The 143,737-nt window shown below is 36.9% G+C and overlaps 10 protein-coding genes and 1 long non-coding RNA gene across 18 annotated transcripts; 4 read left to right on the forward strand and 7 right to left on the reverse strand.

Annotated features, from left to right (window-relative positions):
* Window positions 1–2,757: 2,757 nt before the first annotated feature.
* Window positions 2,758–25,515, reverse strand: LOC132606556 (protein ENHANCED DOWNY MILDEW 2-like). Of its 5 annotated transcripts, none has more exons than XM_060320127.1 (20): window positions 25,342–25,515; window positions 23,457–23,888; window positions 23,286–23,382; window positions 22,412–22,465; window positions 22,189–22,337; window positions 19,681–19,771; window positions 19,378–19,476; window positions 11,440–11,687; window positions 11,239–11,331; window positions 10,923–11,155; window positions 10,666–10,846; window positions 10,371–10,518; window positions 10,160–10,261; window positions 8,635–8,727; window positions 7,105–7,146; window positions 5,673–5,783; window positions 3,873–3,944; window positions 3,688–3,794; window positions 3,541–3,607; window positions 2,758–3,445 (listed from the first exon to the last, which is right to left on the reverse strand). In XM_060320127.1, exons 2-20 carry the CDS (start codon window positions 23,864–23,866, stop codon window positions 2,969–2,971), a joined length of 2,874 nt encoding a protein of 957 aa, XP_060176110.1. In that variant the 5' UTR covers window positions 23,867–23,888; window positions 25,342–25,515; the 3' UTR covers window positions 2,758–2,968. The 5 variants fall into 5 exon arrangements, with proteins under 5 accessions (XP_060176110.1, XP_060176109.1, XP_060176112.1 ...); XM_060320126.1 differs by having other exon boundaries at window positions 23,457–23,892; XM_060320129.1 differs by lacking the exon at window positions 25,342–25,515 and adding an exon at window positions 25,183–25,308 and having other exon boundaries at window positions 23,457–23,892.
* A 12,673-nt stretch (window positions 25,516–38,188) lies between these two features.
* Window positions 38,189–43,384, reverse strand: LOC132606557 (cytochrome c biogenesis protein CCS1, chloroplastic-like). Its single transcript, XM_060320131.1, has 8 exons — window positions 42,863–43,384; window positions 41,198–41,417; window positions 40,995–41,106; window positions 40,175–40,447; window positions 39,810–40,078; window positions 38,994–39,150; window positions 38,813–38,896; window positions 38,189–38,670 (listed from the first exon to the last, which is right to left on the reverse strand). The coding sequence occupies exons 1-8, from the start codon at window positions 43,266–43,268 to the stop codon at window positions 38,515–38,517; spliced, it is 1,677 nt and encodes a 558-aa protein (XP_060176114.1). The 5' UTR covers window positions 43,269–43,384; the 3' UTR covers window positions 38,189–38,514.
* A 12,670-nt stretch (window positions 43,385–56,054) lies between these two features.
* LOC132608086 (brassinosteroid-responsive RING protein 1-like) lies at window positions 56,055–56,831 on the forward strand. Its single transcript, XM_060322159.1, has one exon. It carries the CDS (start codon window positions 56,055–56,057, stop codon window positions 56,829–56,831), a length of 777 nt encoding a protein of 258 aa, XP_060178142.1.
* Window positions 56,832–57,493: 662 nt separating this feature from the next.
* On the reverse strand, window positions 57,494–61,756 carry LOC132606558 (uncharacterized). 2 transcript variants are annotated; one of them, XM_060320132.1, is made up of 2 exons: window positions 61,565–61,756; window positions 57,494–58,379 (listed from the first exon to the last, which is right to left on the reverse strand). In XM_060320132.1, exon 2 carries the CDS (start codon window positions 58,367–58,369, stop codon window positions 57,710–57,712), a length of 660 nt encoding a protein of 219 aa, XP_060176115.1. In that variant the 5' UTR covers window positions 58,370–58,379; window positions 61,565–61,756; the 3' UTR covers window positions 57,494–57,709. The 2 variants fall into 2 exon arrangements, with proteins under 2 accessions (XP_060176115.1, XP_060176116.1); XM_060320133.1 differs by having other exon boundaries at window positions 61,676–61,743.
* Window positions 61,757–62,860: 1,104 nt separating this feature from the next.
* LOC132606560 (HVA22-like protein k) lies at window positions 62,861–69,681 on the reverse strand. The gene is made up of 8 exons (XM_060320136.1): window positions 69,473–69,681; window positions 67,663–67,721; window positions 67,422–67,519; window positions 66,562–66,613; window positions 66,400–66,463; window positions 64,085–64,180; window positions 63,568–63,640; window positions 62,861–63,274 (listed from the first exon to the last, which is right to left on the reverse strand). The coding sequence occupies exons 1-8, from the start codon at window positions 69,482–69,484 to the stop codon at window positions 63,165–63,167; spliced, it is 564 nt and encodes a 187-aa protein (XP_060176119.1). The 5' UTR covers window positions 69,485–69,681; the 3' UTR covers window positions 62,861–63,164.
* Window positions 69,682–70,950: 1,269 nt separating this feature from the next.
* Window positions 70,951–76,680, reverse strand: LOC132606559 (ATP-dependent Clp protease proteolytic subunit 6, chloroplastic). 3 transcript variants are annotated; one of them, XR_009569977.1, is made up of 10 exons: window positions 76,540–76,680; window positions 75,519–75,580; window positions 75,337–75,409; window positions 74,329–74,533; window positions 74,163–74,228; window positions 73,885–74,025; window positions 73,270–73,323; window positions 71,606–71,698; window positions 71,151–71,380; window positions 70,951–71,049 (listed from the first exon to the last, which is right to left on the reverse strand). XR_009569977.1 is itself a non-coding variant. In XM_060320135.1 (9 exons), exons 1-9 carry the CDS (start codon window positions 76,629–76,631, stop codon window positions 71,333–71,335), a joined length of 831 nt encoding a protein of 276 aa, XP_060176118.1. In that variant the 5' UTR covers window positions 76,632–76,680; the 3' UTR covers window positions 70,951–71,332. The 3 variants fall into 3 exon arrangements, 2 of the variants coding, with proteins under 2 accessions (XP_060176118.1, XP_060176117.1); XM_060320135.1 differs by having other exon boundaries at window positions 70,951–71,380; window positions 75,519–75,577; XM_060320134.1 differs by having other exon boundaries at window positions 70,951–71,380.
* Window positions 75,462–76,704, forward strand: LOC132606562 (uncharacterized). Its single transcript, XR_009569978.1, has 2 exons — window positions 75,462–75,584; window positions 76,547–76,704. It is a non-coding gene; the product is annotated as an uncharacterized LOC132606562 (long non-coding RNA).
* A 6,206-nt stretch (window positions 76,705–82,910) lies between these two features.
* On the forward strand, window positions 82,911–90,598 carry LOC132606563 (putative proline-rich receptor-like protein kinase PERK6). The gene is made up of 8 exons (XM_060320137.1): window positions 82,911–83,740; window positions 85,233–85,841; window positions 86,166–86,252; window positions 86,562–86,632; window positions 86,917–86,993; window positions 89,252–89,393; window positions 89,495–89,656; window positions 89,929–90,598. The coding sequence occupies exons 1-8, from the start codon at window positions 83,209–83,211 to the stop codon at window positions 90,136–90,138; spliced, it is 1,890 nt and encodes a 629-aa protein (XP_060176120.1). The 5' UTR covers window positions 82,911–83,208; the 3' UTR covers window positions 90,139–90,598.
* A 593-nt stretch (window positions 90,599–91,191) lies between these two features.
* Window positions 91,192–98,616, reverse strand: LOC132606564 (cyclase-associated protein 1-like). Its single transcript, XM_060320138.1, has 10 exons — window positions 98,210–98,616; window positions 96,555–96,723; window positions 96,419–96,483; window positions 93,716–94,025; window positions 93,493–93,640; window positions 93,300–93,409; window positions 93,138–93,193; window positions 92,978–93,034; window positions 92,729–92,872; window positions 91,192–91,733 (listed from the first exon to the last, which is right to left on the reverse strand). Exons 1-10 carry the CDS (start codon window positions 98,477–98,479, stop codon window positions 91,647–91,649), a joined length of 1,416 nt encoding a protein of 471 aa, XP_060176121.1. The 5' UTR covers window positions 98,480–98,616; the 3' UTR covers window positions 91,192–91,646.
* A 2,368-nt stretch (window positions 98,617–100,984) lies between these two features.
* Window positions 100,985–106,262, reverse strand: LOC132606565 (NADH dehydrogenase [ubiquinone] iron-sulfur protein 8, mitochondrial). Its single transcript, XM_060320140.1, has 8 exons — window positions 106,076–106,262; window positions 104,198–104,297; window positions 103,661–103,714; window positions 103,472–103,563; window positions 103,180–103,293; window positions 101,803–101,870; window positions 101,608–101,719; window positions 100,985–101,476 (listed from the first exon to the last, which is right to left on the reverse strand). Exons 1-8 carry the CDS (start codon window positions 106,127–106,129, stop codon window positions 101,381–101,383), a joined length of 690 nt encoding a protein of 229 aa, XP_060176123.1. The 5' UTR covers window positions 106,130–106,262; the 3' UTR covers window positions 100,985–101,380.
* A 29,669-nt stretch (window positions 106,263–135,931) lies between these two features.
* On the forward strand, window positions 135,932–137,625 carry LOC132608087 (uncharacterized). The gene is made up of 4 exons (XM_060322160.1): window positions 135,932–136,189; window positions 136,351–136,533; window positions 136,771–136,912; window positions 137,015–137,625. The coding sequence occupies exons 1-4, from the start codon at window positions 135,932–135,934 to the stop codon at window positions 137,623–137,625; spliced, it is 1,194 nt and encodes a 397-aa protein (XP_060178143.1).
* Window positions 137,626–143,737: the final 6,112 nt, after the last annotated feature.

Consider the following 143,737-nt stretch of genomic DNA (forward strand, 5'->3'; position numbering starts at 1 on the left):
TTATTAATAGTTGTATTGTATTAAATAAAGTTGGTGGGGTCATAGTCATGATCCCACAACCTATTGAGTTTGATTCCTATATAAAGTGTCTTTTTGCTACTTATTATCTTCTTAAAATTCAATACCTTTTGCTACTTAGTATCTACTTAAAATTCAATGTCGAATAATAGAAATATAGATTGGTCGGTATTTTTTCCACAAGATTTGAATAGCAGTGGTGATGACAACTCAAATCAAAGCAACTATTCCGGTGATTCCTCAACCGATAACAGTGAATTCGTGCTAGATGATTTCAAGCACCACCTTTTAATAGAGCGTAATGACGATTTTCGCAAGCTGAAATATACAGATCCACGTGAATATTATTGTGGTAATAGTATTGTGGTTTACGTCGCGAATGGTCATATCGGTACGCCGAGTCACAACGTCTTGTTCGTGACTCGAAAAATTTCAACGCTCAAATCCCAACAAGGTACTCAATAACCATGCCTCGAGTAGGTCCAGAAACTTGCGAGGCTGTCGTACAAAGGATTAGAAAAGAAAAGTTGGCCGAAGAACAAGCATCATCAGACGGTAGAGATTAACATCTACAGAAAAAAGATATGTCTTAAGAAACCCAAAATATTGTTCTAAGGACGATATTGAGGACTTCTATTCTGATGATGATGATTAAGAATATTGTGATTTTAGTTTTATGTTTAATTTATAATGATGTTGTTATTTTGAAGAATATTAGTATGTTTGGTTTTTCATCAACTCAAGGGCATGAATTGATGAATGTATTTTAAGTTTTTTCTTTTTTTGATGATTGTATTTTTACTACTATGGTTTGTTATTAATGAACAAGTTTAAGTATTTTCATATTGTTATAACTTAAAGCTAATGACACCAAGTCTTCAAACAAAAATGGAGTTCGAGCACTTTTCAACCACTAAAACGGCAATCCGAATTTTGCTTATTCTTGATGTATTGAGCCTACCTTATTAATCGCACAAAAATAAGTAGGGTTCTATATAAAATATTGAAGTTTTGGAGTCCCGAAGCATGATTAATCTATGGCTAAAGTACGTTAAAAAGTGTAAAAAAAGATGAGTTAACCAAAAGAAGAATAAAAAAGGGGGGACCCTTTAACGCAGTAATAAAAAGTGTAAAGAAAGATGAGTTAACCAAAAGAAGAAGAAAAAAGGGGACCCTTTAACGCAGTAAATTACTGCGTTAAAGGACTTAACCCCGCTGTTACAGTTAAGTCCTTTAATGCAATAAATTACTGCGTTAAAGGTAGTTTTGTCACCTTTTTTTTTTTTTTTTTGGTTGGGGTATTTTGGTTCAAATGGTCTTTTTGGGGTCATTTTGGTTCCGGACTCTCTTGGAAGTCCATCAAGCAGAAAATAAGAATCCCCTAAACTTGTCACGATTTATTCTGCCATACTCAAACTAACTGTGAATTTATTTCATATGCATTTACATGAGAAAGTGTTCCTATTAGACGACATTTCTGACTCAATTTTTTTTAAAAATCCTTTTTGAAAATTCCTTTGTACAAAGGGAGTAAAATGGTGGGATTAGCTATCCCATTTAGAAGGTGGAATAGCTAATCCCATGGGATATCCTTATCTATTCCATCCCAGTAACCAAACGACGATTCAGTGATTTCTTAACACATATATATGGTTTGAGCCAAAGTTACTGGCTCTGCGAACTCATATGTTAAGGCCTATCTGTGTCTCTAATTAATTCACTGTATTTTTCATCACCCTATATAAATGAGGTGAATTTAAATGGAGAAACATGACCAATGAGAGTTCATATAGTCGCATCTCCATCTTGTTTACGAATAAGACATAGGTGTTTTATATAAAAATGATAAAAGTCCAATACATATCATCGTACTAGTTTGTCATTTATAAAGTTTTGAAATGAAAAAGAAAAAGGCGGAAATAAGAGTATGAAATAGTGTGTTCCACTGTTAGCTCTCGTCTTTTTAGCAAAGATTTCAGTAAGTTCCAACATAAGAGCATATGTTTTCATTTAAGTTATACCTTTGAAGCATAAATCTGTTACTAAAGCTTTAATAAGGTTTTAGTAAGTTCCAACTTTTAAAGCTTATCTCTTTTTTTAACTATAGATTTGGTAAGTTTTCAAGAAGTTCCAACTTTAAAACATCTTGTATCTTCTTACTCTAAAGCTTCAGTAAGCTCTGACTATTAACCATGTATCTTTTCTCCTTGCTTCTTCCAATTTCTTAAACTAAAGCTTTCCATCATGTTGATATTCCACCCGTGGAATAATAAAAATTCCAGCCTCTGCCTTTACAATTTGAACCAAGTCGCCCTCGAAAACAGAGATCAGATTGTGAGCCTCATGATTAACGACTTTATAAAAGTGCATGAGATGAATTTTTAAAATAACATGATCAGTAAGAGTTCATATAACCGACCTCAACTTGTTTAAGAATTAGGTATTGTTGGTGCTGTTGTATACATATGATAAAAGGTCTAATACATATCATCGTACTGGTATTCCTTTTTGTTTCTGCAAAACCAAAACCACTAGAAGGAGAATCGGCCACCTCTATTTTCATTTGTCCTCCATCAACTTTTTTCACCATATTTACAGTCCAAAAATCATTTTCTGTCATCCTCGTCTTCAATCACTAACCTTAAAGTTGTATTTCCCACCCTTTTAACAAAGGCAGAGAAAAAGTGCACATAAATGCCTTTTGTTATTTGAGAAAATATAACATATTTCCTACATAGATGGATTAAAAGTGCACATTTCAAGTAATTGAAGGTTAAATTTGCATAGTTAGATATCACAAGTACTAAAATTAGACTTAACCAATAATGAAGCACATATAGTGTCATTTAAACACATAAAACTTAGACATGGATATTAGCACAGAGACATGAGTAGTAAATCCAGAACTAAAGACGAAGACCTAGCATTGTGAAGAGAGAGACTTGATCTTTCAGTGAAGTGGGGAATTCATTGGAGACAGATCCATGTCAGTGCACATATCCTCAGCTTGCGACGTTTCATTTTCATCCTTAGCTTCACAGCCAAGTACCTCTTGACTATTGCCAAAGCCATATTCCAGCTCGGGAACTCCAAAGCGTTGATTTTGATTATATTCAGCATCAATAGGAATCTCAGGGATATCATCGAGCAAGCTATTAATGTCACCACAGCTGGTCATGATGTCGGAAAAGTCACCATAGCAATCACGTGTTTCTTGCATCAAGTAATTTGTTACCCCCGTGTTTACTTTGTTTCTTTCTGCTTCTGACATTTGACTATCTTTTCTTATATGCCCGCGCTCGATAGCTACTGCTTTGTGCTTAGCAGTCCAATCTGGGCGACTCCACAGATACAATGGAGGGGACGCGATGTTCCATTGCTCCATCTGCTGGTTATGCACATTAATTGATCCTGGCAGGTAAAAGGACTGGCATGACAATGAAAAAAAAAACGAGTCGTGTCACTCTCGCATTCGTAAGAGAAAATGAGAGATAAAAATATTAGGTTTTCAATCTTTTGCACCTTGCCGGCCAAGATAACGTCATCTTCCCAAATTATATCATATGGATTCTTCTTTCTTTCATCAAGTCTGCAATGGCAAAAGATTGATAAATCAGCTGGTAAGCAGAAAATCACTAAACCTGCAGTTTCCATAATGTAAATATTCACCTTTTTGTTTCTTTCGGAACAGTAATAATGAGAAGCTTTGGTCTGAATGTGAGAGCTTTGCTTATAAATTCATATGCCTTGGAAAAAGGGGGATTGAACCCCATGATCTATTCAAGATACAAGATAAGATGGGTAATACTTCAAAACAATGTCAAGTTATTCAAAGCTGATGGTTTCCAACATACCAATTTGGATCCTTCTGGCAAGTCTCTTAAACCAACAGTCATCCAATCCCTCTTCTCAAAGTTGAAATCATTCTGGAAAATTATGAAATTTCAAGAAGTCATTCATTAACTTACAAGACACAATCAGAGAAGGCACTAATTTATTTATTTTTGATTAAGCACCGGGTGTCCGGGTCTCTTAGAGCCCCGACTAATCTCGGGGGTGCACAGGCCCTCGGCAAGGAGTTTCCCGCAAGTGCACCACGGTTAATTCAGGTTTTACCCAGTCCAATGGCCCTCAGAAATTGTTTGCACCCAGTGGGTTTCGAACTTGAGACCTTGAAAGGGAGCACCCCAAGGCTCAAGTCAATTGCCACCAGGCCAACCCCTGAGGGTTCAGAGAAAGCACTAATTTAATGAATACATAGCAAACGATCTGATAAGGGCAATGTGGACTTGATGGAATTCTAGCAAAAGTGGGAGGAAGGTTTTCATATTTGTAGTTTAGGAAGTAGGAAACTAACATAGGAGTACAAATGCATTAACTTTATCCCTTCCCTTCCCACTATCGTTCAATCTATCAAAAAATGTCCAAGTCAACCTGTTTTTCTGTAACTTATAGAATGATGTTTGAATGCCCTATTAGTTCAAGCAACGGTTGCAAAATCAGCATAATAAAATAAAAAATAAAGAGTCCGTATCTATATCAATCTCCAGAAACCAACTAGATGCATGCTATTGTGAAGCATCACAGCACACATATTTAGCTAAACAACAGTCGAAAGGCAGAAACTTGAGATTGAACTGTATTACTCAGTGATTTGAGATAAATTGAAGATCTAGTTAATAATTAACATGTTTAAAATTTAAAACTTGCTCATAATGCTTCCATGAAAGGAACATGTGTGGTAATACTTTCATAGCTATATTAAACCACAGGCGCGCTGACATCTCAAATGCCATGAATAACACGTACTAAATAACATTGTAGTGATGTGCTTTTGAGTTGGTTCGATAAACTAAATACTCCCTATATCTCGGTCAGCCGATTGAGCTTTAATCAAGACTAATCAGTCTTTTTCACGAGTCACAAACTATTTAACTAAGCGAGTTGACTCGGTCGGACGTGGTAAGTTGAGTCAGATTTTAAAGCAATGATCATAACAGTGTCGAGCAAATCTTCTCACTAATGGAGCATCTTATTGAGCATTGTAAGTGGCGACAAAATTGCCAAGGATGGCCTGTTGTCCAATAGTAGAAACAGCTTACCTATATTGGTGACCTCTCGTGTCTACGAGCCATTTTCCAAGTGAAATTGGAGGATCTGTCTCTTCGACCAATTTCGTGCTGACAACACAGACTGAAGCTAAGCAATATTCGCACATGTAGAAACTTCACCATGCCCTTAAAGAAAACTTATCCCTGAACTACCCATGATAAAGAAAAAACATACTGCATATATAGAGTCTCTTTCATCGTTCTAATTACAACTCATCACAGTGGGTTTTATTGCCGCAATAATATACCACATGCTGATTATCGAGTACTATGTTGTAACGTTTAGTTAATGAACAAATCGTAAAAGTATTATTTGACTGGAGCAAAGAAGACTAGCTAGCTATAACAGGAAGGGCCCTACTCAATGAACTGATCCAACAACAATCACACAAAGAAGAGTTACTGAAAGAGTTTAAAAAAAAAAAAAAACATTAGTTTTACTATGCGCTTTACCAACAAATCAAAAAAAAAAAAAGAGCAGGTATCTGGTTCACCTGCATAATTCATGAAGAAAGCTGATACGATTGTTATCAAATAATTTACCTTTGGGTGTACGACATCAAAATTTATGAATTGACATGTTTTCCCCATTCTGTCTAGTTCTTCTTTCATCAAGCAGCTAAAATCATTGGAGCCACAGCAGAAGTCGACCATCTGAACAAGCAACACCTCAGCATATAAGAAAATATGCAGAGCTACAATACTTTGACCAAGATTACGAGAAGGAAGAAGAAGAATAAAAATAAAAATAAATCTTGACAAGAGATGTTTATACGAGGTTTGCTGAATGGTAAAGGCTCCCGCAGGTAAAATCAAAGATTTTGAAAACAAATTTCTCCCCAATGTTAGCCCTAAGAATTATTTTTAACAATGACAAAATTGAAGGAGCAAAAGAATCTGTTTAACTGAATTAGAAATCTGTCTTAGCAGGACAACAATATACGACGAAGTCAACTAGACCAAATCAAACGAAGGAGTTGAATCAAGTGGTCTGAAGAGAAGTACAAAATGGAGACAAAAGTGATGGTCCGAATAAGGAAAATGCAAGACACTTTCAAGATCATTACTCAAGTTGACAAGGATAAGAGAAAAGAAGTACAGTTCAGAAGAAACTCAAGAAAGCTGATGTACTTGATGAGAAAGTGTGAATTTCCAACAAAAGGAGAAAAATTGAAGGATTTTCCCAGTAAACAAGAAGTATGGAGTTCCCCCAAGGATATTAATTGGGAGTGCAAGAAGCTGCACGCAGATAAGAGACTATTATGAAGACCTTAAGTTACTAGCAAGAGCATTTATGATCTGAAATGGTCAACATGTTGGATGTATGGAGAAAAGAGGAGATACTAATACAAGGAGAGAAGAATATTACTTTATTGAATCTGCAAATACTCAAAAACACGCGAAGATAAACTGAAGCTTGTGAACAACTAATTCTCTTGTTTGAAAAAGAGTGAAAGGAGTAAAGAGGAAAGATACTGTAAAGGATAAATCGGCAGTGGTGAGCGATAGTAAAACCATCATTCCAACCGTTTTAGTGAGTGAAAGGAAAACCAATTCTATAATCGTTCATTCTGATCGAGAAAACCATATGTTCATGGTGTAAAAACCATGTGTACTTATAATTGAAAAAACAAGAACTGAAGTACTAGAAGCCCTTGACAGTCGAGGGAACTAGATGCAGACTTAGCCTTTGCACCACCGGTATAAGAATTCTAATGTGTTCTTTGATATTTTAAGCGTTAATTTCTTTGTTCAGTTATTCGTCATCTGATATTGCATTGAAATCAAAATACCTTACTGGCTTAAACTTTTATCATTTCATCATAAAGGTTAAAAGTACATACTGAATTTCACAAGAATTAGGCAATAAATACAAGCAACCATCAAGAAAGAAAGATAGGCAAGTTATGATGGTCATACAAGAAGAGAGACAACTACAAGGAAATAAAGAAGCAAAATCATATGAACTTTTTACCGTGTCACCATCCTGCACATACCATCTTAGTCTATCAACCACCTGCATATGGAAAGTCATGCTGTAATTCAGCCTCTAATTTGCACAAAAACACAAATAAGTTTTGATGCCATTAATCACTACGAGCAACAAAAAATAATGGAAAAAAAATAAAATGTTATGTGTCGCAAGAGCAAAATACAAGTAGGTTGTATTTTAGAACATTAAGTAGGCATTTGGGAAGCCCTGGAGCAACGGTAAAGTCGTCTCCGTGTGACCTACACAGGTTCAAGCCGCGGAAGAAGCCACTAATGCTTGCATTAGGGTAGGCTGTGTACATCACACCTCTTAGGGTACGGACCTTCCCTAAACCCTGCTAAAAAGTTTGTGAAAGTTGAAGATTCGCAAAAGGGAAACCATTATTATTTCACTTGAACTACTCCTTAAACTAGTATTTTTAAAACTTCATCAGTACTTCGAACACCACAATTCGATATACTCGAAAACTGATGGTCAAACAAGTAATTGCATTATGATATATTTCATCAACTCGAATGGTCAGTCAGTAGCATATAGTCTTACAAAATCGATTTCCAGCTCTAGAATTGAGCAAATGTATATCAAGTTACGAGCATACATTTTACACATCCCAATTTGAGAGGGAGTATTACGAATGTTAACGTTTCGAACGTGTAAATACGGCAAGTAATCATTCCTTGCATTTGGAAAAGCCTTACACAATCCATGTAAGAGTGTAAATTAGGAATAGGAATTATTTTCCTTTCCTTTTTTGGATTACTTGTAACCATTACATAAGTCCCAACTTGCTTGAGGGAATAATTAAGCTATTCATTCCCCAATATCTCTTCTTTCTCTTTTCTTTACAGAAGGATTCCTAATTATCATGACATGATCATTAAGATATTCCACATAAGATTCTTAATGGCTTGCTTGGCCATCAAATAACTATTTCAGTCTTTCAAATATTGAAAAATATTTGCAAATAATTGGTTGGCCATGAAAATTTAGATTTCAAGTGAAATATTATATGTACTTCAAGTGAAATATGATTTGAACTTCACGCCAAATATTGAAATAGCAGTCTGAATGAGTATTCCAAGTGACATTTTTTTCAAATCTTTAACTTGCCATCCAAGTTCATGTCCAAACATGACTTCCACAAACCTTTCTCCAGCTCCAAATCCTATTTAATATTGTCACTTCTACGTCATATTCTGAAATTATACAGCTCTATTTACATTCAGGACGCACTACTGGTGAACCTTGTTAGAAAACTGAAAACACACAAAATTCCAGGGGTATTAATCTGTTTCCTCATGTAGAATGTTTCTGCAGCAAGTTTAACCTAGCATCAGTTAGAAAAGCTATGAATACGGAAGACAGGGTTTACTAGTACGTACACCGGCTATATTGAGTTTGTTTTAAAGTTACGTCAATTAGAAAACTATGAAGATTGAAAACAAAGGCAGCTTTATTATCACTTCCATTGAGATACAAGATCTAATAATAAAATGCAAAAAAAGGGCATACCTCTTTCAGTTTGTCCACCTTCGTGAAGTGGCGACCAAAAGATGTATAGCGCATGCCATTGAGAAAAGGGGCAAGATAAGATCCTAGCTTCTTCTGTAACATACAAGACAAAAAGTGAATATTTGCAAGTCATTCATCAGATCATCGATCGAAATAACCATGAAAGGCTCCAATATAGCTTAATAATTAGAAATGATTGGCAAGCGGCACAGATCAAAATGCTTAAGATATCTCAATCGCTTGCTGAATAGAAAGCAAAGATCCATAAACTGCACGAAAATTCCGGTATCCATAATTGGGAAGGTACGTGTCTAGATTTTCACATACATGGTCTTATTCGATAGATAAAGCAATAGAAGCAAAAGAAATCACCAATTACACCCCCCAGAAAGAAAAAGAAAAAAGGAATCTGCTTGCAATCAGTCAACGCTCCCAGAGAAGATTTTTTAGCTGCATTTATGAACTAGTTCAGGTAAAAATAATAGTCTCCAGTACAGAAAGGACAACCATATCTGTGTAGGAATAGGTTATTGACACTGAGATATATGCCTTCCGTTTTATGTTATGTCAGATGATTGTCTCTCCTTATACACGAGATATTGAGAACATCAAGGTGAACAAAGTAAACATTTCCCGGAAAAGAATAAAAAACAAATTTTCCATACTAACACAAAGGTAATGGTGCCAATTCTCCAAATGATGACATACAATAAGCCTTCTTTTCACAATAATAAGATTGAACTCTTACAATTACCTGTTTCAAAAAAAAAAAAAAAAATTGAACTCTTGAAAACAATTAAGAACATTGTTGGAACATCCAGCAGCTGAGGCAGATTTTTGGTTTAATTTTTGAACTAGGTAACAGCTAGACCATCAAAGGGAGGTTATTACATTCTTGCACAGCATAATTCATGTTATCATGGAGACAGTTAACCCCTAGCTATGAAAGCATCTTGTTTGATCACATGTGGGCACTTGTAAAAGTGCACCAGAATGCTGTTGTTGTAAGTACTAAGTTCAATAACCTACTATACTCCTACAACTAGGTCACCACCATCCAAGCAAGACAAAGTTCTCAGCTGTTGGTTAAAAAGAAGTGAGCGAGGTACTACATTTCTATTGATATGGTTTATTTAGCTCCAACCAGAGCTGTCACATAATATGAACCAACTCTCTTTCTTGAGAAAGGTGTTTTGTCAAGTATTTTTCATGAGTTAACACTTCGAAAGAGAACTAGGGCCTTGTTAAACTTTTCTTGGGCTTTAGAAGTTCTTTTTCTATCCTTTCTTTCTGTTCCAATTATCTCTGATATGTCATAGTGATACTCCTCTTCTTTCGACATGACATGCACTCCCTATGTATCACCCACCAAGGGAACTTACTGCACCAAAAAGCGTAAATCTATGGAACAAGAAACTTGTCTAACAAATTAAATCAGAAAATAACACATCAAGTCAGGAGCAAGAATGTAGCTATATAAAGCCTGTGTTCATATGAAAGAACATTTTAGGTCCTATGGAGCAACCTTCCATCTGAAAATCTGACTGAGAATTTCTGGTTCACAGACAGCTTTGGCGTCTTCAATGCTGCATCCTTCGTCTAGTTTCTTCAAGGCTACTCGAATAGCCTGGTACAGAACATAAAGAGGAAAGATTTTCTATATGAGGAAACTGCACAAGAAATTAGAAGAAAAATTAATGAGTACATTCTCTTCAATCCTGAACTAGTAGATATACATTCACGGAGTTCTGAACTTTTCCCAAGGTAATGTCTTTGTCTGTGAAAAAATTCCGAGAGTTACTATCGATACATTTCCGGTACTGCTCATTCACAAATTCCTCCACATTAAACGAAGCGGTGGAGTTTTTTATCAAAGTCATCATTCTGCAAACCCAGTATCAAATGCAAAGTAAATTGGTTAACCAAATGCATTTAACATCCATTAAAAGTTCTATCATGGATGGAATATATCATTTGATACTAAGGGAAGGATGATTCAACTTTAAGAACGTGATGAAGTCCATTGAGCACCTCTTTTTCAATTCATTATCTGCCAATTGCTGTGTACCGCTGGCCTTCTTCATTACTGGCACAATTGGTCGGACACTCACTGTCTTGCCACTAGAAGTACTTTGTGGGGTACAGACCAACTTTGTGTCCAGTGGCGCCTTCCATTTGCCTTTTTCCTGTGTTGGACGCTTAAATGGTTTTCCTGAGATAGATGTAAATCTTTAATAGACATTGCTTTGACCAATTATAGATCAAGAGCTTGTATAAGCCATTAGCACCTTTTCCATAAGAATCACCAACTTCAGCAGCATTGTGCCTCACCTCAGAAGGCCTTTTCATGTTCAGGAGTCTTGTTTCAGTGAGAACACCAAGGACCTTACTCCTTCGTGAGAGTATCCTCACAGGTCCTGATGGAAGTCCTGAAGATTGTGAGTTTGCTTTCCCATCAATATGTGGAAATACGATATGGTCCCTTTTTGGAGTCCCAATTTTAGGAATGATCTTGTGGTCCCTGGGCAGGAGGTAGGTTGGTAATTCTTTAACAGAAAATCTCATGAATTGTTCATGATTCCTGAAGTTGCAGATGATACTTACATACAGTATATCAAGATACGACGGGGCAAAAGATCATTCCAAGCCCTTTTCTGAATGCTTTTGTCATAATTGGAAGGCTCAAAAGAAATACATCTGAGAAGAGCCAGCAAGAAAACACAAACATGAGATGCCAATACTTCTTTGTTCTTCAGTATTATTTAATCAAAGCACTCTGTATCAAGACAAATGGATTAAGGAAACCTTGGTAAGCATCTGCGGTGATATGCCTTTGGACAGCGTCTACAAATTGCAAATTGTAACTCATATGACTTTTTATCCTCTCCTTGCTTGCAGATAAAACATTTATGAGCAGGGCAAGTAAACGATTCTCCAGCTACAATTTCCTTCTGCAGCTCTAAGGCTCGACATTTATCATCAGGATAAAGTAACTCTGAGACGCATTTAGGATGAAAGAAGTGTCCACAAGTTGCAGAAACACAGGGGAAGACCTTTGGGATATTGTGCAAATAAAATATAGGTGAGAAATTTGAAAATCAAAATAGATAAACAGTGAGATGATGGGATGGAAGATATGTAGAAGAAACATATATCAGTATCTCCAGCATTATCCAATTTCCAATTCGTCCATATTCTTTTTTTTTGATAAGGTAAGATTTTATTGAAAAACAGTATCAAGATGATACTGTGAACCAGTTCATCCATATTCTCGGAATCAGAAATGGCTCTGGTTAAACTACAGAAATTCAAACCATCTTCCAAGGCTCTTCATTTGAGCAAAACACAAAACAAATGGGTAGAAGATTATGTTCTTGTCTCCTTGAGGGTGTGTGGTGACAGAAAGATGATAAAGAAACTTACAAAAGTTATTAGCTATGTTGGTAAGAAAAGTGTTCCTAGTTGCAGAAAATTGGAGCTCAGCCACAAATTCAAGAACCAAGAAGATTAAGCATATCCTATTATATGACAAATTTCATGGGGATGGGACAGCTTGCCCAGGACTGTTCTTATGTACTATGCAAATTTCATCTCCTCTCCAGAAGGGTATTTCCATACTGTAATATGTAATGCTCATGAGTTACGCAACACTACAGTAAACAGTGATCTTCACTTTAAACAGTGGGATAACCCTCCAAAGCAACACCCTCATGACCTTACACTTGATGACATGCAAAAGATGTTTGACAGTAGTGCTCTCTTTGCTCGAAAGTTCCATAAGGATGATCCTGCGCTTGACCAAATTGACTCTGAACTCCTCTTTCGAGGTAAAGACAAACTTGTTCATTGTGGGTGGTGCATTGGAAGTCGGAAGAATGGGACAGATCCTTGCTCTGTTACACGTAATATCACCATCCTCAGATCTACGTGGGCAAAGAGGTTGGAGAAGTTGATAGGATCTCTCTTAGTACCCTTTGTCAATGAGGGTCTGTCCCAAGCTATAAAGTGAAGACACTATTTAGTGTTGCGGATCTCATGAACATTACATATTACGGTATGGAAATAGCCTTCTGGAGAAGAGATGAAATTTGCATAGTACATAAGAACAGTCTTGGGCAAGAACCAAGAGGACTAAGCATTGTTTCAGAAAGTAGTAAGTATTACCATTTTCATATTAGCACTATCCAGTGGTGAGAAATAGAAGACAAACGTAATCTGATATGCCAGCCTGCTTCAATCCTAGCGTACTCACCCACCCCCACCCATCCACCTTTCCCAACCAGTTTCTCTCTTGGTTTTCTGGACTTTTAGAACAGAGTGGTTTCCTGCATTTCTTTGACTGCAGTCAGATCTGGTTTCTATCTCCTAGTTTTTCCTTAAATCTGATAAATTCTTCCCTTCAAACATCCCTCCAGCCTATTTAATATTCACTCCTACATAATAAACTTCCCACAAGAAACTCAGCCTCTTGACTTGAAGAATGATGACACATAATAATTGATAATCACCATCATTGTTGCACTGTAAACCATCATTTTTACACTGTCCTGCAGCAGCTGACCTTTGGCATTTGTTCTACTCCTTAACTGGGCTTCACTGGGTAATTCCCTTATCCATGAAAGATGCCTATGCAAGCTGGTCACTGTGGAGAGTTGGAAAAACCATCAAAAGAATCTGGAGAATGATCCCTACAGTTATTTTTTGGTGTCTCTGGACGGAGAGAAATAGCAGATGCTTTGATGGAATCTCAACTCCTATTAGGACTCTCAAGGTTAGATGTTTAAAATGCTTATTTAGTTGGCATTTTCTTACCCTTGTAAACAATGTGGATACTTTTTTGGATTTTGTTAGTTCCCTGTCTTTTTTTTCTTCTCTCTTCTCTCTCTCACCAACGGTAAGTTTGCTCCTCCCCCCCCCCCAACCCCCACCCCACCCACCCCCCAACCAAGCCACCCCAAACGGCCACGGGCGACCGGCGACGACGAGCCGGCCAGACCCCTCTCTCTCTCTCCTCTGTTCTCTCTTTTCTTTCCTTCTTCCTTTTTTGTTTTTTTTTTTCCTCTTTTCCTCTCTCTTCTGCCCTACGACCGGAAATCCTCCACCAGTAGGTTTCCGGGCAGTTTCTGCACAAGTACTCGAGTTTTCCGGCAGTTCCGGTCGGTGAACAGTATTTCTCGGTGGTGAACAGGTTTTATTTACTTGGAGTTGGTACCTCCAATAGCCCATTTCCTATCTGTTAGCCTTATAAATTTTGCCTGCTCCGCCTATTTCACTGCTTATAAACTATTGCTAACTGGTGCTTTAGTATTGATCCTTCGTTTGTCTTAGATTAACCTTTCACTAGCGTATATCTGCTTTACTGGCTTTGGTGAGGGATGGTAGACTAGGGTCATGTTCTCGGTTGGGATCGGGGGCTAGGGTTGGGGGGGCTAAGGGGGTTGAGGGAGCTTCTAGGTTGAGAGTAGGGTCTTGGAATATTGGGACTTTATCGAGAAAGTCCATAGAGTTAGTTAAGATTCTTAAGAAGAGGAGGATTAATATAGCTTGCGTCCAAGAGACTAAATAGGTAGGACCTAAAGCTAAGGAGGTGGACGGGTACAAGCTTTGGTTCTCGGGCAAGTCGAGGTATAGGAATGGGGTAGGGATCTTAGTAGATAGTGAGCTTAGAGATCAAGTGGTAGAGGTTAGGAGGATCAATGATAGGATGATGTCGATTAAGTTAGTCGTTAGAGGGTTCACCTTGAACATTATTAGTGCCTACGCGCCACAAGTAGGTTTGGACGAGGAGGTAAAAATGCGCTTTTGGGAGGACTTGGACGAAGAGGTGGTAAGTATACCGCCTACTGAGAAGTTATTCATAAGAGGAGATTTCAATGGGCACATTGGGTCTGTTCCGAGGGGTTATGACGAGGTGCATGGAGGATTTGGCTTCGGGGACAGGAATGGTGGAGGAGTCTCACTCCTGGATTTCGCAAAAGCTTTTGGATTGGTGGTAGCCAGCTCGAGTTTTCCAAAGAAGGAGGAGCACTTGGTAACCTTCCGTAGCTCGGTGGCTGCGACGCAAATAGACTTTTTGCTTCTTAGAAAAGATGATAAAGGCCTCTGTAAGGACTGCTAGGTCATACCGAGTGAGAATCTTACGACCCAACATAAGCTATTGGTGATGGATTTGGAGATAAGAAGGAAGAAGAAGAAGATGAGAGTCGTGGATGACCGACCGAGGATTAGGTGGGGAAGTTTGACTCCGTCTAGTGCCCTAGAGATGGGGGAGAAGTTGATGGCTATGGGAGCGTGGGATAGTAGGGGGGGATGCGAGCAGTATGTGGGATAGGACGGCCAGTTGCATTAGGGAAGCAGCTAGAGAGGTATTGGAGGTCTCACGAGGCCGCCGTGGTGGGCACCGAGGGGATTGGCGGTGGAATGGAGAAGTCCAAGGGAAGGTAGAAGCAAAGAAGCAGGCATATGCGAAGTTGGTAGATAGCAAGGATGATGAAGAGAAGCGGATGAACAGGGAAAAGTATAAGATGGCGAAAAAGGAGGCAAAGTTGGCAGTTTCGGCGGCTAAAACGGTAGCCTTTGAACGCCTTTATGCAGAACTAGAGGACAGAGGTGGGGATAAGAAGCTATTTAAGCTCGCCAAGGCGAGAGAGAGGAAGGCACGCGATTTGGATCAAGTGAAGTGCATCAAGGACGATGATGGCCAAGTGTTGGTACAGGAATCTCGCATTAGACAGAGATGGCAGTCATACTTTCATGAACTCTTGAACGAAGGAGGGGACAGAGACATTGTGTTGGGAGACTTGGAGCACTCGGATGGGCGTCGCAACTTTGGGTATTGTAGGAGTATAAAGGTTGAGGAGGTTAAGGGAGTTGTTCGTAGGATGCGCAGGGGAAGAGCGACCGGACCTGACGAGATTCCTGGGGAATTTTGGAAGAATGCAGGCAGGGTAGGCTTGGAGTGGCTAACTGGGTTGTTTAATGTCATTTTCAAGACAGCGAAGATGCCGAAAGAATGGAGGTGGAGTACAATGATTCCCGTGTACAAGAACAAGGGAGACATTCAAAGCTGCAATAACTATAGAGATATCAAGCTGCTAAGTCACACTATGAAAGTGTGGGAAAGGGTGGTGGAAATGAGGGTGAGGAGAGGTGTGTCTATTTCAAAGAACCAGTTTGGATTCATGCCGAGGCGCTCGACTACAGAAGCCATTCATATTGTAAGGAGATTGGTAGAGAAGTATAGGGAGCGGAAGAGGGACTGGTGGAGCAGTATAGGGAGCGGAAGAGGGACTTGCACATGGTATTCATTGACCTAGAAAAGGCCTACGACAAAGTGCCAAGAGAGGTCCTATGGAGATGCTTGGAGGCTAAAGGTGTACTTGTGTTGTACATTAGAGCGATAAAGGACATGTATGATGGAGTTAAGACCAGGGTAAGGACGGTAGGAGGAGACTCAGAGCACTTCCCTATTATGATGGGGTTACATCAGGGATCAACTCTTAGACTGTTTCTATCCGCCCTGGTGATGGATGAATTGACGCGACAAATACAAGGTGGGGTGCCTTGGTGTATATTCGCGGATGACATAGTCCTGATTGACGAGACTCGCAACGGATATAACGATAAGCTGGAGAGCTGTAGACAGACGTTGGAGTCTAAAGGATTTAAATTGAGTAGGACCAAGATAGAATACTTGGAGTGCAGGTTCAGTGGCCTACCGCGTGAGGCTGACGAGGAAGTGAGGCTTGGTACCCAGGCCATTCAAAAGAAAGGAAGTTTCAAGTATCTTGGGTCTATTATACAGGGAGATGGGGATATCGACGACAATGTTTCACATCGTATTGGTGCAGGGTGGATGAAATGGAGGCTCACCTCCGGAGTGCTGTGTGATAAGAAAGTGTCACCAAAACTTAAAGGCAAGTTCTACAAAGTGGTGGTTAGACCGACTTTATTGTACGGGGCGGAGTGTTTGCCAGTCAAGAAATTTCACGTTCAGAAGATGAAAGTCGCAGAAATACGAATGCTGCGGTGGATGTGTGGGCACACTAGGAGGGATAGAATTAGGAATGAAGATATCCGAGATAAGGAGGGAGTGACATCGGTGGAGGACAAGATGCGTGAAGCGAGGCTGAGATGGTTTGGGCATGTGAAGAGGAGAGACACAGATGCCCCAGTGCGGAGGTATGAGAGGTTGGCTATGGACGGTTTCATGAGAGGCAAAGGGAGGTCGAAGAAGTATTGGGGAGAGGTGATTAGACAGGATATGGCACAGTTTCAGCTCACCGAGGACATGACCTTAGATAGGAGGTTGTGGAGGACTCAGATTAGGATAGAAGGCTAGGTGGCTTATCCTTTCACCATAGTAGTTGTAGTTTTGCTCATTTGTTTATTGCCATTTGATTGCTGCTTATATTTGTTGGGCCGTTGTACTTTGGTTATCTTATTTATCTATAGTAGTTAATGTTCCTTTCTTTCCGGACTGTTCTACCATGACTTTCTCGCTTTTTTTTTTTTTTTTTTTTTTGAGAAGGTAACATCTTTCTCACTTTTGTTATTCCTTGTTTTCATATTGTTTTTCGATATGCTTGGTCCTATTTGACCTTTTGTCTTGTTTTTCCTCTCTTGTTCTCCTCTCTTGAGCCGAGGGTCTTTCGGAAACAGCCGCCCTACCTTTCAAGGTGGGGGTTAGGTCTGCGTACACTCTACCCTCCCCAGACCCCACATGGTGGGATTATACTGGGCTTGTTGTTGTTGTTGTTGTTGTTAGTTCCCTGTCTTTAGCTTAGCTTAGTACAATAGGCAGGATTCCTTTTGGCTGTTTTACAGGTTTTTTGTCTAAGTTTGCTTCCCGTTTTGATTGAAGCAGCTTCTTTTGCCCACCTGTAACCTTGCATCTTCTTGATGCTTTACTAATGACATTTGATTACTTTACCAAAAAAAAAAAGAATTCACCATCAGTGTTTTAAAAGGCAGTTTTGGGGCTCGTCTCGGGGCGGGGCACTGGCACGTGCGGAGCTTAGTAATGTGAGGCTTACTCCGTAAGTGCCCAACCGTACGCCCTAAACAGACCTAACGCCCAACGCTCGGGGCTCACCTAGCAGTTCTTACACAATTATGTGTCAAAGCCCTTCGTTAACACTATTGACCCTCATAATTCTTTAATAAATGAATAATGCTTAATAGTTTTCTTTCATCAATAGAAGTAAGAAGTTTGAGAGTAACTCAAATAACAAGTCGTAGTATTGCATATTTACTATTTGGGAACCCCGTGAGGGTCAATATCACTTAACTTTTCTTTTAAAAATATATAGCCAAATTTTACATCTTCACGAGTCATTCGTCTTCATGTTTTTATCCTACATCTCAAAATTATCAAATTTATTATTTCGCTATTTGAAAGTACTTAGTTTTTATTCATGAAAGAGTGTTGTTTTAATTATAATACTGAGAAATTTTATTGATTATTTTTTAAGGGAGGTAAGTTGCATAGTATGATAGTAAATATTTAAAGAAATTGTGATTCTTTAATTGTTTTAGAGTTGATATGCATCTCATAATAGCTTTTATATCGTATCATTATTTATACTTGTAAAATCATGTTAGAAGTTTTCTGAGTTTCTTTAATCATGTTTTTTATTTAAAAAAAAATAATTTATTAATCTATTTTTAATAATTTTTGTGTTATTATACTATTTTACTACATTATAAATTAAAAATTCAAAGATCCATGGGGCTTACGCCCCATGCCCCGAGGCCTACGCATCGACCCGTGCTAAGTAAAACGTCCCGCCTCACGCCCCCACCTTTAAAACACTGATCACCATCTTACAAAAGAATTTTCCTATGACACCGTTGTAATTTAGATACAGCGTCAGCTCAAGTTCTACAAGATTTGAGTCATGTATGGATTAAAAAACAGTTATTCTCTTCTCAAGAAACAAGTGGGCTATTTCTTTGCAAAACTGTGCTTTTCCACAGATCCCACAAGAGAAGATTCTTGTCTTAGTTACAATGAATAGTCCAGAGCAATATGTTGACACTGTAACATAGCAAACTACAGCATTCCCCCTAAGGACTACAAAGGAAACAAAAACTGAAAAGTGAAATGTATACAGATGAAAGACCACTTTGGAAGTGCTTAATTAAAAACGTAGAAGCATAATGCAAAACCAGATATTAACACTTCTTAAACATTGTCTAGGGATGGTCCAGAGACACTACGGCAAGTGACACAATTCAACACAGTAAAAAGAGTAAAGCATAAGAGAGAGAAGCTCCCCCTTATCTCCAGTTGCCTTTTGTCTAGATCTAGTGGTCTTCAATGTTTTAAGATTTTACAAATTTGTGCATGTGTAAAAGGTCCGACAAAGATTTCATAGCCTTTAGCATGTGAAGACATGTTGCTTACTACAACTAAATATCCATCTTGTAATTGGTAAGGGATAGGGGTTAAGTGATATAAAACAAGATTGAGTTATGAAATAAGGCTTCCATACCCGAAAAAAGTTAACCAAATGAAATAAAATAGAAACAGAAATAACAAAATATCCTATGTAAGCATTAATGAAATCTGCTTATTTGTTAAAATCAGCATTCTCAACAATAAGGACAGAACTTACAACATAGATTTGTGAAATTTTATCTTCGAGTCAAAGAAGAAAATTTGAAATTTTGGCATTTTGTCGATTCTATTTCTACCCTTAAGATTTTCTTATTTGTGTATAAAGGATAAGAAATCCAAACCTCTGCACCAGTTGATTTGTCTGAAGACCCCAACAAGCCACAAGCAAAACATTGATGTTGTTGATATCGGCAATTTTTGCACAAGAAGGTCTGGATTGCCTATGAAACAGCCATACGTTAAAAAATTTATTTTATTGTTAAAGGGAAGCCACATGATGAAACTTTACAAATAACGATATGCTGAAAACATTAAACACTTCCTAGCGCAGTTTGATAAATCCTGAAATGATGCCAAATATAGAGAGAAGAAGTAGCATTAATTTTGAGAACCCAGGACAAGGAACAAAAATTTCAGACACCTACTTGGTGATTCCTGTAAGCAAGAGATTCACAACAAGATCCAGCTCCAGATTCCACAGTCGGGTGGAATGATCGTATGCAGCGGCCTTCACAACTGAAATATATGCAGAAAGACAACATTAAAGCAGTACAACACTCTGCAAAATGTTGAAGGACAAATACCATAGTTTTTCACAAACATCTTAGGATTAAAATCATACAAGTGAATAAAAGTAAATCCATGGCAAAAGGCTAAACAAAAAACAATTTACACAATCAAAAGGCAGCGACAAAAAGGATGATGCCTTTTAAAAGAGTTCAATGCTGAATTGCTGATCTCCTCTATCAGCCTGATTTTTCTCTAGCATCTTTAAGCTTTAGACAGGAGCCAGATGATTTAGTCCAATATAAAATCTAGTTACTTTTGTTATGATCTCAGTTCTTTAGATCAGACCAGCTTAATTCTGAAAGAATGGACTGATAGGACAAACATCAAGTTTTCTTTATATTTCTTGGGTGGAGGGGAAGGGAAGCATGGTGGAGGCTAGGGAACAAAGACTTGAAGAATTATGATTTGGAGGTATGTTCCATGGCATTCAATTGGGACTAATATTTTTTCCTTTAAATTCTTTTGGAGGGTGGGCCTGTGAATATTGGGGAAAGGTTAGATGTTTTGAGGGATGAACCCTGTCCTAAGTGGTGCAGAGTGGAATTTCAACCACTTGGGTACAATTTCAAACCCTCACTTGAATAAGCATCACTATTTGGAGAAGTCTAGTGATGATGCTAGCCAGTGTACAATCTGCTATTTGCTCTTAAGATTGATCACTGGAATAATTTCTGTAAAGTGGATGTAGCATCGACGCATTGGAACTGCTCTTTGGAACAATTTGTTGTGACACTAGGATACCTTGTTTTGACTTAACAAACATCCTGTAATACAATCAATAGAACAGACGATTACATGATATCTCTAATTCCCACATAGCGGGTAGATTGGAGAAACTGCAGAGGAATTTCCAGTCAGATACAAATGAGAAGGTCAAGAAGTACCACTTGATCAACTGAAAGATGATTATGACTCCTATCAAGATTTGGTATACGAGTGGTGGATTTGTGGGCGTTTGATGAGGCCCTACTATTTGATCTAGAGGTTCAGTATAGACAAACAAATACTTTGGAGAAGGATCACAGCGGAAAAATACATTGTATACACAAGTTTTGATTGGAGGGCTAATGAGATCACTGCACAATATCCATTAGCCCTATCTCCATGTATAACGAAGAGATATGGAACGAGTCCTATCAGATTCAAAGTGTGGAACAGAGCCAGAGTCAATTTTTGAAATAGAGATGGTGGGGAGATTATTCCTTATAAAATGTCTTCCTCCACAATTTCCAACATATCCTACCAACAAGTTACTAACATTTTTGGTTAATATTTTTTTTTTTTTTTTGGGAAACTGATCCTACCAACAATTTACTAACATTTCTCAGATAAACTAGTATCAAGGAGGAAGGGGAAATTCTGTAGAACCTAAACTTTAGTAGAGAATTGTAAGATTGAAATTTTGTGAAGCTCCAAATCTTGAGCTATTGTATAAGCAACAAATATCAATCATGAGGCAAGATACATGGAATTGGAAGAATAGAGAAACAAGTCATTCACAACCAAATCAATTTACTATATAGCCTGCTAAGGAGGGAGAACATGGATTACCCTCACTTCTTAGTCTGGATTCCTAAAGCACCATGTTTTGCATGGTTAGCAGCATGAGAAACCATCTCCACAACAGAGAAATTACACGAAAAGTAAAAAAGGGAGAAGGTTTAACGTTAATTGGTAATACACGCGTAGGGGAAAAAATCAAGGGATGTCGGCTACTATCTGCTAACATATTGGTTATGGGAAGGTCACTTGGAACCAGTTCGGAATTGAATGGGTAAGGAGGGTACAGTACGTGCTCCATAGCTGGAAAGCCAGAACGACAAGGAAGAAATAAAGAAATGGATATACCCCTTTGCCACTCTTATAAATTATCTCCATAGAAAGAAATCAATGGGCATTGCAGTGATTGAATTACATTCACAAAGTTCCATTTGTCTTCTTGCAAATTTTGGGAGCACCCATCAGATTCCAGTTAGTGTAGAATATAGATGTTGGATGCTCCTAGCAGAAAAACAGACCTCTGTTTGAGATTGTTTTTTACTTGTATATACTTTGTACAAGGGATTTTCCCCCTTTTTACATCAATAAAACCATTAATTGATAAAGAGAGAGAAAACAAAAGGCAAACGATCATATGACGTACTTAAGTTGTTCCTAGGATCATGGGTAACAAAGTTTCCGAGTTAATTATGTATAGTTTTAGCACTTCTAAGTTCTAATTACTTTTACCAAAATTTCTTTTATTTGCCCATGCTTAATATATCGACAACTTGACAAGATATAGAGAGCTTATATTTGCCCATGCTTAATATGTCGACACCTTGACAAGATATAGAGAGCTTATATTAGAAATGTTGAGTTACCACAGAATTTCTCCCCCATCATCACAAAGAGCACAGACATGATCAAATGTTTCATCTTCATCTTCATCTGAATCATCATCAGCACCGCTATCAGCATCGTTATCGGTCTCAATAATAAACTGGGGTCTCCTTTTCGCCTGATTGCACTGCTAGACAAGCCACAACTAAGAACCGAAATTTCTTAATTAAGCACAAGTGAGATAACATATAAATTGCATCTAACCTCATAACCGTGTATCGTCGTTTGTGATGTCTCCAAAAGAAATGCATTAAAGCTCTGTTTTAAAATGTGAATTTCAATACAGGATAATGCCGGAAATGTAAACGTATACGCAGCGAAAAAGAAGAAGCGAGTGATAGCACAGCAAGGTTAGATTACATATTAGCAACTAAAAATTCTCACAAAGGAAAAGATGCAGTATCTCACATAAATTTCAAAAGCAAATAAATGATAGACCACTAGCTGACACGTCAAATAAGGATCAGACTAGTCATGATACATTGAAATATATTGTCAGCCTTAAACTGTTAAACATATAGGTTTCCTTCCATGGGACTGCTATTAGCTAAATCTGAGCTTAACTTGTCAGTCTGAGTTTAGAAATGGTTTCTCTCAATGACATATGACAACTTAAGAACTAAAGTTAGAAAAGCAGTAAGGATACCTCAAGCATTTTAACACATGCTCAACTAAGCATATAATGCTGGTCTCTCTTTTTTTTTTTTTTTTTTAATAACTGTGGTGTCCGGGCCAACTTGCGCATACCTCGACCAATTCCAGTTCGATCCATGTGGTACATGCTACCTCCCACCAGCACAAGTACCGGGTAACTCTATCCACCAAGACTTGGACAAATGAGAAGAAATTACCTAGTGTTTTTGCCTCGGCTAGGATTTGAACCTGAGACATCGTGATTCTCAAGCCACTTCATTGACACACTAGGCCACACCCTTAGGCAAAACTCTCACTTGTCTTACAGAAAAGAAACATACTTTGAAACGCCATTCAATAACCTATGCACCAAGAAAATTAGATAGCTATGCAGAAAGTCAACACAACAATGCACATATTATACCAATAACTAAAACATCACAACCTTGGAACTAGATAAATCTTTGTCCCTCCTTGCAGCTTCTTTGATTGTTGGCATGTGCTCTAGTAGATCATCCTTAGAAGGTAGTACCTCGTATGAACTAAAAGAGCGGATTTAGTAGATTCCATTATAACCAAAATTGGCAACAAAGGATTTAGGTGTAACTTTCAGCACCTTAAAATTTTCCGAATGTAATTCCACACAGTCTCTCCAAATGTGTCTGGGTTCTTCTTCACAAAGTGGAGGAAATGGACAGTGATGAGTATTGTTCTGATAGTATCTCTGTAACTTTTTCGAGGTTTGAGGAGTTTGATCCAGATTTTATCTTTAGAGAGCACATGAATTTCTGGCAGGGCATAAGAAAGTTCAAATCTCCATGCTAGAACATTCTTATAGATGTGCTGAAGACCATCATCTGAAGTTCCACGCAAAACTAACTCTTCATTCAGTGCCCCAAATATGTCATCCTCACCCCACAGAAGAGGCAAAATTGAAAATGAAACAGGTCCTCCATTAAGGTCAAGAAAATGGTAATTGCTTATGCAGTCGGCAACAATTTCCCCCTCTTCGTCAGATGACGCCATCAGCAATAAATTTTTGAAGTGTCTTCCTGGTTGCCATAGTTAACAAAAACTTGAATCAATAACACTTGATTAAACAGTCACATATGTTATTTATCAAAAACGAAATATAACTGACACACATGTCTCACAAAAAAAGTAAACATCTGAAACTGCTATGGAACTAAATAACTAGACAATGGTGGATATATAACAGGACAGCCCCGTGTGTCAAAAGGATTTCTCCTAATTTAAGTACAATTTTCCATGATGCATTGAAGACACAAAAAAGAAGAAGAGATGTTAAAGGTGAAAAAGAAGATAATAGTAAAAACTTCAATGTATTGCCAGAATTAAAAGTTGAGCCAAAAACCTATTAACAGTAGGAGGACTCAAGTAATAGAGCATTTGTAGTCCAAAAAGTAGCAAAAGACAAGTCAAATACCAAAACTCACTATACAAGCTCTACTTTTTCATTCTCCAGAATAGTCCACAATCCAACACTCTATTAGTTCTTATAACCCATACAATAATATTGTCCCTTCACAAACCCCCTTCCACCCCCACTCCCGCACCGCACCCACCCCTTTCCACCCACCCACCCCACCAACCCCCAACCCCCACCTCACCCCCAACAAGAACAAGGTATCCTACTTAACTGATGAACTCAGAATAAACACATATGGCAAACACTGAGTAGGGGTAAGTCTGCGTACATCCTACCCACCCCAGACTCCACTTGTGGGAATACACTGGGTATGTTGTTGTTGTTGTTGTTGTTGTTGTAGGCAAACACATACATGCACAAAAGCTATATTAGGAATCAGTTTTATCTATTAGAGTTTATAGTTTACCAAGGAAAGAAAAAACAACACCGTCCACAAACTGTATTTCAAATGGGGTACTGTTAAAACCAAATACTCATCATTTAGCTATCACAGGAGCAACCCTATGATATTATTCAAAAAAATAAAAAGAACCCCAAAAACATGCTAGGTCCAGAATCATCATTTAATCTCAGAACTACCACCAACATTTCAACAAAATAACTGCAATAATTTAAGTATTACTACTAAACCATAATGTTATATTGTTAACATATAACAATACCATGATATCATCAAAAACCCAAAAGTCATTAAGTTCCAAAGTCCTATCCATTAGTACATCTTTTGTTCTTTTTTACAAAAAGATCACCAAGAAACAACAAACACAGTCTACAACGAAAACCCACTTCACAAACAAAAAATAAAACATAGTATAAAATAAAGATACCACCAACATTTCAAGAAAATTACTAAACCATAATGTTATATTATAATGTTAAAATATAGCAATACCATGAGATCATCAAAAACCCAAAAGTCATTAAGCGCCAAACTCCTAACCATTAGTATATCTTTTTTCTTTTTTACCAAATGTTCACCAAAAACCCCACTTCACAAACAAAAAATGAAACATATAAAATTAAAAAGTAAAAATATACTATGATACAATACCTAAAGTGGGTAACCTTTTTTTTTTTTTTCCTTCAACTTGTGAAGAGAAATGAGACAGAAATTTTGAGGAAATATTATGAAACAAATAGAGTGGAAAACAAAAAGTTGTGCTGCAAAAAAAGTACTATATTTGTTTGTTTGTCTGAAGTTTGATCAAATTGTATATATTTGTATTTGGCGTGGGATGAAACTGGACTATGTAGTAGTATAGCACAGAAATAGGCAGTTGCTTTTGCAGAGTTAGTAATGCTCATTATGGCAAAAAATGAACGTACAGTGCAAAATGACCAAAATGTCCCTTACAAATAGAATAAATTTGTCATTATTTGACTTTAGTCCAAATATACCCTTAGAAATAGAACGAATTTGTCATCTATTTGACTTTAGTCCCAATATACCCTTCAGGGGTCCTTTGGTTTATCGGTTATTCAGAAGTTATTCATGTATTTAAATTAGTATTATAATTAGGGAATTTGTCTACGGTTCGCGCGGTATTGAAAGATATCAATAAGTTTAGAAAACAATATTTTTAAAAATTTAATTGAGACAGAAGACATAAAATTTAATTTTATAATAGGGGAAATTTCACTTATACATAATTTATGGGTCAAAATTACATATTCATAGCTCATATTTTAAATTACAAACCTACAGCCCAACATTTTATGGCCCAACTTGAATATTCAACTTTATACAACAATATACAACTTTATACACCTGGAGTAGACAATGTATCAACCTTGTATAAAAGTGTATAATAATGTATAAGAGGTGTTCATACATACTTTTACACTAGATATACATGATTATGCAAATTTATATAAGAGGTATATAACATTTTCAACTAGTATACAATATTATACAAACTCATATAAGAGGTGTTTATACATAAAAGGGATTTATACATAATGTATAAGAGGTGTTTATACACATTTCTATATCGTATAAAAGTGTATAATAATGTATAAAAATGTTTATACACATTTTAAACTTTTTTTAAGCAACCGCTAAGAAATTTCGCGGGGTATTTATTAATAGTAAACAAAAGCAAAAACATATTCAAACATAGAAATCCAACAGTGACACCAAACTAAGAAAAAATGGCTAAAGCATGTTAAAAAAAAATGGCTACAACGGGTAATTAATTTACCTAAAGTGATATACAGTGATATTTTCCCTTTATAATATTGAGTAAATCACAAAGATAATATTTTTATTGGATATTTATTTATTTATTGGAATTAAAGTTTAGATAAACTGCATATATCATTGTCTAATTTTTTTTTTCTTAAAAAAGACAAATTTATAATTCAAATAAAAGAAAAATGAAATAAAATCTAACTAAACTAAAAACATAAAGAAAAAAGACAACCTAACATATTATTGGTATATTTTCTTGTAAGTCTTCAAATTTCACTAACTTTTTCTTTTTGCCAAGTGAAGTATATAACTATAGATCGACATACAAATAACTTACAATTTTTCGCTTCTATTTCAGGAAATTAACTTCAACTCGAGTATTTATTTATAAATATATATATATATACTGTTAGTAACTTGTATTCAAAAATATACTTAAACAGAAACAGAAGCAAATTTCAGAAACGAAAATCAGAAGAACAGTATCTGAAAATATGTGTAGGAATTAAATCGAGCCCACTGAATGCACAGTGTGTCCTTAAGGAAATTATTCCCCTCAATGTACCCGAGGTTATGGAATATATCCTCCCAGGATAGAACGATTTACTCACCGTAGTAGCAGTACTGCAAACTTTGGTGATAGTGAACTGTAAAATCACACAGAATTTTTATGAAGTGCAAAAAAAGAAGATAGAAGAATTCAGAATTTTTCATTAGGAAAATCTGAAGGGATGACTAGATATTTATAACCAACAACAAGTGTCTGTTAACGAAATAGGTGTGTCTTTTCTGAAAATGCATGTGCCTTTTCGACAAAAAAAATATTTTTCCGAAAAAGGCAAAGGAAATAAAACTTTCATTTCCCATTCACACCAAATACCTAACAATCCCCCACATGAATGGGGAATGGCTCTATGATATAAAAATGCACGGACAAGTGTGTGATTTACAAATAAAGATTAATTGCATCTGGATAAGTAGGTTTCCCTTTGAACTTTCCGTAGTGAATATATGTCGGATATACTCGGTCAATCGGTAGATTTGATATCTTTGAACTGTCGAGCTTTGGTGTATACCTAGACAACCATATGTCACACAATTAACCCTTAACCGTCTATGGTTCTCACGGTTGTGTTCGTTTTAGCCATGAACACCGCCTGGTTTCATGAGTGCGTAGAGCATGGGCCTTTACCTAACATACTCCTTGAAGCGGCTTACACTTCACACTCACATAGGTGATTCCTAAACGTGTCATCTCGTACATACACTATTTGGTCATATGCCAAACTTAGAAATCATTAAAAAGCTTTAGCTTTATTAACTCGTTAAAAAGCCTTAAGGCCTTATCCTTGTTTTTGAACATTGTCTGATCACGAGAATGGATTGAGTTATTTGACAATGTTGAACCGTCATTCATAACTTTGTTTTCTCCTTGAACCTAGCTCTTGGGATCTCCAATCTGCTAGGTAGAGTTACCGCCATGATGACTTGTTCTAGGCCATAATCCCATTCCCTTTGTTGATCTTTCAACTACCTCTCTAATTAAGCCTTTTGTAAGCGGATCCGCGACATTATCTCTAGACCTTACATAGTCACTAGTGATAACTCCACTAGAAAGTAGTTGTCTAACGGTATTATGTCTTCATCGTATGTGACGAGACTTACCGTTATACATAATGCTCCCTGCCCTCCTTATTACCGCTTGGCTATTACAATGTATACATATATGTGCCAACGGTTTGGGCCAAAAAAAAATACACTCCAAGAAATTTCGGAGCCATTCAACTTCTTCACCGACCTTGTCTAGAGCTATAAACTCAGACTCCATTGTAGAGCAGGCGATATATGTCTATTTGGATGATTTCCAAGATATTGCTCCTCCACTATTGGTGAAAACATATTCATTTGTGGATTTAGATTCAGTTCATCCGGTGATCCAATTTGCAACAACATATCCTTCAACAACCGCAAGATATTTATTGTAATGCAATATAAAGTTTTAAGTATGTCGAAGACTCATGCATCTTGAGTTTACATATCTGATTATTAGCTACACTTGATGTAGCATCATTATAACAATATGTGTGGATAGTTGGCAACAGTTGTGGCCACAACTTTTAATAATATTTTTTTTGTCCAACCATTCCACTTCTATTCAGCAGCTGCACATTCAATAATTCAGATTTCATTGTAACACTCAAGTCTGCTTCTTTAATACCCAAGCATATAGTCCAATTGAGACTTGTTGTCACCACTATTCTTTGCAATAGCAAGATTTACATTAATCGGCGTTTAATACTTGAATGGTTCAAGTACCATTTTAACATAATGAGACTGAGACAATGCTAGACTTTAAAAAGTTCGGTGGTTTTTAATTCTTGGAATTAAATCGACAACCTCTAAGTCTTTCATATCAAAATTTCTAACAAGCATACGCTTAGTAGCATTTATGTCATTAATGTCTTTACTCATTATCAATAAATAAACAAACAATGACTATATGATTTAGAAAGTTCTTAATGTAAACTCATTTATCACACTCATTAATCTTAAACCATTTGCCAACATTGTTTGATCAAATTTAGCATGACATTGTTAAGGGTGCTTGTTTTAGTCCGTATAACGACTTAACAAGTTTGCACACCTTCTTTTCGTTACCAGGAACCACAAAACTCTTACGTTGTTCCATGTAAATTGCTTCCACAAATCTCCATTTAAGAAAGTTGTCTTAACATCCGTTTGATAGATTTCAAGACCATACACATCTGTCAATGCTTCTAATACCCGTATGGATATAATCCTTGTTACTAGCAAGTATGTGTCAAAATACTCAAGACCTTCTTTTTGTCTATAACATTTGACAACAAATTTTGCCTTGCATTTATCAATAGTGCCATCAACTTTCATTTTCCTTTCAAAATTCATTTGGAACTCAAAGGTTTGTCCCTAGGAGCAAGATCAACCAATTCACATGTATGGTTGTTCAATATGAATTCAATTTTCACTATTGACTGCCTCTTTCCAATATTAAGCTTCAAAAGAAATCATAGCTTCTTTAAAAAGTTTGAGGCTCATTTTCCAACAAAAATATCAGAAAATATAGTCCAAAGAATATAGACATCCTTTGACGTTTACTATTCCTTGGATTTTCCTGTTATGTGTACTTTCCTTTGTTTCTTTCCAGTCGTTAGATCTTTCACTAGACGTCGCACATTCCTTTTTATACGGATAAATAGTTTCAACATTATATGATTCAATTACCGTATTAACATGAATGTCAAATTTTCTTATTTGTACACCAAAATTGATATGCTTTACAATTTGTGGCATATCCAATCAAAACACAATCAACAGTTTTAAGTCCTATTTTACTCTTTGGGGTTTAGGAACTTTCACTTTGGCCAAACAACCCCCACACTTTGAAATATTTCAAATGAGGCTTTCTTCCTGTCCACTTTTCACATGGAATAGATTGTGTTTTACTATGGGGCACTCGATTGAGTATTCGACTAGCTGTAAGGATAGCTTCTCCTCACAAGTTCTGAGGCAAACCAGAACTTGTTTATAAGGCATTTACCATCTATGTTAAATTGTTCCTTCACAATGCAACGTCATCATTAAACACGTATGGACTTACTTCCCGTGAATCAGTCTCGTACATACTAGTCACCCATTAGTAAAAGGAGAACAAAAGAAACCAGCTCCTGCTCCTTGCATCATAACCACTTTATCAACACTTAAATTATCAGTAAGAAATTGATGGCCTGAATCTCTTTGAGACTGTTAGGGAAACAGGAAACGTGACTGATGAAGAAGGCTTTGCCATGAACATAGATAACATGGACATATTTAATGTCCAGCAATTAATATGATCCTCTTCATATAAATTCTTAGCCACTGAATTTTGTAATCAGAAGGACAATCACAAGGAGTTATAGAAAAAAAATGTGTCCGTTCACACTTTAAACCTCCAATTAGAATTTTCCTTTAATTTTCATCTCTATCAGTCAGTCGTACCATAGAATGCAATGAACATCCTTACGATCATAAGTTTTTTTTTTCCACTTAACCAGAGAATAAAACGGTGAAGTTTTTATATCTTCAAACCTAATACTTTCTGTCACAAATAGATTTAATAAATCGGTGAAGATTTTATATCTTCAAACCGAATGCAGAAACTTATATATACTCAATGAAGTTTTTATATCTTCAAATCGAGTAAACAAATGAGTAGAAAGTTACGAAAACTTTCATCTCAAAACTTGAGTAGGAAATCTGAAGATTTTAATTTCCAAAAAAGTAACTTTTTATTCCTGGAAAAAGATATCTTTTTATCTCAGGAAATAGTACTTTTATTTCTGGAAAAATACTTTTTTTTTCCTTCAAAACAATGAGAATCAATGAAGATTTTATTTCTTCAAACCAACACAATTTACTAACTTCAGCAAAGTTTTGATATTCTTTAAACCGAATTTACTAACTCGATAAAATTTTTATATTCTTTAAACCGAGTAGTAACTTGGAGTAAAAAATCACACAGATTTTAATCTCCAAACAGTGGAGTAGAAAACCACAAAGGTTTTAGTCTCCAAAAAGAGTATTATTTTGCCCCCCCCCCCCCCCCCCCCCAAAAGAGTGATTTTCTTTTCTAAGTAGACTATAAAGAAAAACACTTCATCGTTGGGTTCCATACTTCCTGAAAATTATAACTGATGATCTCAATGAATGAAATTTCAAGTTAAGTTGCTGAGATAAATTTTCAGCACCTTGCCATGTATTACTAATGTTTCTGCCATAGAATATACTTTGAGATCATCAAATACATGAAATATCTACCCTAACATGTATAAACACATGAATTTAATAAATCATAAGGGTAGGAGATTAAATGACAAGGGAGTGAAGAAAATATAACTCAATTTTAATGTCATTCCAATCTCTCCCAACAGTAACCATAACAAACAAATTACGCCCGAAAAGTTGTATCGGTTAATTCATTTGATGACAACTCTTCATATTCAGTTAAACATTTGGAGCATATTAATGGAAGAACATCACATTCACTTAAGATTAAATCTTGAGGCATTGCTCCTCATCTGTCACATCAACCATCCTTTCATTTTTTTTTAAATTTTTTTTTTAGTCCAAAGCAGGACACAGAAAAATAATATCATTAAATAAAAGACACATGTGAATATCCAGACACTAAATTAGTCTCCCAACAGACATTTTTTCGAATTTGAAACAAAAACTTTCTTCGTGTTTGTTGCAGCACCAACTAATTTCTTTCCATTCGGTGCCAAATCTCTTTTCCAAATGTTATTAGAGCATCAACGTTTCAAGTCTTTCAAATGAGAAAACTCAAATGACTTCCTGGTCAATCACTATTTGTTGTCCCTTCCTACATTACTATTTTGAAATCATAAAAAGGGAAAGTATCAATATTATGGATGCTTATCCGTATACTGAAGGGATCTTTCAGATGTTGGTATTGTCCTATTTCATAGACAAAAATTTCTCTTTCTTGTTTAGTTTCCAATAAACAGAAGAGCGATGAACACAGACTATAAAAATTATAATTTCCTTAAGATTGTTAGTAACCTGTATTCAAAAATATACTTAAACAGAAACAGAAGCAAATTTCAGAAACGAAAATCAGAAGAACAGTATCTGAAAATATGTGTAGGAATTAAATCGAGCCCACTGAATGCACAGTGTGTCCTTAAGGAAATTATTCCCCTCAATGTACCCGAGGTTATGGAATATATCCTCCCAGGATAGAACGATTTACTCACCGTAGTAGCGGTACTGCAAACTTTGGTGACAGCGAACCACTCGAAGGCTGTAAAATCACACAGAATTTTTATGAAGTGCAAAAAAAGAAGATAGAAGAATTCAGAATTTTTCATTAGGAAAATCTGAAGGGATGACTAGATATTTATAACCAACAACAGGTGTCTGTTAACGAAATAAGTGTGTCTTTTCTGAAAAGGCATGTAACTTTTCGACAAAAAAAATATTTTTCCGAAAAAGGGGAAATAAAACTTTCATTTCCCATTCACACCAAATACCTAACATGTACAACATCATCTGACCGCAAAATTAATGTTTTAACCTTCGAGAAAATACCAAAGATCCTTGCACCAAGTGGACTATGTGTGTTTATGCTTCAATGTCTAACTCCATTCAAGTACTCATACTATAGATATATGTACAATAGCAGCTACTTGCAAGCTTATCTAAAAAACATATGTATAATATTCAAATTTCGAGCATAATTTTTTTGTAACCTTCAACAAAAATGACAAACCCTCTACACCAATTGTACTACAGATGTTAATTTGAGAGGATTAAAATTGTAATTGCTAATGTGTTAATTGAGAATAGTCTCACTCTCATTATTGTTAACAACGATCAAGTTGCCTGTGATTGAGCAATTCAGTCGGTGCCTCATCAAAAATTAATTCTTCTCTTAAATATTTTATTGAATTTGGAGTAGATCATGAATTTAAATATGAATACTCAAGATTTATAGAGGTTTTTGCATTAAATTCTAGAACCAAAAAAAGACACCCACCGATGTATGTTACAGTAACTCAAGTCTCACAAAAGCTTGATGAAAATGAGAACTCCATAGTAAGCAAAATATTACTATCGTTTTCGGAGTAAATGATATCCTATCACGTCGCAGTTTTTAGCAAGACTTGGCAAAAACATGACTCAGTTAATAAAATAACACCCACGAGATCATTCTTCGGCGCAGGAACAAAGAATAATTCATAATGGCACACAGTCCTCAAAAAGTTATGAATTAGTAGTTACTGATAATAGTAACATACTGTGTGTGATACGAGAAGAAAACGGAAAAAATAATTACATCTTACTCAAAGAAGAAAAAGAATTTGTGATACTTCTTGTGAAATCTATATTCAAGTGAATTTATTAAGAGGTTTATAAGGTTTGTAGCAATGAATCATTCTTGTTAAAAGTACTTACTACCCAACCCAGTTTATCTCAGGGCTCGTTTTCTTTTTGTTCCCTTAGAAAAATTACATGGTAACATATATAGGTTAAATAACTTGAATAGCTATGTATAGATTGCACAAATGAGTAAAAAAAACACATGCTAAACTTATCTTTCAATTGAAGATTCATATGAAAAAATACTATCTCGAATGTTTATACTGTAGGTGGTATCTGAGATAACCAAAATAATCTTAGCCGCACCACTCCGCTGCTTCTTGAAACCTGACTGAAAAATTAAGGAGAAAAATAAAAAATTAAAATGCGAAAACTTATTCTTGAATTGAACTATATATATGATATAAATCCTTTGGAAGGATCCCTAAACTACCTGCAAATTCATAAGCGAATGGTGAGTTACGTAAAAACACTAAAAACCATCGATTCAAATCATCACGATAAACCATATAAAGTATGAGCACAAATGCTTGATTACAGATAAAAAGAAAATAGTAGCGGGGTTTATCCTGTGCGCACCAGACAGGTAGCAGCTGCGGGTTCCCTTATGATAAAAAAAAAAAAAAAAACTGATACATTCTTGGTATTTATAGTATGAGTGTTTGGAATATGTACTCATATTTGCCTCACAACTATGAAATAAAATAAATATAGCCTCCACTCAAATTTAGTCTCAATATGTGATGTCGTCTCAAGGGTCAAGCCAATGAAGCAATGGCTTTAGGCCCCATTGTCTTTAAGTTTTACCCTTTCCCTAACACCTCGAGGTGGTTTGTTCGAACCGCAGCTCAGTAAAAAAAAAAAAAAACGCAAGGCAGAATTTTGCAAATCTACCCAGCGAAATTCTGTCTTAAGGCTGAATTTGGGCCTCACAAGCAGAATTTGCATGGGCAGAAATTCTACCTGTGCCATGTAAATTCTGCCTTAAGGCAGAATTTCTGCCTGAAGGGCAAAATTTAAAAACCACCATTTTGAGAGTTGAAAATTAAAGACCACCCCCAGCGAAGGGCAATCCTGCAAATTGCCCCACAAGTACTCCCTCCGTTCACTTTTACTTGTCCATTATGGACTTTGCACACTTCTTAAAAAATAATAAATGAAGTGTATATTTTACCATGATGTCCATATTAATTGATGTATAATTGTATTGGATTTGGAATGAGTAAATAATGCTAAGGGTAAAACAGAAAAAATAAATTACTTTTCTCTTGATATGCGAAAGTGGACAAGTAAAAGTAGAAATCTATTTTTGAAATAGTGGACAAGTAAAGGTGAACGGAGGAGGGAGTATAAGATCTTTATAAAAAAAAAAAAAAGGAGAGAATTATTTAGCCATTGTGATTGATGATGGCACATGATTAATGTACATTCTAATAATAATTGTATTAGATATTAGATATGAAAGGCATTAAATAAATAAAATGTATTTTTCATCTTTTTTCAAGTTTTCAAGCATAGTAGTAAATAAATTAATTAATGTAATTTTATTCCGATATCAAGTTAACAATTTCTAGAATAAGATTCTATGTTCTAATTTTTTACGAAGTATCTTTTTCTTTAAATTTAAAATTTATTAATTTTTTAAATTTTTTAGCTTTAGTAGTATTTTTATTTATATATTTATCAGAACTCAAATACATCAATTATAAAGCATGAGTCAGGTTACTTAATATGATGTTTTTTTAAAGTTTAAGGCCTCATAATAAAGTTTGGCTTTAGACCCCTATTGTCCTTCTGCTCCCGTGAATATGCCCCCTCTTACAATTTTTTTTTTAATTGAGATGGAGTCTCAACTTGAGATAATATCTCAGATGGTCAGTCAACTATGAGTAGTTCACTCAGGAAATCACTCAACTTTGTTTTCTAACCAGAAAAACACTCAATTATTGGTGTTTCACTCAAACAGCCACTCAACTTTGTTTTCTAACCAGAAAGTCACTCAACTATTAATGTTTCATCTACAAAGTTACTCCACTTTGTTTTCTAACCAGAAAACACTCAATTATTGGTGTTTCACTCAAAAAGTCACCCAATTTTGTTTTCTAACGAGAAAGTCGCTCAACTATTGATGTTTCACGTACAAAGTTACTCAACTTTGTTTTCTAACCAGAAAGTCACTTAACTATTGATGTTTAACCTGCAAAGTCATTCAATTTATTTAAGTGATTTTTTAATTACATTTTGCTGATTTTTATTTAAAGTCAAAATTGTAAGAAATTAAAAAAACATCCATTTTAATCATTTTATTGACCCGTCCACTTGACTCAACTAAATAAAAATAATCATATTGATAATCTGATAAAAATAATTACTGATTTAGTATAATAGGCTAAACTATACTTATTGTATAGAAAAAAAACTCTATTGTTAATTAACTAAAAGAATCACCGTATTAATTAGATTTCACTGCTTGTTTGTAAGTGAGTCATCTAAGTCAATCTGTTAAACTCTGATTGAGTAATGCAATTAAAAGTCAAATATGATTTAACTCCATGAAAATGACTGAATCTTTTTCTTATTTTTCATTGGATATTTAGTTGTTTTTCCTTAGTACAGTAAATGGAAATTGTAGAAAGTCATCTAAGCCGATAACTATGATTGTGGAGTGTAATTAAAAGTTAAATATGATTTAACTCCATGAATATATTTTTAAAAGGTATTGGTCAATATTGTTTTAGTCAGGTCAAGTGGGCGGGTCAATAAAATGGTTAACATGGGTACTTTTTTATTTCTTACAATTTTAGCTTTAAATTAAAATCAACAAAATATAATTAAAAAATCATCTAAATAGGTTGAGTGACTTTCTGGTTAAAAAACAAAGTTGAGTGACTTTCCGAGTGAAACACCCATAGTTGAGTGACTTTCTGGTTAAAAGATAAAGTTGAGTGACTTTCTGAATGAAACACCCATTGTTGAGTGACTTTCTAGTTAGAAAATAAAGTTGAATGACTTTTTGAGTGAAACACCAATAGATGAGTGACCATCGGAGATATTATCTTGTCTCACCTCGCAAGACTCTTATCTTAAGTTCTTAACTACAAAGCTTTTAATTAAAATTTAACAGAGTAAATTGTATAATTCGGAGATGGTTATAAAAATTGTTTAATGTTGCATTTGATATAAGCATATGTAGATTGAAAATCATAGGTGTCTGAATTTACTTTGTAAATTGAACCTTCTTAATTTTACGTTTTTTTCAGTTTAGCGCTATACAATACTATGTAAAACAAGCAAACGGACAAGCATAACAAATAAAATCCGGTGCTCAGTTCCGATAAACAATTACAACAATTGAACATCAATCAAAACTACACCACATTTCATCGAACCCAAATGATTTCTCTTCACAATATTTTCCATATTAGATGAAAGCTTTGATTTTTTAGAGTTCGAGTTGATTACCATTTTAAAATAACTTATTGTAGTTCTTTTGTGAAGTTAGTTTTGAAAAATCTTTTCTTTTTGAGGATTTAGTTGCTTTTATTAAAATTAGGTGGTAGTGTAAATAGATAAAAGCTTTAGCAGATAGTATAAAGGAAGATTTGGGTTCCTTTTAGGGAGGAGCTTTTAAAGAAAGATTAATAAAAAGTCTTAAGAGATTACTCCCTCCGGATAAAAAAAAAAGTCCACTTAGCCTTTTTTTCTTGTATAAAAAAAAGAGTCCACTTAGCAAATCAAGAAAGAATTAACCTTCTTTTTTCATATTTGTCACTATTAAGTGTTATATGATCAAATCCCAATGCCTATTTAATTAGAGATAGTTTAGTCAAATTACCTATTTTTGTTTAGGAGTTAGTATTTTCTTAAGGGGTGTGTAAATGATTAAGTGGACTCTTTTTTTGATCCGGAGGGAGTAATAAATAACGAAGACTGCTCTCGTATCAAAGATGAACTGAAAAATGTTGCATGATTATTTCTTGAAGGCTTAATACATAGATTGCTCTTGAGATTGTAGCGAAATCCTTGTTACACATTCCTTGATCACGAGAAATCCTTTATACACCAAACGTTTCAAAGTGTCTAATACACACCGCTTTTTAGTTACCTGCCCATAAAAGAGGCGAGCAAATGAAAAATAAAATAAAAATCTAAGGTGCTTTATATGACATCAAATAAATTCTATCATTCTATGACATCTACGTTATATCCTCTTGCAACTCAGAAATGCAGATGAAGTTAACAAGGCTCCGCAAACTCCGTAAATGGATACATAATCGACTATGAACAAGAAATAGACGACGGTTCTGTATTCAAATTTTTTGTATCGCTCTATCATATTAAATACTTTAGTTTTGTCATTCATGCAATACTTCATAAATCGGATATTTTGAATGTCCTTGCATATAGAGGTTGAAACCAATTGTAGAGTATCATATTTGACATCATATAAAAGATCTGCATCCACAATATTTGTGTTGTTGGATTTGTAGAGTTAATTGTGAATTTGTGACTATCCAGCTCACGGTAACGCACATTGTAGTCCAAACGAGAACCGCAAATGTCAGACAAATCTTAAAAACAAATCCAGTAACCAATGAACTCAAGTTGGACCAAAAACATACGAAGATATGGCTGTTTATGTAGATTTTCACAACGATTTGCACATAAAATAATTCACATTATAGTATAAGATCGTGCATTGCGCGATTTGTCAAACTTAGTTAGAAGAAAATTGCATGCTAGAACAAAATGAGAGGCCAAATTCACGTGTCTATGAAGATTAATGTCAAATACAAGCATTGAATCTTTTCATTTTCTCCTGTATGGACAAAGTACAATTCACAAGTTCATATACAGTTGCGTTTGTATCAACCAAGAAACATATTTCCAGTACAAACTTATCTATACATCTATAATACCCCCAACAAAAAGAAAAGGACTATTTTATATGGGTCAAGAATTTGATCTAGAATTTGTCCTAAGAGTGATAAGCCACAAATTTAGCAAAATCAAGACAAAGGTCTTTATTAGCTGAAGATTTTGTATGAATGGTTTGATATCTGGGTTTCTGATATCTCTTGAACGAATGCCTAGTTGTACGATATCAGCTAGTTACACATCAAGCCCCCTTTGTTCCTCGCGAGAAGATGATTCAACTAATTCCGGGACTTGATCGAGCAAGCGATTGATTGCGTCGGGAAACTCACCCTTGGCTCGGTTGGTCTTACCCCCAACAACCACCGATGTTCCATCTTGCAATGCCCATAGCTTTGGAAAAAATACAATTGACATAAAAACATGTAAAAAACTAATGAGATTTCTAATTTTTTTTTGAAACTGGTAACTTGACTAATGAGGTTTCTAAAATTTACTAGCTCAAAGTTGTTTATGGTTTGGCAGGGTGTTTTACCTGTGTATGAGATAAATAACTGATGCACGTTGTAAGCATGAGAGCACCAAAACCAGCATAGACAATGGGTACTCCTGGATCAGTCTGCATTAAAATATGGTTCTCACATAAGGGCCATTGCAAACAAAATAGGAAAACAACTGAATTTGGTTGTTGCCAAATGAGGATTCATCTCGCTTACCTTTAGGTCAAGGCCACTACTGCCAATTGCATCTTCAATAACAATTTTTGTTCCATCAATCTCAATTGGAAGCTTTGAATTAGGCCGTCTAACTCCAGCAAATTTCCCTTCTTTATCATAAAGAATAATTGACTGCAAATCACGTGCGAGCATTGATCTGAATTATGAGCCGCCACAAGGACAAAAAAAGAATCAGAATAGTTGACATAATGGAGAACTCTAAAGACATAAGCAAGTCAGAAAGTTGAAGATTCCTATTGTCTCCCGAAATTTTGTTATTCCAGCAGGTCACCAAGATTTGGACCTGACATCGAAAGCTCATGCATCTATAGAGAGTAACAGACAAACAATTTCCTGAACAAGGTTCTGATATTTTTAACTTTCTGGCCCTTAATTCACCATGTTCTTCTTCCTGTATTTTGAAAAACACTAAAAAAACCAGATTCCTGTAGCTTGCGAAATGGGGCACCTATTACACAAATAATGGAAACTAGAAAAATTATATTTTTGGAACGCTCAAAAGAATAATATCCAGAAAATGTATAGGATTGTATATTAAGTATAAATATGCATATAATATACATATTGTATACACAAAGTATACGTATAATATACATAATACACAATAGGCGTATAAATTTTATATACTTTAGCTAGCGCCAGTAATAAATTTCGGCAGAAAGGCCAGTAATGAAAAAAGCCCTAGGAACTAATCAACTTTATGCTCCATATTATATTAGAAGAAAAGCAAGCGGCTCAAAGGTCCATGAGTTTAAGCAGTTATCTAGATAGTGTGGTAGTAGTTAAAGAACATACATTCCCTTAACATTGGGTGAATTATCATCACTGACTGGTAGGAATGTACCAAACAGCTTCTTGTCCCCACCATTCATTTGCAGTGGTGCCATAGCCAAATTAAAAGGACCTTCACCATCCTTCAGTACTTGCAGTGCTGAGATACTCCAATCTGTCTGGTATATAGTGATTCCCCCATACCTTAAGGGGTCATTTACACTTATAATCTTCCTCATTACTTCATTTCCATTAAGGTCAAATAATGAAAGATCAGTATGGTACTGTGCGACCTACAACACATATTAAAGACAAGGGGAAAACAAGGGCTCCTCAGCAGTTTGTATTGAGGGAAACACATTTGTCTTTCATAATCTGATTTTGCATACCTCTCCACTGTCGTAGTAATCCATGGTGAATCGATTGACATGAATCTCTGTAGTGAAAGCATCAGAAGGAGTGGATAGAAACCCATATGGTGCAAGTACATCTCCGGCAACAAAACTTAAACCTTGTGGAACAGTCACAGCCCCTCTAAAGCTTCCAGTTGCACTAAGAGTTCCTCCAGACATTATAAGCAGCAGAGATAAATGTACACCAATTGGAGCGAATCTACCTGCTAACCCTTTAAATGCATACAGAGCTGGCCCTTTTAGGAATACCTGAAGATACCGAGGTTTCTAAAGGTTAATCTAAAATGTCATAGTTTGAAGAAAGTAAGACACTAAAAGATGTTTGAGAACAAGCCATGCAAGGACATAAAAATGGGCGAGCAGATAAATGATTCAGAAAATATCACTAAGGTTCCACATTGGAGCAAATCAAATCTTACATTCTCCATTCTGTCAATGGGATAACATGAAACATGTTTAAAAGATAGTAGCGCTAACAGAAAGAAAAGAAAAAATATGCACTCTGTCTTAAACTCTATAGAGTATTGCAGGCATAGGGTAATGGCGCCGTAATGGACACCAGTAACAATTTAAGAAAGATCTCATCTCTCTTTGAAGAAAGCCAAGTGCTCAGCAGCCCTATAGACAACTTTTTTAGTTATCTATTTATGTAACCTGAGCATTTCTCCGTTTGGTAAAAGTGAAATATCAAGGTCGCTCATTCCTATGACAGACCTTTAAATCTGGACATTTCCACTCTAAACCAAGAAAAGAAAACAAATCAAGAAGAAAACTAGGAGAAGTGTTATATTTATACCTCATATCCAGCTCCCATCAGTATAACACCCAAGTCTTTAACTGATGCTCTAGGCAGAGTATCTGCATATTCTTGCTTACGAATTGTCTCTGGTGATTTTAAGAAAGACCATCTGCAGATTCGGTCAATTTCTCTTAACCCTAGTTATACTTAGAGAACCCAAGAAGAAGAAAAATCACATATAGTTGGACTGAAAAGCAGACCTTCTTGCTACCTTCACAAGGGGAATCTGTGTTGTGTATGTGCAAGCCATCAAGGATGCTCCAAGAAGAGCCAATGTTCCCAGGAAAACGGGTGACGAGAACATATGATCAAAGCCCATGGTGAGAACCCATCTCCAGCTGAAAAAACCCAAGGGAGGATGATCTTCAGGAAACTTTTGAAAGTAGTATTCTGGAGCCTCGCCTTGGTCAATGAAAGTTCCTTCAAGGGAACAAAGAGAAACAAAACCAACCTCCAGTTATTGCAGCATACTCATATTGAGAGGAACAAATAATAAGAAGTTATCAGCATGGTTGATTTAAGATGGAAAGAAGAGTTTATAGTTCAAATTTTCACATTTGATTACTCATATTTTTTTTTTTAATACGAACACATATTGAACAATAATTGCACCACACTGCATTAACAGTCTAAATATTCTGGTTTCATGCTAGTTTTCAGAGGAAAAAGCTAATGGTAATGCTATGATTTCGAGGAAAAAGCTCGTAGTCATGGCAAGATGGAAGGTGGAGCTGAAATGTCTCTTCTTTATATATAATTAAGTGAAATGGACTTAGAATCTCACAAGAACATGATATCTTTTGTGGAATTTGAGCGAAGGTGAGATAGGATGAGAACTCCAAATTGAAATCCGATAATTCAGATCATGAATGTGCCAATACTACATGTCTGCAGCATAGCTGCATAGGTATGCAATTGGAATAGCTACTGCGCAAATAATTAAGGATAAGAAATGCAAAGCCAAAATCAAGAATTATTGAGCAAACTTAGCTATGATGAAAGCTTATACATGGGAACCACATGAACTATTATATAAATCATCAACGATAAGAATGCAATTGGGTAATTTTTCTACGGAATCAACACCAGTCACACCATAATCATTTGTCCTCTACCGTAATATGTATGTCGCGCATATGCATGAAATACGTTACATTTCTCAATCAATCAATCAATTAAGCTTCAATTCCAAACTAGTTGGCGTCGGCTATATGAATCCTCTACATCTATTTTGCTTTATTCAGGCACATTTCATTCAATTATAGTTATTAAGTTGTCTTTTTATGGCAAGTTAGGATATCTCCAAAAACTAGAACTCCACTAAATCTCACAGTTATCTCTAAAGTGAAATGCGAGTCTCTACTAGAATAAAAGATCATCTTATGGTGTGTTTGATATGAAGGAAAAAGTTTCTAATTTTTTCATGTATGGATGGTCAACATATTTGGAGAATGTTTTCTCTAGGAAAATAAGTTCCTTAAAAAATGAGTAAAATGACTTCTCTAGTGAAAGTAGGGAAAACAAGTTGCGCATACCATATTGATTGTGTCCTCCCCACCACGCCACACACCTACCCCCGCAGCCACCTCCCACAGTATTAGTCTAGATTATAGACAAATGCTTTTAGAATAATATTTTTTGCTTACGTGCCCGAACACAAGAAAATAAGTAAAAAAAAAACCCATTTATTTTCTGGGAAAACATTTTCCTTACATACCAAACACACCCTAAAAGTAAATAATTTATCCAGGCATGAACTGTACCTCAATAAACTATCAAAAGGCTTTTCACACCTACATTTGCAGATATATAACTATAGACCAAAGTAAAGAAGCATTTCAGATTAAATCTCAGCTTTCATTTACCTAAGGCCATTAAGGCAGCAACAGTAAACATCTCAGCAATAGCCAAAGGCAAATTAGACAAAATTCCCAACACTTTTCTAGGCAACTTCTTGAATATCCCAAAACCAACACCACTAATATTCTTCACTTCCTCCACTTTCTTTCCACCATTTTTTCTGGACCCTTCTTTCACTTCAACAACTGGTGGGGCCCCATCAGAACCTGGCACTGAAATCACACTCTTTTCCTCGACGGGTTTTTTCCCTTTAACTGTGTTGAGCTTACATGTTAGAGTAAAGGAAAAAGTGTTGCCTTTGTTGTTGCTGTATACACCAAGAATTCTTGAATTGTGGATAAGGGGATAAGGTTTGAGGTTTAAGGGAAGAATTTGGTTTCGCATTCTTGATGATATCTTGAGTGTCTCCATTGAAATTGTCTTGAGAAAAAATGCAGAGGGAAGAGGTTTGCGTCAGTCCATGTATGTTCCTTTATCCACAAAGGCGTGCAAGAGATGCAAAGTGTACTTCAACTGACAACTAAAGTAGATCGGGACGATACTCTAGCTTAATACTAAGTTAAGTAACGCAATATGAATAATTATTTGGTAATAAATTTGGCATTATTAAATGAACTCATCTAATTTAATGTATTTGATTGGAAAAATATAATTAATTAATATTTTTTAATCTAATTTATAGTCAAGAATACTCCTTTAAATGATAAGATCTAATATTATCCTTTGTTACTTTATGCAATTAAAGTAAATTCAAGCCCATATGAAGAGCACCCGTACGATTAAAGTCAATGCAATATCAAAACTAGAATCTATAATGGTTCAACAAGTACGCAAAATTGTTTGTTTAATATTTTGATATTTATTAACCAAATGCCACATTTTAATTGAAAATGGTTTAAATTTTATTTGAACGATAATTAGTTTTCAAAAATCTATGGTTAAAAGTCAATTTGAATTTACTTTGAATTGAAAGGTAAAAGTATTGTAGTTAAAAGATATACCGTAATCACTTCCTATAATTCTGTAATTTTGTCTAATATATGAAACATAATTATAATTAATGCTTATACATACTACCTTGGCAGTATAATAGCAATAATTAATAGTAATAAATGCATTCTGTCTTAGTAAATGTATTCACCTAATTTGGTGTATTTGATTGGAGAAATAAACAACATCCCATAAGTAGTTACCTTTTAAATTGAGATTTGACTGAAAGATGTAAAAACTTTAATTGATATAAAAAATCGAATTTGGATTGAATTGAAAGATAGTTAATTTTTTAAAACTAATCAAATGATTATTCTTCCTGAAATTAAGCCGATAACGAATTAAATTTTGAAAATATGGAACACATCAAAATCATTTCGGTATATCAATTCATCATGATTACTTCCTTTTTAATAGTTTTTTTTTTCTTTCACCATAAGTAGGGTACTAGCAGAATGAAATCGGCTATGTTTTTGGTTTTGGGGCACTAAAATTGTAGAAATAAATACCAAACTTTCTTTTCCTATAATTATCTTTTTATGTATAGAAAATATTTTGCTAAAAATATTTGCATTGAGATTAAAAATTTGAATTTGAAAGGTAAAAATCTCTAGATTAACTCCTGAGCTACTCCACCTTTTCATCTTCTTTTTTTCCCAATTTAATTCCCTCGAATCATACATTTTACACAACCTTTTACTTTTAAATATTATTTGTATTTGTATTGTATTTGTGTAGGTTCTACAATTTTGTACAACTTCTGCTTCAAAGAAACAATGTGCTAAATCTGTCGAGGTACTCTCAAAACCTTTCTTTTATTTTTGTATTTATTTTTCACGTATATCCTAAATATTATTGGCCAAGTGGAATGTTTGCCCTGCCTACTACCATTTATCACCTTTCACACTAAATTAAAGCAATTATATTAAGATAGTTTGCTTTCTTCTTTGTGTTTCATGCATGTATAAGAGCAAGTCCAGGCAGTAGCAGGCAAGGTAGTGACCTTTTTTTTTTTTTTTTTTTGGCAGTCACATACATTTTTGGTTGCATATTAACATGTTCTTATTATAGAATGAGTCTAGCCAGTCATTTTTCTCTTCACTTTTTGCTCTTATTTTACACATTTTTGTTTGCAAATTCAGTTATTTGAAATTTTTTAAAGCTACATCTTGATTGTTATTCATATTGGTATAAAGGCAAAGAGACGGAAGGACCTGATGGTGGTATCTGCAAAGCACAACAATACTGATTTCTGTAGGTTTTTCTAACTTTTTATTATTTTTTCTTATTTAAAAGATTATGGTTATCAAATTAAAAGAGAAGATTGAATTGGTAGGATCAATCTATCCACTCCTAACAAGCAATAGATGGAGAGCAATAAGTGATCCATTTTAATATGATTTTTTTTGCGCATCGATTTTCTTAAAAGTTATTTGAGATATGTTGTGTCACATATAAGTTGTAATTAAAAATAGAGATCATTTTTTTTTTTAATCTGAAAAACTAAAATCATCAAGATAAAATTCTAAGCAACAAGTTGGAAATGAAAAAAATGTAAATTCTCATATAGTAATTTCAAGTATTAAAATTCAAAATTTTATGTCGAAAACAAAACAAAGAGATGGATATTAATCCAGTGGTTTGTTAATAAAAAGTCAAATTGTCAAATGTAATAATACTAAGTAATCAATAATGTAATAATGAAAAATAAAGAATATAAATTTATGCGGGGATTGCATAAATTTTTGTCTTCATTTTTTTGGAGATTTCGTTATTGGTATATTGATTAAAAATAAAATGACAATTGAACTTTTAGTAAAGTAATATGATCCCATGTATAATTAATACATGATCCAGGCTTCTATATTGGTTTGTTTTCATAAGTATTTAAGTGTTTTAACCTATCGAAGTGTTGAATATGCTAACATTCTCTCATATAAGCTTTATAATATCAGTTTATAATAAGTTGAATCTTTAAATTGTTCAATAAACCTGTATGTTCGTAATTACGTTTATCAAATGACCGCGCATCGCGTGGGTACGTATACTAGTTATAGTTATAAAGGAAAAATTCTCCATGTTCTAAAATTTTAGATTTGATTTTTTAAGTTTACATCTATTTGTATATATGTATATTATTTTGGAGCACTTGAACTTTAATTTCTTCATTATAAATTGCATGAGTTCGTAAGATGGAAAGTTGCATAGCTTCGTATCTTATAAAAAAGTAATTTTACTTTTTAAATGTTATTCTTGTAGTGTTAGAATTTTTTTCTTTTAATTAAATATCATGATTTATAAGTTAAGTTAATTTAAAAAATGTGTTAGAATTCAAGAAAGTTGAATTAAATTATGTTATTAAACTTTACTTCATTTTCTTGAACTTACCTTTGAAGTACTAACTTTACTTCAATTTTGTTATCGTGCAACCAATAAAATGTAAATGCAGAACATCTATAAAATAAAAAGATGCAGTAAAAGTAACGTTAGATAGTACACAAAATTTCTTCAAGTATCACTCATGTAAGAATATAAACGTACTCCCCTCTAAATTAAAATATACCAACATGGTCTACATGCCTTGTCAAAGCCTAAGCGCTATATATATATTTTTAATTAAAATTAAATCTGAATTTAAATACATAGCTGGATATTTAAATGTGCATTAAGATTAAGATATCTGAATTCAAATACACATCTGAATATGAAAATGTTATTGAGATTTGAACAATAAATAATTAAAGAATATTTATTTTCTCAACATCTAAAGTTCTAAACATATAAAACTTGTCTCTTATGGATCTGGTACCTCAGTTGGTTATCTACTTGCATTTTCACCTTGTTGGTAAGGGTTTGATGTGAGGACCCAGCATGTACGCTTGCAGCCCCCGGGCCTGAGCCCCATGAACATGAACATGACATGACATACTTGGGTATTGTGTGAAAGGGTGCTTAGCCAGTTCGACATTGCGTTGCAGCGCCTCGAACCCGCGACCTTGCAGTCACCTTTACATTCCCCTGAGGGAATCAACTATGTCATGTCATGTTCCCTCAGGGGAATGTAAAGGTGACTGCAAGGTCGCGGGTTCGAGGCGCTGCAGCACAATGTCGAACTGGCTAAGCACCCTTTCACACAATACCCAAGTATGTCATGTCATGTTCATGTTCATGGGGCTCAGGCCCGGGGGCTGCAAGCGTACATGCTGGGTCCTCACAAAAAAGGCGCCTTGTGTTTAAGGATCCACAGGGGTGTCTAGGACCTGGCCCACTGCGGGTTGCCCTCCATGCATGCAGCTCAACTGGTAAGAGGCGATTCCCTCAGGGGAATGTAAAGGTGACTGCAAGGTCGCGGGTTCGAAGCGCTGCAGCGTGTGCGAACTGGCTAAGCACCCTTTCACACAATACTTCAGTGTAACATGCATGCATGGAGGGCAACCCCCGCAGTGGGCCAGGTCCTAGAGACCCCTGTGGATCCTCAAACACAAGGCGCCTTTTTTGTGAGGACCCAGCATGTACGCTTGCAGCCCCCGGGACTGAGCCCCATGAACATGAACATGACATGACATACTTGGGTATTGTGTGAAAGGGTGCTTAGCCAGTTCGATAATACACGCTGCAGCGCCTCGAACCCGCGACCTTGCAGTCACCTTTACATTCCCCTGAGGGAATCGCCTCTTACCAGTTGAGCTGTAAAGGTGACTGCAAGGTCGCGGGTTCGAGGCGCTGCAGCGTGTATTCTCGAACTGGCTAAGCACCCTTTCACACAATACCCAAGTATGTCATGTCATGTTCATGTTCATGGAGCTCAGGCCCGGGGGCTGCAAGCGTACATGCTGGGTCCTCACATTTGAATCCCCACGTTGCAATCTCCTACCCCCTATGTAATAAAAAAATATATAAAACTTGTCTTTATTTAAAAATTAATAAATATAAAACTCAAATATGATACTAATTAATTTAACACTATATCAATAAATTATATTCAAGAAAGTCATATGTCGGTGATGTCAACGATTGTGGTTGTGTGTGTCGCTTGGGAATGGTGGCTATAGATATATAGAAGTTAGTGTTAATGATGACTGCAATAGTGGTTAATATTGGTGGTTGATAATTGCGGTGGGTGATAGGAATATTTAGTGCTGGTGGTGATCGATAGCGGTTGTTGATGACAATAGCGATAACTGATGATGGTGATTGTCGGTAGTGATCGGTGGTTGTTGTGGTAATGGTGGTTGGCGGTGATGATAGTAAATGATGCCTAGTGGTGCCGATAATTGTGGCTGAGGACAATGGCAGAGCCAGAATTTTCACTAAGAGGGTTTAAAAATATAAAAGAGTAAGAAACAAGGAAGCCAAGGAAGTTCAATATTTATTATTTATACATAAAAAATAATTTTAATCTTATGTATATATGGTAATTTTTCGCCGAAGGGGGTTCGGGTGAACACCCTGGCTACCACTTGGCTCCGCCCCTGTCTAAGGATGGTGATTGTGGGTGATAGTAGTTAGATAATGATCAATGACGATGATAGTTGATAATGGTGCATGCCGGTGGTTGGCAATGATAGTGGATAGATTAGTGGTAAAATGCATATTTGCAGAATTCCTTAAATAGATATTAGTATCATAATGATATTAAAATTTTGTTATAGGTTTTATTCATTCAAATCCATGCAAACTATTAAGTGGTTGTAAGATAAAAGAAAGTAAATGCTACTCCCTCCGTCCCTTATATCAAGATTTTTGACTTAGCACAAAGTTTAAAAAATAAATGAATATTTTTTAAACTTGTGGTCTAAAACAAATCGTAGAGATTTGTGTGACTAGAAATCATCACATTAAGAGCAAAAAGGTAAATTTAGGACCCGTTTGGCCATGAGAATTTTTCACTTTTCCCGGAAATTTCTTTCGCTTTTTTTGAAAACTAGTTTTTAGCTATAAAAATCCAAATACAACTTGAAGTTGTATTTGAAATTTGGAAAACAACCAGAACCTTGTTTTTCAATATTTTCACTTTCTATTTGACCCTTGCTTTTGTTTTTTCTTTTTCAAATTTTGCCCTAATTTTTTATTTTTATATTCTAACCTCGTTTATTCTAGTATTGGTAGTGTTTACAACTATTTGTTTTAATTCTTGTTGAGTTTTGTATGGGGTAAAACTGAAAGGTGGGGATAATCCGCATAACAGTGTCACTCTTTCTAGCTTCACATATGCAACAAATGTGCTCAAACCTTATGAATGGCGATACATTAGTGGTAATCTATTGCATCAGTTGATTAAAGAATTTGTTTTCTTCCCTATTCCTCGAAGGGGCTTTGTTTTTTTTGTTTTTTTTTTTCCTTTTTTGTTTTTTGTTTTTGAGGGATAGGGGGTTGATGGGTCAGGGGAAGGATTATGGTTTGTGAATTTGAAGTTTCATTCTGCTGAAAGCTGTTTTCACTAATGTATCGGTTGTTTTGAAGAACGTTTGTTCTGAGTCAACCAACTAGTTATGTTTATGAATTGTTTTGGATGGTTTTGATAATTTTTAGAAATTTGTGGTATAAATCATATTTCATGTTTTTTAGAAAAAGTACATTCAAATAACCAAAGATTATTTGCAAAAACTGTAACCAAACACAACTCCAACTTCAAAATTTCCAACTAAGTGATTTTTTTTTTTTTTGGATTCTATGGCCAAATGCCTACTTAAAGTTGAATTATTACTCAATTTAGAAAAATGTCATTCTTTTGGGGACTAACTAAAAAGGAAAAAGTGTCATGTAATTTGGGACGGAAAAAATAATTATTAAGATTCAAACTTAAAAAAGCAAAATACTTAAATTTTTATAATTAATGAAATTAAAAATAATATTAGTAAAATCCCTGTTAAATTTATTCGGTTAGAAAGGAAACCTGTTTAAGTAGGATTAGGGGATAAAGATCCCGTGTTCTATTAGGAACATTCAACACTCAAAAAATTAAAAACTTACGAAACATTAATCCTAATCTGAGCAACTTAAGGAAACAACCGTGTTCAATTTCTGACAGTTATAGGAAGGTAGTTACTTTTCCCTCAAGCATTTATCTCTATATATGTGTATTGTTCATACTACTGAATGATATCATTCTACTGATTACTCTGTTCTTGGTGTGCTTGCTTTCTTGTTTATGCAAAACGCCCAATATTTTACTTTGATCTGTTTAGGAATCAGTGTTTTAAAAGGGCGGAGGCGTAAGATGGGGCATTTTAAATTTGTCTCGGCGAGGCGTAAGCCCCGAGGCACAGGGCGTAAGCCCCATGGGTATTTAATTTTTGGTATTTCATAAAATAATATAATTATAATAAATATTTTTAAATAGGAAATTATATAAAATAAAATAAAAACTGTAAATAAACGATATATATGCTTGATCCTCACAATAAAACTAAATTTAAATATGAGGCCTTAAGTATAGACACATATACAAAAAATTTAGTGTTGTCTTTTTTATTTTTCATACTTCTTGTCTATTACATCATATAGTAACATTAGTATTTATATTAGTGAGATCAATTCAAGTCACTAAGATATTAGCCATCTGTTTTAAAGACATTACCTAGGATGTTATTGTAAAAACTTTATTTAATAATATGAAGATTTGAGTTGTAGCATCCTAAATTTATTATTGACATTTAAATAATCTTGCTCTTGTAGTAAATACTTTTTATTATTTTTCTTGAGTCTAAAATTTTAGTTTGTGTTTGGAAAAATAAATAAATTTGGACTTCTCATATTTTTTATTTGGATATTAAAGCCCATTAGTAAGGCCCAATTGATAGAAGTGGGTACTACAAGGAAGTAGACCATTTTCTTTGGCCCCACTCTCTACTTGGTCTTCTTATTCTTCTTCTTCTCCTCCTAAACCCTCCATTAGAAATTCCAATTCGCCTAAACTACTCTCCAAATATCAACAAGATCCTTCAAGTTTTCATGCTTTGTATATATTTTGGAAGGTTGCCACCAAGAATCAAATAGGTTAAGTCTTGTTTTGATAATCCTAGGTTTTGGGTTTGTGAAGAAGCTCAATCAATCTTGTAGTAAGCTTGTTATTCCATATTATTTTGGATGAAATATTCAAGTTTTTGTTAGAGATTTTGAAACCTTGAAGTAGGGAAATTTAATCCCGTTTTTGGAGCTGGAAACAGTTAGTATATTGACCATAACTTTTTATCTATAAGGCGGAATTAGGTGATTCAAAATGATGTGAAAATATAAGAAAATTACCCACAACTTTCGTGTTTTGCGAAAATTCTAATTCCTTTGTTTACTATGTCAAAAGCGGACTGCAAGGCAGCACATAGCTGTTGTCCAGAATTTTTTCTACTTAAAATTTTGCAATAATGGTGAACTATTTAGCCCCGTTTTTGTTCGTCATGATTTAGCTTCTATATCGTTAAACTCTAGACCTTAAGTGAGTATTCCATTGTGTATTTAAGGTGTGAGAGGCTCTTGTAAAAGCTAAGGAAGTCGATAAAATTGCTTGATCGTTGCCTTGGGGATTGTAACTTCTTGGTGTTTTTCTTTGAGCTTTAGAGGCACTAAAGCTCCAAGGTTTGCACATATTCTTGAATTTCACACTTTATTTAGTTGAAGTATGCTGAATATCTTGAGCTTGGGTAAAACTTGTCTTTACTTTAATTTGCTATCCTATTCGGTTATTGCTAGTTAAATTCTTATTTCGCTATGTTTAATTGAGTATGAACACTTTGAGCCACTCGGCAACTTTGAATATCATTTGGTATCATGTGGAATGCTATTGTGAGACAAACTAACTCGCCCACATATACGGATTGCTTGAGCATTATTGCATTCTCGTTGGGACTTTGTCCTTCTTGTGATAGTGACTTTGTCACTTATATTGGCATGCCTCTTGAGATTATTCGGATCTTATCCCATCTTGACTTTGGATTCACATTTCATCTTAATTATGGATCTTGGTCCATCTTATGTATGAATGGGGAAGCCACTTTCAACATGGTTCTTGATTCTCTTGATTATTGGGTGACGACCCTTTTTGATTTGGGACTCCGGTCCTTCTTGTTATTCGATTATGCTTTGATGTAATTGCATGATGTATGTGTTGGGCGAAATTAACCAAATGGTGAACTTTGTTGGATTTGCTTCGGAAAGCTTCTTGATATTTGAGATTTGGATATTGATATCTTGAACTACTTTAATATTTGATATTTATTTTCTTGAAAGGATTGTACCTTCATTTAGTTCTTGATGGTGATTTTGACAAGCTTATTCCTGGAATTTATTCTTGCACTCCTTACATTATATTTTTATTCTAAGTGTTAGTTAAGTTGATGTGCCACTAAGCTTTATGCTTAGCGATAGTTTGCTACTACCGTAGGTGATGTTCCGAAAGAGACTTGAGGATGGCCATTTGAAGTAGACTCTTTGGATGCTTAGATGAAGATCACATTTTGAATGAGCGCGTTCATTTTGCATACTTTTGGGTACTTGTACGTGATCCATGTGATACACTTAGATATGCACTTTTGAATGAAATTTGAGTCATGATGCTAATGCTTTGAAACTTGGTTTTGATGAAAGACTTGACTATTTTGAGAGTGTCCATGCCCAAGTCTTGTAATATATCAAATTTAGTACTTGTGTTGAACTTGGGAACTTAACTAGTTTGTATTTGAGATTGGGAGTTGAATTTCATGCTTGGTATGAGCCTTAGATGTTGTAGCATGAAAAATATTTTTCTACTAAAGTGTTGATTTAACTCAAAATAGGTGTTGTCTATTTTTATGGTTGGATAATTCTATTTTGTTTTAGAAGGCTTCTTTTAGATCCTACTATGTTGAGATGTCGTTTTTGGAAACTTGTCACATGGGCATATTTTCGCTACTAAATTATTGCGAATACCTTATTAAATAAATTTCTTATGAATGTTGTAAGTATGAAATTTGCTTTTGTTTCGTAAGTGGCATCTTCCCAAGGAGGTGCTACATGAGTAGTTTAGTTCAAAGTTTTAAAATATTGCTCTTAAAACGTAGATAGTGTTTTTTCTTTCTTTTGTTATATATATTTTGTACTTCTTTTTACAATCTTCAATATTATTTAAGAAAAACTTAAACCATAAAATTCATCAGTAAAAATTTTTGGGGCATGAAAAGTTTGGGGGCCTAAAACAAAAGCTTTACTAGCCTCACCCTCTAGCCACCCCTGCTTACAACTTGTAATTATATATAACATAATATTACAAGTATAAACAATACAAAGAAATAAAAGGTATTATGGAATGCAAATCAACTCTAACATCTTAACTTTTCAAACAATGAAAAATCACAATTTCTTAAAACAATATTACTATGATACTATTCATTTTATATCAATAAACTTTATCAGTATTATAATTAAAACGTAATTCCTTCATGAATAAAATGAAAATTACTTTCAAATAGCGAAATAATAAAATATGATAATTTTGATATATAGGACAAAAGACCAATGACAAGTGAAAATGTACAAATCGGCTATGTATTTTTAAAAGAAATATTAAGTGATATTCACTCTGATGATATTCTCAAATAGTAAATATGCAATACTACGACTTTTTATCTGAGTTACACTCAATCTTCTTATTTCTATAGATGAGAAACTATTAAGTATCATTCATTTGTTAAAGAATTATAAGGGTCAGCGATTTTAATTAAAGAATTTAACATATAATTTGTATAAGAACTGTTGGGCGAGCCCCGAGCGTTGGGTGTTAGGCGTACAGTCGGGCGCTTAGGGCGTAAGCCTTACAGGAACTAATCCCCGTACGTGAGCCCCAGGGCGTTTTGCCTGTGCCTCGTCCCGAAGCGAGTCTTGAAACTGCCTTTTAAAACACTAAAATATATTAAATTTATTGAGTTAGAGAGGAAACCTATTTCTTGCAACCGAGGAACTTAAGGAAACATTATTGGAGCTGTGTCCTAATTCTCTTTCGAAATCTCTCTCTCTCTCTCTCTCTCTCTCTATATATATATATATATATATATATATATATATATATATATATATATATATATATATATATAGCATGAGGCCCGTTCTTCAAACTCATAATTTAAAAATAATAAATTTAATTATAAAAATAGAACTTATATCACATTTTTCTATTGTATAATTAATTTAATTTAGTAGCACGTTAATCATGTCTTGTTGCTAAGTCTTCATAATTATGAAAGTTTCTTAGTCTTAATTGAATAATTTTTAAAGAATAAATTATTTATGAGGAATGAAGTTTTGAAGGAGAATTAGCAAATACAAAGGGACACAATATTTGATATTCACTAAAGAAGCAAAATTTTGGAGGTTTAAAATAAATAAAGGGTGTGTTTGGTACGCAGAAGAATATTTTTTCGGAAAATGTTTTTCAATTTTTTCATGTTGGGTTGGTCAAAATTTTAGAAAAACATTTTCTCTAGAAAAATAAGATCCTTAAAAATGAGGAAAATGACTTCCTTAGTGGTGGAAGCAGGAAAATCAAGTTCCACAAATGACATTCCACATTTATTGTGTCTTCCCCACCCTCCAATACACCTCATCTTCAGTACCCCCAACCCCGTAGCCCCCATCCCCACCACCCACCACAACCCCACCTCCAGCCCCACCTACCATAGTACTTGTCTAGATTATATACAAGTAATTTTAGGATAATATTTTTTGCTCACTTATCGAACACGAGAAAATAAGTAAGAACACACTTATTTCTTGAAATATATTTTTAAAATAATATTTTTCTTCATAACAAACACTCCCAAAAAGAAAAATATGGGGTAGTAAGATTTAATAAATGCTCTTAGTGAAAATGAAATAGTGACTACAAAGTTGCATAAATTTTAGCAAAATGTATAATAATAAATAATGTAAAAGGGATTCCCTCGGTTCTTTTTACTTATCTCTTGTTGACTTGGCACATCCCTCATTATTTATTAGGAGTAAAATATACTAATTACCTTTATTAATTATACTTTGAAAATTTAAGTTTGATTACTAATACTTTATGTCTAGACCCCACATAATGGGATTATACTGGGCTTATTGTTGTTGTACTAATACTTTATGTAGTTACTTAAGATAAGGGTAGTATATGAATAACTAATAAATCTTTCGTGATTTGCTAATATATACAAGTAATTTTTATTTTTTTTAGTGTGAGGTAAAACGAATGGAAGGAGTAATTTAATAAGGACAGGTCAACAAAAAAAAAAGATAAAAAAAAGATATATGGTCCAATTACAAAGGCCCAACTGGGCATGACTATGAAAAGAGAATTAGGACAATTTGCACGATTTCCCTTATTCGGGGTGGTCTTTAATTTTTTCCCGTTAAATTGCTGGTCTTTAATTTTTGCCGTTGGCCTAAAATATCCCAACGTTTTGGGTTTGAACTCCGGCTCAGTAAAAAAAATCTCAAGATAGAGTTTCGTAGCAAAATTAGGCCTATTCGGACAAAAGTTAGGTAGAGTTCCAGCAAAGTAAGAATTAAAATTTGTCTTGCAAAATTTTGTAAGGCAAACTTTTATAAGATATAACTAAATTCTGCCTTATAAGGCAGACCTTTCGCGAAGCTTTACCTTGTGATTTTTTTTTTTTTTTTCTTACCAAAAATTAAAGACCAACAATTTGACGGATAAAAATTAAAGACCAACGCCATTGAAGGGTCAATCCGTGCAAAAATAGAAAGAAAAAAAAAAGGGGGTTTTGAGGGAGTATAAAGGATGAGGCTACTGTCAGGTTTAAGTTGATGGGCTGGATTTAGTTGATTCCAATAACGGCCCATTTAGTTTAGTAACTTGTGACAAGGCCTGACCAAAAGTAAAAATATGTTGGGTAAAAAGCTGCCACGTGGCGCAGCAGACAAACCTTAACGTTTGGACGACAAAAAGCCCATATTGGCTCTTATATATATTGGTAATAAATAATGTATTGCTCATACTCTCCTCTGTTCTTCAGGTTCTTGCATTCTTGTTTATGCAAAACCCCAACTCCATTCTTAAATTTACTCTCTTTTTTTGTGTTGGAATAACAATCTTGTTTCTTGAGTGTCGCTGCAAAGAACCAAAATTTACTGTTTGTTCATCTGTTTCTTGTAATCATGAGTATGAATTTGCAAAATCGACACTCTTGGCAACTACCCCATAATCAACCTCCCGCAAATTACTACGTTTCAAGAAACATGGTCGATAATCACTTTGTTCCACATAATTACTTGCATCACCACTCTGCTTTTATTGCTCCTGCCCATACATATAGTTATGAGGATCCATATTTGAGGGCGGCGACAAATAACATTAATGGGTATTATTATCCACAAACAAGTGAATATATTGATGATGTTTTTGTCACAGATGATGCTTCTCTGTTTCGTACAAATATGCAAAATCGTCATCCTTCACAAGCCCACAATCATCGTCAAGTTCCGCCAAATCACTACAGAAATTCAAGAAACAGTACTGGTGATCACTTGGCTCCACATACCAACTCTGTTTTCCCATATACATATTCATATTTGTGGGATCCCTATTACTATCAACCAACAATTGAATTGGTTGATGATGCCTATGTCACAACTGATGTCCATCACTTAATAGAGACGATGCGAATTCTTGACCGCAACTTTGGTAGTCGTCTCAACGAACTGCCATTTGATTATACAGCGTTTCTTGATCTAGGGGATGATGACACACAAGTAGTCGACCAGGAGGAGAATATTATCATGTTGAAAACAAGAAGTCATTGTGCTAAGGTTGAAGTAACTAATTCAGAAGGGACTGTTTTAGGTGCTGATGATAGAGAAGAAATATGTGCCATATGCCTATGTGAATATGAGAATGATGAGACAATTGGTACACTTGACTGCAGACATGAGTATCACGCGGGTTGCATAGAGCAATGGCTGCTGAAGGGGAAGCAAAATTGTCCAATTTGTCGTTCTTCGGTTTTGCCATCATAGGAACACACAGAATCTTAACTTGTCCTTAGTTTCCTAGTTAGATATTGTTTTTATTTGACCTCTTAGTTCTTTTATTCATTTGACAATTTCTTGCTATGTATATGTTGAAAACTGATTGACTCATTTAGATTATACAATGGACAATTGACTTATATTGTTGATTTACATTGGCAGCAACAACATGAGAGCTGATAAATCCCTATTTCGTAAACTGTTAGAAGGATCTGAAAAGTTTTGTTATGTTCAAACTTAATGCAAGTAGGATATCTAAGCAATTTTAGCATGCAAATTCCATCTGAACCTGCTATAATAAGAAGATTGACAGTTTCAATCCCTGTTAGAAGGATATGAAAGTTGTGTCATATTCAATTAACTTGTTCTTTCTAAAAATAACTCCATCTGAACCTACTCATCATGAGAAGATGACAATTCCAATCCCAATAAGAACTTTTTGTACCAGGGTGGTCAAACTTGTACATCAATACTTATGAAGTAGTATCATATTTAGTATGTTTTGATTTCCTACCTTGCCCTGTATTGCCTTTTCTGAGGCCACTCTTTAAATTATGCCCCTACTAGTTCAGTGGCCTCAATTTTGTCTTTCAAAGCAGTGGAATGACTTTAAAAGCAGTGATATCAGTCAACTCATAGTTAGAGAACAATTTGACAGTGAAACTCCACCAGATTTTATTGAACAAAAATATGGAGCTAACTAGGGCGCAATAAGGAAATACTAAGCCTAACTCTGAATACAATGAAGGATAACTGTGCACACTGCTTTGCTAGACATAAATATAAGTCTACTACTCTCAAGATATACACACATGATTAACAATTCTACATCTTAATTTGATCTCTAACACTTATGGGATGGAATTCTACAAAATTAAGGAAACAACCAAGAGGAAACCAGCGATTAAGAGAAACATCTTGATGAAGAACTTTGTCCCATCTACATTTGTTGAATGATGAAAGCCATGAGCATAACCCCCATGAACTGAACTTGAAAAGAGGTATGGAACTCCTGTAGTCGCACCGTATACAGTAGCATCATGAAATCCTTGCACATGAAGGTTAAAAAAAGCTGGAATAGCTCCGAATAGAGCAGATAATGTCAAGTTCCCGAACCTTGCACTGGCCATAGGCATGAATCCGCCCATTGGATCCAACTCGTTGGGCTGGAAATAGTTTATATCTAGGGCTGGAGCTGTTTGTGGTCTTGGCCCAAAGACTGGACGGTTAGGAATGTTCACCCTTGGACGTATACGAGCCCTCGGGTCAGAGCTTGACTTGCCTCGACCATATATGGGAACTAACTTCTGCTCTTCTATTAGAGCCTTACAAACTGGGCATTCGTGGGAATGTGAATGAACTTGCAACCATTCACAAAGACAAGGCCAACAATAAAGGTGGCCGCAAAGGGTCACAATAGGATCTTGTGCTATTTCAAAGCAGATATTGCATTCAAAATCGCCATGCTCGCAATTCTTATTATCTGAATGCATAGAGTCCAATGATTCATCAGTCTCGTGATCCATATGCACAACCCTTGAATAAATAAACCAGTCAGCATATCAGAACACAGTTGCAATTAAAAAACAAGAAAGAGTGCTTAAGAGGAGGGGTAAAAGAGATGAAATACAAAGCTGTAAACAAAACATAGAGTAGATAAATATCGCAATCTGTCACATCAGCAAACAGAAACAGTAATCAGCCTTCAGAAATGAGAACAAAATCTATACATTGATAATAGCATGTAATTCTCCTCTCCTAAGAACTTCAAATTATAGGTAGAAAGTTAGCATGGATAAGTCCTGAACATCTAATAATGTACACAACCCATACCCTCCTCTTCTACTGTCGCCTCCACCAGTTTTGTGTGTCACTCTTATTGTAACGCAAAACTAGAAAAGGAACTGGGAAGTATGAATCTTGATGTGATATTATTAGCAAATTATCAATCTGCACAGACCAGAATGAATTTTTTTTTTTTTTGCCTTAAGGGGAAAGAAAATTGTGTACAGTTTGTGTTGGGTTCCTGATTATCAGAATCTTTTTGTTTTGCACATAATTTAGGTTGAGGAGATGATGTTAGTTGATTTTTATTTTTGGTATAAATTACTGTAGTGATTTCTTTGGTATTTATAGCTTTTTGGATATATTACTTCAATGTTTCTCTTTAGAATTGCCATTTTTCGATCATAGAGAAAATGCATCTGCATGTTTGTTTGGGAAGTTCGAAAAAGTGAATTGGTTATTTACATTCTTTTGGTTGTTCAAGAATCAAAAAGAGTGAAACACTCAAAATCTTATCAAGTCCTATGACACTCGGGGATTATAATGCAAAGAGTAGTAATAATACTCCCTCCGTCCCAATTAATGTGATATAGTTTGACTAGGCACAGAGTTTAAGAAAAAAAGGATGACTCTTGAAACTTGTGGTCTAAAATAAGCCATAGATATTTGTGTGGCTGTAAACCATTTCATTAAAGGTAAAAGGGGAAGTATCAAATTAAATTATTTCTAAATATAGAAATGTATCATTCTTTTTTGGACAAACTAAAAAGGAAGTGTATCACATAAATTGGGACAGAGGGAATATCAATTAGTAGTGCAGGGATTAGTAAAGACTGAATTAGGAATAAATTTGGATTTTTTTTTGAATAGGAAGTGCAACATTATCAGGTTGAAAATTTCCAAGCTTTCTTTGATCATTCTGAAATGTAGACTCTCTTGTCCAGCTTCTCTTAAAATCTGCCCACTGCTCTTGACGGTTCCAAGCAGAGTCCATAGAATTAATTGTTGCAAGCCAAGCAACACCACCAACAGTTTGTTTAATTTGTCTTAAGCAGCGGAACTCATATCCATTGTAAAAACTCACACTGCTCATCAATAGCGAGAAGAAGATTTATGTTGCACAATGGAAAAACTATAAATCAAGAACTCATTTCAAAAGGGAAAAAGCCTAAGGATTTTCCTTTCCGCATCTGACGCAGAAGAGCTTTCCAGACTTCATGGAGAAGGATATCTCACTTCTCCAAGGTGCAAGGCCCTCTCACTAAGTGATTGACCTATACAAGAACCATGGGTAAACTGTTGACAACCGTCTAGGTAACTAACTACTGTGAATTCCTATAGCCATTATAGACATATGTGTCTGATTCCTTTTTTTTTTTAATGGGTACATGTGTCTGATTCTTAGTTCGTGCTCATTAAAATCCTGAAAAATCAATCAATCAGCCAGCTACGCCTCAATTCCGAACTAGTTGGGTATGTTTAGAAGGTAGATGTTCTTCCTCGTCTTTTATAAAGTTCAAGTGCTTACATAGTATTTTTTGTGTAACAGGAAAGCTGTTTATGACTTGGACGTCATGATGGAGTTCATAGACTTTCTGCTTAGTTGAAGAGAGGATATTACCATCTACTTTTGTAATTTTGTAGCTCCCTGCTAGTGCTATAATGTGAATAAAATTTACCCTACCTGTCCAAAAAATGGAAATTGAATCCACCACATACTCCGGACCGTTCGAGCCACTTTCATTTCAATCGAGAACCATGAGCAAACAACAGCACTAAAAACAATCATGTCCGGAAACCAAGAAACAGCCAAATCCCTCAACAAAACGCAACAGATACTAACAAGAGAACAAATTTGGAAGACCTATATTACCAGTAACATTATGGATCGTCTGAATCAATGAGAACAAATTCTAGCACAGTGCAGATTGAAAACACCAAAATCAAGCTAATTACAGAACAAAGTCCAACCATATGATTTCTTTATTCATTCTCTTTTCCCCAAACCAATTTACCTTCTTCACAGTTTTATTACAACAATAGGACCCACCAGAAGCATAAAGTTATATAAAGATGGAAACTTTATCACAAGGAATACATAATATTGCTAGTAATCACCTGAATATTGGAAGAGACAAAGAGCCTATTCTCTTATTGACAGTTTTATTAGGACCCAATAGAAACATGGGGCTCGTTTGGTAGAAGGTATAAGCTGGGATATTCCAGCACTAATTTTTGTACCATGTTTGGTAGACTTGTACCAAACAAAGTATAAAATGCATCCCATGGTATAAGCTGGGATATACCTTCTTATACCACTTATCCTGGGACTATTTTATACCATCTCTTAGATGGTATAAAATAGTCCCAAGATATGGGATAAATCAGTCCCGGGATTATAATCCCGGGATAATTTTGGCCATGCACCAAAGATGGAAACTTTATCACAAGGAATACATAATATAGTATCACCTGAATATTGGAAAAGACAAAGAACCTGTTCTCTTTTTGACAGTTTTATTAGGAACCAAAAGAAGCATAGAGTTATATAAAGATGGAAACTTTATAACATAGTTAGTTACCAATCAATTACTAACCTGAAAATTGGAAGAGACAAAGAACCTATTCTCTTTTTGACAGTTTTATTAGGACCCAATTTAGAGTTATATAAAGATGGAAACTTTATAACATAAGTAGTAGTTACCAATCAATTACTACCCTGAATAATGGAAGAGACAAAGAACCTAAACAGATCCAACCACAGATCACATAATTACAACAAAAGTAAATACCCTTTAATCTAAAACTAATAGGGGTCAGCTCTATAAATCTCCCACATCAACTTCATTCCAAGACAGATCCCATAATCTTTAACAAGATTAAGTAATAAAATAAGCCATGCATGTAATTTCAAGAGAAAAAGATAGAAAACTCACCTAAAATTAAGAGATCAAAGATGAGAGAAAGTGTGTACTTTGAGTGATCTGAAAGAGAAAAAGGTGAGCAGAGAAAGAAAAGGAAAAACGGAAAGAAGTTGTCTCCTTAACTGTAGTGTCGGTTGGTGGATTGGAGCCTCCTCTACTTCTTTCTGTTAATGTCTAAATCTGGCAACTTCTATGAATGACAACTTATTACTATAAATAAAAAGTTCAATGAATTTTAAAATTATTTTTGAAATATTCTTAATTTTTTTGGCTCTAGTTGTAGGTTACATTGTGTTTTATGTAATTTTTAACTATGTAAAATTCATTTTAAATGTATTAAATAATTGGCTTCGCATTTTTTTTTTGCCTTAAAAATTTGTGAATCCAAGTCCAAACTGTATAAAATTTGGATCTACGAGACCCAAAAAAAAAAAAACAAAAAAAAAAAATCATACAGCTAATGTCAGTTGTGTGAGACACGGAATATTTTTTTTTTGAAAATATCTCTAGTTAAGAGGCATGTAAGTTTTGATCATTTATTAAATGAATATTTTAAAATATCTTGCAATTTATTTTCTTTTGAAACTGTTTAGTTGGTTTCGCATGTGCCCATATGCACATGAAATAATACAAGTAGATGTACCAAAATAAAAACGTGAAGCATTTATGTCTGCTATGATATAATCGGACAACGAGGGGACTTGATTGCTGAGCACAGATATTTTTGTTCTCATTTCTCAGAATATCTTTTTTTTTCCTTTCAATTTTGCTTCTATGGTACGACAATAGAAAACAAAAACTATTTCGTATCAGCAAATTTGTCAACTAGGAAACTCATCAAAAAGTTCAAAACAAGTTTGGTGACAACAAAAAATCTAATCAACCAATTACTAAAAGCACCTTGGCTGCTTATGCTATCAATAACCAGAGCATAATTCTCCTCTCTGTAGCAGTCCTAAACCTTTAGATCTCAACATATAGTTTATGAGTTAGCTTTAAGCCTAAACAAATCATTTGGAAACATAATTTATAGTTTCAATAAATAAAGCCTAATAAATATTAATTTTGTAATCCATATTTTCCACAGAGGAGAAATGTTTGCTGCGTCCATTTGTCCACAACCCCTTCCCCCAGCCAACCCCCCCCCCCCCCCCCCCCACTCCTCCACACACATACCAAAACCCCCCACCCCACTCCTCAAGAAGATAATCTTCTGAGACTGGCAAATTTTCGAACCAAATGATCATTGTGTCATATTTCTCACAGTAATTTGTGACAAAATGAAAAAGGAATAGAAACACAGACATCTAGACAAAAACTTGTACAAATAAAACCTTTTGCTAGTATACTAGTAGAAGTTATTTCAACCTAGACAATGAAGAGTGAAAATCTCAGCTGCATTTAACAACTAAGCTAATGTCTCTTGAGGGAAGGGGAGCAACTATGTACAAAACCACTGGAACAATCAATTTCGAAACTCGTAAGAGCCCTAAAAACGCTTAATGTGAGAGACTCACTATGCAAACATCTATGAGTTTTGAGTGGATATAAGTAAATAGATCTATTTTCTAAGGTAAACCATTGGAATGATGAAATGTTCCTGAGTTAAGCATCACTCTCCATCTTCAGAATCAGAAGTGTCAACTTGCTGTCTCGGTCCTCTGATTGAGCCACTCACATGCCTTCGCTCAGGGTGAATAAATTCTGAAGCAAACTGGTTTGCTGATAAGAAGAAAAAGAAAACAAGGAAAAGGAAGGGGGCGGGGTTAGCCCATAAATATGTAACTGAACACCACCAACTTATTTTTATCAAGATACTGAACCAGAAGGACATTAGTGATTAAAGTATGTAACTATTTTTTTTTTTAGTGATTAAAGTATGTAACTATTAAGCAGCCGGAGATACATGAAAGGAATGACTGATATCTAACACCACCTTATCAAGGAAAAAAAAATAAAAATTGAAAGCTACCACCCGAAATAGCAGCAAGTCCCAAGTGTGTTTATTTGGCTACCTGATAAGAAGGTCTTCATCAGAAGTGCCCTCACGAACTGGATTTCAGCTTGATGCCGGCTAACAAACTTGGACTGCAAGGCCGGGAATAATGGAGGTCAAATGACATTACAAAATCAGCTGCTTGCAAGTTGCACCTTAATAGATGATTAGCTTAAACAAATTAAAGAGCCAACCAGGTTATCGATACTGATTATAAGATCCAAAACCAAACTTTATATCGAACTGCTCCAGACCAGGGTGCAGATGACTAAGATCTATCCACAGTAAAATAACTGGAAAATGAGATCCAACCCTTCGGTCAGAAGGCATCTGATGCCATCACAACTCATCAACCAAACAAAATCAAGAACGTAATTCATTCATCTTAACGTATAACTCGGAGAGACAAGGTCCCTGCCCCTTGCCCCCAACACCCACAAGAAGAAGGGGAAAGAAACCAAGAAGAGCCAAAACAGTATGAAAGTAAAGAACAAAGAATATAAAAAGGGCAATAGAAAGATCAACTCTATGATTACCATTTGACCATAACAAAATCCAACTACTTGGTCCAGTCTGGCCTGATGCTTCAAGAGGAAAGGACGAAGGTGAGTCATATACATTTGCCTTGCTCCCTGTCAAAAGCAAATTGAAATAAATATCATTTAGATAATGCTTCAACATTTAAATTGTTCTGTCAGATCTGGAAGTCATGGATTCTTTTTACTATTCGTTTAATCCAGTCTACATCTATACAAAGAAAGCATAAAGCAATACATATAGGCAGCAACTGATGAAATGCATCCAAAATTTTGTGTAAAGTCACATTGACAGGCGAATCAGAAAGTGAAACAAGAAAAGAGGCACTAAATACTGACATACAATAAGGAATAAATTTGTTTAGGAGGGCATAAGGATTATTGAGTGATTTAACAAATTTTACAAGGCGTGATATAGCCTATGTTGTATGTAGACTGAGTAGATATACTCTTAATAATGATCAACAGCATTGGTCTGCATTGGCTAGATTAATGAAACACTTGAGAGGTAGCATGAATAATGGTATCCTATATGGTTGATTTTCTTTTACTTTAGGAGTTTATAGTGATGCAAACTGGATCTCTGATACAGATGAGACAAAATTCACTAGTGGTTATGTGTTCACCCTTGGTGGTAGTGCTGGTTCTGAGGCTAAGCAGCTAAGAAACTTCTCAGGTAATATTCCTTTAATAAAGGACTTGTTGCCTCCTGTGTCTATACATTGTGATTGTCAAGCGGTAATGGCTATTGCCAAGAATACATCTTATAATGGTAAAAGTAGACACATGAAATTGAGGCAGGACATCGTTAAGCAACTGCTAAGAAAAGGAATAATTTCCATTGACTACGCGAAGCCCAAAGTAAATTTCGCCAACCCTCCGACAAAATCTGCTGGAAGAAAACTAATTCTTCAAACCTCAAACGAAATGGGGTTGAGGCCAACAAGATGTTAATAAAGATGGTAACCAACCTATGTGACTGGAGATCCCATGACGAAGGTTCATATGGGTAATATATATTGATAATAAAGCACTAAAAAGGGTGTTTACTGCTACTAATTGAGAGGTTGAGTTACAACTCTTAATGAATTCATATTCCTAAAGGATGGTGTATTTAAAAGCAGTATCCACTTGAAGAATTCACAGGTGTGAGAGTGGAGTGGGCTTCGCTAAGTCTTTAGAACTCTCAAGAATAATCAAGCATACGCATGGCCTATTCGCACAAAACCTCACCGAACAACAAAATTGCTGGGGCCAAAACGTGATAGGTGCAACTCTGACTTACAATAAATATAATTGGTTCACAGAAATATTTCTTTTCACCAGTAATCCTGTGAGGCAGTTTATCAGTCTAAGTCTGGACCATAGAAATGGCTCATACATGAGAGGTTTTATACAGGGGACAAAGGAGACTAGGACATTTGTCATGACTAAAGGCCATCTCTTGGCCTACAAATAGCTAATCATAGGATACCATTTTCTATCATAAGCAATCATCATAAGCCTCCTAGCTACTACAATTCTCTCCTCTCATCCAAAATCTTAATTGTTTCTTCAAGGATTCTCCTTCAAAAAATTGATAGCTTATTATTAGTTAATTTTAATATTCCTGCTCCCTCTCTGTTAGAGAAAGACTTGTTTAACCTTTCGGAAACTTTCACATTGCTGAAATAGTTTCTTAGGTCAACGCATAGCACGACTCAAGGCAATTCGTGTATCTGCTCACAAAATAATACTTATAGTAGTAAGACTTTATTCTCCAATTGTTATTCCAACAATCTAAGAAACTATGACAAACAACACTGCTTCCGAAACTACTGCAGATGCTACCAATGTACTATTGTTATTCCAACAATCTAAGGAACTATGACAAACAACACTGCTTCCGAAACTACTGCAGATGCTACCAATGTACTATTGTTATTCCAACAATCTAAGTAACTCTAGCAAACAACACGGCATCCGAAACTACTGCAGATGCTACCAATGTACTATTGTTATTCCAACAATCTAAGTAACTCTAGCAAACAACACGGCATCCGAAACTACTGATGATGCCTACCAATGTCGCTACTGCCCTCGCTGCTCCTATGTAGTCTTCCTACCATATGCCAAGTCATTACATGATGTGTCAAACATTTAAATTTTGCCAACGAAAATTATAAACAGTGGCATGAGATATTTGATCAAGGAACGATGTTATAATTATATACAATCCCTTGCATGGGGAAATTTAAGAAAACAGAATTATAAACAGAGGATGAATATAAAACAACACGGGCAATGTAAAGAGAAGAGAATCTGCTTTAGCTTACATCAGTGGTAGGGAGTTGAAGCCAAACAAGAAATGCAAACTTCATGTGGTAATACAGTGGAAACCTGATAAAATAGGAAGGGGAATAAAACCTCAACAGGACTAAACTAGCAGTAACATTAAAAATGGTTTAAAAGTAAGATGAGTGAAGCAGGAGTTATACCAGTGGAGAAACTTATCAGTGAATAACTCAACAATACTGAAAGACCCATAAGCTGCAAGCAACAGAAATTTCTTTCGGTTCTAAGAAGAATGTCCAAGAAAATGCAACCAAATTATTCGGTAACCCAAGGGTACATGAAGAGAAACTACCAAACAGTTAGACTGAACATTATAATAAGTACTTATACTCTGAGCAGGAATGCTATGCTGATTTACATAAAAGTGAATCCCAAAATATGCCCACGGGAAGCACATATACCTACCGTGTATTAAAATTCTAAAGTTTCTCAACTTATTTCAAAATTCAAACATCTCTTGTTCGTCAGCATCATTGCAATCATTATCAGTTTTAGGCTGTTTGTAGGTAAAATTCAATAGTTGCTTTGAAATAGTAATAGTAATTATTCACAACAAAACAAAATTCTAATGTTCTAGTATATTAAGAGGACTAAATATGTCTTCTCTGTAGTCCCTCCAGAAAACATATAACAGTTCTATGTTGAATGGATGCTGCAGTTTTTCACCCTGTACCTAAATTCAACAACTTCTATACTAGAGGTCGTATATTGATTAACCAGTGGATACATGTAATGGTTTTGCATAGAAACTTGAAATGCTAAAGGGAAAAAAAGGATAAAGACTGCTGCTTACAACAAAAGTAAATAGTATATTAAGAGGTTTATAATTGTTAAGAATGGATCTTGGGCCTAACTCAACCCCAAAAGCTAGCTCATGAGGGGAGGATTGCCAAAGTCCATATAAGGAGACCAGGTACCCTTTAACCCACCAATGTGGGACTCTTAACAATAATCAATGAAGAAAAGCATTTGCACAGCAAAGAAAAATAAACAGTATTCAAACCTGCCCAATACAGAAGCCACTTTTTCTGCTCATTTTCATCTCTTCCCTCAATTGCCTTAAATGTGGAATAAACAGGTAAAACAACCCCCACAGAACAGCTGTAGATGTCACATAATAACCACAAATCATCAATTCTCTTATCTTCCCCAAATAAGAATCATTTCTTTAAAACAGAAAACCAAGTTTTCATAAAATCGTAAATAATACTAGTTCCAATGAATAAAATTAAATATTAGCTCACCATGCTGTCCGCACAACAATATTAGAACCCAGTGGAGAAAAAAGTAGTCTCAATCCAACCTGCATTGAATGGAATTCAGATTCATATAATTGATACATTCTAAGACAATGGGAGAAAAGATGCACCAATTTAAATAGTAAGGGCCAACAAAGGCACAAATATGCTTCTCAAGGCCAAACTGCCACAGGAATAGAGTGCAGATTCCACTCAAATAATCCATCCTTGACTTAGAGAACAAATTCAAAATTCAATCAACAGAGTGCAAAGAAATGCCAAAGATCAAAATGCAGTTACTATATTATGCGCCTACAGTTTAGACAGAGATGATTTTACAATGATTATAGAAAACACACTTCGATACAAAGTCCTTGGACGTGTTATAGAAAGAAGTATAAACTATGTTCCCTTAACCGTCTTATAATAAAAAAAAATCTCTAAATGACAAAGAATAAAATAAAACCCTTCCCTAGCTCATGCTGACCTATGCATCATTCTGATCCTCTATTTAATGTTAGGTAATCCACCTCTCATGAGACACTTGAGACAAACATTGGTTCTTTGTGATTTAACCAAACTGCAGTCTTGGTCCAGAAATTCAAGACAATATTTCATCAACTAAATAAGCTTTTCTCTCTTCATATTTTTGGAAAATGCCCTGCGCCATGTTTTTGATGAAGGAATTGCCTATGCATACATGAGTTTCGCAAATTATAGCGGTCAAAGTAAAAATAGTCTAACTATGAGGAATTACTAAATTGCACTGGTGAATAGAGCATAATAAAATATAACACATATAGGCTATAGCTGAGCCCCAACTAATTCAGGATCGATGCAATATGTGATTGATTGACTGATTCAAGGAATTGCACACACCATTATTATATAGCAGTAGATATAATTGAAAGCTGATCATCTTTCCTACATTTTTAGTTCACAATTCACATAAATCATTTCTTCATCCAAGATTTGAAACCTCTCCATTCCTAAGGCTGCTTTGGGTTGTCTAAATAATTATCGAATCTTAACAGAATCTTTCTTCCACCACTGTTTACTACTCCCTCCGTCCCAAAATAAGTGTCTTTTCACGCCCATTAAGAAAAACAATAAGTACAAGGTATCATTTACTAAGTTGCCCCTATTTATTACTCCCTCTGTCCGAAAAAAATTGTCCTCCTTTCCTTTTTAGTCTGTCCCAAAAAGATTTTTCTTTCTATATTTAGAAACAATTTAACTTTATGAGATGATTTACAGCCACACAAATATCTAAGGCTTGTTTTGGACCACACATTTCAAAAGTCTTTCTTTATTTCTTAAACTTTGTACCAAATCAAAAGAGGCCAATCATTTTGGGACGGAGGGAGTAGATGTTTCTTGAGAATTGAACAAGTAATTCTTTAATATACGGGTATAGTTGGAAACAATTACTACTAATTATTGTCTTGAATTCCTAAAGCGCCAATTATTTTGGAACAATCTTTTTTTTTCCCTAAAACGACACTTATTTTGGGATGGAGGGAGTATACCAATACTGGAGCATACACTCTCAAAATACCAATCAATACATTAATCCAAAACTAGTCTATTTTGACTGTATGAATCATCTATATATATATATATAAGACAAATTCATTCATCATACATAAATAGTTAGACTAATTTTACCCAGACTTTTCCATAGTAAAAAGAAAACATCAAGGGAAATTGAAGATCACAAATGAATAATAATATACATGTGAATGAAGAAGTCAGAAACTGAAGGATTACAAAAAATAAAAATAAGAAGCGAATGTAAATTGTAAGAAAGAAAAACCTCGGGATCCATATTATGTATGTAGTTAATACAAGTGAATGTTTGTAGCCAAAGTTGAAAACAATTCGATCAATTCTGTGTCAGTCATCCAGTAAATAATTGGGAAAAACTAACTTGTTGGGGAAGTAAAAAAAAGTTTAGCGGAGGATATCAGTTTTGAACAAATTTCATTTTCCTTTTATAAATTTCCGAATTTTCGTAATTAAAATTTAAAGGCTCTTTCTTACTCCAACTTTGCTTTTATAATTAACCTGTATCTTTTATGATTGACATTTTAGTCCCTAGCGTGATTGCCATTACGCAATATGTTCTAATTAAATCACAATTTGAAACTCATTTAAATGTATAACAGAGAAGCATTACAGAATTGTTTTAAAATATACGTACCTTTATTTTTTCATAATTAATTTTATAATAGTTGTATTGAAAATATGTTTAATGTTTTTATATTCTTCCATTTTTAATTGCGTAAATAAATTATGGAATATGATTTTGAGATGTTAAGTTTTTTCCACCTCACAACAGGATTATCCCCTTATAATTGCAAGTAGATTTGGCTGATGATACTTTTTCCTGGTTTGAATTCATCCATCATTTGTGAGTATTTCTGGCTGCTGTAATCATCCTCACCATCCAACAAGCTTGCTTGGAAATAGTCACTGAACCAATGAAACTCTTATGTAGTATGCAATGTATCCACCTTATTCAAAGTTTGTCATGCTTGTTTAACAGATCCCAACAGGTTTTTGCAATTGCAGCTTTCTCCAACAAGTGAAGATTTGTTAAGTTTAAACCCCATGTTGCCTTAGACATACAAACTCTAGACCAAGCTATCAGTGATTTTCTAGTAGTCTCATCTGCCTCAGACCAAATGTAGCTTCTACAATAGCCATCATTCAACTTAAGTACTTTAGATGGTATAATGAACAAGTAAGCCGAATAAGCTTGGATTGCAAAAAAGCAGTCTTCACTAATTGTCTGTCAGCATAAGGCCACAGGAGTAATTGTACTCTGGAAACTGATTATAGAGGTAGGATCAATCAGCAACCGTACCGGTGTTTCACGAATTTAGCAACAAATATGTGTGTTTTGTGTTTGTACTCTCAGAATAAACCAAATAGTTATGTCCCTTCCCTTCCCTAATCCCCTCCTGCAATACGAATGTTTTTTCTAAATAAATTTATGTTACACTCGTATGCAGCTGGAACTAGGTTATCCTATATTAAGTGTGTGTTGGTATGACGCGAAAAAAAAATGGGTTTTTTTAATTAAAGAGTTGGTCATTTTTTTAACCAACTAGCATAGGACATTTTATCATATGGAGGTTGCTTCATTTAACTTTCGCTGTTTCCCAAGAGTCAATATGTGCATTAGTAGCAAACGGTAATTATAGGACAGAAGCTCCAAATATAGCCACCACATAAAATCACGCACAATTCACATACGATAAAATAAATTCACTCATCAGGACAGTGAAGGGATGATAAACAATTAATATATATTTGGAAAAAGTACACCACAGCCTCCTGCCTCTGCTCTGTGTTTGATCACCTTTCTTCCGACTGAATCGCAATTAACTGATAAATTAAGACTTCAATTAATACCTCTAAAGGTGCTTTGAGTGAATCTGCAGGAGAGACAAAATAGTAATACAAGACAAGAGTGTGCTTTCAGTAACCTTCTTCAAACTTATGCTTTAGGAGATTTTGAACGTTCATCAATTGTATTGCAGTGTGTGAGAAACTATGACACAAATTTGCAAGAGCCAGCTTCTTGTCATTCGAAGTGGTTCATGATTAACAGCATCTTTTTCATCATCGGAGAGCTAGCTATGATGTGTTCCAAACAATTCAGCTGCAACTAGTATTCTGTTTCTAGTACCCCATCAATGAGACCAAACTCCATGGCCTGCCAATAAAGCAATACAGAAAGAAAATGTTTGATTAATCAAATGGATTATTGTCTCGTGCCCAGCAAAAAAAGGCATTGAAGGAAATGAGATCAGATAAAATGGAACCACGAGAAATAACTACTTTAGAAATTGGTAACAAATTTTTGGGCCATTTAGAAACATTATAGCAAAGAGTAGCATCTAAAACACCAGCATACAAGTTATAGCCCGAGCAACATTACCTCAGAGACGGACAGAAAGCGATCCCTTTCAGTGTACTGTTGCACCTTCTCAATTGGTTGGCCAGTGAAGGCAGTGTACATCCTGTCGATTTTCTGCATAATCAAGTAGATATATCAACTCAATCATAAAGTCCTGGAAAATATACTACTACTTTCGTCCCAATGTATGTGATGGTCTTTGACAGGGAACGGAGTTTAAAAAAGAAAGAATTTTGGAACTTGTGAACTAAAATATTCTATAGATATTTGTGTTGCTATAAATCATCTCAGTAACAATAAATGAAGTTTACAATTAAATTGTTTCTACAGATAGAAAGGTGTTGTTCTTTCTGAGACAAACAAAAAAACGAATTACCATCACATAAATTCGGATGGAGGTATTAACTACTCTGCTGGAGTTTTAGCTTAATTTTATAGGTGAATTACAATATCCTATTTTCCATAATCCCAACTTAACAGTCTTATATCCCTAGTCACAAGTCTGGTGTATCATATCATTCAAGTTCACAAGTCACATGCTCACTGTGAAGGGCCATGGATGTTTGCTTAAAATAACACCCTGAAGGTTGACACCAAAGTATAAAGATGAATTGAGAAATTTGGTGATTCATTCGAGCACACATGCATCCCAGTCAACGATCTTTTTTAATGGAAGAGCCAAGACACAAACCAGTAAAACTGAAACTGAAGTTTACATAGACACTTCTTTATGGTCATCATGATCCTATGCAGCTCTGCTGTGTCATATTCCAAAATTATACACATGCAAAAAGGAAGTCCGTGGAACTTCTGTGCTGACAAATTCCCAATCTAATCATCACTATACTTAATCGGGATGATTGTATATCAATGAGTTTGTGGTAGAGTACCACAAATACCAAGTGGACCTCCATCAACTTAGCTCTATGGGTCTATTAAACAAGTTCTCTATCTGTACGGTATACTACATATGGTTCGTCAAAATGTTTCAACAATACCTATCTTATGATTAATTTATTTAGTGCATATATTTCATTTGTATCTTACAATTTCCCTATGTATACTATGAGTCGTCAAAATTTTCTGAGTCATGTTAAAACTAGGAAGAGGTGTGTTGGTAACATTGCTGATGTAAATCTAAGCATTGCGGATATCAATCTAAAAGATGCATGATAAATTTATAAGAAAGACTTTCAGTTTATTTTTCATTTTTTGTCATTGTATACTTTGGTTGTACCATTACAACTTGATCTTGTGTACATTATCATATTAAAATTAGGTTGGTATCAAATCTTCAAGGGGGTTACATAAGGAACAGTTGATTATCGGCAACCATGATATTTCCTGTGTATACTTGGAGTCTTATCAGAATCTTTTTCATTGAAGTTTCTATACATACTCTACAAACGCTAAATTTGGTACATGATACACATCCTAATCTGAAAACTATGACATTAAGCTTAAAGTAGGAATTGGAAGTTTCCCTTACAAAAGAAGAATCTACTTCAACCGATTGAAAAACTCTCTAGTACTGAGCAAAAAAGATCCAGATAAGGAGAGCATTATTAAATTTGCAGATAAGGATAGCATTATTAAATTTGGAACTGAGCAAAAATAATCTTCTTTGATTTGAAACCCACTAGTAGATTGTCAGAACAGAAGGTTGAATAAGAAAAATTATTAACCTGGCGAGATTGAACCGCTTCGTTCACTTGGCGCCGCACATCCTCCACGTGACCCTAAAGCAGTAAGTGCAAGTAGGCTTTTAATAAAAATAAAACCAGTTCAAGTAGCTAAGAAGAAGCATCTTCATACAGTTTTAAACTAGCAGAAATGTTCTAATACATGTTTGAGTATATTGAGATAGAGAATAAGAATTTATCGGGAAAATGAAATCCCCTTTCATTATGCCTAACGTAAAAAAAAAATAAAAAAATATATATATAGCAGATTGGCATATACCAATAGTTTAGCAATATTGCACCGATACAAAGTTTAGCACAAATGTGCAATCAATTTTACAAAGTTTTTGTCAGAACTGTTTGAGAAATTTATATTAGGAAAAGAATGTAACAAAGAGCGATAATTAGAAGAAAATATAGAGACAAAATATAAGTTGAGGTAAGATTATAATTGTCTTTTGGGCACTCCAATTGCCCCTTTTTTTAGGAGAGAGGGTGTTTCTTAATATCTTTAAGCGGGGTGTTTGTTATATTGCCAAATCGGAGAAAGAGTAGTTGTAACTCACCCAATGTAACACATCTTAACTGAAACTCTCAGGAAAAGAGATGAGAACTTACTCCGCAACCACTTTGAGGTTGATGAATCATTATACGTGCATTTGGCATAGCATACCTCATGCCCTTTTCTCCACCGGCAAGAAGAAGTGCTCCTTGGCTTGCAGCAACTCCAAAACATACTGTCCCAACCTTAGGCTTTATCTGATAAAGAAATCATTGCTTGAAAGCGTTATTATCGTAAGAACCTAATGCCAAGCAGTAGAGCATATCTGCAATCGGAAGTTGTTCAAAGTTGATTAAACTGAATGATTATAGAAACTATAAAGTGGCATACTTACCCATGACATGCAGTCATATATTGCCAAGACAGAGTACGTGCTTCCACCAGGACAGTTGAGATAGATCTGATATTGTGAAACATGGATGTAACGGTAAACAATACCTTTACATACAACTTGATGAAAACAATTCTAGCTATACAGTTATGGCAAAGCAAAGCAGTACCAAAATATCTGCGTTTTCATCTATAGTTGCAAGGGTCACAAGTTGTGATATAACTCTCTGAGCAACTGCGGAGTTGATTGGTTGTCCAATGAAGATAATTCGATTCCTGAATAACACTGTCGAAAGGTCCAACGGGCCCCCTGGTGTCATCACGGCGGGCATGACAGGTGGATTGCCCCCCTTTTTTGCTTCGATCACACCATAGCTGTTCCCATGAATTTCAAAACGGCAGCTGTTATATTTTCTAGGTGAAATGTTTCGATCAATGATTTGGTCAATGTGTGTGAACATTGACCAAGTGAATTTTCACAGCACCACCCAGTAAACGAGAGACATTCACAATGCAATATTTCTGCTTGCTAATTCAGGCTGGCCGACCATCTTTTTTCCATGCACATTTTGGTCTATGCTAGTGTCTTATTAATTTATTGTATAATATGGAATTATATATTTTGGATCAATTGTTTCAACACTTCCCTACGAGAAATTGTTGTCTTTTGACCTATTTAAATCCAGATGTCTGAGACCTAGCAAGCACCACAACATTATTAAAGCGGGTATGAAATTTTGTTCTCTTCGACATACTCTCAGTTTCTAACAACATACCAACACATCAATGCCATCAAAGTGAAAGTGAAGCTACTCATAATTAATTCAAAAACTATATTTCTAGCGAGTATTGAAGGAAGAACAAAAGGAATTATCAGTTTAGGAAAACATCAGTAAGCACATCTCAAGAGCAAGGGAAAATTATCTTTCTAAATTCTAGAACGAAGAACGTCTGTTGGAAGATCTGACTACCAAAGTGCAGAGAACGTCTCTTTATTCTTATTTTCTTACAAAACTACATCACTGCTGCATCTAGTAGTATATTTTACCAAATTATGAACTTATAAAGCAATATGATATGAGCAAAATGATATCAAGTACACACGAGTTTGAGCACAAAAGTTACTGATAAAAAACGTCTGACTACTAATGCATGCTGTATAAGGATTGAAGATAAACCTTGAATTGGTAAGAGCATCAGATTCGTGCTCATTGAGCTTTAATGGGGTCCTCAGATTCTTGCTTGAAAATCCTAGAAATTGAATCAGAAAGATTCATGAAATATTCCAGTTCAAGATAATTAAGTAGCTAACTAAGTAATTAAGTAACTAAATTCTGTTGCTAATCCAAAACCTACTTACCAATAGCTGATGAATCAGAATATGGACTTCGGAGAACAGAAACTATATGTTTCCTTAAACTTCTGCGTAAAAGGAATTAGTATTAATACCTACTCAAGATCAAGAAAAACCAAAAATAACACATGTAAAGTAGGAGCAAAAAGATGATATAAATTTCTCCGACAGTCTTACTTTTCATGATTTTCCAGAAACAGTTCTTTAGATATTACTGTATAATCTTTTACACTGACATTTACTGTACATTCTAATGTAGTTTGTAAATAATTATTCCCAAAAAAAAAAAAAAAAAAAAAAGTTGAAGAAATATTCACACTGAAAATCCAAATACCGACTTTCCTACTCTAAACTCCGGTCACTCTTTTTGCAGACAACCAATAATTTCACTTTATTTGAAAATCAGGGTATCATGAAAGTTCCAAATTCAACTTGAAGTTGTATTTCAAATTTGAAAAACAGCTTATAATCTGTTTTCCAACTCACTTTTTTCCCTTTTGAAGTATATTTAAGTACATTCAAGCATAAACATTATTCCAAATTTTGTTTGCAAAAAGTATAACCAAACACAACTCCATCTTCAACTCCAACTCCATTAATTTTAAATAAAGTGAAAAATATTTTGAGATGATGGTCAAAAACACATCTGAAGTATCATTTTTTCCACGAGTTCCATACCTGAACCATCGCCAATATTTATCAAAACACACCTCAAAGCTGACTAGACCAATGTGTTTGAATACATAGGCCAAAAGGCGCGTGACAACTTAATTTGCCCATAAAATTTCGTCTACACGGCAGCTGACTCATTAATTTCGAGGTGTGTTTGATAAATAGTTGGTGATAGTTCAGGTAGGGAACTCGCAAAACAGTGATACTTAAGGTGCCTTTTTTACCATTATCTCAAAATATTTGGAATCAATGGCCAAACGCCTACTTAATATCTAAAAACACGTGTACAATAGAATCGGAAAAAAGTAAAATTCAACTAAGAGAGGTACAATGTAAAAGCAAGTGTATAAATTACCTAGTAGATGAAAAAAGAGACGAAGAAGAGGTTTGGAGCCGTAAAGAGACGTTTGTTATAACTGAAGCTCCGGTAATGGCTGACGTCACCATTTTGATGCTCCGGCGAGGGTTCGGTGACTAAAGGGAGAGTGTTCTGGTGAAACGGGATAAGAGGTCGGGATAACCCGAGCAGATGTTGGGTCTTTATTGGGCTTATAGTGTGTCAGTTTCAATTGGGCTACTGGCTTTATGGTCCAAAGCCAACATTTTTTTTTGTGCGGAGTGGCTTTCAAGTCCACTGGTCTTTAATTTTTGGCCCTCACATTGTTGGTCTTTAAGAGCCGGGCAATTCGCAGAATTGCCCTTCTTTTGGAGTGGTCTTTAAATTTTGCCCTTCGGCTAAAACCCATGGGTTCCAGGTTCGAAACCCCACTCAGTCAAAAATTTTAAAAAAAATCGCAAGACAGAGTTTAAATTTCGCTATGCCCCCACCGGCATACACTTGTTAAGAAATTACCAAAGTTATGTCGTACCCGGCATACTTTTGCCTTATGGGTAGACTTGGCATAAGTATGCCGGATCCGACATAACTTTGGTAATTCCTTCACAAGTTTATGCCGGGTCCAGCATACTTATGGGCAAACTTTTAATGGGTAAACTTTTAGTTAAGCCTTAACTAAAAGTCTTTTCCTAGTTATGCCTTATGGGACAGACTTTTAGTTAAGGAAAAGTTATAAGAAAAAGTCTATGTCTTAAGGAAAAGCTATGCCTTATGGGGCATACTTTTAGTTATGCCTTATTTAAAAGTCTGTCCCATAAGGCATAACTAGGAAAAGACTTTTAGTTAAGGCTTAACTAAAAGTTTGCTCATAAGTATGCTGGACCCGGCATAAACTTGTGAAGGAATTATCAAAGTTATGTCGGATCCGGCATACTTATGCCAAGTCTACCCATAAGGCACAACTAAAAGTATGCCCCATAAGACATAACTAGGGAAAGACTTTTAGTTAAGGCTTAACTAAAAGTTTGCCCATAAATATGTCGGACTCGGCATAAACTTGTTAAGGAATTACCAAAGTTATGCCGGACCCGGCATACTTATGCCAAGTCTGCCCATAATGCATGAGTATGTCGGGTCCGGCATAACTTTGGTAATTCCTTAATAAGTGTATGTCGGGTCCGGCATACACACGACCCAAACCTTGCCTTGCATTTTTTTTTTTAATTTATGCTTGAGCGGGGGTTCGAACCCAGAACCTCATAATTTCTGCGTGAACGCTCAGGGTTGCAACGCGAAGGGCAAAAATTAAAGACCACCCCAAAAGAAGGGTAATCCGTGCAAAAAAATGTTAAGAGCCCGTCTGGCTTAGCTTATAAGTTGCAGCTTTTTTGAGTGTTTGGCTAGCCAGCTTATAAGCCATTTTGTGCTTAAAATAAGCCCAAAAAAATAGGTTGGCCCGTTTGGCTTAGCTCAAAAAAGTAGCTTATAAGCTGTTTTTTTTAAGCCTATCCAAACATGCTCTAATTTTTGTCCTTCGCCTAAAACTCCTAGGCTATGGGTTCGAAACCCCGCTCAGTCAAAAATTTTAAAAAAATTCGCCAAGTAGAACTTGGATTCGCACGGCATAGTTTTACCTGCGAAAATCTACCTGAAGCAGGCAAAATTCTCCCTGCAGGCCTAACTTTGGCCCGATAGGCCTAAGTTTTCTATAAAACTCTTCCTTTGCAATATTTTTTTAACTGAGTCAGAGTTCGAACCCCAAACATCATGGTATTAGGCAAAGGACAAAAATTAAAGACCACCAATTTGAGCGAAAAAAATTTAAAGACCACCCCAAAATAAGTGTTAGGCGAAGGGCAAAAATTAAAGACCACCAATTTGAGGGACAAAAATTAAAGACCACCCTAAAATAAGGGCATTCCTATGAAAGGCCCCCACTTTCATAGCAAAAATTGTGCGGATTGTTCTTCATAACAGCTAGTCTTTAATTTGCGCTCAGAGCAGTCACATTCACCAACACGTTGTTGACTGCTCCTTTCTCACTCCAGCCCTTGCATCCAATTACTTATAGAAATTAGGTACCCAAACCAGCTTAGGTCCTAAGTAGTGACAGAATGGATGAACTAGATGTCTCTTCACCCATGCAGGTAACAAGCTCTTCTTTGTTCGAGGACCAGGTCCCTGCGTCTTGGTTTGCTTTCAACATCCTCTCTGTTTCTCTGTGCAGACTAAGCTTTTACTTTACTCAAGTCTTTATAATGACCAACATGATCATAATGAGTCCAACGCCTGTTTTTAGATCCAGAGATACATTTTTCCTCCTTGTCATTCTCATCCTCAGATTCATCTAAAGAGTCTTCCCAAACAGCTAAAGCTTTCTTGACCAAGGTGTCAGCTTCCATTTTTGAGTTGACCTTGTCCTCAGGGACCTGGTACCTCTTTTCCTTCTTTGACATTTCTGCTGCTGCTTCCTAACATTGACGAGCCTTCAATGATATGCATCATTTCAAACTCATCTCTACTTGAGTCACTTTTCTCTTCTGATTTGACATATTTCTTCTTCTTCTTCTTCTTCTTCTTCTTCTTCTTCTTCTTCTTGCTTCTTGTTTTCTTCATTTTTTCTTTTTAGCTCATAAATCTCGAGGTCATTGATTAGCTCATCAAGTGTCAGTTCTTCCAAATTCATGGATTCAAGGATAGTGCAAGCTTTCACTTCCCATGAAATTAGCAGCGCCCACAGCAGTTTGTGAACTAAGAGATGCTCCTTAATAACTTTATCAAGGGAATGAAGTTCTTCAATGATGGAAGAGAATCTAGTGCACATATCATGAACAGATTCACTTTCCTTCATTTTGAAGAAATCATACCACAAGCGTATCAATTCTAAGTTGCTTTGTTCTATAAGATCCTTCATAGACATTCTTGAGAGCATCCCATATTTTCTTTGCCATTTTGCATGAAGCAATAAAATTATACTCTACTGACCTAAGACTGCGAATAAGGATTTTCTTGGCTTTGAGATCCTTTTGTACGGCTTCTTTGTCAGTATCACTGAGTTTCTTTTTTTCTTTTGGATCTGTCTTTTCTTCAGCCTCACAATCCTTGGTAGAAGCATGAAGGCCGTCACAAATAATGTACCACCACTCAGGGTCCTCGGTCAAAATATATCCTGCATTCTTGCCTTCCACCATTCATAGAATTTTCTATTGAATCTTGGTGGTCTTGTGATAGATTCTCCTTTCTCCATGTTTGGTGAACTAACCATGAGGAGGATCCTTTCTAGGTATTACCCTTTTAGAAAGAACCTGCTCTGATACCAATTGATAGAACCTATGGGTTCACACTTTGCTAGTTCACAACCTGAGAGTTTACTAAAACAGTCTAAGGGACCAGGTTCCTAAACTGTTTTCACATATAATGACAGAAAGTAAATAAGGCAAGTAATTTTACATGAAAAATTCCTTACTCAAGGGATTAAAAACCACGACCTACCCCAGTAGGATTTCCAACTTCACTAAAACGAGCAACTTCAGATTATAATCTAGGAATTAAACTCTTAATCCCTAACCCTTACAATACATACATTGTAAGCACCTTTACAATAACTCTATTGCAAAGCTCCAAGACTTGACTAACTCTAGTCAATGACTTAACTTATACTTAGCTTACTCTAGCCAAGAATACTAATACACCTTGCCTACTTCTAGCCTAGTGTACCACTCAAGAGCTCGTGAAGATAAACTTTTTACAAGCAGCCCTTGAGAATTCAAGCACCTACAGACAACTTCTTAAAAGAGAAGAGTAGGTTTACAATTTATACAACAAAGGAACTAAGACTCAACAACCTAATGACTTGAAGCATCTTAAGTTTAGGGATCTGGTCCTTTGGCTTGTTGAGGCTTTGTTCTTGAGAGCACCTTGAGAGGGGTGGCGGCTGCACTTGAGAGAAATATAATTTTCAGATTTGCAAGTGTTAGTCTTTAACCTAGCAACATGTTGTATATATATATATATATATATATATATATATATATATATATATATATATATATATATATATATATATTAGGGAGCATGTGAGAAACATGTGACCATGGATAGGGATCTTTCATCTTTGCATATTGGCCTTTAGCTACAGGTTTGACCTCCAGCATGTTGCACCTGTGCTACTGCAGTTCTGCCAGTCAGAACAATGCACACAACTTTCCAGCTGTCATGTTTTGTACAGTGCACAGGGGACCTGGTCCTTGGCGTGTTTGTCAAATCATCAAAACTACAACATGTCATAACTCGTCACAGTACCTCTTTTTTATTTTTATTTTTTATGATTTAGCTTTTGTATGAGGATCTTGAATGTTAAAAGTTATACCCTTTAGGATTCGAAAATTCTGCACAGAACATTCCACTAGAAAAAAAAATGTCAATGCAATATAGGCAAATTAATCCACAAATGGGCTAGTGTAATTTCTAAATCCATTTCAAAAATCTCATTTGCATGCCATAAATTGGGAGGAAGCTCTTGCTATAGACATTTCTATAATTTTCCAAATCAAACTCTATAAATATGATGCAATATCAATGGAAGAAGAAGACGACAAATGCTAGAGTCTGCAGCTAAGAAGAAAGAAGCTAGGGCTAAATTAAGATAATTCTCATTATTGGATCCAAGGCTCAGTATGAGTACATAACCAATTACAGCTAACAAAAAAGACAAAATAGAATAAATAACTATGGGACTAAAATTGTCAAGCACTATATTCTATCGTATCACAATTGCAATTACTAAAACAATAACTTAATATCCCCGCCGGGACAAACTGTCAAATTAAACTAGTAATTAAATTTATTACCGGCTCATCTAGGCTAACTAACTTAACTGCCAATACCCTTTAATTAGCCTCACGTACAACTCACACAGTCTACTCCTTCATCCTATTTGTATCATTCCTTACCTCTTAAGATTTTTCTTGACCTCAAGGAATAAAAGTTCAAAACCTGACTAATAGGGCCTTATGATCTTCCCAAGGTAGCATGCTCTAGTGGTAGTCCCTCCCATTGTACCAAGACTTGAGTGACAACCTTACTTCCCTTCTGAACCATCCTTTTATTCAGAATCTTTGAAGTTTAAAGGCAACAGGGACTGAAAAGTTGAAGAAAAAGGGGATGAGAAATGGATGTTAGTAGCTGATGACAATGTTTAAGTTGTGACACAAGAAAAGTTGGACGTAACAATAGAATAGCTGACAATGACAACTTATAGGCCACATTTTCCACTTTGTTCTGGATCTGATAAGGGACATAGAGCCCTTTGGATTAGCTGAAAAAAAGTGGCTTTTAAGCATAAGTGCTTAAAGTACTTTTTAAGTGCTGAAAGTTATTTTATAAATAAGCAGTTACGTGTTTGAATAAAAGTGCTTAAAAGGTTTTTAGAATTAAGGGTAATATTGGAATTAACAGAAAATATAAGGGATAAAAGGGTAAAGTTGTTTGTCAAACCAAAATGACTTTTAAGTAAAAATAAATAAATAAATAAATAAATAAGTTGGGGTTGAACAACTTCTTGATTTTAGCTTATTTTAAGCACTTTTTAACTTAATTTAAGCAGTTTTCTATTTTACTAAACACTCAAATAAGTTAAAAATGACTTATAAGCCAATCCAAACGGACTCATAATCCTTGGCTGATAACTTAGCAAAATCGCCTCCAGCTGACAGTGTCACTTTTCTATAAGGTTGGAGCGATTAAACTCAAATCTCTTTCATGAAGTTGTCTGTCCATCATAAATCAAATCCATCCTTTTTCCCTACTAGAAGCACAGGAGAGGCATAGGGACTTGAGTTGTGTTGAATAATTCCCTGGTCCAAATTTCCTGCACCAGCTTCTCAATGACATCTTTCATGCCATTATTAATTATAAGTGAAGTAGCTCAAATACATAGGAAAAATGTCTTTTGAAAAGCTAATACTTTTGTTGTATATATGTTGTCCATAGGACTTTGCATATAGTCCCTGTAGGTTTCCTTTTGCCACAGGTCTTTTGGTGGAGGGTGCTTTGGCTTTCGCCTACCTCTGCCACTTATAATGTGTGACTTTCTGCTCTATTTATAGAAGGTACGTGCCATTTTAGGCGTAAATTATAAATAAAAACAAAGAAAACTGTTATTTCTCCTTTAAAATATTAGTAATAACGAAAAGATAATGATTAGTCCTTAAATTTAGGAGGAGTATGAGGAAGGAATATGACTCATAATTTCTTTTTGTAAAAACTATTATCACATACACATGTTTTGACCTTTCTTTCCTTTGAGATCCTCCCTGCCCTTCTCCTAAAGGTATCAATCACCTCTTCTCCTCCATTCCCTCTAATTCTTCGCTAACATGTCTTCTCTTTCTTCTAATTTGTCTCTACAAGACAATACGAAAGAATAACAGAAATATTTGACTTCATATTATTATCTTGTTCATTGTTAAGAAGAATTAGATTATGTTCAAATCCTAGGTTTTTTATTAGCACCGCATGCAATTGCAACTTTTTCATGTGATGATTTAATGTCATTTTCAACAGGAATTGATTATTTTGGGAGAGTGGCAAGGATCTATATGACGTGCTTTTACCTAACTAGGATTAGCCAAAGGATCTATAAGGCGTGCTTTTACCTAACTAGGATTGACCAAAGACTCTTCAAAAATGTCTTCGTCAAAATCTAAGGAATCTCCACCTTCTTCCTCCTCCTCCTCGTCACACAATAACTCTTCATTATCCTCTTTATCCAAGGATTCAAATTCTCAATCTTCTTCGTCTAACGAGGGCTCATCACCATCCGGAGATAGTACTAACTCTTCTAATGATAACAACGACAATAACAATAACAATAATAATAACAATGATAATAACAACAATGATAATAATAAGTCTCAACCTTCACCAAAATCGTCAAATTCATCTAAGGGAGGATCACAATCATCTCCGCCCCCTCCACCGCCCCCACCCGACTCTCATTCAAGACATAAGTCACCACCGCTACCAAAACATTCTTCACATGATAGTGACTCATCTGACAACAATAATCATGACAAAACGCTTCTTATAGGAATTGGTGTTGCTGCTGGATTATTATTTCTTCTATCGCTAGTTTGCCTCATATCTTGGTGTAAAAAGAAAAGGAGGAGGCCACGTGATCATATGGGCTTATACATGGACAATTCTTATAGAGCCAAGAGTAATCTATTCTTTTTTCATCTCTTAATTACCTTATATTGTGGATATAATGTTTTTTTTTTTTTTTCTGAGATCATCTTTTGGCTAGCTGTAAATAGATGCACCTTTTATCCCCAATTGATGAGATGAACTTTTTTTTTTAGTCTATTTTAAAAAGAGTGATATTTTTTTTATATTTAAAAATAATTAAAGTTTAAACTTTTTATTTTAACATAATTTATAGCGACATAAATATGCCTATTGTGGACCATAAATTTCGTGCCCAAAGAAAATGTATCACATAATTAAATTGTGACGGGTGGAGTAATTTTTTTCAGCTAATACACTAGAGAATATAAACAAGCCCGATTCATTTTAACAAATGGATCTCACTCTTTGCATTTTCTTTTTAGTTTATATTTTCTTCCCCCACTCCCCCACGCCGTTGTTTTTATTTTCTCCTTCCCTTAGTTTCCTTGTTTATCATTTTGGAATATAGTTAGTTTTTAAGTATAAAAGATCTACCTTCAGAAGTCAGAATCATCATAAGCCCATAATTAGTCTTTATTAAGTTCGTTATCAAGATATTGACCTCGTTGTATACAATGCCTATAAAATGAACATCGCAGTAATGATCAACTCCAACTTACTTTTTTTTTTCTTTTTTATTTTTTTGGTCGAACAAACTATCATATCCATAACTCATCCACACAAAAACCCTTACAACCGAGCATGATAACGAAAACAAAAGGAAAACAAAAACCAGACCACCAAAACTGAGTCTAAGCTCCTCGATCATACTATGTCTCCCCTATAAACTTCCTTATGCATCTCTACTTTCTAAGACGTTTTGTATCCAATCTCTATCTCTTTGTCTGATTCTCCTTTGCATAATATGTACACTTCGGACCTTGCACTCCATTTGGATTTTCCTGCATATTATCTGAGGTTGGGGAACTCTGCAGTTCCACAAAGCTTCATTTCTAGCCATCCATATGTGGTGGAAGGCAGCTGCTAACATCTCCCAGAGGAACTTCCCGCTCATTCTTCCCGGAGCTTTCCTTGCTACTCTTGTCCATAACCTTGTATATTCTTGATTCTGTACATGAATTTGCACCCATTGGAATAGCTTGTTGAGGCATGCTTGAGAGAAGACACACTTGAAAAATAAATGGTCCACTGTCTCAGTTTGTGCTCCACACAGCAAGCATTGGTCATCTTGAGCAATTCCCATCCTTTTCAGTCTGTCTCTAGTCATTAACACTGAACACTGACAGTATAGGAATTTTTTACACTATCAGATCGATTAAAAGATCGTTACAGATAATTATTAACTAGTGTAATTAGTAACATGAAGAGTAAGCTTAACCTTCTATAGTAGATCTAATTGCAGTAATAGTAGGTGTATAAATTTCAAATCAGACCATTCTTCTGATTTCCTATATCTGTTTGCTATCTTGCTTGTTGCCTTTTATTATTTGGCCTCTAAATCAGTGTGTCATTTATTTGTACAGGAGATGACTATTATAACAATGAAAAACAAGGGAATTGGAACAAGAATGTCCAATCTACAGAACATGTTGTTAAGATTCCCCCTCCAACTAACAGTGCTGGAGTCAGCTCCGAATATAATTGGCCGATAGCACCACCATCGCCGCCACCACCAATGAGCAACTCGAGCTCTAGAAATTTCTCCGGCACACAACATAGCACCACGAGGTCTGCTAATTTCTCTGGCACACAACACCAACAACGACAACAAAAAAACCCTAATCCACGGCCTCCAAATCCATCAAATATATCTTTTGGTTTTAACCAAAGTAGTTTAACTTATGATGACTTAGCAACTGCAACTGGAGGATTTTCTAAGGCCAATCTTCTTGGACAAGGTGGTTTTGGAGTTGTACATAAAGGGGTTTTACCTAATGGTAAAGAGGTCGCTGTAAAAAGTTTAAAATCAAACAGCGGACAAGGAGAGAGGGAATTTCAAGCTGAGGTTGAAACTATAAGCCGTGTCAATCATCGACATCTTGTGTCTTTAGTTGGTTATTGCATTTCTGGATCTCAAAGGATGCTTGTCTATGAGTTTATTCCTAACAACACTCTTGAATATCACCTTCATGGTATAAATATTTTATATGTACATACTAACATTACTTAATAGTGTGTTTAGTATGACACAAGTCATTTTTGTGAAAATATTTTTCACGAGAAAGTCATTTTTTGTTGTTTCAGAATCACCGTTTTTTTGAGGAAAACATACCTTTTTAGATAATTAAAAAAAATAGCTTTCATAAAGAATGACTTCTTTTTCTTTTTTTTTTGAAATAAAGAATGACTTTTGTCATACCAAACACACTTAAATTAGTAAAACTCTAGTAATTTAGTTATAATACTTTTTAAACATGTTATTCCTTTCTTTAATACTTGTCCATATATCCTTGTAGGACCTGGTAACCCAGTTATGGATTTCCCTACGAGGCTTAAAATTGCAATAGGAGCAGCCAAAGGGTTTGCTTATATTCATGAAGATTGTAAGTCAATTATTTATTATTTAACATTTTCCCTCTGGATAATTAGATTATGGAACCAGCTAGCTAGGACCGGAACGACTATTGACCAAGCTTAAGTTAGCTCCTTAAGTTCGTGCCTCTCCCCGAGATTCACTCAGCATAGCATTAGTTTCAATTGAACAAGCTCAACCTTGAAAAAAAAAGTTCAACGTCGGCCACTGAAGAAGTGGCCGGATGAAGAGAAGAAGACCCATAAATCATCAATGATTGCTTCAGTTTATATATATATATATTTCCTTCGATGGCTAAGTAATCTTATATAAATTTCAGGCCACCCTCGCATTATTCACAGAGACATTAAAGGTGCAAATATCCTACTGGACAACAACTTCGAAGCCAAGGTATATTAATATTATACGTACGTAGGATTATCTTATTTTACACTATTACTGTAATTCAACCTGCGCGCTAGCTATTGAAGGTTACTTGTCTAGTTTTCAGAAAATTGATTCTACAGATAATGGGTAATTGATTTAAGTGACGTGATGGAGTACATATAAATGTGCTAGCTAGAAGCAACCATGTCACACAACAAGACCAACTAATATTTCAGGAATTTCCTTTTCGCTAATTATACATTGTTCAACTCTATTATGAATATCCTAACGAACATTGTTATGAACAGGTGGCTGATTTTGGGTTAGCTAAGCTTGCAGCCGATAATTTTACTCATGTGTCTACCCGTATCATGGGAACTTTTGGGTAAGCAATCTAAATATATCTTATTGTTTTAGTTGTCATTTGATATTTGGTAATTAGGTAGTCGGTACGGTATTCGGAGTAAAATTTTAGAATTATGATATTCGTGTTCGGATTTGGTATGATGTATTAATACCGTTCGGTATTCGATATTTACCGAATATCGTATTATTTATAAAAAAAAAAAACCACCCCTAATTATAACCCATATATCTAGATGTCTTTTAGTTGTGTCAATTAGCTTTTCTTGATGTCTTCATACTTGTTAATCTTCCATTATAACTCAGTTTCCGAATCCTATCATTTTTGCGTGTGCTCATGGTCTGATTGATTAATGCCAAATAGTGCATGCTTGGCCATTGTGTCCCGTTTGTTGAAAAAATAAACTTGTTCATATTATATTTAATTTAGTTCATGCAGTAGTGAAGCCAGAAATTTTGATAAGGTTGTTCAAATGTTGACGAGTATATAATTTTTTTCCCGATGAATGAGTGCAAAGATTTTTTTTTTTAACATTATCACTGCACACCCGCCTAAAAATTTATGGTCCATTTGATTTTGCAAGTTTCATTGCTAGAAAACTCTTACGGTGATTACAGTATCCAATGACAGCAACAACAACATACCCAGTGTACGTAATCCTACAAGTGGAGAACAACAAGGGGCATTCCGAGAATGTTACAAAGCGAGAGATAATGACTAATTAATATTCTTTGAAAAAAAAGAAAAAAAAAGAGAACAAAGTTGGATAATTAAAATGTTCACAAAAACAATTAAAAAAGAAAAGAGAACAACATAAGTGGTAGCTAACTTGCTATTAGATCTGGTTGTCTTCTTTTTAACAATACGTCTTCTTCTTTTCTAGGAAATAGGAAGGAAAGAAGAAAGACTAAAGGAGCTTCAATAAATGAGTTCAACGTAACTCCAAACCAACATAGGAATAAACCAAATGCAAATCATAACTCAAATACAAATAAGTTCAGTCAGAAATGGAAGAAAATAAGTACAAATACAAATCAACCAAGTAGCTTCAGACATTGTTTGTATGTTTTCTTTTAAAGAAAGAAGATGACCAGCGTTCGACGCAAGCTTTAAACCGTGACTTTTAGGTAAAATTGAACACCCTTTACCTCTAAGCTATCTATCTCAATTATTTTAAGGGTGACTATCTATCTCAATTATTTTAAGGGTGTTCAAAATTTATTATATATCCAATTAACTATAATATCTAATCCATATACTAGTATCATTTTCCAGCTAAGGGTGTGCAGGTGACCACCCTTGGCCATGAGTGGCTCTACCACTGAGTTCATGAACTAGTAGATTAATGTATTAGGAGATACATGAATTGGTGGAAAATTCTAGATTAGTCTAGTGAATTTTTATTCATGTACTTGGAAGATGTGAAGTGTGAAATTATGAATAGTAATACATGTATGCTAGACTAGATACATGGATGAATTCACTTATAAATAGTCATGTAATCTAGCCATTTGGATCAAGTCAAGTTGAATAGAAAATCATCTTTCCTCCATTTCTCTTCTAGTGAGTTTTGAGTGTTACTTTTGTTGTCTTGCTCTCCCAAATTTCCAACACGTTAACCCCTGATTACCGTGCTTGTTTTATTTTACTAGCTCAGCCTTTTACGGTGATCTAGTACGGTGTTTTTCGCTTGATTAGTTCAAGCCTATATTTTTCTCTCATTTCAGTTCTTCATAGGGTGTTCCATTTTGAAAAGAATCAGGATGCTGCTAGCTATCTGCTTCTTACATTAGTGGAGCTCAGATCTTTATATGTACTTAGATTTTTGGATAAACTGGAAGGATGCTCTTGTTTTTGCTCTTTACTGGCTTCATATTTATAAAGCTGCACATCGAAAAACAGAAAAAAAAAAAATGGAAGAACAATATTAAATTTATAATATAATCGACTCCAACTTCAATACGATATTATCGAATACCATACCGAATCAAAGTTTGATTTAACGATTACTGAATTACCAAACCACTTTTTCGGTTCGATATTCGGTATGCACTTTCAACTACCGATTATCGAATTATCGAACTCGAACTTTGAAAATACCGAACCGAATACCGAACGCCCACTCCTACAATACAAGAAAAAATTTAGACTTCTTTTCCTTTAAGAATAACAGAAATTTTCTTTCCAAATTCTCTGCTTTCTATTCCTACTAATGTTTCCATTTCTCTCAAAAGTATTAGATGAATTATTTTTGTTTTCATTATTTTCAAAAACAATAGGTACTTGGCACCAGAGTACGCTTCAACCGGCAAGTTGACCGAAAAATCTGATGTATATTCTTATGGTATTATGCTTCTGGAACTTATAACTGGACGTCGTCCAATAGATCTCAACAGTGACGGTGACAACTTAGTTGATTGGGTATGTATATTTTCAACTTTAATAATTTGCTACTTCAACAAAACGTAAAATCCTTAATTTCAACTGATTTAAATGCACATCTTTTATATATGTACATTCAGGCTAGGCCAATTCTCGATCGTGCAACAGAGGGTGGAAATTATGATGAGTTAATAGATCCACGCTTGGAAGAAAAATTTGATGGCCAGCAAATGCTATGCATGGTCATTTGTGCCGCTGCATCCATCAAACATTCTGCAAAGAGACGTCCAAAAATGAGTCAAGTTAGTTTCTCATACATTACTACTTTTTTATATATGCTCTATAATAGTGAATTTCCTTATCAAGTAAGTACTATTAACTTTGATTTATAAGTATATATAGCTATAAATTAAGAAAATTTTTTGTAGCCTCTATTAATCGATTTTTCAATGGTAAAATAATCTAAATAATGTGTTTCTTTTGTACGAAACATAAAAAGAATAGTAAAAATAGATTTGTGTCGTATAATGCACTAGAAAAGATTGGTTGATCAACAATATATTGCATTTTGCAGATTGTACGTACTTTAGAAGGCGATGTTTCTTTATTGGATGATTTAAATAAAGGATCAACACCAGGTCATAGTGGAATACCTGGATCAGGCGAAAGTTCAGAATGTGAGGGAGGTTCATATGGGATTAAGTTGAAGAAATCTGAAATATCAAGTGATGAATTCACAGGTAGTGAACATGGATCGACTGGTGAGTTTGTCCATTCCAAGTAACCCTTGATAGCATTTGTAACATAGCATGTGAGTAGTTCAAATTTATGGAGCAAAACTTGTAGTCTTGTACACTAGATTGGAAGGGTGCTTTAGCTACTGAAAAATAGCTTCATTTTTTCCTTTTTTTGTATATATTCTTCCACCTTGAAACATAGATTAGACTAATGGTGGTAAATGTATATATCTGCTCGTCAGAAGCAGCATGAGTACATAGCAATTTTTTGGTTAAGTTTGTTTATAAGTTGTGTCATTTTTGTTTTGTTGGAACTTAAGACAACAATGGTGCGCACTTTTTATGTATCATCTCGGGACTCTTGTTATTTACCGATTTGGCAATTGCATGTATGTATACTAGACATTTGTAGGCAAGTTTTAGCTACAAGCCTAAAATTTATTTGGCTTCATTGGTCTTGCTTTGGTTTGAGAACGTTTTCTTATTTAGCTTCAACCATAAGACTGTTATGCTCAATTTAACATAAATCGTTTAAAACTATATGAGAACATTTCACATATTTCTAGTGTTGTTCCGACACTGTTTTGCGTAGTTAGACATCAAAGTGTAGTTAGAAAATGGGAATGAAACCAAGCTAAGTTATTTGTATGATAGGTCATTAGTCAACTATGTGTTATCTGATAGCAGTCCTTAATTGGTGTCAGTGGTGGATAACGAAAAATGATATAGTTGAAATGTCACAAACTTAATGTCTACGTTTCTAGTTTAAAAAGACCTAGTTTGGAATGATATTCTGTGGGAATTCATTACATCGGTTGACAAAGCATGGAAGCCAAGTTAGATCACAACGCGTATTTCAACGTAAATGGGCTTGTTGCTTGATGGCGGTATTTTAATTCGCGGCGTTCTTTGATATACTACTAATTTTTCAGCCACGAGCAGTTTCCGACGAGCAGGGTAGAAATTTTATTTGTAAATAAATATGCATTAATCAAATAAATGTGAGACATTAGATTAAAAACTTGACATGTGCTGATAATCTGAAGCCAACTGGAGGAAAACGAAGAGAAAGGAACTGGAGAGGAGCCGGCTCCAAATAATAGCAGAAATTCAGAAGTACCATAATAAATTACTCCATCCGTCCACAATAATAAAATTGTTCCCCCCTATGGATTTACTAAAAATGTTTACGCACACCCAGTGGTTTTATACAAGTCAAAAGAAGTGGGACATGCTCTCCAGCAAATGCACGTTTTTCGAGGAGGAAACGTTGGACAATGGCAGCGGATATCAGCACTACAGGGATATCCTTACAAAAATCAAGCTTTTAATACAAAAATAACAGACGTATGACCACAGAAAAAGTCACATAGTCGCTCATTTTGGAAAAACAGCCGAGACGAGATGCGGACAAAAGGCACAAGATACAATGATCAGACCATAACTTACACTCAAGAAAGAAAATAATCAACCACCCTTTAAACTCTTCTAGAAAAAACAAATTGGTAATTCAGAAGAAAAGGCATAAGCATTTGAATGTGGAAATTGTCACCAGTTAACCTCCTGAATGGGAGACAGGTGTGGTCACAAAGTGGCCGTCCTTATATACATGAGAAAACTGCTGCGGTAAAGCGTGCTCACCCTGCAATAATTGTCCGTACGTTAGACTAGTTCGAACTAATCATCCAAAAAGAAAAAAACTAGTTGATTGAAATAGGAAATACAGAGAGATTTAACGCAGCCAGAAATAAGTTCAACCACTTTTGTTATTAAGGTGAAAAAAATACTTCTACAGTACTACTATAATATGTACTTGCACATCAGTTGAGATGGCAGGTGCTGTTCATCTAATACTTATTGATAATAGGAAGGAAATAGCATCATCTTTTGCTAGGAGAAAGGGCGTCTTCAGATTTACTTGCTGGTATGAAGCTCATGATGTTGCCAAGCGTGTCCAAGGAAATAAGAAAAAGACAGAATAACACAAGAAGATGAGAATATCACACTGAATTCAAACATAACGGGATCTTCTTTAAAAGCCCATGGTGTGGCTTCAGCTCAGCATTTAGCTCACCTTACAGGCTTTTGGTGGTGTAATGTATATACAGAACAGCGCTTGAAACACTAACAGAAACTCAGATTATAAGCATCAACAGCTCCTTTTCTGTTCTGCCACCTCTTAAAACGGTAAGGAGAGGTTTCACCTTGCAAGTTGGCGTTTGTGAAATTGATAACAAAATTTAAGCTTGAAAGAAAAAAATCAAGTTGAATTGGGGTTTGAAGTTTTCCAAATCTACTTTTACTCACTGATCTTCTACTTTTACAAACCTTTTTTAGAAAAAGAACTACGACTATCCATGCACAATGTCAACTTACAGAAACTTTTCAGTCAACTTCTGATTCAAAAATAACTTTTTCTGACTTCAACTTCAAATATAAGTCCAAAACTTGCATGCGTTATCTTCATGCACATACTTTAAAGGTATGTTCCAACTAAGAACTTGTCACCAAGTGGAATGTCACCGACAATGCTTTTGGAGGTCATTAGCTTCTAAGTTCATCCCATATGAGTTTGATGCTCAGCATAAATAGATAACACATGAATAGATAATTAAGGAAAAGAAAAAAAGAACATACCCAATCGCTATCCGGCCCTGCACCAGGAACCAAAATATTAATTTCACTTGACTTAGCTGTTGTAATGGAAGTCTCCAAAGAATCTTTGCTCAAGTATAATTGGCATCCAGTTGTATTATCAACTGAAATTGTCGGGGCTGAACCCTAAAGAGGGCACACAAGGGGAAAAAATGACGAGGTCATGATACATAAAACTGAAGTTCCAATAGATACATCACTAAACCTCAAAGGAAAGACTTATTTGAATACCTGACATTGCACCTCCACACCATTGCAGTTGACAACCTCAAAAGCTGCAACAACATCCTGTCCACCAAAGTTATAAATCAAATTAAGCACGTAGGTATAGGACACAACAGCCTCCAATACTTAAACAACCTAGTCCCTTGTTATGAAATCAGGCACTGACCGTGAATACGACTCCCATTTTAGTGCATTTATCAATTGTTATGTTGTTGACTTTCCCTGTGTGATATCAAACAAGATCCTCTGCATATTAGAGCGCTGAAAACCAACTCATTATTTTCCAGTTTGTGCCACTACTTCATATTAGATTTAAAAATGAAGTTACCTTGGATCTGCAGAACTGAATCTTTGCACCCAAAAATATAGACAGATTGCTTTGCATCGCAATCATCAATGACTAGATTCTTTCTTCCTATTTGATTCTCAACCACCCATCTTGGAGGAAACACAAGATCAGAGTCAGAAACATATTTACCTAATCTCAAGCATAGATTAATTGAGAGCAGAATTTCACTCACTTACGACCCATCTGAAGCTCCAGTTTTGGAGGTCCAGCTTTAGAGAAAGAGGGTGAGCTAACACGGCCTTCTTTTTCTCCTGCACTAATGACCCCGGTTCTGTCTGTGCGGTTCTTTGTCTTCATATCATCTGTCACCTTTCTCAATCCTAGAAAAAAGAACAATCAACTAAGGGTAAAACTGTATCTTACATTAAACAGGAGAGCAGGTAGCTGAGCATTACCACCGGTCACTGGCTTCCCCGAATTAATTTCATCAAAAACAGCTGCCATCCCTTTCTTCGGGCGTGATGATGAAGCCTGGGGAGATTCAGAGCTGAATAGAGAAGCTGGTGGTGGAGGGGGCGGCATAGGACGACTTGGTGCGGGAGATTTTGGTGGTGCAGATACAGCAACTTTCCCTGTAGCACTCCATACAGGGCCCAATGGATAGTGACTCTTAACATAATCCCGCAAGCCAGGAAGATAAAGCTCTTTCAAGGCTTTTGCCCATTCAACATGATTCGGGTCTTTGTTTCTGAACTCCACAAGGACCTATATATCATAAAATTTAATAAAAATTAGAACAGTATGAAAATTTTATACACCACCTTATTTATTAAGGAAAGGAAACAGCATACATAACAGCAACCAAATAGCAGAGCATAAATTGGATACGATCTTCCAGCTCGGAAGAAAATTCAAAGCAAAAATCCTTCTCCATCAAGAACTGAATGGACTCAAGAGTACCGTTTTGCTCTAGCTAAAGGCAACTCAAGTAATTTTGTTATTTAAATTTTTTTCATTTTTCTTCTGGGGTCCTAAATTATGGAAACAAAGATAAAAAGCACATTTGGTAAGTCTCCTAGCAGATGGCCTAGTGGCCGAGGCATGGGAGTAATAACCTAGAGTTTCCAGGTTCAAATTTCAATTATAACATTAGGGGCGAGCATATCACTCTGACCTCGACGAGCAGGATTTACTTTGGCAACCTATACTTGTGGGCTGGACAAGTTTACAGGTAGATTAGCCGAGGTGCGCCGTGCACCCAAGTTGGGGAACGATCACTGACTAAGAAATTACTTTTAATAACTCGTTTCTTTGCTTTTCAATTCAACGCCAATAACTACACATCAATCCCAAATAATTGGGATTATTCATAAATCAATAGCATAGAAAGGAAAAAGGAGAATGTCTTGATTCTTGAAACAATGATTCTTTTTTTAAACTTAACGAGTGGAAATTATACTTGTTTGGGAACACTTCCAGACACAGTCAGTGACAAGTTCAACCTCTCTTGTCAATTCCTTATCCTTGCCACCACCACTCTCACCTCCGGCCTTATTTTGGTGATTATGGCTTTGACTACCTTGCGGAGCCCCTCCAATAATCAAGAACTTGGTAATGGAAGGCCAAAGGCCTCAATTTTCTTTTTTCTGATTCTTGGAAGGCATCAAATTTTCTCCCAGAATTCTGAGATCAGATACCACCAATCCCTAGGAGGCCTCTAGAGAACTCAAATGTCTGAAGAATTCTCTGCCCATAGGTGCTTTTGGGCCTTTTAACCTCTCCCACCTTACAGGTTGAGTTCACACCCTTGTGCACTCTTTTAGATGCTTCAGCCTTCACTTCAAATTGCAACAACCTTTTTTTAAGAAAAATAGGATTGCAAAGTGTAACAACTTTTTTCAAATTGCAACAACATATCATGATGTTCTCTCTTTCTTCCTTCCTTTATTTGATAACCAAGAAGTCAGTGTTTCCAACTTCGAAGCTCGACGGATATTGAACCCATCTCTGTACCGACATCTCCACTTAAAAACAGGTTAGATTCATGGGTTAAAATTCGAACTTGTAACGTGAGCCTACCATACATCTTGTACTAACTCACTGTCGAACAAACCTTGGTTAGATTCCTAGTTTCCAATCATCAATAAGAAAGACAAAAGGTGGACCAGAGAGGTCCCCGATCACAAGCTCCATTTCAAACGTGACCCAATTATGTTTGTGTTTTGCTTTTCAATGAGAAAGAACAAGCATGGTTTCTGTTATGAATCATCTCATAAAATTCCTCAAATGTTCTATAAGCACACACTTAAGTTTCAAGAAGTGCCAAATGAAGAATTATCAACTTATTCGTTATACTTTGATAATGATTCCATTATACTTTGATTCAAGTAGTTGGGTAAGAAGGAAAATGTTCTGCATATGCAGTTACTCAAAAATACGTCCCGTTAAAAAGGAAAAACCATGACTACTGTCACTTATCAGTGAAGTCATTTTCATTTACAAATATCCAACTCTACTCCATATCACTTGTTTCAATCAACATTATTTTGATAACCGGGAATTCCCTGAGGGTCAGTTGCACACAGTTCGAAACTCGTTGGATAATGGACCCGCCCTTCTAGTTTTCTACCCTTTCTCCACTTAAATACCAGATTTTTGTTGTGGCAGGGTTTGAACTCATGTCGTGGCCTACCGTTTAGTGATTGACAGTAACCTTCAGTAATAAAAATATATCACCAAAACACTATCTTTATACTTATCCTACACCTTGTACTATTACCATATATCACAAATTTTACCCCAACCAAACACTAGAAACTGATATATAAAAACAATTTTGAGAGTTAAGTCTTTCCCATGGAAAATTTTTGTTCCATTCCAAAAGCACCAAAAATAGCATTCACTTATTCATACTGCATAAAAGGGCATATGGCAAGAAGGATAAAAAGTGCAAATGGCTCTTTTGCTCCAATAATGAAGGACAGTAAATTCAAAAAACAACACTAATCAACGAAATCTAAGGTATGAATGAAATATAAATAATCATGGTTCCTTTTTCCAGCTACTGTTGGCCAGATCACACAAAAAAATTTCAAAGACTTCCTCAATCAAGAGACTGATCATAGGAAAAAGTGAGCAGCTAGAGAAAGTCTAATTACCTTGTTATTGTAAAATTCAGCCATCTGCCAACTTTCTTCCACGTGTGCAATAGGCATGCTCAAACCTGGAGAGTACCAGCATCGTCAACAAGTAGACTGGGACTAAACAAAGTGGAGAAGTTAGAGAATATTTTACCACAATCTTTTCCAGTGTAAGCGATCCATGCCAGGGCTGTTAGACTATCAACAGCAGCCTTCAAGTGGTTGAAGAAATCAGATCGCCGACCTTCTGTCATTTTTGTAGCTTTCACAATCACATCATTCAGAGGCTTAAGAAACTCAGCCAAACCAGACATGTCAGGTTTCTGCAGATCAAGGCCAAAAGTGAGCATTATATTGGCAGCGTAAGAAAGAAGTATATTTCAAAAACAGAAGAGATTCTTGTGCTAATCAGAGTGCATTATCACAACACCTCAAGGTCCTTAATATAACAAACAGCACACAGGTTAACAGATTGGTCTGTTAACAGTCTATAGCAGCAGTATGTGTGTTGCATTAAATGAAAGGAGAAAACTTGAAAGATTTTGCAAACTTGCATAAGAAATTACACTCTGCATGCGCCATGGACAACTTCAAAGTGAAAAATTCAACACCTCTTTTGACAAAAAGAGCGAGTCCGGTCCAAAAACTTGGATAGTTCACAATTGCTTCAATTAGCAGAACTGCAGAAGCTACAATTAAGACCCTTTTTTTTCCGATAAGCAGAAGTTACCAGTAAAACCTATTCTGCTTCTGAGCTCTATCTTCTCCATGAAGTTGGAACAAGACTTCTTATGCTCCAAATTAACCTTTATTTCGAGGGAAACTACACGTCCAATCCAAAGACCGGGACACCTCATAACTGTTTCAATTAGCAGAATTCCCCAACAAGACCTATTCGACTCTTGAGTACTATCACCTTGATGCACTTGAAACGAGTCTCCCTACCCTCCAAATTAGACTAGTTCATATACTATAAAATCATTAGTGTTTTTCCACACTCATGATGCAGAAACCACATGAAATACAACAACGAGAAAACAAAAGGTACATGCTATATAAGTCCTCGCATTTGTACTACTTAAATTGAATAGACAAACCGGAGAAAATATAACTTGCATGACTTATCAAAACAAAAAAGGGTGAAAATTATTTACACCCCTCAACTTTGCTTTAAAATCAAACTCCCCCCTCAACTATGAACAATAAATATTCTACCCCCCTTATCCTATTCAATGTCTATTTTACCCTTGACATTTGCAATCCTCTATCCATGTAATATGTTTTTATATTACGTATAATATTTATTTCTCTTAACCTAGGTTTTATAACTTTTATTTAAGTTCATTAACATTATAAGTAGAATAATCATTAATGAATTTGCCACGAAAACTATTGCTATTTTTTATGACTGGTATTCTAACATTACATGCATTAAGTATGTAACGGTACGATCTATCCACAGGTTGTATTCATCAAAACAATACAGTACAATACAATACAACACAATACAATATAATATAATATAATACATTATGAAACAATATGTAACAAGCAACCAAACAGAGTGTGACTTGCATGCCTTATCAAAACAAAACAGGATGTAAATTCCATCACATACTTCAACTGTATATTGGCACACTCAACTCGTATACCAAACAATGACAAGTATATCAATCAACTATACAGTATATCATCTGTAATTCTGTGTGTATAAACTATCCAAAACTAGTTGAAATATCAGCTATAGGAATCATATCTATCCATTTGAATTTCATTTAAAAAAAAAAAAGAAAAAGAAGCTAAATTAACCTGAGTTTCCTTAATTTTGATAAGAAGTTGTCTTTGAGCTTGAAAAGCTTCTTCAACAATCTTCGTAACATCTAAAACTTGTCCACCAATCTTCTCTGCAGCACTCCGTACTCTCCCTACGAACTGTGACCTCAGATCGTCAAACGCAATAATCGACGGATCTAACGCCGCCGCATCTCCGCCGTCTCCAACCGGAGCTCCGCCGCCGACGGACAGCGACTCCAGCCGCGACACGGCGGACTCTAATCGCTGTATCAACTTCTCATCCATTTTTCTCTCTCTCTCTCTAGAAATGAAGTTTGTGATTGGTAGATAGAGTTGTAGATCTGTGTGAGCGTTTGTTGTTTTGTGTGCGTGTGTGTGGGGAGAATGTTTGTGCGGAAAAAGTTGATCTAGTGTTTTACTTTGAAACGCCGTTACGAAAATGGAATATTATGGTGTGTGCTGCAGTCTAAAGCTTGGGCAATCTGAGGGCGTACACGTGTCTAGTAAGTGGAGAATGATGGTCATCTCTATGTTGTAACACACCTGAAAGTGTTTTTAATACTTCTTCCGTCCATTTTTACTTATAGTGTATTGAATTGACAATTTTACTATATCACTCATAATTATTATTAATTTATTTAATTATTAAAATTAATAAAATATTATAAAAATTATTTAAATCTTAAATTTTCTAATCCAATAATTAATAATAAAAAAATAAGTATCAAACCGTAAATTATTTTTTAATTTTTCAAATTGAACAAGTAGAAATGGACAACTAGTCAGAGGGAGTAGAATATTTCTTTCTGAAATACAGATTGAGGAAACCAGATGGATTAAAAGTGTCATTCAGAACGTTCGATAAAATTTAAAAAAATACAAAAAGTTAGCATGAAAACACAAATTCGACAGAGGGTCCATAAAGGCTAATAGTGGGAAAATTAATGCAATAGGCATTCGAAGTCATTATTGGATCACTAAATTTACTCGTATATGAAAAATGCAAATATGTAGTTTAATTTATAATCTCTTTCTAAAATATTTTCATTTTCAATGGATAATCAACCTCAGAATTATCAACTTTGCCGTTTGGACAATTTTTTGGAAATATTTACAAAAGAGATTTAAGACCATTTCCTAGAAATAGTTTCTCTCTGGATGATTCAAATTTAGTACTAATAGTTTTATAGAGAGTTATTGTATTTGGATTTTTTTATATTTTTTTTTGTACTTGGATTAGAAAACATAAATAATGACCTAATACTTACAAAACCTAAAATAAACCCCACATTATTGAACCTGTCATTAACTCCATGTTGTGCAACTTTATTAGTTCAACGGAAAAGGTCCAAAAATACCCCTGAACTATTGAAAAAAGCTCATAAATACCCTCCTTCCACCTTTTGGTCTAAAAATACCCTTCCATCCACCTTTTAGGTCTAAAAATACCCTTAAGGTTTGTTTTTTGCTCAAATATACCCCTCAAACTAACAAGTTAAAATTAACTCTTTTAAAAAGCCAAATGGCAATTTGTAATTGGTCAATAATAAAATTCCGTAATTTTAAAAAAATATCCAAATTTAAAAAAAAAAATTGCCAATAATAAATTTCCAGTAATTTAAAATTCCAGATTTAAAAAAAAATTGTCAATAATAAAATTCCGTAATTTACATATTTTTTTTAAAAAAAAATTGTGTGGAAACTTAAAAATTAAAAACTAAAAAATTTAAAAATATGAACGAAACTGTTTTTTTTTTTTTTGCATTTCGTGAATTAATCAACGAAGTATGTTTTTTTTTTGCATTTCGTGAATAAAAAAACGAAATAGGAAATTATAATTTTTTTTTGCATTTCGTGTATTAAAAAACGAAATAGGATAAAAAAAAATTATTTTCGTTTTTATATGAACAAAATTAATTTTTTATCCTATTTCATTTTTCAATACACGAAATGCAAAAAAAAAATATAATTTCCTATTTCGTTTTTTTATTCACGAAATGCAAAAAAAAAACATATTTCGTTGATTAATTCACAAAATGAAAAAAAAAATCAGTTTTGTTCATATTTTTTAATTTTAAATTAAATAATGTATGTGTCCAATCACAAAATGCCATTTGGCTTTTTAAAAGAGTTAACTTTAACTTTGTTAGTTTGAGGGGTATATTTGAGCCAAAAACAAACCTTAAGGGTATTTTTAGACCAAAAGGTGGAAGGAGGGTATTTATGAACCTTTTTCAATAGTTCAGGAGTATTTTTGGACCTTTTCCGTTAGTTCAATCTGAAGCTTTCCTTGTTATTGGTCCCAGGCTTCAAAGGCCCGTTTGACTTAGCTTAAAAAAAACAACTTATAAGCTGAAATCAGTTTATAAGTCAAAAAAATTAAGTTGGACTATCCAACTTATTTTTTTAGGCTTATTTTAAGCACAAAATGACTTATAAGCTAGCCAGCCAAACACTCAAAAAAACTAACTTATAAGCTTAAGCCAAACGGGCTCAAAGTCTTCCCCCTTTTTTGCTTCCACATTTGGTTTCCAGAAGTGTGCTAATCTATTATACTAAAAAAACATTTTGAAACAGAGTACAGTTGAAACTAGTAATAGCATGCATGCTGTAATACTCCAACACTTCACTTCAATGGTGTATAATAAAAGGCTGTGACAATGTCAAGATACTACCATTTGAAAATTTCGTATAATTTTGAGTCAACAGGATTGCCAATTCAAAATAAAAAGACTGCAATCTATGCACTTCAGTAATATTTGCTGATGAGACATTGCTCAAGTGGAAAGATTGAAATCCCAAAAACTTGGTAATAATAAGCAAATACAGGAGCAGGCGGATACACCATGGGCTACATGTCTCATACAATAAACACCAATATCTTGAAACTAAAAGAGACACCACCTATGAAGCAGATTAAACTGACAAGAACTTTTACTTCACAAAATTGTCATTTTGTCACTCTAGAATACATAAAATAGTAGCATCAACCTTTATCAAATATGATAAGATGCTGCTCCATATTTTCACCAATCTGTTTGTATACTAAATAGAGCCATCTCAATAATGGAAAAGCAACAGAAAGAACAAAAAGAGAACAGCCTTCAATAGATCCCTTTATTTTATTAATTCCCCAGAAGCTAGAAAGTTCCACTGTATCGCAACTCAAAAGTTAACCAAAAGCACTCAGCGGTAGAGGCTTTCAGATCTCAGATTCTCTGCAATCTCAGTTTCCCATCGATCACCATTCTCAAGAAGCTTCTCCTTGTCGTAAAGAAGTTCCTAATGGGTTAAGCAATACGTTAGTCAAGCCATGTAGTTATCATCCACATTTTCCATGCTTTGGGATATAAATTATTCATTTATCTCAACTTTCGCTCTGATACATAGTTAATTTACTTATTACAACAAACCTCATGAGTTTCAGTTGCAAATTCAAAGTTGGGCCCTTCAACAATTGCATCAACAGGGCAGGCTTCTTGGCAGAATCCACAGTAAATGCATTTTGTCATGTCAATATCATACCTGTAAAATTCAATTTACACATAAACATGGGTGACGGATGTCTGAATAGCAAGTATGACATTGAAAGAACCACCATCATCTACCTAGTTGTCCGACGACTCCCATCCTCTCGCTCCTCGGCCTCGATAGTGATAGCTTGAGCAGGACAAATCTGTTAAATTCCCATTTATTTGTTTCAGTAAGTAAGACACATCATACTTTATAAATTAGGCTAGTAACATCATTGACAGAAGCCATAGGTTAAATCTGGCAGCACCATGGTTCATAATGGTGGACGAACAATCCTTTGAAAAAAGATAAAGAGATCACTGGTCTAGCTCCATGGCAGCTCTTTCTTTCTAGTTTAGGTTGTCGCAATGTGAACTAAGGAAGTTAAAACATTCACCATACTGGTGACCATTGTATAACATAAATTTACGTGCTTGTCTGCTTTTACACTTCTTGAAGGTGCTCTATAAACTGCATATGCTCTTCCCAGACGAGAATGCTGTAATTGTCACAGCTTTCGCATCCTTGAGAGTAAAGCATACATTGCCAACTCTCACCTTTAATCACCATACTAACTGATCAGGATCTTGATCTGGAGAATAGGAGATGTTTCAAGGTTGAATGCAATAAACTAACTACATTCTACCGAATCATCTTTAGGCATTTTGAACTTCTTTTATAACCGAGAAACCCCAAGGGTGTAGTGGTGCAAGGTTCGAAACTCAGTGGATATTGGGCCCACCCACCTACCCTTATCCACTCAAAGACCATGCTCTTGTCTGCAGCTGGATTCAAAACCCGTGATGTGCACCTAATTCACATGTTGCGACCTTACCGCTAGACCAAATTCCTGGGGCCATTTTGAAATTTCTTCAACCTCTATTTTGCTACAACCTTTTTTTTTGTCGGGAAGCGCGGTTAGAAGAATCCGTGGCAACAAAAATTTTGAGACTTGTAAACTTAAGTGCATACACTCCCCAGAAGGCCCTAAATACAAACAACTAATAGCAATCTCAAAATAAGTGACCAACTTTCATATTCTACCTTCTCAAACTCTCACCTCAGTAAAATGATAGTGGCCATGCACATGAAGGCATCTAAATAACATAAACCATAAGTTTCATAAGAGTAACCAACGGCTATCAATGTGAGCAAGATGCAAAAATTAAGATGTATGATGTATCACTATCTTTTCTTTAGTAACTGAGGAAATCCCCTGTGACAGCCAACCCAGCCCCAGTTGGTTCATAGGTTCAACATTTGAGATAGTACAAGCCTGTCCCTCTACCCTCCTCCCACTCAAGCACCAGTTAGTCTGGCTTTAGTCCTCAGCAGCTCAGCTGGGTTTAAACTCGCAGACATGTGCATTCCGTGTGGTACTTCCTTCATCGCTAGACCAAAGTGGCAAACCCCAGTGGCAAATGTAGATCAAGTATTATAGCTGATATTAGTCATTTGAAACTAGCACTTACAGCTTCACAAAGTTTACATGCAATGCATCTTTCCTCTCCAGTTGGATAGCGTCGAAGAGCATGTTCCCCACGGAAACGGGGGCTTAAAGGGCCCTTTTCAAAAGGATAGTTAATCTGCAAAGTGAAAATGGTTATTGGATTTTCTGCTACATCGATGTAAAGACTCCATAAAATGTAAAATGCAACCATGTCAAAATTAGATGGAGCAGAGTCAATCAGCAAATGGCTGACAGGAAAAGAAACCAAAAAAAAGGGACAAAGATATAAAAAGTCAAAGCAGAAGGAGACTTACCGTTACTTTCTTCTCAAAGAAGTACTTGAGAGTCAGCATCAGACCTCGAACCATTTCAGTCAAAAATAGTGTATTGATGCTTCGCTCAAAAACTGCATTTATTTGACAACATTCACCAACTTAATAATGCATGAAGCAGTAGAGAAACCAAAATGCAATTCCAAGAACAGATCTTTGAAAAGGCTTTACCTGAATTCCAATCTTTTGACAACTCCTTTGCTAGCTGCTCTCTTTCTTCATCATCTGATGCATGAGAAAAAGTAACTAGAATCATTTATTCTACAAAAAGAACCTAGTAAGTAGATTCCAAGAAACAGCTTGACAAATGATAGAGCCCATCAACTCTGATCCAAGTAGTTTACACTTGCAACATTGTACATCTGAAATAGGTCGTAATGTATGGTATCATGAAACCAGTAAAGCCAATTTCATTTTGTCCTTAATCGCAATGGATGGTTAATATGGGCATCCGTACTACAAACGTGAATATAATTTTTCTTGCTGTCTGATTGTAGAGGTCATATACTACACGGCACATTGTATGTGAAATCTAGGAGGTCAAAAATCATGCACCTCTGGGCAATCATCAGTAGCGAACTGGCACAATACAAGATTAGTCTAGGCTGGGTCAGTCATACAGATGTTTTATATGTTAAGATATGCAAAGTAAAAAGGGGCCTTTTGACTTAGGGGATTGGGGGGAGGACCGGAGAGCATAGCACAGACCTTTGTCAGTAGAAAACGAATGCTTGGTAGCAAATGATCTGCTACCAAGCAGAGTTCCACTGTGGCCATTAGTCCCTTGCAGTGCCTGTCCTGCCAAAACCTGTACCTCCCAAACAAAGAAGAAAAGATCAAACCACTTAGCTTCGAGTCTTTTGACACATTTTATAAACACATATGCATACATGTTTGAGTTGTAATACACAACAAAAGCCTAAAGTAGCCAAGTATTTGTCACCTCTTTCCTTTTCACCAAAGTTTCTCAAACAGACAGAGCATATCTTAACGGTGTCAAACTGTCAATCATGAATAAAAACAGCAATAATAGATATCCAAAATCTCTTTAAGCTAATTCAAACATCAGACCAGCCAAAATATCTAATCATGGTTTGCATCTTGTAAGGGCAAGAGAAAAAGGGATATGCAGAAAAAGACCATTCTCTACCCTACCTTTTTCAGAAATAACTCCAGTAAATGAAAATGCGCCTTGAAGGAACTCCAATATGAAAAATAACAGTATGCAAAACAAAGTTGTCGAGCAGTGTTGGCTTCCATTACTGTTCGATGGCACAGTATTAAAAACAAACACTAATTTACAAGACAGGAGGTTCTCCTCTCAAGCATAAGCTCAGAGTACAATGGATTAAAATGAAAGCTGACAGTCATATAATCGAGTGTCATACGGGTACATTTCAATCAATCAATCAGCTTCCTCTCAACCCAAACAAGTTGGGTCCCGCTATATGAATCATCTATATCTCTTAACTCTATTCAAACTTAACTCCTTCCAAAATGTGCAGGTAAGTTTAACTTTAATAATAACATCAGAGTTTCAAACAGCTCCATGAGCAAGCAAGGATAATGAAACAGTTAGATGCACATAATTTTACTGACATTGGAATTTATAGAGAATACATAAAAGTATTGAGTGTTTTTTTACGCGGTCAACATACCATCGCCACCTCCTTTATCTACATACCAAAGCACCAAAATAAGGATGTTAAGGCAGTTTAAATCAGGCCACCTAGATGTAGTGTGATGCTCATGAATACAAGAAAGGTGGGGGTATCCAAACTTTACTTATATTAAGGGTGAGCTTGGTATGGCGGAAAACATTTTCCGGAAAATATTTTCATTTTTCGCATGTTTGGATGGTCAAATGTTTTGGAAAACATTTTCTCTAGGAAAATAAGCTCCTCAAAAATTAGGAAAATGACTTCCTTGAGTGTTCCCTCCTCACCATTCAACACACTCCATCCCCACAGCCCCCACCCCACCACCCCCACACCCTACCCCCGCCTTCAACTCCCATAGTATTTGCGTAGATTATACACAAATGATCTTGGGGCTGGGGCAATATTTTCTGCTTACGTATCAAACACAAGAAAATAAGTACGAAAACCACTTATTTTGCAGGAAAACATTTTCCATCATAGCAAAGAGTGTGCTTGGTAAGAAGGATAATGTTCTTCTTGGAAAATGTTTTCAGTGTTTGGTTGGCGAGGGAAAATCTTTTTGGAAAACACGTATTAAATATCGATAAAAATGTCCAACTATTGATTGTGTTTTGCATTGAAAATTTTGATGAAACATCTAGCAGAAAAATTGATAATAATGTTTAAGCATTGGTTAGAGCAAATGGTATGGAGTGTAAATTGAGATATTCACGGAGAAAACAGTTCCCCCACCCCCCATAAGTTTCCTCCGATAATCAAACACCACAAATGAAACCTTCATGAAAAACACAGTTATGTTTGAATTGGACAGGCGTAATATTGTATGAATTAGCAATTATGACGCGGATCGACTGTGCGAAACCTCAGATAGTAAATCCCAACTAATTTGGGATCGATTAATATGTAAAAAGAAATGGAGACTTACAAGCTGACGAGAACGCAAAGCAGATAACGATTTACGAGCTAAGATGGCGGCCATTGTCGAGATGCAAATTGGGCTTCGGTTCTTCCTTCACAGCGATTAGCAACAACTGAAAGTTTTGGTTATGATTAAAACGCTGCGTTTTACTCTTTAACACTGTTGTACGACTCCACTGCAAACAGATTGCATTAATAATCCCTCTGTCCCAATTTAAGTGTGTGTTTGACTTGCCACCAAATTTAAGAAATAAAATGAAAATTTTAAATTTTGTGATCTTAAAGTAAAGATGTGTGTAATGCTTTAAATTTTCTGATCTTAAACTTGTCATATAAAATGTTAAAATTGAAATACTCCCTCCGGATAAAAAAAAAGTGTCCATTTAGCCTTTTTTTCTTGGGTCAAAAAAGTGTTCACTTATTGAATCAAGAAACAATTAATCTTATCTTTCTAGATTTACCCCTATTAAGTGTTATGTGGTCAAATCTCAATGCTTATTTAATTAGGGGTAGTTTAGTCAATTTACATATTTTTTTCTTGGAGTGAGTAGTTTCTTAAGGGGTGTGCAAATGGCTAAGCGAACTCTTTTTTTTTATCCGGGGGGAGTACTTACTAAATATTGAAAGAGACACTCTTTTTGGATAGACCTAAAAAGAAAATAACACACTTAAATTGGGACGCAAGGAGTAACATTTGACCATTTGAACATAAATATTATTCCTTCTGGTTCAAAATAAGTGATCACTTGGTCTTTAACACACCCTTTAAGAAATTATTACTTCCCCCGTCTCAAATTATCTGTCGTTTTTAATTTTACAGGCCTCTTAAGAAATATTAATTAGGAGGGCATTTGACTAGCTTTACCCTTATTTATGTCTAAGTTATAATCTTTCTTCATTAATATTTACTTTATTTACGTGTCATCTTCATTAATGATTAAATTCTACTAAAAGTAAAATGAAGAAAACATAATTATTTATGCCTTAAACTTCTAAAACGATAAATAATTTGAGATATTATTTTTGGTAACCACAACAGATAATCTGAGACGGAGAGAGTATTACTATTAACTTAATATATTGGGATTTGGTCACTTCGTACTTAATAAGGACAAATCTGAAAAAATAAAATTAATTCATGCTTTATTATGTAAGGAAGCTAAATGGACACTTATTATGAATCGAATGGAGTACAATTTCACTATTTGAATATATCTTTTTTTATAATAAAAATTTCTCAGAGTATCAGTGGCACTCGTACTGCTTACCCCGAATTTCGGTAACAATTAAATTTGTAAGTGAGGTATAGGATATGTGGATGAACTTTAATCTATTTGGTTGGTACGAAAAGTCGATGGATTTGTTTGTAGTTATATGTATATGTGTTTGTGCTGTGTGAATGTGTATTACGATTGATGATTTATGCTAAATATATATTAAGTAATATATTGAAAGGGTAAGCAAAGCTAAGGAAGAACACCACAAAATTCGGACCAATATCTTTGAGAGAGAGAGCTTCTATATGTTTGATGATTACAATATTGAGATCTGAAAAAGAAACTAACCCCAAAAAGGGGAAGAATGTCCTCTATTTATAGGTATGCCTTATGGGCCATGAATGCAATACAAAAGCCTTTATGAATGAAGAAACCCTAGAAAAGATAAGGTAGGACCGTACGGTCTGATACCCGTACGATCGTCAGTGCAAATGGCAGAACGGTTTCCTGATGCGTGGCAACCTCGCAACCGGTTAACTGGACCAACGGACACGTTGATTTTGGCTCGGCGTATCCAGACCAACGGACACGCTTTTTTTGTCTCGGGTCAATTACATCCGATACGATACCCCGATGTAAAGAAAAGATCGAACATGCTCTTGCTCATTTGGACTTATCCTCGGCTCCGGTCTCACCGGTCACACATTGACCTGGTTTTTACCGTATACAGATAGTCCCCACACTTTCCGGATCGTAGTTTTACTGGAGCGATGGGAAGTGGATAAGTCCCAAAACCGGTTGTTCCACAAGCTCGTTCTTATCTTCAAATTAGGCGGGAACCGTTATGTCACGTCCCTCTGACTCTGGCCATGTGTCACACCCCGAGTGGACAACCTCGGGAACCGCCTTAACCCACGTCGCTTCAAGTCACGTCTCATTAATTCCGTAACACGTGTCGTCTCTTGATTGGTTGAACTTTGTAACCGTCGTGGTGAATCGTCTATAAAAGGGAGTTACAATGGCACTTTTCACCTTTCATTTTTCACTTCTCACTTCATTGGTTAAACTTTCAATCTTTGTTGGAATCTTCAAAAACTTTCTGTGCTTAGCCTTTCAATCTTCAAATCTTCATACTTATTCCTTCATCCCTGCCTTCAAATCTTCATCTGAAACTTCAAGTCTTCTTCAAAGCTTCATATCTTCAAACCAAACTCTCAAATCTTCATAAATTCATCATCAACTAGAATGTCAGCTAACACCGAGTCTGTTTCCCAGGACGTTCCCTCGGTCTCTTCTCTGGGCGCCGAGCCCGTTTCAAAACCCAAAGGTAAAACCTTTGTGGAACCGACTGCCCTGGACATAATGCCGTCCAGACCCAATTACAACCATGAATTTTACGTTGAGAAGCCAGTACAAATTGCCGATATGGGTTTCGACGTGAGGCGGTATCCTTCGTCAATTACGGAGGATCTCCTCCCTCGGGTCCGGGCCGATTGTGGATGGGACAAGCATCTGGTGCAAGTGTTCGCCTCCGGACCCGACGAGTCCATTATCGACTACAAAGAAGGGTTCCTGTACGTTTAAACATATCCGTTCACGCTCAAACTCGATCCTCCAATTGATCCGGTTACTCTCAAGATGTGCCGGACGTACAATGTGTGCTTAGCTCAAATCGGGCCAATCATCTGAAGGATCGTGGCCTGCCTCCGTCTATTGTCTAACAATTCCAACAAGGGATTCACATTGGCACACTTCATCTAATTGTATGGCCCCCGGATCTTCCGAGGAGGAGTGATAAAAGTCACCAAACGAGGTCGGAACCCGAATCTTTCCAAACTCGATGAGGATAGAGATCGAGGATGGTTGGAACGTTATGTCCGGGTAAGGACCGCAGACATTATTCCGGTTGATTATATTCCCTTTCTGGAAAAGTGGAATAACAGTCATAAGTTTCTCAGTTGTCTTCCTTCTATACTTGTTCACGTTTACTCCCTTGTATATACATATATTTTTTTTGTCGAATATTTCGGCCGAGGCATGGATACCTTCAGTTGTCCGGAACCTCCCCGAGTGGGTCGAGGCAATCATTAGCCAATACCTTCACGGTGAACGGACATGGGCGGAGCTGTCTCGTGGCCGGTGGGTTGCTGAAAATCATGGTAATCTTCCTCTTGATTCGGTACTTTATTGCGTCCTCCCGTTTTGATTTTTATTTCTGCAACTCCTTTGATATTCAGGCTTTCCCCAAGGGTCTGTGGAGCCACGACCCGAACCAACGGCCGAGCCTGCCACACCGGCTTCTGAATTTGATACTGCAGGGGCATCCCGGCTCATTGCTACAGCCGAAAAGAGGCAGAGAAAGCCCTCAGCCAAAGGGCAGAAACAAAAGAAGAGGCCGAGAAGCGATGTTCGGACCCTGAGGGATGAGTTTGAGCCCAATATTATTATTCGAAGAGTTGATGTGGGCCCTTTCGTCGCCTCTGTTTCGGAGGAAGAAACTACCATTCCGCCCTCGTCTACAGCTAAAGAAGGAACTGCCATTCTGACCCCGAACACAGGTGGGGAAGAAGATTTTCTTTTTCCGATTCCTCTAAGGTCCATTGAATTTATCGACATTTCAGGTGATGCTTCGCCCGAAGCGGCACCCTTGGTGAAGAGGCCTAGAAGATCTGGCCCGTCTTCGGACACCAAGGCTGATCAAAGGGCTGAATCAGCCCCGGACAACGAGGCTATAATGGTTACCAGCCCACTGCCCGGTAGCGACCAAGCTACTGCATCCGAGGCATCCGCATCTACCGAGGCTGTTGGAGCCGTTCCGGTTTCTCCTGCTCCTGCATCGAGGTCCGATAACCTGGATGACATGTTTTCGGATATCCCTCCTGCAATCAGGGAAGCCGCCGGGTTTGGCCATCTTCCTATTCCTCGGGCCATGAGGGTGACTAGCCAGTCCACTGAAACGGGTGTGAGGGACACCCTTGTAGGTATTTTCCCGGCCCCGAGTGTAGAACATAGAAGGACGAGGTCGGCGGTGGTTACCGTCCCCGAGGATTGTAGTTTTTTATCCCGCCCTGTGGGGGTTGCAAGTTATCTAAGGCCTCTTATTTCGGATCCGGATAATAAGAAAATGGTCGGGGTTCCTTGGCAGTGCCTTATAAACGAAAGCATGCATGTAGGCAACTGGGTAAACTTTATGCTCGTCTTTCCATAATATTGATGTGCGATTTTCAACTCTTATTTATTCAATTTCTTAACTCGATTTGCTTCTTCTTCTGCAGAGTGTTGTGCTCGTTAATGAGGGTTTTGTCCGTGCCTAACACGAGGTTGATGACTTAAAGGGCCAGCTGGATGCCCAGGGCCGAGAAACGGAGAAGTTCCAACTCCTCCTGCAGGAGAAATAAGATCAGTTGAGTCGGGCCGTTGTTCTTCCCAACCTTCAATCCGAGCTCGAAGCGGCAAAGTCCGAAAATCTTCGCTTAAAGGCCGAATTGGCTAATATGATTGAAAAGAACCGGCTCCTTGAGGTGGATAATATCGGTCTTAACCGAGACAATGCCAATTTTGCTACGAGGCTTAGTGAACTCGAGGCCACTATTTCCCAACTTCAGAGTGAACTTGACTCGGTCAAGGGTGATGCCGTGAGGATGGTAGAAAGGCATCACCAGCTTGAATCCGAGAGTGCCAATGACAAGGAGAAACTGAGAGTGGCACAGGAGAAAGCCGAGACTTGAGCTCGGATCAGTGATGAACTCAAGAGCAAGCTCGAGGAGGCTATTGAGGCCAATGATTTGCTTAAGGCTGAGTTTGAATCGGCTAATCAAATTCGAATAGCTCTTCTTGAAGTGAGATCCGAGCTAGAGGCTAGATTGAAAAAAGCCGAGACCGATCTAGAAGATTCTCTTAAAGACATGGAGGCTGTCGAGGCTCGTTCTACGATTCTGATCGAGTATGAGCAGTAGAAATCCTGGAGGGTTACCCTCGAACAGGTTGAAAAAGGGTTAGGGGACCTCCAAGCCCGGATACTCGAAGACAAAGAAGTCTAGGAGAGGGCCAAGAAAGCCCTTGATATGTATTCTAAAGACTCTAAGCAAACGATTTTCGAGAACTCTGGTTCCAACCATATCGGGTAGATTAGGCCCTATACGAGCCTTCATTTTGCTTTTTTTTTTTTTTGACTTGTGTGGAGAGTCTAAGTGTAAAGCCTTAGTTTATATATGAAATTCATATTTCCCTTTTGGATGTTGTTTTCTTCACTCTTTTATCCGAATGTACGTTATGACGTTTGCCTTAAACGTTTGTCCAGTAAGGAATAATCAAGGTTCAGAGCTACCTCTTTTGTCCGAATTGCGGCTGTCTTAACTTATTGAGTATTGGCTTTTACTTCGTTCGGTAGGTTTTTGACCGAGGATTTTATCTAATGATTTCCCGAGGGGCTTATTTATGCTTCGTGAATTCAGACTTCTCTGAATCACGTTGGGCATTTCGGGTCGAGGTTTTTAAATTATTTGAACCTTTTCCGACCGTTTACGTATAATAGATTAGGTTCGGATACCTGAATCCCTGCATTTGTCAAGTTTTGAGACGACAGTCCCCACTCGAGGGTGTTAAGAGAATTTGGGCTCGGTTCATCTCGACCTTGCTGCCTTTGCCGAATTTTGATAATAATTCCCGGTATAGGGTATTTAATACAAAGACGTGTCCGAAACGTATATTTGCATAACGTTCTTTTATATAGCCAGTGTTTGTACGTACATAATATGAGGATTTCATCCGTTTCCTTCTGTTTTTGCTGTAGTAAATACTAGCTGGACACGATTAGTTTTGATCGTTTGGTCCTTACATTGAAACCTAACACAGAAGGTCCGGGTTTACACAAAAATAAGAGGCATAAAATTTCAAAGATCTTTCTGGGATAGCACTTAATAGTGTTTCTTCATATGCTTTGGTGAGTTGAACTCATTCTACCTTTCCGGGATAGGCCTTGATGTGGGTATGATAGTCTCCTAGTGTTTATCCGAGCAGCATGATCAGGTAAGCACTATTAAGTCCCCACTCGAGGGGCAGACCCTCCATTTTTGAGTACTTTGCCTTGTTTTCATAAAGTAACACGTTGTACTTGTTGTCTCGTTAAAAACCTTATCGGAAAACCCACTTGGGGACAAAACCGTACTAAGGAAAAGAGTGCAACACGTGTTTTCAGACCTTACTCCAGTCCCTCGGGGCTTATTTCGGTACCACTTCTGCAAAAAAGGATAGGTTAATAAAAGATGGTCTCAAGGGTAGGTATCCATACCTTAGCAATAGTATTTCTTCAAGTGAGCCACATTCCAGTTATTGCACACCGTTGTCCGTCCATGGATTCCAGTTGGTACGATCCTTTTCCCGTTCCTCCGGTTATCTTATACGGCTCTTCCTAGTTCGGACCCAACTTCCCGTCATTGGGATTCTTGGTATTCAAAGTAACTGTCCGAAGTACTAAGTCCCCAACTTGGGAATGTCGAAGATTGGCCCTCCGGTTCTAGTACCTCTCCATTCTTTGTTTTTGAGCCGCTAAACGGACTAGTGCATTTTCGTGTAGTTCGGCTGCGAGGTCGAGTTTTACGGACATAACCTCCTCGTTTGACCCGTTGGTGGCGTATTGAAATCGGAGGCTCGGTTCACCAACTTCTACGGGAATTAGAGCTTCGGCCCCGTAAACCAATGAGAATGGTGTCTCTCATGTGCTCGATTTTGACGTCGTTCTGTAAGCCCATAATACCTCTGACAAAACTTCCCTCCATTTATGTTTCGATGTTTCAAGCCTTTTCCTTAGATTTTGAATTATTATTTTATTCGTGGATTCCGCTTGCCCGTTTGCACTCGGGTGATATGGAGCCGACACTATCTTCTTGATATTCAACCCTTCGAGGAAGTTATTGACCTTACTGCCAACGAACTGAGGACCGTTATCACAGGTTATCTCGGCTGGGATGCCGAAACGACAGATAATATGGTCCCATATGAAGTCAATGACTTCCTTTTCTCTAATATTTTCGAAAGCCAGCGCTTCAACCCATTTTGAGAAGTAGTCAATCATAAACAGAATGAAACGAGCCTTACCTAGTGCCCATGGCAGAGGACCGACGATGTCCATTTCCCAATTCATGAACGGCCAAGGTGATATCACCGAGTGCAGCAACTCCCCGAGTTGATGAATTATCGGGGCATTTCTTTGACACCCGTCACATTTCTGGACAAAAGTTTTCGCATCATCCTCCATCCGGTTCCAGTAATAACCAGCTCTGATAACTTTTCGAACCAAGGCTTCCGCACCGGAGTGATTACCGCAGGTACCCTCGTGGACCTCTCTCATCACATAATCTGTTTCTCCAGGACCCAAACACTTAGCCAGAGGTCCGAAGAAATACCGTCGATACAATTAGCCGTCTATTAAGCATAACCGAGCTGCTTTGGTCCGGAGTGACCGTGATTCTTTTGGGCCGCTCGGGAGCTTCCCATCTTGCAAGTAGTCGATGTATCTGTTACGCCAATCCCAAGTTAGACTCATTGTGTTTATCTCGGCCTGCTCATTTTCTACCGCTGAATTCATCAATTGTACTACGGTACAGGGGTTGATTTCCTCCTCTTTAACTGAAGAGCCCAAATTGGCCAATACACCGGCTTCGTTATTCTGCTCCCTGGGCACATATTGCATGGTCCATTCTTTAAATCGGTGTAGTATCACTTGAGTTTTCTCCAAGTATCTTTGCATATGCTTGTCCTCGACCTCGAAGACGCCATTCACCTTGTTCACGACCAAGAGAGAGTCGCATTTTGCTTCGATTATTTCAGCTCCTAGATTCCGAGCCAATTCCAAACCTATAATCATAGCCTCATACTCAGCTTCATTGTTAGTCAATTTTATAGTTCTAATCGATTTCCTAATAGCATCACCGGCGGGGGTCTTAAGAACAATGCCTAAGCTGGAACGCTTCCGGTTCGAAGCCCCGTCTGTGTGTAAAGACCAAATACCCGAAGCCTTTTCTGAGGTTAGCAAAAGCTTTTTCTCGACCTCGGGAATCATGGCAGGGGTAAAGTCTGCCACAAAATCGGCTAAGATTTGAGATTTAATAGTTGTTCTAAGCTTGTACTCGATATCATATCCACTAATCTCTACAGCCCATTTGGTCAGTCTACCTGATAACTCCGGCTTATGCATGACATTTTTTAGCGGGTAAGTAGTTACTACACATATCGGATGGCATTGAAAGTAATGTTTTAGCTTTCTTGACGCACTTACCAATGCCAAGGCCAACTTTTCGAGGTGTGGATAACGAGTGTCCGCATCCCCTAAAGTCATACTCACATAATATATTAGGAATTGTGTACCTGCTTCTTCTCGGACTAAAACACCGCTTACCGCTACCTCGGCCACGACAAGGTATAGAAACAACTGTTCGTCTGCCTTCGGTGTGTGCAGCAGGGGCAGGCTTGATAAGTACCTTTTTAATTCCTGCAAAGCCTTTTTACATTCCGGTGTCCAGACGAAGTCATTTTTCTTTCTCAGTAGTGAGAAGAAACGGTGAATTTTATCTGAAGACCTCGAAATGAAACGGCTCAGTGTTGCTATCCTTCCGGTGAGTCTCTGCACGACCTTGACGTTGTTCACCACTTCCATATCCTCAATGGCTTTGATCTTTTCCGAGTTAATTTTAATTCCCCGGTTCGACACCATGAAGCCCAAAAATTTGCCTGATCGGACACCGAAGGCACATTTCTCCGGGTTATGCTTCATATTGTATTTGCGAAGTACATCAAAGATAACCTGCAAATGTTTTAAATGGTCCTCTGTTTCCAGGGACTTGACTAGCATGTCATCAATATAAACTTCCATTATTTTCCCTATCTGTTCTTCGAACATTCCATTAACTAGGCGTTGGTAAGTTGCTTCGATATTTTTTAACCCGAATGGCATGACATTATAACAGTAAGTCCCGTATCGGGTAATAAAAGAGGTTTTCTCTTGGTCCTCCAGATGCATCCGGATCTGATTGTACCCAGAATAAGCATCAAGAAAACTAAACATCTCATGCCCGACCGTTGAATCGATCATTTGATCGATGTGAGGCATCGGAAACGAATCCTTCGGGCATGCTTTGTTGAGATCCTTATAGTCAGCACACATTTTAAATTTATTACCTTTCTTTGGCACCACCACTACATTGGCTAGCCAGTCCGGATATTTTACCTCCTGGATAGAGCCTATTTTTGAAAGCTTTGTTACCTCATCTTTTACGAAGGCATGGTTTGGCTCGGCCATTGGTCTCCTTTTCTGCTTCACCGGGGGAAATTTCCTATCGAGGCTGAGCTTATGAATCGTGACTTCCGGTGGCACACCTATCATGTCTATATGGGACCACGTAAAATAATCGGCATTAGCTTGAATAAATTTGGGCACGCCGAAATCATCCGGTAATACAAACAATCTGGGCACGCCGAAATCATCTTCTTCACCAGTCCAGTCTGATCCCTTCTGCTCCGCTTTCAAACCCGTATTCTTTAATTGCTATTTGGCGTCCTTTCCTTTGATTGATTCATCATATCTTTGATCCGACTTTTTTGGGAAAAAAAGTGCTTCCTCAACCACGAACATTTCCCTTAATGCGGGTTGTTCGCCTCGGATAGTTTTTATCCCCTCCGGAGTCGGGAACCTTAGAAACTGGTGTAGTATTGATGGTATCACTCTCATGCTATGAATCCACGGTCTGCCGAGCAAAGCATTGTACTTCATATCTCCCTTGATGACGTAGAATACCGTCTGTTGTATGATGTCGTCAATGTTGACCGACAAAGAAATTTCACTCTTCGTGGTTTCGCTTGCCATATTGAACCCGCTGAGTACTCGGGCTACCGGTACAATCTGGTCGAGTAGCCTCAGCTGTTCTACCACTCTTCACTAGATGATGTTGGCCGAACTACCGGATCAATCAAAATACGTTTAACTTGTGATTTGAAAATAAAGATAGAAATTACCAATGCATCATTGTGCGGTTGAATGATGCCTTCTGCATCATTGTTACCGAAGGGGATGGAACCCTCGGGTACATAGTCCCTGGTGCGCTTCTCTCGTACAATTAAGACTTTTGTTCTTTTCATTACTGGCCTTTGTGGAGCATCTGTTCCCCCAATTATCATATTAATTATATGTTGAGGTTCCATCGGCTCGGATCGTTTGCGACTCTCCCTTTCTTTGTAGTGGTTTTTGGCCCGTTCACTTAGAAATTCTAGAAGGTGGCCATTGTTCGATAAACGAGCTACCTCCTCCCTTAATTGACGACAATCTTCAGTTCTGTGCCCATGGGTCTCATGATACTCACACACCATGTTTGGGTCCCATTGACCCGGGTCCAACCTTAATGACCTTGGCCATCTAGCTTCCGTGATACGACCGATAGCTGAGACGAGATTGAGGTGTTGATGTTGAAGTTGTATTCCGATATCCTCAGTATGTCTTTGTTGCTAGCTGAACTGCCGGCATCACTTCTAAATGATAGGCCTCAACTGTTTGACGGGCGTTCGGCCCATTTATCGCCCCTATTCGAGAAGTGACTGAGGTCGACCCTCAATTTTTCCGATCTGAAGCTCGGTTTTTTCGAATGAGAGTATGGCCGGTACCTTTCCCTCGATGGTCGCGTCTCCGGATCATAATTTTTCCTCGACCTTTCAGAGCTTTTGCTCATTTTTATAGGTCCCGGGGGAAGTTCGAGCTGGTCATCCTATACCTGAATCTTTGATTCGTACCTATTATGAACATCTGCCCAGGTTATAGCCTCATGCTCCAACAAGTTTTTCTTCAATTTGAATGAAGCAGTCGAGCTCCGAGGGTTAAGCCCTTTGGTGAAAGCTTGTGCAGCCCATTCTTAAGGAACCGGAGGGAGCTCCATCCGTTCCCTTTGGAAGCGGTTCACAAATTCTCGTAACAACACATCGTCCCTTTGGGCTATTCGGAAGATGTCCGTCTTTCGGGCCTGCACATTTTTGGCTCCAGCATGAGCTTTGATGAATGCATCTGCGAGCATTTCGAAGGAAGTGATGGAATGCTCGGGCAGATGGTCATACCAGGTCAACGCTTCTTTCGATAGTGTTTCCCCAAATTTTTTCAACAACACGGACTCAATTTCATCCTCTTCGACATCATTGCCTTTTATGGCACAGGTGTACGAAGTCATGTGTTCCTGCGGGTCCGTTGTACCATTGTATTTCGAGATATCCGGCATCTTGAACCTCTTCGGAGCCGCGCTAGGAGGGAAAGGCCTTTGAATGTACCTCTTTGAATCCGGCCCTTTCAGAATCGGTGGAGCTCCAGGGATCTGATCCACCCGAGAGTTATACGTTTCCACCTTCTTTTCCTTCGAATCGACCCATTTTGCCAAGGTCTCAAGCATCTTCAGAACTTCGGTAGATGAACCGGCTCCTGATCCATTGCTTTCGACTATCCGTGTTTCGTCCCTCCTTTGTTCAGTGACCCCCTTTAACCTTACCGGAGCTGTCTTGTCGTTTTTGCGCTGAAGCTATGCTATAGCAATTCCCTGTTCGGCTATGGCGATCCCCTGTTCCTGCAACATTTCAAATATTAAACGTAAGCTAATCTCATCAGGAGTATCCGGTGTTTTCCAGCCTTGAGCCTGGGATAAAGTAATTGAGTTGTGAGTATTTAAGGGATCGATGGCCGGAAAGGCGGCATTCTCCTGATTCACGGTATTCTGCCGGTTGAGGCCTTCTCTCGAATCAACAGAGTTTGGGTCGATTGGATCAGTAGGTAGGTTTCGCAACCCACTGTTGTTCTCGTTTTCAGCCATAATCTCGTTATTGTTCACATGACCAGAATATCCGCTGCTTGCCATTTTGTCCGTTTTTGTGGAAATTAGCAGATCCTTCAATCAACAGGTAAAAGAAGGAAGAAGAAAATATTAAAAAACCACTATTATCCTAGCCCCACGGTGGCGCCAAACTGTTTACCTGGAATTTCGGTAACAATTAAATTTGTAAGTGAGGTATAGGATATGTGGATGAACTTTAATCTATTTGGTTGGTACGAAAAGTCGATGGATTTTTTTTGTAGTTATATGTATACGTTTTTGTTGTTGCGCGGATTGCCCTTCTTTTGGGGTGGTTTTTAAATTTTTCCCTCAAATTTGTGGTCTTTAAGTTTTGCCCTTCACTTGAAAAAGTGGCCAAAAATACTGATGTTCTGGGTTCGAACCCCCGCTCAGGCATAAAAATAAAAATAATTTCACAAGGCAATGCTTTGAGAAAAGTCTGCCTTATGCGACATAAGTTGCTTTAGGCATAACTAAAGTTATGCCGTATTCGGCATATGTTGCCCTAAGGCATAACTAAAAGTTTGCCTTATAAGGCAACCTATGTTGGATCCAGCATAACTTTAGTTATGCTTTAAGACAATTTATGCTGTCTCCGGCATAACTAAAAGTCTGCCTTTTAAATTTCCTTAAGGCATAAAACTTATGTCGGATCCGGCATAACTTTAGTTATGCCTTAAGACAACCTATGCTGTCTCCAGCATAACTAAAAGTCTGCCTTATAAATTGCCTTAAAGGCATAAAAGTTATGTCGGATCCGGCATAATTTTCCCCAAGCCTTGCCTTGCAAAATTATTTTTTATTTTTATGCCGAAGCCGGAGTTCGAACCCAGAACCTCAAGGTTTCTATGTGAAGGACAAAAATTAAAGACCAGTAATTTGAGGGGAAAAAATTAAAGACCACCCCGAATAAGGGGCATTCTTGCGAATTGCCCACTTAATTTTAGGATAGTTATCAATCAAATTCTTCTTCTTTTTAAAAAGATTTCTCTCTCTCTCTCTCTCTCTCTCTCTCTCTCTCTCTCTCTCTCTCTCTCACTGTCTCTCTCCCCCTTTATGATAGACACCATTTCGAGACCTAAAATTTATCTTCTCTCCTAGTATAAATTTTCAAATCAATGTTACAAAGTATTTTTTATTATTGACCTATGTATTAATTGTATGTAAAAATTAGTGTGTATCGTTTTGAGATATGTGTGATCATTGTGTGTTTGAAATCTGTATAAATTATATAAACTGTAATTTTAAAAAATGTTGAAAACTAATAGATGTATGAAATGTGCATAAAAGTATAAAACTGGCATAGCATAAAACTAGATTGTCCAATCCAAGAATCCTTAAGAAGGTAGGCCCATAATGACATTTATTGATGTCCAAATTGACTTGCATTAAACATTCATGATCCAATGATGGTTTCATATCTAGCTATCCACAAGCCCAAGAGCATAGGCACATATTAAATGTTCTTACATTCTTTATAGCAATGTTTTGGATCTCTAGACCCATAAAAGCAAGCATATTGAGTTAGAAGGAAAAAGGCAAAAAGAAATCCAAGCTAAAGGGTGTTTCTCATCATCCCATAGCCACAAATGTGACCTCCCTCTTTCCAAAGATGGACAGAATAAAAGCCCGAGGGGACAACCTTAGATGTCACAATTTGAACCGTAATGTGACCACGACTACTGTGCAATTAAGTCATTTCAATTATCTACTTACCAAGTGGAAGAAAAAGAGGTTTACGAAAAGAAAACATTCAGGGAAATGCTTTTAGAAGAGCGGGAAGGAGTGATTGGCATGGATGGTGGTGCTTAACCCCTATTAGGTGTCCCCTCTTTTGCACAAATGTTGCCCTCACCCTCATAAAAATGTAAAGAAACCACGCTGACCTGATGTCCCAATGGAGGGATACACGAGAAGCCATAGTTGGGCCTGGTCTACGGATGTCTGCAGCTAGGATTAGTCAAAGGATATTTAGGGAAAAATGCATATCCTTCTTTGTAATCGAACTACGTAGGGCCTGATTTCCCACGGCGGGAAATGTAGGCAATCTATGTAAGACTTGGTCCCTTCCTGCTTCAAATTTTAAATCCCCCAATCGCCTAAATAACAAGCCCAAGAATTCGCCGTGCTAAGTCAACCGCGGAGCCACCAAACCAAGATCCACCCAAACATAAAAGCCCGTGATATCCAAGACTTTAGAACGTCAGATCAAGAGTACTCAAGCTTCAATATACGATCTTATGTGCTATTTGTGTGTTAAATACCCATATTTGATATTCTGCTTTTATATTTGATATGCAGAAACTAAATTTCTCTACCATTGAGTTATTTTTATCTTATAGAAAGGGGCCGATTAGTGTGATATTGAAAGCTGGCATATTTCACAAGAGCCAAAGCCGCGTTAGCATCCCTCTCCGATAAAGGAAAGGACAAAATGACTGGTACTTCTGAAGAAACAAGAAATGAGCTTGCCCTCCGCAACGGGGACACCTAAGACTCGCAAGAGGCCGCATCCTAGGAGGATGTGATTGCAACATTGTTAACTACAGTCGCTACTCTCCAAGAAAAGGTAGCCAGAAGGGAAGTGGCCGATGTAGAAAGGAACACCGCCGAAGGAAAAAGAGCCCATCTTCCCTTTCCCTCGTTAAGCTCCACAGTGCCCGGTCATTTTTTCCTGTCTACTTCCCAGGAACTATGCCCCGCCACTAAACATCGCCAACCCGAACCATGCTAGTCCCTCTTACTGTACGCCACCACTGATTAAAAATGCTCAAGTCCCAGGGACCACTCACTCAGCTCCCACATATCTAGCCTCTCAGGTGGTATCCTTCAATCAGACAAGCCAAACACACGCACCAGCCCCGCCTGCTGGTCAAAACACCATTATCCCGTTCAATCATACCACCCCCCAGGTATTTTTCTTCATCCCCAACATTCTAAATGAATCCTCCATAGGACATAAGGAACTGGATCATTACGAGGAGATGGAAAGGATTTGGAGGGCTGAACAGGATAAGCGAGAGAAAAACACGGAGAAGAAGATGGAGGAATTGTTGGAAAATTCCAACAGATCCACGAGGAAGGTCACGAGCCTGAGGTATGACGACCTGTGCATGCACCCAGATTTAGACCTGCCAGAAGGGTTTAAAATCTCGAAGTTCGAAATGTTCAACGGGACGGGAAACCCCAAAGTGCTCCTCCATTCATACTGCGACCAGTTAGTCGGAGTAAAGAAGAATAAATCCCTGATTATGCAATTGTTCAGTCGTAGCCTGACCGGTGAGGCCGCAGAATGGTTCACCACACAGGACATGCGCCAGTGGCTTCGCTAGGAAGACACGACAAAATCCTTCATGGAAAGGTTTCGGTACAATATCGAGACCGTACAAGACCGCTACTACCTCGAGAAGGTCACACAAAAATCAATGATAAACTATAGGGAATTCGCCAGGAGGTAGAGGGCTGAAGCAGCCCATGTGCAGCCACTAATAAGTGAGGGAGAACTCATTTCCGTATTCATCAGGTCACAGGAGCCAGATTTTTATGATAGGATGTTGTCCATGTATGGAAGGTCGTTCTCTGAATTGGTGAAAATTGGAGAGGCTGTAGAAGATGGCCTCAAATCTGGAAAGATCGTCAGTATCTTCAATAAAGCTTTTGGGCAGGTTGCCGCGGGGATATTCAGCAAAAAGAAAGAGGACGTGGCAAGCATATCCCACATTGGACCCTTGCCTTCCCACCAAGCCCCACCCCTTCAGAATTACTCTACCTCTCCTTACAACTCAGCACCTTTGTATTGCACTCAACCAACATTTACCGCTGCTGTGCTAGCATACATGGCTCCGCCCAGTGTCCGTGTATCCACCTCTGCTCACTAACTACCACAGCAACAGACATACCAACCACCACACCAGTAAAAGTACCGTCCACCACAAAATAACCCTCCACGTCCAGCTTTTGAGAAGAGACCTGTGAGGAAATTCACGACACTTCTCGACCCAAGGGCTAGGTTGTTAAAGAGGCTACTAGCCGCAGGGCCAATCCAGAAAGCCCCGCCAAAACTAGCACAACCTGGGAGTAGGTTCTACAGGGCCGATCAAACTTGTGCCTACCACTCAAAAGGGGTCGGGCACAACACGGAGGATTGCATAAACCTGAAACACAAAATCCAGGATTTAATCGATAAAAGGGAAATCGTCTTAGAAACTGCTGCCCCTAACGTAAACAGAAACCCACTACCGAATCATAAAAACGGTGGGGTCCACAAGATAGAAAGGGATGAAGACCGGGAAGCTTGTGGAACGTTGTCTCCCAGAACCACCAAGCCTCTGGAACAGACGGTTGCTTCCCTCACCCTCCAAGAACAGCCCAAATTCAAGGTCTTGATCCCCAGTCCAAGAGTTCCCAGGACCACACCCATGTTCAAGATTTTGGTCCCAGCAGATGTGGTAGCCCAGGTAGCACAATAGATTGCGCCTGACCTCAAAAAATTAATCACTGTGCAGGCATCAATAACCCAAGGCATGATGTGTTCAGGAAGGTACTATACTCCTGAAGAGCTGGCCCAGAATGCCACAAGAAAGGAAAATGCTCAGAAAAGGGCAATAACCGAAAGAGAGGCCGAAGATTTCTGGCAGCGTATGCAACCCAAAGATTATTCCATTATTGAGCATTTGAAGAAAACACTGGCGTAAATCTCGGTGTTGTCGTTGTTGACTAGCTCACTATCTCATAGGCATGCCCTCATGAACGTATTAGATGATGCATATGTACCAGTAGGAATGAGTAGTGAGGATTTGGCCGGGCTTGTTGCCCATATCATTGAGGAGCATAAAATCTGCTTTTCTAAGGAAGAACTGCCCGTCGAAGGGACATCCCAGAACAAAGCCCTCCATATCACCCTGGAATGTCATCACAAGGCTTTAGGAAGGGTATTGGTGGATAACGAGTCAGGCCTCAACATCTGCCCCGCAACCACCCTGACACATCTTAGCTACGACATCGAAAAGATCCGCCAGAGCACAACAAACGTCAGGGCATTCGACGGATCTTTAAGTGACTCTTTAGGAGAATTCTATCTATAGATTCGGGTCGGGCCTGCCTCTTTCACAGCAGAGTTTCAGGTCATGGCCATTACTACCAATAACAACATGCTTCTGGGAAGACCCTGGATCCACTTTACTGGTGCGGTGCCATCAAGCCTTCATCAGGCCATAAAATTCGAATGGCAAGGGCAAGAGATCATAGTAGGGGCTTAGAAGGATACTCAGAAGTATCCTTATAACACCGTCCCCGTGATTGAAGAGAGTCCTCATTTCTCCAACTTTCATATAGTGGAATACGTGGGGGCTACACATGCTGAAGAAGGGGTCGATAGACCTATGCCGGGGGTCTATAAAATGATCGTCTCTACCATGCTGAGGAATGACTTTGAAACAGGAAAGGGCTTAGGAAGAACCCTCAGATGGATAACGGAGCCTGTGCCAATCCCAAAAGAAAACTACCATTTCGGTCTGGGGTATGCCCTTAACAAAGACGACATCACAAGGGAAATCAGGAGAGAGCCCAGAATATGGAAACTACCTCGTCCAATCCCAGGTCTGTACCAGTCATTCCCCAGAAAAATACCTATGCTGAATGAAGAAGAAGCTGATGAAAGTCTCGAATCAGTATTTGAAGAAGAGGGATGCTACACGGTTGCTAAAGAAAGTCAGGAGAAGCCCAACATACGCATTCTGAGGCAGAAGAATGCCTGAACAATTGGACATCCACCCCCTCCTAGCTCCTCGGTAGAGAGACAGACTTTTCTTGAAATAAAATCTTTTGCTAAAAAAAGGTGACATCGGCCGAGGCACGAAAGATTGCCTCTTTCCTAAAAAAGTATTATGCGGTGTTTTAAAACCGAAATGGCCCGACATTGTTCCGGACCAGGACCACAGTTGTAATCAGTTGCCTTTTGAATTAATGAAAGCCTCGTAAATCACTACCTTTTACTGATTAATAATAACTGTTTTTCTTACTAACTAGGTAATAACAACCAATAATAAGCCTAATTTTACTTCACCTCACTTTTTCAGTAATAATCATAATAAAACAACAAAAATTGTCATGACATGTCACGAAACGAACGAAGAAGGTGACCAGTAGGAGTACGAGGAGTACGATGAATCTACAATGATGCCAGAAGGACTGGTAGAAGAGTTGGAAGAAAAGAAGAAGCCAAATATGGACAAATTGAGGTAATCGACCTCGATGAAGGAGAAGATGTCAAGGAGACATGAATCAGCGCTCACTTAAGAGCCCCACAAGGAGAAGAGCTCGTAGCTCTACAAAAGGAATATGTGGACGTCTTCGCTTGGTCATACGCAGATACGCCGGGGTTGAGCACTGAGATAGTGGCCTACATATTGCTCATTAAGGAGGTTTTTTCCCCAGTCAAACAAAGAACGCGAACATTCAAACTAGACATGAGTATCAGGATAAAGGATGAAGTCGAAAAACAGATCGAGTCAGGAATAGTGGAAGTAACATCCTACCCCACTTGGGCGGCCAACATAGTGCCAGTGCCCAAGAAGAATGGGAAGATCCGAATCTCTGTGGACTATCCAGACCTCAACTAGGCCAGTCCAAAGGATAACTTCTCTCTCCCGAACATCCACATCCTGATAAATAACTGTGCCAAACACGAGTTACAGTCATTCGTAAATTGTTTCCCCGGGTACCACCAAATACTCATGAGCAAGGAAGACGCTGAAAAGACAACCTTCATCACCCCCCCCTGGGAGTCTATCATTACAGGGTAATGTCGTTCTGCCTCAAAAATGTCGGCGCCACATATATGAGAGTCATGACTACCCTATTCCATGATATAATGCATCGAGAGATGGAAGTCTGTATGGACGATGTCATCATAAAGTCAAAAGAAAGCTCAGAACACACCATGCACTTGTGCAAGTTCTTCGGCAGGCTTCACAAATTCAATATGAAACTGAACCCTGCTAAGTGCGCGTTTAGAGTGCCTGTTGGAAAGTTGTTGGGGTTCATAGTCAGCCGCAGAGGCATTGAATTAGATCCTACCAAAATCAAAGAGATCCAGGAATTACCGCTTCCCAAAACCAAGACGGAGGTCATGAGTTTCTTGGGAAGGTTAAACTACATTAGTAGTTCATAGCCCAGTCCACCTTGATCATGGAGCCAATCCTTAAATTGCTCAAGAAAGACGCTCCTACGAACTGGACGGAGGAATGCCAGGGGGCATTCGACAAAATCAAGAGATATCTCTCTAATCCCCCCGTTCTAGTGCCACCCAAGCAAGAGAGTCCTCTCTTATTGTACCTGTCGATATCAGAAAACGCTTTCGGCAGTATGCTGGCCCAACATGTCGAAGAAGGCAAAAAGGAACATGGCATCTACTATGTGAGCAAGAAGTTTACATCCTGTGAGGCGCAGTACACGCTGGTAGAAAAGACCTGTTGCGTTTTGACTTGAATCGCTCAGAAGCTGAGGCACTACCTCTCGGTGTTCACCACCCACCTCATATCCCGAATGGATCCATTGAGATACATTTTTAGGCAATCGATTCCCGTGGGAAAGTTGGCTAAATGATAGATGTTGTTAAGTGAATTCTATATCATATACGTAGTATAAAAGGCAATCAAAGGACAAGCCCTGGCTGACTTACTGGCAGAAAGCCCCGTTGACGACGAGCTTGAGACTTTACGGACTTTCTTCCTAGATGAGAAGGTGCTAGCTATGGAGGAAGAATTGACGGAACCATACACAGGGTGGAAGCTATTCTTTGACGGGGCATTCAATTAAAAAGGGTCAGGCATCAGAGCAGTGTTGATATCGGAAACAGGACAATACTTTCCGATTACCGCGAAGCTCAACTATAGGTGTACTAACAACATAGCGGAGCACGAAGCATGCATCCTTGGCCTAAGAATAGCATTGGACATAAACATACCTGAGTTGTTGGTAATCGGGGACTCTGATTTGCTCATAAATCAGGTAAACGGAAGTTGGGCGACAAAAATGATAAGATACTCCCATATGTGAATTTGGTGCAAAGACTACATGGGATATTCAAGAACATCAACTTCAGGCATACCCCGAGAGCCCAAAATGAGTTTGTGGACGCGTTAGCTACGATTGCCTCCATGATCCAACACCCCGAAAGCGCTCACATCGACCCTCTGGAGGTCACGATAAGGGAAGAACAGGCTCACTGCACCCACGTGGAGGCTGATCCGGATGGCTAACCGTGGTACGCCGACATCAAGACATACTTGGAGAAGGGAGAATATCCCCAGAGAGTTCAGCAAATCAGAGAAAGACTATGAGAAGGCTGGCCAATAGTTTCTTTCTAAACACTGAAGTTTTGTACAAAAGGACACCCGACCTCGGCTTCCTCAAGTATGTGGACGCCGAAGAAGCTACAAAACTACTGAGGGAGGTGCACGCAGAGGCATGCGGTCCTCACATGAACGAATTCGTCCTTGCAAAGAAAATCCTAAGGACAGGATACTACTGGATGACCATGGAGCATGACTCGTGCAAATTCATGCAAAGATGCCATCAATGCCAGATACATAGGGATTTAATTAAGGTTCCTCCTATCGAATTGCATGCGATGAGCTTGTCGTGGCCCTTCGTAGCATGTGGGATGGATGTCATAGGGCCCATTAAGCCCCCGGCCTCCAATGGACACCGTTTCATTTTAGTCGTCATTGACTACTTTACTAAATGGGTGGAAGCCACTTATCACAAGTTAGTGACCAAGAAAGTCATGGCCGACTTTGTCAAAAATAATCTGATATGTCGCTTTGGCATACCGGAGTCCATCATAATAGACAATAGTGCCAATTTATACAGTCATTTGATGAAGGACCTTTGCGAACAATTCAAGATAACCCATAGAAACTCTACCGCCTACCGACCACAAAAAAATGGGGCCGTAGAAGCCACCAATAAAAACATCAAGAGAATCCTGAGGAAGATGATTGACAACTATAGGGATTGGCAAGTGCCTTATGCCTTGTTGGGATACCAAACTACTACCCAAACATCCACTAGGGAACCCCATACCTCCTTGTCTATGGTACAGAAGCAGTCATACCCACAGAAGTGGAAACTCCCCCGCTCCGAATCATCCAAAAGGCGGAGCTACAAGATACAGAATGGGTTAAAAATCATTGTGAACGGCTGGCTATGATAGAGGAAAAGAGCATGGTGGCAATATGCCACGGACAACTATACAGACAAAGAATGTCTCGAGCCTTCAACAAGCGGGTTAGAACCTGACTTTTCCAAATCGAATAGCTCGTGCTCAAGCGAGGCTTCCCTCACCAAGAAGAATATAAAGGAAAATTCGCGCCGAAATGGCAGGGGCCCTACATGGTCAAGAAAGTACTCTCAGGAGGAGTCGTAGTCCTAGCAGAGATGGACAATCGAGAGTGGCCCAAGGCCATCAACGCAGACGCGCTCAAGAGATACTACATTTAGGATTCCATTTGCTTGTAATCTCATTGTTGTTTCCTTGTAACCGTTTCTTCTGCTTGTATTGGTACTAGAATAAGGGAAAAACAAATCATCTATATAATGAACTACGCAACAACCTGACTTTCCTACGGTGGGATACGTAGGCAGTTCATATCAGACTCGGTCGCTTAATTTAAAAAAACAACCAAAAACTCAATTACTTTATCCCAAACTACGTTCGATCTGAATTCCTGCTGCGACAGGATACGTAGGCGCTTTCGAGCTCGGTTGTCACAAAAGAAAAACCCAGAAACCATTAAGAAAACCCAGAAGCAATGAAGTGGGATAGAATCAGTGAGATCAAACTACGAGGACTGGCTAGTGTCAAGCCCACACTGGGGCAGAATTTTTGAGAAGATCTCAAAAATTTCTATCAAGGACAATCAACAGGCAGATAGCAAAATAAGACCTTACACTGGGCGGAATTTTTGAGGGGACCTCAAAAATTCCCACACGATGAAAAGTAGTAGGGGCCGCTCAAGGCAAGCCCGAAGTGAGAAAGAATTTTCAAGAAAGGTATTGAGATCCTTCTACCAAGTTTGGGGATCAACAGTCATACCTCCCGAGGGATCCGAAAGACCGCACTCAAAGTCACATGTTGTACTGTTGTTTTCAAGAAAATATATACACTCGTTAATATAAGCGCGCTCCAAAACCGTCCCTAGGAATATCAAGGCCAAGAGGGTACAGAAGGACGACCAGGGAAGCCGCCAGACGGGAGTACAACAACGCTGATCGGCTTTTAGGGAAACTCACAATTTTTCTGTGGACACAGGTCTTAACAGGAAAGGGACAGGACCGCAAAGTCCTAGCCCGGCAAGAACAATCTGTTTAACCGTCAAAAAAGTGACAGAACTGTGAAGGCCAAATCCGGCGAGAATAACACCACAAGCGAATGGGAAAGGATATGCCCAACCAAAGTGTAAGAAATGAACGAGCCTCAAGGCATGTTCGACCAAAAGGGTCACACGAAGAGCGAATAACAAAGACATATCAGGCCAAAGGTGTCGAAGTGAATGAGTAAAAAGGCATAATTCGACCAAAAGTGTCATGATAAAAATGAAGGGGCGTATCTGACCACGAGGGTCACAGCCCACCCGGCGAACAAAAGGAAGATCATCTAGCCGCAAGGGCCATATCTATATCTTTTAATTCCTTTCAATTCTTTAATTTTTTGAATTCCTTTCAATTCTTTACTTTCCTATCGCCGAAAGAGCCATTGCACGTTTATTTTGTGCTACCGAGAGGGCCATTGCACGTTTATTTTCTGCTGCAGAGAGGGCCATTGCACGTTTATTTTTTGCTGCCGAGAGGGCCATTGCACATTTATTTTCTGCTGCTAAGAGGGTCATGCCGAGAGGGCCATTGCACGTTTATTTTCTACTGCTGAGAGGGCCATTGCTCGTTTATTTTCTATTGTCGAGAGGGCCATTGCACGTTATTTTCTGCTACCGAGAGGGCTATTCATTCATTCATACTGCCGAGAGGTCCATTTATTCATTCATGCCGCCGAAAGGGCCATTCATTCATACTGCCGAGAGGGCCATTCATTCATTCATTCATTCATGCCACCGAGAGGGTCATTCATTTATTCATTCATATATACTACAGAAAGGGCCATCAATTTAATACATACTGCATATTGGAGAGCTTCTCTCTTTAGGCGACTTGGCGACCTAGTGAGGGAGTGCTACTTTCAGGCCATTTATGGCCTTTTCTGCCACCATGCAGCCTCTACAAGAGGTTGTGCCACCCACACTACCACAAACAACCACCATGCAAACCTTAGACTATTCCAAAATATTAAAAGCTTCTACTTTGAATGCTAGTGATGCTAAACAGTCGACTGCCACGACTGTTTTACCTATTCCAATGAAGCTTATTGTGTATCACCATGGCGAACCAACAATACAATATACTATGGAATAAATAGAGAGAATGATAGTTCATGAAAATCTACAATATGCAATAGTAGGGAAAATTAGCTATGGATTGCCAGATTTGCATGCACTACGTACTTTGATTCCAAAACAATGCGAACTAAAGAGTACTGCTACCATTGGACTATTATGCAATAGGAATATCTTGATCAGATGTGAATTGTTTGAAGATTATGTAACTTTCTTGTCGAAACCTGCTTTTTGGATCAAGAAGAGTGGATCGTATTATCCCATGAGGACGCTTAAGTGGGATCCTTGGTTTAATCCTAAAGAGGAGACTTCCATTGCCATTGCTTAGATATCGTTTCCTACATTAGCACCAAACTACTTTGGCCAGTCGCAGTTGTTTTCAATGGCCTCATCAGTAAGCAAGCCATTGACCTTGGATGTGGCAACCATAAATAAAACAAGGCCAAGTTGTGCACGTGTGAAAGTTGAAGTGGATTTATTGGCTGAGCATCCAAAGAGAGTCCAAATACAGGCTGTGGATAGTAAAACTGGAGAAGTTAAATCAAGGTGGGTGAAGATTTATTATGATTTCACGCCTAAATATTGTAAGGAATGTTGCTTGCAAGGCCATGATGAGGAAGGGTGTTGGAAGCTTCATCCTGATTTATTATTAGATAAGGAGTGTGAGGAGGAGCTTCAAGGAGATAATGCTGATACAGGAAAGCAGGCTGTAGTCCCTAACAATGTTAAGGAAGCACACAAAGTAACAAACAAGGCAAAACATTCTAACAATAAGCAGGAAAATCATGCAAAGAATAGAAATCCTAGGCAGGTGATCAAGGTGTTGGAGAGTGGTAAGGTGGTTGGAGATGTGCAGGACTTGTATAAATGGAAGACTCAGAAGGGAAAGAAACCAGTGGATATTGAAACCAATACTCAAAAGCAGGTTGTATTGCCAACAGCTAGAGAAAATAGTGGTACAAGTAAGCAAGGAGAATTACTGAAGTCTGGTGCTGTTCAAATAGTTAATAAATTTGCAGCTTTGGAAAATGATAATGGTGTACAAGAAGGTGTTTTGATGGTCTTGGATGATCAGGTCCAAGCACATCAAGAGAATGCAGAAGTGTGCAATGCAGCAGATTCTCAGAAGCAGTTGGAAGTGGCACCTTTTGATAAGGAGGGTGCAACTAGTTTTCATAGTGTTGAGAAGGCCTTGAATATCAATGCACCTGTGCTTACTCCTGGTAAGAAGAAATCTTCACCTTTCAAGACTAAAGAGTGGGTTGAAGCAGCTTTTAAATCAGGAGTGGACAAGGTTACTACTAATCAAGCTTGTCATGTTGTTCCTTCAATTACTTTTGCTGAGGATAAAGGCACTAATAGTGAAAGAAAGTTGTGGAGTGAACAGGATGAAGAAGATGGGGAAGAGGGTGAAATTGTAGGAGACAAAACAACTGGTACTAGACAGTCTATTGACTCTATTTCATCTTCACAAGAAATCAACAATATGTTTGAAAAGGTTGAAGAGGATGTAGAGATAGACAATGGCACTCAGAAGCAGCAGGATTAAGTTATGAATGGAAATAAGGGACAAAAGCAAACTGTACAGTCTTCAGCAAATAAGGTGAACAATGATGACCAGACTCAACTAATAAGGGGTGCTAAGGTACAAGAATGTGCAAAAGCACAATTCAGAGAGGAAGATGAATCCTATAGTGTAGCAGGTGATCAAGCTAATGAAACAGGCCCAAGCAACCAACAACAATCTTTGAATATAGATGCAGTGCATAAGAGTAGTGTAGAAAGGTAGGTAATTGCATCTAATCATGGTGGAAAGGAGAAGGCTGAAGGTCATAGTCAACAAAAGAGTAAAGGCAATACAGGAGGTAATCAGCAGAAGCAGAATTCTGCAAAATTACAATTATCAGGTGGTGTTCTTAAGACTCATATGCATCAAAAATCCAGCTCCAAGGCTAGGAATTGTTATACCCCATTTTAACGGGTCAAAGTGGAGTACAACATATTGGTGATTCATAATTATTTAATTTAAGGAGTCGCCACCTAAGTATTTTAACGGTGAATTAGGACACCTATTTTAAGTAAGTAAATGCTAAAAAAGTTAACTCCGATTAATAGTCTACTTAACTTAATGATTCTAGGTAAGGGTTCTTAGTTATTCTCAAGGGAAGGGGTAAGACATCCTTTAAGATCTGCTTAAATACGGTTAACCGGTTAAACTTAGGTTAATTAATTAAGACTAGAAAAATACAAATATAGCATTTTAAATGTTTAAGAAAATAGCTTGTAAATATTATCATGATTACAAATGGGAAATATAAGACTGCTATTTAAATTAAATAAGATAGTAATTTTGTAAAAAAGACTTTAGTTATAAGTTAAACTAAAGAAAGTGTGGGATCATGCAAGGTTTTTATAAACATTCGAAATAACTCAATAGCTAGGTATCAATTGATTTTAACGGCTTAGAAATATATTCAGTGACAAGATAGATAAATAGCTAATGTAAATTTGAAACAATAACTTTATAAGCAGACTCTTTTCTTGGTTAAATTAGGCACTTGGCAAAAATGAAGGGTTCGAAACATTGAAAATTTAATTTTTCTTTCAAAGATGCACCAAAATACTTCGTGAAATGAATTAAAATATTTCCATTATTATATCGAAATAACGACCCAATTAGCTTATCCGATTATAAGCTCTCTCAGAGCCATAAAATGAACCAAAATATTTTCGTTATTATACCGAAATAACGTCCCAATTAGCCCCACTAAATTAGGTATTCTAAGGTAGCTAAATAATCACATACGAACACAAATAAATTAAGCAAAACATAAGATGTGCTTTAAAATATAGCAGCCTTTCTCGTCTTCTCCCCTCTTCGTATTGCTTCTGCCATGGTTGTTTTCCGAGGGGAGAAAGAGAGACCCGAATAGAGAGATTTCAGCTCGATCGTCACTGGAATTTATTTCAGACGAGTTTATTGAACTAGAGAAACAAAGTGGAGCAATGAAGTCGTTTTGATCTAGCGGCGAAATCGAGTCTCATTTGAGACTCCTCGCAACTCCGGATGTCATGCAAAAGAAGAAAAGAAAAAAAAAATTTAGAGCGGTGACATGATTCTATAATATACAAGATTTTATGATTGTCAACCAACATAATAGAGCAGTTTCAATATTCAAAACAAACAAGTGATTTATGTATACGTTATGTATATTTGAGTATACTTCGTGTATACACATTCATAAGGATGCTTAGAAGGTTAATATTGGAAAGCTTTTGCCCCCGTCTTCCCGACATTGCACAAGTTCCAAGGGATTTTATGAATCCCAGGCATGGCTAACATCGGGGAGGGTTCAAGCTTAATCTATAATGACCAACTAATCTCCCCATAAATGTACTAACTAAAGCATACTCTAGATATACATACAGAAACATAATCAAACACAGCATACTTAAAATGTAAGAACATATAAGAATTTAAACAGGCACAGAATCGCAACACAACATTTATGAAATTTCCTATGGCATATAAATGGAGTGAAAATAGATTTTCAGTTCATAATTTTTAAGCCATATACTTCAACCCAAACAGAAAACAGTTTGAATTATCTCGCAAATATATCCAGGCAGCCACTTACTTTTTTTAGCAAGAAGTTTTAGGATTAAAGATCAGTCACACAGAATAGAAACAACAAGAAAAACACATCAAGACCTTTAACCTTTGGAATTCCATTTGGACTCAGTCGAACAGAATCAACGAGGAAGAGTAATTTACAAGGGAAAACCAGACAGCATGCATGACATACAGGTTTCTACTTGTTTGTTAACGCTTAGAGGGTTCTAGGCAATTCAGCACATAATTTAAGCTCAGCAAGACAAGCAGTAGGACCTAAATGAGCTAGACACTCGATGTTAGCATATTTCATGTGTACGGAGCTTCAAACACAGTATTAAAGGAGCAGAACTGAGTTAAATACTTTTACCCATTTAAAGAAACATATTCTGAGATCCTTAGATACTAAACCAATAGCAAATTAACAACACAAGCCATGTGGTTTAGACAGAGTCATTAAAAGGGCATACAAAGGTCTTGGTCAGTTTGATAACTCAGGTCACATGTCCTTTGGTCTTTATGAACATAGTTTTAGTTCCAAGCAGACTTATACAAACTGGTATGCAACTTATCATAAGGGTTTAACATACAACAAATTTTAAACTTCCTAAGGCCAAACATCATCTTGAAATAATATCTCTATTGACTAACAAACAGACATATACATGCTTAAAGATGATTTTATGCTACCAAATACCAAACAGCCACTTACAAGTCACATAGAGATTTGGTAAACCGTCAAACATGCTACATAAGCATTTTTAGCAATTCTGACTAAACAAGATATCCCAGCTAGCACAATACAGTCAAACTAATCATTTACACAAGTAAACAAATGCCTAATGGATAGTAAGCTACTGAGAGAATAGAAATGACATGCTCTTTCGCACTTTACATGAGCTCACACAAGTCCAAACAGGACCATACACATGTTGATTTTAACTCATTATACTCACCAAATCAACTAAACATGTGACCAGATTCAGGTGATTTAAGCAATTGGATTATGAATCATGCATGCATAAATGACTACCACAGACTATACTTTAATACTATTAAACTATACAGCAGGTGTTTTGAACTTAATCAAGACTAAAGATGATATATAATGCTAAACTAAACGTATAACATATACCAAAATTAAGACATGCTAATCACACAGTTAGCCAACTAAACCCATAATCAAACCTATAAGAGTGGACTACTCAGCAAGACCATAAACCAAATTTGATCACCTTATGCACTCAACTTGAGTCTATTAGCATTAACACAACCACCTACCATCACATATCACAGATAAACATAGTATTGATCCTTGTTAGATTTAAAGCAAATGAGACTCAATCCAAACACATAAAAACACTATGACACAGAGGGGATAAGCATTTTGGACATGGTCAAACTGTCAAGACAAATGGCATGATTCAAGGCAGTCTAAGACTCTATTACATTTAAACCATTTATAACATCAACTTACAATACTACAACAAATATGCTACCAGGATCATAATAGGAATACAGCAAATGTCCAAGGAAGCAATAGGCAGAAATATAACCAAACATGCATTTAAGAAAATTTAAGACTAATAACATCTAAATCATGACACCTAGTAACTAAACTAAACAACACATAAAGCATGCTTAATCATAAAAACATGCTAACCTAACACACAATCCACTACAGATAACTAAAGGAACAGATCAAAATGCATAAAAATACAAGAAAGGGGAATTACTGGCCTTCTTCATGTGCAGCGAAGTGGGGCTTTGAGTCTCCGATATACGCTCGAACACTAACAAAACTCCGAGCTTGAATGCGCTCAGATTCCAAATAGTAGCAGTGGCAAAAGAGAATAAAATGATTTAGTATTTCGAATGAATATCAAGAGGTATTGGGACTGAAGAAGATTAATATTTTCTAGGGGAATTGAGGCGGCTCAAAAACTAACTCCCCTTTTAAGGTTCCAAAAGGTTTGTATTTATAGATCCAGATTAGGGTTTGCTAGGATTCGAAGTTTTTCGGTGGGATTTCCATCATCTAGGTTTTTTTTTTTACGAGTCAAAATGGAATCGTTCAAATCTGAGTATTGAAGGTGTTTTCGAACAGATTTTCACATGGTTTGAATTGGATATTACCCGAAAATAGCTCGACCACTTATGGTTGTGAAGATTATTGCGCGTCCTCGAGCAAGAACGGGAAAACCTTTCTCTTTCAACAACAAAACACGCAGGTAAGCAGATGTAGAGACAAGTTTTGTACAAAATGGGATAGACAACTTTGTCCGTGGCTAAAGAAGGTTAAGGTTTAGCCTCAAATGGAGAGAGGAGAGGAAGGGGTGGAGGAGGCTGAAGCGTTTGGGTATCAAGAATTAGGTTTGGGCGACTGAATGTGTATTTGTTTCGTTGGGCCGGGTCATTGACCGGGTAGTGGGCTGGTTTCACACGATTTAGGCCTTAGCCCAAGTAGTTTTAGGACTAATTATGGGCTGAATTAACATAATCATGTGGGGAGTGTGATATAATAACTTAGCCATTAGCGTTAATAAGGTGTAATTTAATGAAATATAAGTAACATGATAATGAAGTAAGAATATTATTTAGGTTATAGCTTATTATGTAAATGAGTGAGTAGCAATATACGATGTATTAATAAAGAGACAGATCCTAATAATAAAGTAAGGATGAAAATAATATATTTAGTTTATTAATAATTATTAGACCAAAAAAATGAATTGGAATAAAGGAGGGACAAAATCGGGTGTCAACAAGAATCAGGATCAAATTGTTAAGGTGGATAATGAAAATTTACAAGTAGCTATAATTGAAGGGGAGGAGCCAAAAATAGACTTGGATGAGGAGTCAACTGCTCAAAACTTTGTGAATGCTGCTATGGAGGGAGATTTGTCTCCCAAGCAGGTAGAGAAAGTTATTGGAAATGGAAGGAGGAAACCAGTCAAAGACATGAATGCATCGCATACCACTGGGGTGCACACAAGGAGAACTACATCTAAATCCTAACTTTAGTGATGAATGCACTAATTTGGAATATAAGATCAGTAAACACTAAAAAAGCTTTTAAAAGGCTTTTAACAATGCATACAAAATATAAGTTCTTTCTTATAGGCTTGATGGAACCATTTCAACAGGCTTACAAGTTAGAATCTTATAGGAGAAGGCTTGGACTTCAGACTGCACTGAGTAATTTATCAGGAAAAATCTGGGCTTTCATTGATGAGGAATATGAAGTAACAGTGTCAATGGACACTGATCAACAACTTACCTTGAAATTATTCAACTGGGATATTGATCTTGAAAGGATTGCCACTTTGGTATATGCTAAGTGTGACAGAATAGATAGAATTAAATTGTGGGAATCCATGTAGAACCTTGCATCAGACATGTCTCTTCCTTGGCTTGTTGGACGAGATTCTAATGTCATTGTGGATGAGGAAGAAAAATATGGTGGCCTGCCTGACACACTTAATTAGGTGGAGGATTTCAGACATTGCATACAGACTTGTAACCTTAGTGACTTGGGTTATAAAGGAAGCATTTTCACCTGGTAGAATGGTAGGTCTGCAGATGAATGTGTGTTCAAGAGATTAGATAGATGCTTGGGAAACTTTGAACTTCAACAACTATTTCCAGGTCTGGAAGTTAGTCATTTGATCAAGCTGGGATCTGATCACTTTCCACTTCTGCTAGAATGTAAACAAGAGGTTCAACAATTTAAGAAATCCTTTAAGTTCTTAAATTTTTGGACAAAACATGCAGATTTTCTAAAGGTTGTGAAGGCTAATTGAGAGACAGATGTGGTGGCTAATTCTTTCATGACCTTTAATGTCAAATTAAAGAAATTGAAGAAGGTTTTGTCTCAGTGGAGTAAAGCAACGTATGGTGAATTTTTCCAGAACATCACTAATCTTGAGGAAGTCATCAAAACTCATGAGACACTGTTTGAGGCAGATCCTTCTCATGCCAACAGGGAGAAACTTCAAAAAGTGCAGGCTGAGATGACAAGAGTATTGCATATAGAGGAGGAATATTGGAAGCAAAAAGCTGGCATGACCTGTTTCCAAGAGGGGGATAAGAATTCCAAATTCTTTCATGCACATGTTAAAGGAAGAAGAAAAATGTTGCAGCTAAAAAGAATTCAGAATTCTCAGGGTCAATGGCTAGAGACTGAACATGAAATTGCTGAGGAGGCTGTTAGGTTCTATCAAGCTCAATTTCATGAAACAGTAGTTCCAACTCAGTTTGACATCTTAAAGCATGTACCTAGCATGGTCACAAATGAGCAAAATGAAGAGTTGACTGCTGATCCTACCATGGAAGAAATCAAGCATGCAATTTTTGGTTTGAATAATGCAAGTGCTGGAGGGCCTGATGGTTTCACAGGAATGTTCTTTCAAGTACGTTAGGACATTATTGGAAGGGATATATTCAGCATGGTGTGGGATTTTTTCAGAGGTCATGAACTTCCAAGGTACATTACTCACACAAATCTGGTGCTTTTGCCTAAGAAGAAGGATTTTCAGTCCTTTGGTGACATGAGACCAATAAGTTTGAGCAATTTTGTTAATAAGATTTTCTCTAGAGTTATACATGAAAGGATGGTTCACCTATTGCCTGGCCTGATTTCCAAAAACCAAGCAGGATTTATGAGGGGGAGAAGTATAGTAGAGAATATTTTGTTGACACAGGAGATTATTACTGATATTAGACTCAGAACCAAGAAACGAAATCAGGTTGTGCCTAATGTAGTGATGAAAATTGACATGACAAAAGCCTATGACAGGCTGTCATGGATATTTCTCACAAATGTGATGAGGAAAATGGGATTTTGTGAGATGTTCATGTCACGCCCCGAACCTGGGCCTGGACGTAACACGGCACCCGGTGCCTGACTGCATGTGACCGAGCTAACCAACTGGCTGGCTGAATCAACATGTGATACCAAAACATAACTAATTTATAAAATAAAAGTAACACATGCTGATTAACTAAAAGTCTGACTGAAATATCATAATGCGGAAATACTTAGACAATCTGAACATATCTAAAAGAAGCAACATGGCTAAACCAAAATAACTGAACGACTGAATATAACTGTCTACAAGGCTAACATAACAAATATCTTACTGTCTAAACTGGGTATATGAATCCTCTAAGAGTACTGAATAATAAAGTTGTCTATAAACTGAATTAACTAGATAGCTGGCAACGCCCCGAAGGAATTGGGGGCTCACCAGTAGCTGAAACGTGCACTCCTAACTAGCTGAGTCGTCAACCTGTATATTGTTGCCTACATCGCGAGATGCAGGACCCCAAGCAATAAAAAGGGACATTAGCACATTTGAATTGTACTGGTATGTAAAGCAACTGAAGCAATAAAATATTGAAACTGAAACTATAATAGCAAGGAAGTAGAGATATGAATACTCCCTGCTCTGTATCTGAATCATCTGCATTATCTGTGTTTGTATATGTGGAGCCTCGGCCCAATAATAAATGCACGCTATGGCCTCGGCCTAGTACTGCATCAGTCAATGGCCCCGGCCATGTATACATATACACAAGACTGTGCTGTGCCCTCGGGAAAAATCACATATGTATAATTATGGTTAATTAATAAGGACTGATACCATAACAACAATGAACAATGCTGAACTCAAATAGACATGCTGGACTAAATTGAAAACACCGACTGTTTCTCAGCATACTGAATTTCTAGACTGAGACTCATGTGGTAACAATACATAAGTCCATAAAGATTACGTGTTGAGTTCATGATATTCAAATTGATAACCATGAACGAATTCTGTAACTGCAACCCTAGAAGATAACAGTTCTACAACATATCATAAAACTGGGCTAAACTGTATTCTGAGTCAAATTACTGACAAGTATGAAGAATGAGGCGTAGGGAGAATCATGAACATTCCCTAACGTAGATAGTTAGCCTCACATACCTTAATTTCAGCCTTTGAGCGTAATACAATGTTCGTCAACCCTTTCAACTTTGATCTGTATCAATACAAGTCAAAGGGATTCTATGTTAGCAATATTATCCATGTTTTTAGTCATCTAAGCATTTTATCAAATACTTAGTGGGCATAAAGCTCCACAATCTCCATTAATGGTGATTTCTTCACCCCAATTCCCATTCTATTACTTCTAGGTGATTCTACAATCTCAATTGGGTGTAATTAACATCATTCTCCATCACCCATATGATTATAACAATCTCAAGTCAACAATCCAAAACCCTACTATAGTTAGTGTAATTCTCTATACTAAACCCATTTACTATTCTCCCAAGAACTCATCAATTCACTATTATGAATGATTAGAGTGTAGAAGCATTACCTTTTTGACGTTCAATCCTCTTGAATTCGATTTCTAGGGTTTCCACGCCCAACAATAATGTTCCATTCATAACTCTATCGATTAGAAGGGTTTACTCAAGTTAGAAAGAGATTAGGGACTTGAATTCAATCTAGAATCATGATAAACTTACCTTGTAGGGTTCTTGAGGCTTGGGACCTCTTCTCTCTAACTTTAGGGTGATTTTTCGTTACTAGGGGTGTTAGGGAAATAAACCCCAAGCTTAAATATAACTTAAAACGCGAAATCCCGATTTTTGACCCGAAATCGGTCCTGTTATGCGATGGGCCCGCAACGTACATGCAGCGCACGACCATCTGCAGGTCAGTATTCAGAGAGGGGGTTTTGGTGCATCGGCGCGCGACACGGGGCCATCGCACGCGCCCTCTCAACGGACCTGTGTCGGTTCTGCACAGTATTCAATAAAATGGACATAACTTCTTGTACACAGCTCTGTTTGGGCTCCAAGATATTCTGTTAGAAGGTTATTTCAAAGGGCTACAACTTTTATGTTTTACGTTTTCTCAAATTCCCAATTGATTTTCAGTAAATTTGACTGGAAGGAAGACGTATCGAAAATTTAGCCGATTCTATAGAATTTTAAGTGTCTTACTATTATCCATATTGAGACGATCATATCTCCTTGCTCCGATCTGTGATTGTCCTGGTCCTTATATCGTTAGAAAGGTATTTCTATGTACTACAACTTTCATTAAGGGTACTTTCCCAAATTCCCAACTAATTAAGGAGTTATGGCTGCCCGAAATAGACCTATCAACCAGTTTCGCAAAACGTTCAAACCTTCAGTTTTTCCACTAAAGCTCTATTGACGTGAGTCTAACCTTAGTTCTAAGATACGGGGTGTAACAGTTCATCAGCTTCATTTATGAACTAGTTGGGAATATACAGTGCTTATCAATGGTCAACCACATGGTTTCTTTCATTCAACTAGGGGTGTTAAGCAAGGAGACCCATTATCTCCTACTTTATTCATCATAGCTGCTGAAGTACTGTCAAGGGCCTTGAATTCTTTGCATAATAACTTGTGGTTCACTGGTTTTAGCTTGCCTAAGTGGAGTCCAAAAATCAATCATCTTGCCTATGCAGATGATACCATCATATTTTTCATCATCATGTGAGATTTCACTTGGCTTGATCATGAAGGTGTTGTCTGAATATGAAGCAGCTTCAGGACAATTGATTAACAAAGCAAAGAGTTCTATGTATCTACATGACAGAGTGGATGAAGAAGTATTTCAAAAGTTGGAATGCATTCTACTCAGAAATGATGGCAAAGGTAAGAAACAGGCTTCAGGGTTGGAAAGGCAAGCTTTTGTGTTTTGGAGGAAAGGCAGTTCTCCTAAAGCATGTACTGCAGGCAATGCCTATGCACTTGCTGTCAGCTGTTGATCGTCCATCATTTGTTATTGAGAAATTGCACAAGATCTTTGCTCAATTTTACTGGAGCAACAATATAGGTGAGAGTGGCAGGCATTGGGCAGGAAAAAGGTTTGTCTACCTTTGGAGGATGGAGGTTTGGGCTTTAGATCACTTGCAGACATGTCAATGGATTTGTTTGCTAAGTTGTGGTGGAACTTTAGGACTAAACCTTCCTTATGGATTGCTTTCATGAGCAATAAATACTTAAAGAAAAATAATCCAATCCTAGTCCCTTGGAAACAAGGATCTCATATATGGAGGAAGATGTTACAGGCTAGAGATTTGATTGATCATCAAATTTGGTGGCAGCTGAGAATGGGTTCTTTATTATTTTGGTTTGATAATTGGTCTAGACTAGGCCTATTATATTTCATTTTTCCTCCTGAATTTCAGTGTAATGAAGCTATTTAAAATGTTTCTGATGTAGTTACTGATGGTAGGTGGCATGTGCCTGCCATTAGAAACAATTTACCTGAGGACTTGGCTGAATACATCTTGACTGAGGTAAATCCACCTGCTAAACCTAGAGATATTGACAAGCCTTGGTGGATGTTGGAGACAAATGGAGAATTTAGTGTCAAAGCTACATAGGAATATACAAGGAGCAGAGATGAAAAGAAGGAGGTTTGCAAGAAACTTTGGATCAAGGGATTGCCATTCAAGATAACATTTCTGATGTGGAGAGTATGGCATTTCAAAGTCCCTCTTGATGATGTAGTAAAGAGTTGGGGATACCATATGCCTTCCAGGTGCTCTTGTTGTGTAGAACCAAATGAAGAGACTGTCCCTCACATATTCTTGAGAAGTGCAACTGCTCAAGCAACATGGACATATTTTGGTGCAGCAGCTGGAATCAAGATTGATGGCATGCATTTGCATCAGGTAATCATGCAATGGTGGACTGCTGATGTTCCATCTAGAATTCAGAACATTTTATATGCTATACCATCTATCTTAGTCTGGCAGCTTTGGAAGAAAAGAAATAGAGATAAGCATAGGGAGAAGGCATTAACTAGTAGAGTTATTTACCAGGCTTCTACTGATATACAGCAGCTGGTGAGAAAGAGGAAGCCTGGGATTCAAGTAGTTCCACATAGATAGCATGACATTCTGAGGATTTTGGAACAATTTGTGCCAAAATTACAGGTGACCAAGGTCATGTGGCAGTTTCCCACCTGGGGATACTTTGAAGTGCAACACAGATGGGGCAACTAGAGACAACCCTGGCAGAAGTTCCTTTGCCTTTTGTGTGAGAAATTCATCTGAAGATTTGATACATGCAAAGGCTAGGGCAATGGGAGAATGTATAAATACTGAATCTGAGGCACAAGCACTCCTGCAGGCTGCTAGATATTGCTTGTCCATTCATGTTTATTCCTTCATTCTGGAAACTGACTCTTTACTGTTGAAGAATATCTTGGATAGACAATGGAAACCTCCATGGAACATTGCCTTTGTGGTTGAGCAATTATTGGACATCATTGATTAGGCAAATGTACAGGTTTTGCATATTATGAAAGAGGGTAATCAGTTGGCTGATCATCATGCTAACTTTTTCCTTGATCATGGAGAGGTGGATATCAACTCATTTGCAAAACTTGATTCAAAAGGTAGAAAGATTCTTAATAGTGACAAACTTCAGTGTCCCTATTTAAGAATCAGGACAAAAAGAAGGTATTGAAGATGGGTTCTGGTGTGAAGATGGGTTCTGGTGTGGAGTCCATCATATCTTATCTTACTCAAGTCCCTTTGGATGAGAGTAAGATGGGAATATTTTATCCTAATCATGTGTTCTTTTTTGCAGGTTCTAAAATATGCATAAGAAGAACTTCCAAGGCATCATGAAATTCCATAATTTGGATCATATTTGTCATGAAAAGGTACAGATGTGGTCCAAAGGAAAGGAGGGCAATGCTATTTTGATTCTTGCACAGAACATGATAAGTATGCAGATTTTTCAGTGCAACACAGGTGTTATGCGGCTGCACATTTGGATTCTAGCATTAGCAAAGATTCTGAATAGGCAAGTCATCAGAGACTACTAGTTTACAGATCAAATTTGCTGGTTTTTCACGAATTCAAAGGACATGATATGGAAAGCTTGCAGTACTTGATAACTTTGCTATATTCAGTATGGAAGCTGCAGAAGAAGAGTACACACATGAATTCTTTGGTATCAAGGCTGCAATGTGTGGTATTAGCACTTGGTGCTCATTCCATTGCAGTTTTGGCATTAAGGAAGAAGTGTTGTGAGGCTTAAGATGGATTTAGAGGATTATGGATGTATATTTAGAATTCAAGCAAAGGCAGCTGGTTTGAAACTGATCTTTCTGGTCACTTGCAACAGTGTGACAATGGAAAAATCTTGAGTTGTTGTTGGTGCTGTGCTGATACTTTTCACTCATCATGTTCAAGTCCTTTTGGAGGAGAACATGATGAGGTCTTTTACACTAACAGTAGTTGCTATTTTGCAGGCACACATTATGCATGGAGATTGGAAATTTTCAATTTTCCTGGAATTTCCACTGAGTTTTGTATCATTGATCTTATTAAATCTGGAAATGATATAATGCATATTGAGTGGAATTCCAAATTGTACAAAGCTATTCCAATGCTTTTCTCCATTGATCCTATTAACATAGGACATTATATGGATTTTTCAGAAACTGATTGGATGGTAGTAGTGGATTCATACAACAAAGAGTC

The sequence above is a fragment of the Lycium barbarum genome, chromosome 8, assembly GCF_019175385.1.
Source record: "Lycium barbarum isolate Lr01 chromosome 8, ASM1917538v2, whole genome shotgun sequence".
NCBI lineage: Eukaryota > Viridiplantae > Streptophyta > Magnoliopsida > Solanales > Solanaceae > Lycium > Lycium barbarum.

Bases quoted from the DNA above. Each gene is read 5' to 3' on its own strand.
- LOC132606556 (XM_060320127.1), bottom strand. From the start codon at position 23,866: ATGGCGTCATCTGACGAAGAGGGGGAAATTGTTGCCGACTGCATAAGC. The intron at 22,466-23,285 runs GTTGTGATGTTT...ATTTTAAAACAG, and splicing joins AAGATTTATCTAGTTCCAAG to AGCTTTAATGCATTTCTTTT. The intron at 10,262-10,370 runs GTATATCTACTA...GTTCTGTACCAG, and splicing joins AAGTTCAGAACTCCGTGAAT to GCTATTCGAGTAGCCTTGAA.
- LOC132606557 (XM_060320131.1), bottom strand. From the start codon at position 43,268: ATGGAGACACTCAAGATATCATCAAGAATGCGAAACCAAATTCTTCCC. The intron at 41,418-42,862 runs GTAAATGAAAGC...GTTCCCTTGAAG, and splicing joins TGCTGCCTTAATGGCCTTAG to GAACTTTCATTGACCAAGGC. The intron at 38,897-38,993 runs GTAAGCGAGATG...ATTTTAATGCAG, and splicing joins GTAGTGGCCTTGACCTAAAG to ACTGATCCAGGAGTACCCAT.
- LOC132608086 (XM_060322159.1), top strand. From the start codon at position 56,055: ATGGTCGATAATCACTTTGTTCCACATAATTACTTGCATCACCACTCT.
- LOC132606558 (XM_060320132.1), bottom strand. From the start codon at position 58,369: ATGGATCACGAGACTGATGAATCATTGGACTCTATGCATTCAGATAAT.
- LOC132606560 (XM_060320136.1), bottom strand. The intron at 64,181-66,399 runs GTAAGCTAAAGC...TGCTTTTGACAG, and splicing joins TTCAACTCCCTACCACTGAT to GGAGCAAGGCAAATGTATAT. The intron at 63,641-64,084 runs GTAATCATAGAG...CCGGCCTTGCAG, and splicing joins GATTTTGTTATGGTCAAATG to TCCAAGTTTGTTAGCCGGCA.
- LOC132606559 (XM_060320134.1), bottom strand. From the start codon at position 76,631: ATGGTGACGTCAGCCATTACCGGAGCTTCAGTTATAACAAACGTCTCT. The intron at 75,410-75,518 runs GTAAGTAGGTTT...TTCAATTTCTAG, and splicing joins TTCTGATTCATCAGCTATTG to GATTTTCAAGCAAGAATCTG. The intron at 74,229-74,328 runs GTACTGCTTTGC...TCACAATATCAG, and splicing joins ATGAAAACGCAGATATTTTG to ATCTATCTCAACTGTCCTGG.
- LOC132606563 (XM_060320137.1), top strand. From the start codon at position 83,209: ATGTCTTCGTCAAAATCTAAGGAATCTCCACCTTCTTCCTCCTCCTCC. The intron at 85,842-86,165 runs GTATAAATATTT...ATATCCTTGTAG, and splicing joins TCTTGAATATCACCTTCATG to GACCTGGTAACCCAGTTATG. The intron at 86,994-89,251 runs GTAAGCAATCTA...CAAAAACAATAG, and splicing joins CGTATCATGGGAACTTTTGG to GTACTTGGCACCAGAGTACG.
- LOC132606564 (XM_060320138.1), bottom strand. From the start codon at position 98,479: ATGGATGAGAAGTTGATACAGCGATTAGAGTCCGCCGTGTCGCGGCTG. The intron at 94,026-96,418 runs GTAATTAGACTT...TATGATATATAG, and splicing joins CTGAATTTTACAATAACAAG to GTCCTTGTGGAGTTCAGAAA. The intron at 93,035-93,137 runs GTCAGTGCCTGA...TTTGGTGGACAG, and splicing joins AAATGGGAGTCGTATTCACG to GATGTTGTTGCAGCTTTTGA.
- LOC132606565 (XM_060320140.1), bottom strand. From the start codon at position 106,129: ATGGCCGCCATCTTAGCTCGTAAATCGTTATCTGCTTTGCGTTCTCGT. The intron at 103,564-103,660 runs GTAAAGCCTTTT...AAATAAATGCAG, and splicing joins GTCAAAAGATTGGAATTCAG to TTTTTGAGCGAAGCATCAAT. The intron at 101,871-103,179 runs GTAAGTGCTAGT...GGAATTTAACAG, and splicing joins CATGTAAACTTTGTGAAGCT to ATTTGTCCTGCTCAAGCTAT.
- LOC132608087 (XM_060322160.1), top strand. From the start codon at position 135,932: ATGAATTGGAATAAAGGAGGGACAAAATCGGGTGTCAACAAGAATCAG. The intron at 136,534-136,770 runs GTATATGCTAAG...TTCACCTGGTAG, and splicing joins TTGAAAGGATTGCCACTTTG to AATGGTAGGTCTGCAGATGA. The intron at 136,913-137,014 runs GTAAACAAGAGG...ATTGAGAGACAG, and splicing joins CTTTCCACTTCTGCTAGAAT to ATGTGGTGGCTAATTCTTTC.